The following is a 111,716-nucleotide window of genomic DNA, read 5'->3' as shown; positions in this document are numbered from 1 at the left end:
GCAAGAAGGAAAGACTCAGGGCAGGGCAGGGCAGGGAAACTCTTTGGCCCCCAGCCAGCTCACATTAAAATGCGGTAAACAAGGTCTGTGTTGCAATCAGGCGCCTGAGAGGAGGTCAAGGAGGTTGAATGCTGGGCTGGGGCTCAAGGCAGAGGAGGCAAAGGGCACGGGGTGGCCTGGCTGGAGGGAAAGGAACCAGCCTGGAGAGGTCTGGAATCAGGAAGCCATGGGGTGGGGGCTGGGAGAAGAGGAAGACCTGGTGGGTAAAGGCGGGGCAGCAGGAGGAGAGGAGAGGGAAGAGGCCATGGGCCACAGACAAGGCAAGACCTGGGGAGGTCAGAAGTACAAGGCACGGGCAGCAGGGAGGGCGCGTCATCCTGGCACCACGCAGCTTGCCCAGTGAGCTTTAAGACACTGCTCCTTGCCGACTCCCTGCTATTACCTCTGGGTGTTTGAAGTGTGTCTGCCCCACCTCGTCCCTCCCACCTTCCAACTCCTCAGAAGAAAAACCTCCAGCGCTGGGAACTACCTCCAAGACTAAATCTCCGCACAGAGGAGTCACCTCTCAGATCTAAGTTTCCCCAGGAGCAGGGACCACCCAAACTTAGAGCCCCTGGAAACCGGATGGTCAAGATCATGAGTTATTCGGACTTATGCATATGCCGGCCAGGACAGTGCACCTGACACCTTATGCACATTGCCTCATGGGATCCTCACGACACCAGGAGGGAGATGCTTCCCAATTGACAGAAAACCGAGAAGCACAGAGGGCAAGTATTTGCTCAGAATGCATTCGAAGCCTGGTTCCTCTGTAAGCAAATCTTACTGACCAACCCCTATTTAGGGACTGGGCATGGAGTGGTGAAAGAGGGAAAAAGTCCCAGCTCTCATGAAGCTCATGATATTTTAGAGAGGGAAAGAGACAATCTAGGAAATAGACAAATAGCCACATTCAGCGAGTGATCAAGAATTTACAAAGGTAAAAGGGTGGCAAGTGGCGGGGGCGGTGTTATTCTGGCTGGGAAAGTCAAGAGATGTCCCTGAAAAGGCCCTAAGGCCCTGCAGACACCCAGGGGGAGGTCTTGGCAGGAAGGTGGGGGGATGGGAGGCCAGGAACCAAAGCTTCATGAGCCTTGGAAAAGAGGGATGGGAAGATGCTTGAAGGGACAGAGGAAATGAGAGTGAAGGCTGTTCCACAGGCATCCAGGCTAGAGAGGAGGGGATCTGGGGTGGGCTGAAGTCAAGCAGGCGCTGGAGGGGCAGAGAGGAGAGGATGCAGTATATGGAGGGTGTGAGGGCAAAGAGAGCAAGAGGATGCGGAGCCTGAACTAGGGAGGCCCAGGAGAGAGGAGAAATGGACAGGTAGGTTTTGACTCTAAAACTCAAGCACTGTTCCATTGACAGGGACTTTGTCTTTTTCTTCTTTGTCCCTCATTGGTCAGGACAGTGGTGACAACACAGTAGGTATTCAATTACTTCATTCATTTAGTCAGTGAATATTTATTGAGAACCTACTACATGCCTGGCTCTGTCATAGGCACCGGGGATACACCGGTGAACAGGACAATGTCCTTGGCCTCTTGGAGCTTACATTAAAAGGGGGAGACAGGACAAGTAAATATGTGTATGTGAGCAGAAGGGAAAAGAGAATGGAGGGGCTGTTTTAGATGTGGGGGTCATGATAAGGTGACATCTGATCCCAGACTTTAAAGAAGTGAGCTGGTGAGTCTTAAATGAGAGAATCTCGGGGAAGAACATTTCAGGCAGAAGCAACAGCAGGTACAAAGGCCCTGAGATGACGAGTGTTTGTTGACCGAACAACAGATCTAGTGCTTGTTGACTGAATGATCAGGAATTGTGTCCCTACCAATACACTTGAAACTCTCTAAGGAACATGCCTGGGTCTTCCTCATCAGAAAAGAGTGGTCAGAGGGGTAGGAGGGAGCCACTTCCTGCCTTTCTTTACGCAATTCCTCTTTCCCCAGCCCTGGCCAGGCCTAGAAGCAGGGGTCAGGGAGGGTCAGGTGCTAAGTCTGTCACAATCTGGAGAAAGGGCAGAGAAAGTCAAAGAATAGGCAGGCTGTGTGCTGTCCCACGGCCCAGCACTCATGCCCACGCTGTTTCTACTTTTAACACCTGGGGGTCCACCCGGTCATCCAAACCCCACCTCTGCCCCTGCCATGACCCCCCTCACACTAAAACTCCTTACTTCTCTGGTCATTCTCCTGGTGCGTATTTGTCTCTGCAGGGTTTAAGGGAAAGCTTCTTCACCCTCTGAAGTTTCAATGAAAAATAAACTCACAAAAGGCACATTAAATGGAGAAAAAGGTATATCCATTAATTCAACGTGTATACCCGGGGAGAATGAGAGAGTTGATGCCCACCCCTCAGCAGTGCTCAGAAGCTTCTATACTATCCTGGTAGAACAGGTGATGGGAGAGGGCAGAAGAGGAATTCTGTAGAGGGCTGAATGGATCAGGGAATAGAGATTAACTTGCCGGGTGTGGTCACATTCTTGGTCCTACAGGGAGGAGGAGAAAAACAATTGTTCCTTTTGGTGGGTCTGGATGTTAGGCAGATAAAGGAACTTCGATTTCATCCTGTGTTTTGGGAGAGATGGTGAAGGGAGGGAAGGTCTGAGAGATCTTCAGACTTCTTCGGTTGGGTAAGTCAAAGCGCCACGCTTTGGGACTTCTGACCCCAATACCTCTCTGGCTATCGCACCAGGATTTGAGAGGGCTGTGGATGCTGTCACTCCCCGCACCACCCCAACCCCCTAAGACACAGAGGGACCTAGGAGACTCCAGGTCTTAAAGTCTTAGCTCAGATTCCACCCGGATTCTGGCCATATTCCCAGTCCTCATGTGAGCATAAGATGATCAGAACTGGATAGTCACTTCCTCTTTATTATTCTTAAGTCATTTCTGCTTCTCCAACTATCTTGCTGACAAAGACATGTTGCTCTAAATTCTACTGATTCAAGACTTTTCTATTCTTACCAGCAAAGCATAACAGGCCGCGAGAAACATGCCTGACCACACACAAAATTGGAAAAGGCATGCAGTGGGTGCAGATGACCCGACCTAACTGTTCCTTCTGATTTTAATTCCAGGCACTTCCCTCTTGGCCAGGTGAGATGCTATGATCTAGAAGGTCTCTCCCACAGGGCATTCTTAGGGCTCAGTGAAAGGACCCCCACCCCAACAGGACAGGTCTTCCTTTCCCATGTGGGCTCTTTATCCAGAACCCACAGCTGCAGAGGGTCTGGCTTCTGGGACCCTTGACTGGGGAGAAAGCAGGTGGGGGCCACGGAGGGAAGGCCCCAGAGCAGAGAGGCACCAGGCTGGCTGAGCCTGGCCAGCTGCCCTTTGCCTTAGCTCAGTGGTTATCAAAGCCTGGCCCCCAGGCCAGCAGCACCAACATCACTTGAGGCCTACTCAGCCAGAAACTCTGCATTGGAGCCTCCCAATCTGTTTCAACAAACCCTCCAGGTGACTCTGGTGCAGAATGGTGGCAAGAACTCAAACCTGGACTAGGCCTGCCGGGTAAGTGGAGTCCCGGCTCTCCGGCAGACTCAAGTGTGGGTGGCCTGGGCCAAGCCCTCCTGTGCCTGGGCCATTTCTCCGTTTGTCAAGCCCTAGGACTGGGGTAAAGGATTTGACAAAGTCTCTTGGGCAGGGATGGAATCAGATGAATATCTAAGTGGAAGATACATAGACAATTGTAACTACTCCTCTTTCTCACATGGCTCTACAGGGGAAAACAGATGAGTGCAGTTGCTTTGTCTTTGGGTAAAGTCACCAGGAGCTGCCTGCCTGAGTGAACCAGACAATTTAATTTATGCCATTTAGTGAAGGGTCTTGCTTTACCACCACATTTGAGGAGGGGCGGCATGGAAGCCTCTCTGTTGGAATTTGTGACCCTTGGACGCTTCTCCCACCTCCATCCTTTTTGGGCGGTAAAAGCTTTTAGGTGCTGCCTCTTTAAGAACTCAGATCTGGCGGGAGGCCGTGGCTCACACCTGTAATCACAGCACTTTGGGGGGCCGAGGTGGGCGGATCACCTGAGGTCAGGAGGTACAGACCAGCCTGACCAACATGGTGAAACCCCGTCTCTACTAAAAATACAAAAATTAGCAGGGTGTGATAGGGCGCGCTTGTAATCCCAGCTACTCGGGAGGCTGAGGCAGGAGAATCGCTTGAACGGGTTTGGGGTTTGAACCCGGGAGGCGAAGGTTGCAGTGAGCCGAGATCGCGTCATTGTACTCCAGCCTGGGCGACAAGAGCAAGACAATGTTATAAAAAACAAAACAAAAAAACAAAAAAAAACCCTCAGTTCCTATCGAAGTGGAGAAAAAATAACCACATTTGTTTGGCGTATTTGCACTTTTAATAGTCCCTGAAGAGTTCAGGAGGAAAGCAGAGTTTTACATCCCCTTTGAGGGACGCAAGTAGGATTGCCCAAAAGGTTCCACTCCGTTTACACTTAGCGAGGGCCCGGCAAGAGCCCCACCTTTCACATTCATTTCCCTTACTAACCGAGGCTCCGAGACGCTAAACAAGTAGCCCAAGGTCACCCCGCAGGCAGTAGAGCCCCGGCGCGTGCCTCCTCCCTTCGGACCCTGCCGCGTTCCCAGAGGCTCGACTCAGCAAGCTGGAACAGGAACCGAACCCTCGGGCCCTCTGTCGCCTTCCCGGCCCTCGAGGAATCTGCGTCCCAGGCGAAGCGGTCCTCGGAGGTTCCGGAACGTCGGAGTGACTTCCCGATCCTTTACCCTGGGACCCGAGGGATCCCTCCCCCCGAGTGCCGGGTCCTCCCCGCGGCTCCCCAGGGGCTCCTCCGGCCGCCCTCGCTGACTCAGCGTAATCTGAGCCGCGGAGCCCGCCCGGGGTTAATTGCCGAGCTTTGAACGCCCCCTCCCGCCCCGCCCGCCTCCAGCAGCCGCCCCGCCCCCGCGGAGAGGTCCCGGGCAGGCGCCAGCGGCCACAGCAGAGCAGCTGGAGGGAGCGAGGCTGCAGCGCGGCCGCCGGGCGCAGCATGACTGCCATCGGCGTGCAGGTAGCCGGCCCCCGGCGAGGCGCTGACCCGGGGTGCTGCCCCGCCGTGGGAGGTGGGGGGGTGGCGGGACGGGGGGAGGGGCGTACCCACCGCGAACTTCAGCGTCGGCCCGGGGGTGTGAGCGCCCCCAGTGCCCGCCCCCTGTTGCAAACCTGGGTCCGGAGGAGGCTAGGCGGGGAGCAACCTCGAGGAGCCTGCCTCGCATAGCTGCTCCCGGGGCGCGGACTCTGGCTGCCTCTCTTCGCGGCCTTGCAAGCACCCGAGGCTCCCAAACTTCACTGAGAAATATTTCTTCTCTTTGGTGTCACCAGTGACTTACTGGTCGGTTTACCATAAGGGTTCCCCTTTGTGAGAAATGAGGCGCATCTGGGGTGGAGGAACACAATCGACTTGCAAAGTGAGGCTTATGTAACAGGATGCGTCTCTTGGGAAGCTAGACTCTTCTGGGGGTGGAGGTTAGGAAGACCGTCTCCCTCCCCAAAGCTGCTTTTGGGGTGCTGGGCTGGGGGTGGACTCGCTGAGGCGCGAGTCCTCTGGGAAAGGCTCTGGGGAGGGAAGAAGCCCGTGTCTCCGAAGGCTTGGCTTTTCCTTAGCGGAGTGCGAGATGTTTATGTTGGCTAAGAACCTACACATTCCTACCCGCTCCCTCGGGTCTGCTGCTCCCCGAAGGGAAGTCAGTGGGTGGCGGTACCGCTCCCCAGCGGGCGAGCTTCCTTTCCGCGCAGCTCGCCCGCTGCAGAGTCTAGCCGCCGGACTGTCCCCGGGATTACAGAGGCCCGTTGACTTCGTGTAGAAACGCTCAGCCACAACACTGACCTAGTAGATACTGTTCCGCCCAGTTTATACCTGAGGTAACCGAGACTCGGAAGTAACGTGCCCTCAGTGGCTGGCCAAGGAACAGAATCAAGATTCAAACCCAGGGCTTTCTGGCTCCAAATCCCACTGGCTCCTCCTGCCTTTACCTAACGGGAGAAACCCTATCCACAGGCCACCCCCAAAACCTCTTCTATAGCCAGAACCTAGGCACCTGGGCGAAGCTGGGCATGGGACGCAGGGAATTCCTCCCCTTTGTTCTGGAGCATGTCTGGAATCCTGGCCAGGCAGCGTGCTGGGACAGACCAGGTGCCGTCCCTCCCCTCCAGGAGCTTACAGCCCTTGTGGGGAGAGAGACTTGGAAACAGGGCATGGAGGGAGCGAATGCTCAATTAAGAGAGGAGGAAGCCTGGTAGCAAGGTGAGAGCTCAGCTGGGGAGGCCACAGGCTCCAGGTGAAGGGTGGGTGCTCCGGCCACTTCTGGGGTAATAACTCTTCATCCCTGCAACCATGACTTGCCAGGGGACAAACACAGGTAGGAAGCAAGTTCTGGGTCATGCAGGCAGGGGTGGGCCCGGCTGGGGCTGAGAGGAGCAGAGGCAGGCCCGCTCATCAGAGGCTGTGAACTTCCAGGATGTTGATGATGGTGACGGCCTCACCTGGGTGGCGGGGGGAAAGTGGGTGATGAGGGGGAGCAAATACGGGAGACATGTTGGGGATGTGGCGAATGAGTTGGGAGGAGCTTAGGTTGTCTACCTGGGGGTGCTTTGGTTAAGGGGAACACATGAGGCCCTGAGTTATAGGAGGAAGACCATGACACTGGACTCAGTACCCCAGTAGTGTCAGGTGACCCTATTCTATAGGTCACAAGAAATCATTCAGGGTTACAGATGAAAAAGGAAAATGCTTACATTTTTAGCAGAGAAGTTAAGGCTCAGAGAGATTTAAGTGATTGCCTAAAGGTACCCTGCAGGGGTCCTCCAGGTCAGGGGCAGGACTTGACCTCCCCGTCCCTTCTTTTCCACTGCATACCTGTCCAGCTGCCCTCCAGGAGCCGTTTCAGGCCCTGCATCACTGAAAGCTGGCGGAGGTGCGGGGTGGTTAGGAATGAATACTTCAATATGTGTTATTGTTACTAATATTAATAGCTACCATGAGTTGGGAGCAGTCCCTGTACCATGCATCTTTATATGCAGGATCTCATTTGATTCTTGGGAGTTTCAGCGGTGGCCGGAGAGTTTAAGTGAAGCTCTACTTTGGGGCAGGAGGGGGAGGAAACGAGATGAGGTCAGCTGTCTTCACTTTCTGATTCTGACGTGACATCTAAGGGCCTGGAGATTAAAGTCCAGTCTGCCTAGGACAGGTGGGGCTGGGGAAGGGACTGGGGACGTGCCTGTTTTCCAGCCAGCATGCTGTCTAGGGTTAAAAGGTTTCTGGGTCCTTTGACTCGTTCTCTGCATGTGGTGCTCCTCCTTTTTAGGACCACTTATCATTCTCTAGGGACCTTGTAACCTTGTCAGGTGCCTTCATGGCTACTACGACTTTCCTGCAAGTGTCATTAACTTCATTTTCTAGATGAGAAAACAAGGGCTCAGTAAGTGAAGGAACTGCCCAAGGACAAACACCTCTAATGGTTTGTGGAGTAGACATAGGTTTTCAAATTTTCCTTTGGTTTCTTTCTTACCGGTAGATTTGTTTTGTGTGTGTAATAAAATGCAGTACAGACCCCTGGACCCCCAGTGTCCCGAGCAGGTACAGGGCTCAGTTGAAGTGAGGAAGGGGATGCAGCGCCAGCCTGCTCAGCTTCCCTGCCCACCTGGCTTCAGCACTGGAAGCCCCACCAGGCGCAAGGGGACACAGTTTGAGAAGCACAGCCCATACGCATAGCTCTGTGTTTTTGACTGCACCCAGGCTGCCTTCATCTCAGCACCTGGTCCTAGCTCTGGCATGGCCCTTGAGGCATCCCTCTGCACGCACCTTTTCCTCACCAAGCCGGGCATGGGGCGCAGGGAATTCCTCCCCTTTGTTCTGGGGCATGTCTGGAATCCCCGCCAGGCAGCGTGCTGGCACAGACCAAGTGCAGTCCCTCCCCTCCAGGAGCTTACAGCCCATGTGGGGAGGGCTGTAAGGGCTCAGTACTGAGCCCCTAGCACAAAGGCCCTGTCCTTAGAAGGCCCTAGTCAGTATTTATTCACTGAATGGATTCCACCTCCTGTATATCATACGATTGTCTGGGCAGCCATAACAAGCTTCATTGCGATTTAGGTGAGTGATCTTGGGCAAGTCACCTGCCCTCTGCATAGTTTCCTTCTCTGTACACCCACCATGGAGCCTCCTACTTTATCAACCTCATAGGTTTGAGAATAAAATAGGATCCTACTTAAGGCAGAGGTGCTAAAAGCAAACTGCATCCTTATTCCTGTACCCCTGAGGTTGAAATTAGTGGTAGCTCCTGTGTCTGGGGCATGTGAGCAGATACCCTTGCCAGGCTCTTTGACCAGGAGTCTCCCAGAAGCAGGGCTTTATTTTATGTCTCACACAGACAGGAGTGGCCCAGACCTGCCTCAGGAAGCCTCCATTCGCCCATGGCATAGGACACACCCTGTGTTCCTCATTGCTCCATTCTCCTGGGTCCTAGCAGTGACCGTCATGCGTGCCTGTTTTGCCTACCTCCCAAATCAAGGTGTAACCTGGCAGCTTCTTCTTCTTTTTTTTTTTTTTTTTTTTGAGACGGAGTCTTGCTCTGTCGCCCAGGCTGGAGTGCAGTGGCGCGATCTCGGCTCACTGCAAGCTCCGCCTCCTGGGTTCATGCCATTCTCCTGCCTCAGCCTCCTGAGTTGCTGGGACTACAGGCGCCTGCCACCACGCCCAGCTAAATTTTTGTATTTTTAGTAGAGACAGGGTTTCACCGTGTTAGCCAGGATGGTCTCCATCTCCTGACCTCGTGATCCGCCCGCCTCGGCCTCCCAAAGTGCTGGGATTACAGGCGTGAGCCACCGCGCCTGGCCAACCTGGCAGCTTCTAAACACACTTCAAAGCAGGTCATTTAATGTATGACTGTGCAGGAGACTCGGTTTAAAGGGAGCTTCAGACGGAAGTGACAGTGGTTGCAAACGACCTTTGACTTATCTCACAGCTCTCCCTTGAGCACCCACTGAATGCCCAGGTATTGGGGACACCGCAGTGCATAAACACAGAATGTGGTGTTGTGGTGGTTGGGGGCTGCCTTCCCAGAGCACATAGTGTTGGAATGAGACAGAAATAATATGTAACTACAAACTGTCCTCAGAATGGTGAAGAATTTGAACAGGTGCCTGACACAGAAATACCAGGAGGGGCCTGACTCTGGGTTGAGGGGGCAGGAAAGCGCTCCCAGTGGAGTAGACTTTAAGCTGAGACATGAAGAATGGAGAAGAGGTGTTGCCCTGGCGGGGTGGCAGGAGCTGCGGAAGAGCCTCTACAGGCTGAAGAGCCAGTCATCTGAGGAAAGAAAGTTCTAGACATGGGGAGAGGGGAGTGTGCAGGGAGTTGAGGTTGGGTGGGGAGGCGGAGCGGATTGTGAGGGGCTTGTGGGCAGTGTAAAGAGTTCCTGAAGTCTTTCATTTGCTTTCTGGGTCAGGGCTTGGGTGCAGTGCCCGGGTGGTAACCTTGAACTGTGAGATGAGACACCTCACTGGACACCTAGCCTGGCTTGCCAGGAGACCGGGGTGGGGGCACCTCCTTCCAGGGCTGAACCGGAAGCGGAGGAGAGCTGCAATGGCCTTCCCATGCCCAGACGCTGCAGGAACAGACAATGGGGCTGGCAAGCTCTGGATAGGGTACGGGCCGCACAAGTCTGAGGGCAAGGTGCAAGCATCACTTTCAGTACCAAGAAAAACAAGGCGATAGCCTAGAGTCCAGGGCTGCACGTGGACAGCTCAGAATGATCAGGTGGGTGGAGGTTAGGACAAAATTGTGTGTCCTGGGCAGATGGAGGGAAACAGAACCGTGTATTGATGTGCTAATGTCTCAGTGCTTGGTACAACCCTGGCAGCTCTGCCAGGCCGTATTCTTGTTTTTCATACAAAGAAACCGAGGCAGGCTGCATGCTCAAGGTCATGGGAGGCAGGCACGACAGGTTTTCTGAACTCAGAACTGACTCAGATTTGTCGGTCGGTTTGGACTTCTCACCCACTCTAAGATCACGAAAGAAAGCAAGCTCAGGGAACTCTTAGTGCCTGGTGAATACTGGATGGCAAATGCTCACAGGTCTAGAAGGGTGGAAGGGTTCCCCAAAATGGTGGGTCTGGTCTGTTCCGGGCTTCACAGGAGACCGGAGCAGAGAATAAGACTGTGGGAAGCGGGAAGGAGGGCGCAGGGGTGTTCCCTGCAGAGGTTCCTGGGGGCATGGCAGGGCTGTGGCTGACAAGGTGCTTCCTATGGTATTTTCCAGGCCCGGAGGCCTTTGGGCCAAAGGCAGCCCCGCCGGTCCTTCTTTGAATCCTTCATCCGGACCCTCATCATCACGTGTGTGGCCCTCACTGTGGTCCTGTCCTCGGTCTCCATTTGTGACGGGCACTGGCTTCTGGCTGAGGACCGCGTCTTTGGGCTCTGGCACTTCTGCATCACCACCAATCTGAGTGCACCCATGTGCTTCAGAGACCTGGGCCAGGCCCACGTGCCCGGGTTGGCTGTGGGCATGGGCCTGGTGCGCAGCGTGGGCGCCTTGGCCGTGGTGGCCGCCATTTTTGGCCTGGAGCTCCTCATGGTGTCCCAGGTGTGCGAGGACAAACACTCACGGCGCAAGTGGGTCCTGGGTTCCATCCTCCTCCTGGTCTCTTTCGTCCTCTCCTCCGGGGGACTCCTGGGTTTTGTGATCCTCCTCAGGAACCAAGTCACACTCATCGGCTTCACCCTGATGTTTTGGTGCGAATTCACTGCCTCCTTCCTCTTCTTCCTGAACGCCATCAGCGGCCTTCACATCAACAGCATCACCCATCCCTGGGAACGACCATGGAAATTTTAGCCCCCTCCAGGGACATCAGATTCTACGAGAAAGTGTGGTCAAGATGGGACTTTTCTAACAGGTGGCCTCTGGTGGGGCTGAGGTGGGACAAGGACCTTGAAATGGCTGCCTCTTTGCCAGTGACTTGTGGGTGATCAGCCAGAAATGGCCGGGGGACCTCTGCAGCTGATGTGCAGGGCCAGAGGCCAGGAGGGCGCCTCAGGGCCACCAGCTGCACAGACCTAGCCAGATGCTGATTTTAGAAGAAGAAAAAAACATTTAAAAACTCCTTCTTGAATTTAATTCCCCGGACTGGAACAGAGTTGGAAGCAGCGGCGTAACTGGTGCCTGAGCTAGCTGCACAGCCAAGGATAGTTCATGCCTGTTTCATTGACACGTGCTGGGATAGGGGCTGCAGAGTCCCTGGGGCTCCCAGGGTCATTAAGAATGGATCGTTCTTCCAGCGAAGGGTCCAATCAGTGCCTAGGACTGTCTTCCACCAGCTCAAAGGGCCTTTGTATGTGTGTCCCTGGCTTTAGCTTTGGTGGTCAGTGCCAAAGAGGCAGAGTTCAGGATTCCCTCAAAATGCCCTGCACACTGTAGGTTTTCAAACCATTTGACTCGGTTTGCCTCCCTGCCCTTTGTTTGAACCTTACAAACCCTGGATAACCCCAGCTTCTAGCAGCTGACTGTCCCCTCTGGGAGCTCTGCCTATCAGAACCTTACCTTAAGGTGGGTTTCTTTCTGAGAAGAGTTCTTGAGCAAGCCCTCCCAGGAGGACCCACCTGACTGCTAATACACAGCCCTCCTCAAGGCCCGTGTGTGCACGTGTCTGTCTTCTGTGAGGGTCAGACAGCCTTAGGGCACCATTTGTAATCCCAGAACACATTTCACAGAGCAGGTATCTAGATCTGCTGGACTCCACAGGAGGTGAGGGGGAGCAGTGAGAGCCTGGGTAATGATTAGCACCCATGCTGGGGATGCATGGAGGTGAAGGGGGCCAGGAACCAGTGGAGATTTCCATCCTTGCCAGCACATCTTTACTTCTGTTCATGAAAGTGCTCCCTTTCTAGTCCTTTTTCTGCCCAGAAGTAGGTGAGGATATTGAAGTAGGTGAGGTTATTGCCCTCAGCCCATTTCTTTCTACACAGACTCCTTGCCCCTCCCTCACCTGGTGAATTCTGGCTCCCAGCAATTGCATGGGTTTTTGGTCTCTGTCCCGCTCTTGTCACTGCTCCAGGTTCCTTTCCTGGTCTGGGCTGAGCACCTGTACCTACCTCTATTGTGATGTTTTAAAATTCTTATCCCAGGATGCATGGAGTCATGAGGCAGTCTGCTTTGTAGGATGTAAGGCCATGGACTTTAAGGTTGAACTACCAAGATGCCCAGAGTCCACGGAGATCATCCCAGAAAGGTTTCCATGAATTGATCGGTTTTATGGAGTACGGAGCTCACCAACCACACAGGCGGCATCTTAGCCTGGGAAATGGGAACCTGGAGCAATCTACAAGTTTCAAAGGGGATGCGTAACCCCCTTGTCTCTTCACGGGGAGGGGATGTATGGCGGTGGGGAGTCAGGGCCCAGAGAGGGATGCACTTGTCCAGCGTCACCCAAAGCCAGGAGTAGAGCTGACCCACCCACCAGCAGGATGCCTTTTCCTTGACACGGAGGGGAGTTTCTCTACTTCTCTCCAGAACGCTACCCCCTGAGCACTAGTAGGTTTGGTTTTGTAGAAGCATTCAAAAATTGAGTCCTTTTTCATCCTCACATGGGGGCAGGGAGCGCAGATATTCAAAGGAACCGAGAGCAAGAGTGGAGGGTGAGACTGAAGTCCCCAGGAGCTTGGAGGGGCAGCAGGGAGAGCACAGACACAGCCTCGGAGCATGGGCATTTGAAGTCAAAGGCCCTGCACTGAACTTCTGCCATCTCTTTGCTTAGTAGCTTGGGCAAGTCATAGGGCTTTAGTGGACCTGTCTTCTATGAAATGCGATCATGCCCCATTTCCTGCTGTGTCTGCCTCAGGCTGAGGACATCTGTGTGAAAGAGCAGGAAAAACAGGGGTGTGCCCCTCACACCCTGTTGGGGATAGTAAAAGGGACTGGGGGCCCTGGGGCTTCCGTGGCCTCCATGGTGACTTCATCCTATTATTTTAGCTGTTGTCCTGAAGGTTTGGGTGAGAGCTACTAACCAGGTGAGTTACAGTAGGAGACAGACAGAATCTGCTGAGGGCAAACATTTCGTGTTGACTGGGCCTTCTAATCTTGTTCCTGAGCAACTGAGCTGGGGGACCAGCGAGGAGCCCTCCTCCTGCAGGAAGGGGTTGGGAGCAGGCCAGAGCATACACCCTCACCTTGTGTCAAGGCAAAAGGATGGACAAATACAGATCAAATCTCATCCCAGGCACCCTTTATTTCCTTGTCCCTTTCTGGGACCCCTGAACTCTTCCCAGAAGAGCAAACAAACCAAATCCCAGGCCCTTATCCTGCCCCACAGTGCCCCACATCCCTTTGGAAGAGTCCAAGACCTGGGAAGGGGCTTCTACAGCTGAAGCAGGGTATATTATAGGGTGTCTGCTGGGAAGACGTGCCCTCCCGCAGCAGTGCCCAGCCGTCTCAGGACCTGTCTTGGTCTCTGTCCGTAGGTGGCCCTGCTCCAGCCTCTCAGATGATGCTGGTCCTGCAGGTGCCCTGGCTCTGCTCCAAGTGGCTGGCCTTAGTGCTGTTGCTGAAGGAGGAGCTGAGGGCCATGGGGTGCAGTGGGAGCTCACGGAGGTGCCACTGCTGCCACTTCTTCTGAACCTCCAGCTGCACCTGCCCGGGAGACCAGCCATCAGCCCAGGAGGAGAGGACAGTTCTGTGCCTGGATCCCTGCTCACGCCCCCGGGGACTCCACGCAGTGGCAGGACAGCCGCTCCTGCCCAGCTGTCCTGTCCCCTAGCCTGCAGGCCACGCAGATTGACTGTTTCCAGCCCCAATGTCCAGTAGTTACTGAGGGTCACCTCTCTCCTGGGCACATGCACCCACAATCTCATTACATTGTGTCCTGAAGAAAGGACTTGTGCACCTTGGAACAAGTGGATACTTATTCCCATGAAGCCACCCAAGCTCAGAACTTACCTGGGACCCAGGGAGTTACTCTAAATTTCCTTCACAAGTGCCAGCTGCAGCAGCTGAACGTTTGAAGCTAGGCTTGATGTTTGATTTTTGGGAAACATCAAAGGTCATTCCCATTCAAGTGCAACAAACCAGATAGATGGTCAGTAGTCACAGAAAGGCTTAGCTCATGTTGACTACATAGCTCTGTATGCCCAGAGCCTGGCGTCCTGACCCAAATGCTCTGTGTGAGGCTCGAGTCCTCAAAGTGAGTATGCAGTCTCCCAAGGAGTCACTGCTCATCTGGAGGTCCCTAAGGATTAAGCTGCAGACAGTTCTGAGTCACCCATTTTACATATGGGCAGACTGAGGCCCAGAGCACGGCAGTGACTGAGATCGCCCATTGAGCAAGCAGCAGGGCAGTCAGGAACCTGGGTTCTGCTGAACTTTCCTCCTGCATTTGCTGAACAGATCAACGTCGGCACCAGGAGTGCTTGTTAAAACACATTTTCTCAGACTCCAGCCCAGACCTATAGAATTTATTTCTGTGGAATGAGAAACTAGGAACAGGGTCCAGCCATGGTTTTAACAAGCCCTCCAGGTGATTCTGTTGCTCCCGTTAAGACTTGTAAAAGAACTGGCCAAGCTCCCTGCCACCATACCCAGGACTCCCTCTGACTCTTTCTATCCCCCTTCCTACCACCCCTCCCAGGTAGCTCCTGACCCGGAATCCAATGGCTAGGAGCTCTCCTGGGTACCTGGGTGACCCGAGACTACTCACCTCCCCGTTGAGGAAGCAGTAGAGGACGGCCACCACCAGTCCCTGCCAGATGAACAGAGGCAGCAGGGTTAACTCAGGTGCTCAGCATGTGACCTGAACCAGCTGACCAGCTGCACCCTCCCCAGGTCTCTTAATCACCAGCTACAGGCTCATTTCCCCACCTCTCTTGCCTCACTGGGAATTAGGCTACCTCTTGTGGGCTGCCCACGGTGCCCCTGGCTGTGCTGGCTCACCCAGCGTAAACTGTGAACTCCTTGCAGCCAAGGGTAGGCTCCCTTTCGAACACATGTGGTATCAGGGACAGGTCAGTAGGGGCTGCTAACCCAGTCAGCCGGGCTCAGGAAGTTCACCTGGGAGCCACAGGGATGGGTGGCACCTGAAGTGTGCCCACTCTGCTGGGAGGGGTGTAGGCGGCCCAGGGTTGCACCCTGGGCCGTGCATGGTCTTGTTTCAAGATAAGCTGGAAATTTGAATATGTTTAAATGTAGATAACTAATTCAAATTGAAAAACAAATGTGTAGGCAGAACAAACTATGTACAGGCCCCAGCCAGCCAGCGGTGAGCAGGGTTGGACCTCCCTGCTTAATGGACAGGTGGCTGCACCTCCATGCTCAGAGTTTTATGTTTCCTGGTGTGGTGAGGTCTATGCCTGTAAGATCCTCCCTCCCTGGTATTTGGAGCTCGCGATTTCCTGATGGTGCCCCCAGGATCCCGGTGTGGAGCTCTGTCAGGGGAGGGACTCCAAGCAGGCTGGGGTGCCTGCTTGGAGCCTAAGAGGCCTACAGGTGAGCAGGAAGCGGTGTCGCTGCGGTGTATTCGCCCTGCTCCTCTCCTTTCTCAGGGACCCACCTCAGGCCACCCTTCTCTCCCTTACGGGCCTGCCCTCCCCACACAGAGGCCTGACCTCAGATGGCCCAACTCCTCCTCCCTAGTCCACCCAGGCCTGCCTGTAGCTACTTACGAGATTGGAAAGGACCTCAAAGGGTGCAGAATCAGCTCATCGATGGTGGGCTTAACATGTACAACTTCTCAGGGATATTGGCATTTTAAAAAGAGTTAGAGGCAAAGCTGGAAGGGTTTGCTTTAGAATTTCAGGTATCAATGACTGCCACATAGACTGGGGACTATTTGAGGGGCAGAAACACTCAGGGCATTGGTTTCCAAGTTTTGCTGCACATTAGAATCACCTGGGACCATTTGTCCATGCTGCACTCCCCAGATCCCAGTAGCTGGGGGCATCAGCAGCTTTTAAAGATCCCCAGACAGTTCCAACAAACAGGCATCATGGTCTGGGAACTACTGTCAGAGAGGCAGTGAAAAGCATTTCAAGGCAGGCTGTGAAATAAAACAGACCTGGATCGGAGCACAGCTAGGCCTGAGTAATTGTAGGTCCCAGGTGCTTCATTTAATTTCACCAAAGCCCTTGGAGGCAGGTGAGAGGATCTTCACCTTACACGTGAGGGAACTGAGGCACGGAGGGGTTTAGGCATGCCTGGAGCTCTGTGTGCTTGGCCCAGAGCCACGAGCAGGCCGACGGTGCTGCCCATTGCGTGGGCTAGGGTTGCCTGGCCTCCGCTGCCCTGGGGTCCAAGGACACATTTTCACTGTTCAGAGGAAGGAGTTAGCTGTGCTCCAGGGTATATAGGGCAGACCGCACATAAGCCAGCAAGTTTACTAATCTCCACTGTGATTCTGCAATCATTAAGAATGAAGACTTTGAAGAATTTTAATGACATGAAGAAATGTTCGTGATGGGCATGATAGAGAATTAAACAAAACAAGCAAGATACAAAACCATACACATCATGATCCCAATTATGTGTGTGTGTGTCTTTGTGAACAGAAAAGAGACGGAAGTAAACACACCAACATTTTAACAGAGGTTATTTCTGGGTTATGAGATTCTAGTTTTTTTTTCTTATTTTTCTTTTTTAAAAAAAATTTCCTTATTTCCCAAATTATTCACAATAAGCAAACATTATTTGTACAACCAGAAAAAGTAAATAAATTTTTTTTTTTTTTTTTTTTTGGAGATAGAGTCTCACTCTGTCACCCAGGCTGGAGTGCCATGGCACGATCTCAGCGCACTGCAACCTCCACCTCCCAGGTTCAAGCGATTCTCCTGCTTCAGCCTCCCGAGTAGCTGGGACTACAGGCACACGCCACCATGCCTGGCTAATTTTTTGTATTTTAGTAGAGACAGGGTTTCACCATCTTGACCAGACTGGTCTCGAACTCCTGGGCTCAGGCAATTCGCCCGCCTCAGCCTCCCAAAGTGCTAGGATTACAGGCGTGAGCCACCGTGCCCGGCTGTAAATGTACTTTTAAAGAGTATGTGACAGTGATGGTGTTATTACAGTTGTATGTGTTCTTCTTAAGCCCCGCCTTTTAGAAATGCATACTAAAGTGTTTGCAGATGAAATAACATGATGTTTTGAATTTACTTAAAAAGATGGGGGTAGTAGGTAGGGACAGAGATGAAACCAGACAGGCCATGAGTGGATACTGCTGAGGCTGGGGATAGGTAATGGGATTCACTATCCTACTGTCTTCACTTTCGTATATGAAAGACATTTTTGTGTGTGTATATAAGAATATATATACACACACATATATATTTATAAAACTTTAAAAGATCCTTTTCCTTCAACAACAATCCTATGAGAACATCAGAAAAGTGCTTTTGGTTTTCTCTTGACAAGACATTTTCCCAGGGAGGTAGTCCACAGTCCCAACCATTAGCCCCAACTCTGAGGGACAGGAAGTCTCCATCCATGGCCAGGCAGACCCAGGTGCAAGCTCTCAGCATAGTCCGTTTTCTGAGCCAGGTCAAGTCCTTCCACCCGACTGGTCCTTAGATCCTCTACCTGCTAGATAGGCCATCGTCTGCCCAGCCTCCCTGGACGTTACAAGAGCAGTGGTGGGGAAAGCTAGCTCCCTAGCCCCCAGGCCGAGAGGAAAAGAATCCTGGATTAAGCCAGAGGCTGAGTTCTCTGAAGGTCTGGGGCCCTGACAGGGGCTACTGGGCAGAGAGCCAGCTTAGAGGAGGGTGTGGTCTGAAGGTGTGGGTAGGGCAAGACCTGACTCCACTCGGTGGGTCCCCAGTGACGCATCCTCCCTAGAACCTTTAAGTAACAGGAAGACCCTACCCTGAACAGAGCTCTGGGGATGAGGGGAGGGTTTGAGCCCCTACTCACAGGCCGAGGCCACCCCACTGAAGGCTTGGCTGGACAGTCTCACCCTACTGTGGAAATGTTATTAAGGACTAAGTTCTTTAAAAAAAAACCAACTGGGAGAATTTTGTCTCAGGCCCTAGAGCCTATAATCACTGGCTTCTCCTGGCCATTAGTTTGATTTTGTCTTATGGATATGAGAAATCCTGAAACAATTGTTTCGTCTTTGCTTTGGCTACTGGGAAGCTCCCTACCACACTTACGACCCATCTCTCCCTCCTGTATAGAACTTTATCATATTTGTTTCTGTGTAGCAACCCAGGCAGTTGTATATTCTTTTTCTCACTGATCCTTCATCTGCTTATTTTTTGTCCTTTGTATGTTTTTCCCAAAAGCGACACTGCATTATTTTTGGAAGGAAATAGCTATGAGTAAATAAACAAACGGCATTGTGAAGTTTGGGATTCATGTTCAGGCTCCCTCTGTCCAAACACGTATACTGTTGTTGTTGTTTTTTAACTTCACAACATCTTGTTGAATTAGTAGGTAAGTGATTTTCCACCTCACTTTTTTAAAGTCAGTTTTTAGTTTTAATAATTTGCATATGCACGTGGTTTCAAAGAATCAAAAGGATTCCTGTTACGGAACCAGCAGCCACCTGACACCCTGCCCTCACTTCCTGTTCCTCAGATGCGACTACTCCTTGGAACTCTCTTAACTGCTCCTAGAAATTATGCTGATGTCGCTATTTGAGGAGTTTTCAGTCTAAGGAATTTTCTACGGACTTCCCAGTGTGAAGATGACGACAGTGTTCTCTTCCAAACACCCGCCCCGCACTCTTGCAAGGCTCATCTTCCTGCCTCAGTGTTTGATGACTCAGCCATCGCGGTTACGTTATTTTGACCATGCATATGCTGTTGAGAGTTGTACAATATAGTGTACTGGGGCTACTTTTCCTTTTTATTTTCCCTGAAGTCAGTTTCTCTGTCTCTCTTAGTTTTATCTCCCACTTCCATTTGACTGGTGGGGACTTGTAGCACTGTCAGGTCCGACCCCTTCTTCCCCTGGGTCTCCGCCAGATAAGGCATCTGGCTCGCTGTCTCTACGCCCTCCACTTCTCCCTAAGCACACAGAGAACTCCTCTTTTCGGCAGGCAGCCCCAGTCCCGGAAGCTTACCTGGAATGAGCCAAGGGCCAGTTCAAAAAACAGCTGCATCTCCATGGCGTCCTCTGGGGAGAAGGCGAAGACGATGTAGTGGATGCCAAAGAGGGGGATCAGCAAGAGAGTAGACCTGGCCAGGCGCCTGGGGACACACAGAGACTGCAGCCTCCACTCTGCCTCCCTGTGCCCTTCTCCTCCTGCGGGCACACAGCTGTGCCACTCCCCAGCTCGGGACTGACTGCTGAGGCTGGCTAGCAGTGCCCCACACTTTTTTGTTTTCATTTTTTATTTAGAACATTTCTAACTCCCACGTATCTATCACTCAGATACAACAATTTTTGACTCATGGAAAAGCCCCAAACTTTCTGATCATGCAACTCCATCCGTAAAAAGAAAAAAAAAATCGGTACCTACACCATTAACTTTATCAATTACGTGCCTATATCACTGCTGCTCTATGTCTAACATCATCTAAGCAAAGCCAGGTTTCTCATTTGCTAGATAATAAATATCTATAAGGATAAATTCTTGTATTTGCTTCCCAGGTTAGAGTTGCCAAACTTAGCAAATAAAAATACAGAATCCCCAGTTAAACTTGAATTTCAGATAAACAGTGGACACCGTGTGGGGGTATAAATACTGAAAAACGATTTGTTGTTTATCCATAATTCAAATGTAACTGGGCATCCTGTATTTTACCTGGCAACTTCATCCCAGGCCTCCAGGAATCTGACACCAGGTAATCCAAGCCACTGCCAGATTCTCAAACACAAAACACCATGGAGAAGGTCTCTGGGGGACACTAATTTGTCCTGTTTTTGTTTTGTTTTTTTCTTCATTTTGAGACGAGAGTCTTGCTGTGTTGCGCAGGCTGGAGTGCAGTGGCGCAATCTCGGCTCACTGCAGCTTCTGCCTCCCGGATTCAAGCGATTCTCCTATCTCAGCCTCCTGAGTAGCTGAGATTACAGGCACCCTCCACCATGCCCGTCTAATTTTTCTATTTTTAGTAGAGACGAGGTTTCACCATCTTGACCAGGCTGGTCTCGAACTCCTGACCTCAGGTAATCTGCCCACCTTGGCCTCCCAAAGTGCTGAGATTACAGGTGTGAGCCACCGCGCCTGGCCACTAATTTGTCTTTAATATAATTTATGGGCTGAATTATGTCCACACCCACTGCCAAATTTTTACACTGAAGTCTTAGCCCCCAGTACCTCAGAATGTGACTGCATTTGGAGAAAGGTCTTGAAAGAGGAGGCTAAGTTAAAACGAGGGTGGAGTGGGGCCTAATCAATCAACTGGTGTCCTTAGAAGAGGAAACATGGACACACAAAGGGACATCAGGAATGCCCACACACAGAGCAAAGGCCCTGTGAGGACACAGCCAGAAAGGCCAAAGAGAGAGGCTTCAGAAGAAACCAAACCTGTTGCCACCTTGATCTTGGACTTTCAGCCTCCCGAACTCTGAGAAAATACGTATCTGCGGTTTAAGCCACCTAGTCTGTGATATTTTGTTATAGAAGCCCTAGAAAACAAACATATTTCTCTCTAACATTTGAAAGGTCTTAAGTATTTTTGGATCACACACTTCCCTAAAATCCGATGAAACCGAAGGTCATCCTCCTTTGAAAAATACACATACTGTTCCTACACACATTTGTGTGAATTTCAGTCTTTAATGCACATGTGGAGACTCCCTAGCCTTGCCCTAAGGATAAGATCTCTCTGCCTTCGGGCTTCCTGCCTGAGATTTCTTAGTGTTTCCATCCCCATACAGTGTCTGAAGCTCTACAGTCAGACCATTCCCCCCAACCGCCCCCATGCACCTGGTAAACTTCTTAGGACTAGGTCTGCAACTTTTCCTCCATCTCCAATAGCTAGCACCAGTTGAGTACATAGTAGGTGCTCAGTAAATGCTTGCTGACTGACCATGCCTCAGTCTTCGCCCTTCACTTACTTATAATGGCTGACTTCATTTCCTCTTGTTTCCTGGGTTCTAAGTTTTCTCATCAGGATTCTTAGAATGTTTATAAAAAGGATGAAATTAATCTGCAAAACACAATGCAGAGGTGGAGCTGAAGGTATCTTGCTTTTCCAGCCACCTCTCCTGGCCCTGTCACCCGGACCTGAGGGCAGAGAAGACATTGCAGACATCACAGCCAGGATGGCTCACCACTGCTGCCCGCCCTTCCCATCCCCAGTCCTGGTGAAACTGTCTAGAGTCCATGGCTGGAGGCAGGACTCCCTCCTACCCTGGGCTGCAGGGGCTCTAAGGTCTGCTCAGTTGCAGGGCAGATCACTCACCCTTGCACAGCATTGGACGCCCCTGGGGATACTGTTAAAATGCAGGTCTGGGGTGGACCTGAGAGTCTGCATTCTAACAAGCTCCCAGGTAATACAATGCCAAAGCTGACTGACTTTACAGCAGTGGTTCTCAAAGTTTAGGGTACCCATTGCTGGGCTCTAACCCCATAGGCTATGGTTCAGTAAGTCTGGCGTGGGGTCCAAGAATTATTATTTTTAACAAGCTCCCAGGTGATGCTGAAGCTGCTGGTGTGAGGACCAGTTTGCAGGTCAGTCGCCAGCTTCAAGAAGCCACCCTTGATTACTTCCCTTTCCTGATTCACTGTATTTAGGGATAATATTACTGTTTAAGAGCACTTAAAATATCTTTTTTTTTCTTACCAACTATGATCGGGAGATAAAAATATCTTAAAAGCTCAAATGCATGTGCCTGTCAAACATGTATGTGCCTACTTATCTGCCAATTCAACTGCCAGTTCCTGAAGGTCAGGAACGCAGTCTTTTTATTCATTTTGGTGTCCCCTCCCCCAACCCCAGTGCCCAGGGCCAACAACATTAGGAAGTTGCCCACGTGGTAGCATCTCTCCCTCCCTCACCCACCTGCTCCATTTTATAGAAACAGGGATCAGTGGAATCACCCAGCCTCACACCCGCATTGTCCACACAAGCAGCCTGGGGCCTGGGAACACTTGCCAAAAGACACAGGATTAGTGGCCATCTAGGACTCCTGGCCCAGCACTGCTTTTCGGGGAACCCTGCTTCTCTGCAACTTGTTGTAAGCTGGCTATGCATGCTGTCAGCTCATTGAGGCTATTTAGTTTAATTTTGTTTGCCTTAGAGTTGTATTTAATTTAACAGGGAGCACTGGAAGGCAAAAAAGAAAGAAAGGAAGAAAGAGAAGGAAGGGAGGGAGGGAGAGAGGGAGGAAGGAAGGAAGGAAGGAAGGAAGGAAGGAAGGAAGGAAGGAAGGAAGGAAGGAAGGAAGGAAAAGGAAGGAAGGAGGGAAGGAAAAGGAAGGAAGGAAGGAAGGAAGCAAGGAAGGAAGGAAGGAAGGAAAGAAGAGAAAAGAAAAGAAATCTTTAAGGTCCCAAGAATGAGTCTATTTTGAAATAGTGGAATTCCAGGCCCCATGCTAGGTTGGTAGGGAGATACTTTGCATCAGGAGTGCTCATCCAACATCCTCAATTGCTGAATAAACTACAGTCCTCTGAAACCAGCCCCAGACACTGGAGCTGGCTGTCCTTCATCCAGGGTTGTCCTGGACTGGGCTGTCCAAGTCCCAGAATAACAGCAGGGCTGGCTTAACTAAATGAGGAAACAGCATCCGGCATGAATATTATGAAGCCATGGCAAATCAGTTTCTCAAGGAATTCCACATGAAACAGGAAAGCTCACATCTATTGCTAAATGAAAAACAAACAAACAAAAACCTAATTAAGGCTTTTGAAAAAGAAAAGTATGTCTGCTCAAAGAAAAAGATAGGAAGAAAAACACATGGTCAGAACATATATGTAGCTGGGAGAATGATGAATGATTTTTTTCCTTTTTAAAAAATACATTCTGTGCCCGGCACAGTGGTTCACGCCTGCAATCTCAGCACTTTGGGAGGCTAAGGCAGGCAGATCACTCGAGTCCAGGAGTTCAAGACCAGCCTAGGCAACACAGTGAACGCTCATCTCTACAAAAAATTAGCTGGGTGTGGTGGTGGGAGCCTGTAGTCCCAGCTACTCTGGAGGCTGATGTGGGAGGGTCACCGAGCCCAGGAGGTGGAGGTTGCAGCGAGTCATGATTGCGCCACTGTAGTCCAGCCTGGGTAACAGAGACCTTGTCTCAAAAAGTAAAACCAAAACAAACACTTTGTATTTTGCATTTTTTGCTCAGATTATATAATTATAAAAGAAGGTTGTCATGGAATGGCCCCCTCCTCTCAACCAATCCCAAGATGCTACCCAGGCAGCTACTGGAAGAGAAGGGGCCCTGTCCTGTGCCCTCTCCCCCTACCCCACGCCAGCGAGCCTGGCAGGGCATTTGCTTTCAACTGGTTCTGCAGCCTTGGGCATCCCTGAGCTGTCCGTGTGGTCGTTATTTCCAGCCGAGGCACTGCTTCCATCCACGAGATGATTCCCATGTGTCGCCATGTGCCTTCCCTCATCTGTCCCCGTGCTGAACCATACCCATGGGCTGGGCTACAGGACTCGACCCTGGTACACAGCAGAATCGCCTGGGGACCAGTACCCAGGCCTCTTGCCAGAAAAAGAAATAGAATCACTAGCTATCAGTATTTTTAAAAAACTCCCAGGTGATTCGAAAGGGCACCAGGATTGACACCCGCAAGCTGCTGTCCAAGATGGCCACCCAGCATCTCTTCCCTGGGCCCCCCCCTGCAGGCCTGAACCCACTCGCAGCATTGCAAAGTCCCAAGACCATGGCCCCACTGAGCTTCCCCAATCTGCACTCCCACCCTGTTCAGATCTCAGCTTAGCGACTCATCCCAGGTTAACGAGCAAATCCCTAGAAAAATGCTCAAGGCCCACAGGTCTGAACCAGTGAAGGTGGAATTTCAGGCCAATGGGAGCCAGCCCGTTTAGAACAAGGAGCTCTGCTCACCACACTTGAGCTGCTGCTCGTGGGAAAGAACCAGGTTCGCAGACTCTTGCCTCCAGCCTACCCCTCATCCCACTCCCCGACATTCTGTAGGGGGCAGAGCTTCCACACCCCACGCTGCTTACCAACATCACAAACACTGTGGTTTATCCCTCCTGGCACCTACAGGGAGCCCTGTCCCTCCACCCTCTGCCCCTGTGGGCTGGTCACCATTTCTGTCTCTCCCACTGATCCCCAGTTCGGGAGAGGAGGGCCACTCACCAGGATGGAGAGGATCACAGGCCCACGAATGATCCACCAGATGGATGCGTTGGCATTGATGTCCCAGCACCTAAGGGAGGGACAGCTGGGCATGGTTACGAGTGGGAGCTGGGCTGACCAGCAAGGACATGTTCCCTGAGGTGGCCCTTGGTATGAAGGACCCATGTCTGTGGCACTGAGCCCCTGCAGTGGTGTGCCCAGTACCATTAGAACCCCGCCCCTCCTGCCACCCAGGAGCACTGCTGGGGCTGAGGGAATGGCCACCTGTCTCCCTGCGAGAACCTGAGAGCCGGGAGACTCCCAGATCCAAAAGTTAGCTCACTGTCAGAATTCCCCAGCGAGCACGGTGGCAAACTCAGCTACCGACAGAGGCCAGGAAAATGACATCAGTAAGGGAAGTGATGGATGGCTGACATGTGACCTCAGGATGCAGGGACATCAGGCCTGGAGAGTACTTAGCAAACTGGGGAGTATGTACCCTGTCCCAGACGGCCACAGCTCTGCTCCAGCTCATTTTTCCACGAGGAAAAATGGAACATGTTAAAGGACCTCTCCATTTTTTTTCTAGACGAACTGAAAATCCAGACCTTTAAAAAAAGTGAGTTCACCCAATACAAAAATTACTTTGAAGCAATGATTTCGGGCTGAATTTGGACTACAGACACTTGGATGTCTCATTTGACCTCATCCACTTATTGGCCTGGTTGTGTCATTATGCTCCTGAGAAATCAACTCTCATGCTGCCCCGCTGCCTCACCGCTGCCCTGCTGCCTCTCCTCTTCCCCAGCTGCTTTCACGCTTTCTTCCCATGTACCTACTCCCAGGTGCATCCCCTGGGCTCACTGCCACCCTCAATGCCTGACTTCTTTAGAGCCTGGCCCTGCAGGGCTCCTAAACACCCAGGGGTGGAGAGGCATCCAGGAGGGAGATCCTAGGAGGAAGAAAAAGCTGGGCTGGCCCTTCCTTGAGCTTCCTCCGCGGAGCAACACCTGCCTGGAGCCCCATAGCTCTTGTCTGGCATCTGACCCACACACAGAGCGGACGGGCAGCAAGAAGACAGGACGGCCAGGATGGTGCAGGCATGGCCAAGGCTGCTCAGCCCACCTGGAAACTCACACCTGGGAAGCAGTGGGCATTAGTCCAGGGAACTCATCTGTGGCTTCTATTTTGAGAAAAAGGCCTTTTCTAGATGGCTCCAAAGAAGTAACTACGCTGTTTGAAAAGCTGGACGACGTCAGAGACGTTCTTGTTATCCTCCTTCCATTAGCTTACCCAACGTCCTCCAGAAGGTGTCTGGCAATAGCCCACAAAGCAACAAAAATGGCTGGAGAACCTGAGGATTAAAAAAAAAGGGAGGGGCAGAGGAGACAGGACTCAATTTTCAACACACATATGAGAACAGGACAATCGGTTACCCCGGCCCAGCTACTGAGCAGGTGCCAAGATTTGGTTTCCACAGAAACCCCTCTGCCATCTTGTGCCATCTTGCATAAATGTGGCGCCGTGTGCCTCAAGGGTGCCGGGCATGCCCTGGGGATTACGGCAGAATCAAAAGGATCCCAAAGGTCACTTGGTGTTAGGGGTCTCCTGGTAACCCGGGCCAGACTCCAGAGGACCACTGCAAAGTATAGAGGGGCTGGGACTCCTGGGCAGGCTCGTGGACCCATGGAGGCAGCTGGTAGATCCCCCTTCTCATACTGCGATCTGCCTGGCCATGTGCAGCGGGGAGGAGGAAGCGGAGAAGGGGTAGACGCAGCTCATGAAAGAAACGTTGATTTTATTCAAATATTGGCTTGTAAAAAGCTTGGCCATTTAACAGCTAAGGTAAGTCATCACTGTCATGTTTAAACAAAAATATATTTCGGACTAGAGATGAGATCAAGTCCACAAGAATTTAGAAGAGAAAATACAACATTTCCTGACTTCTAGTTAAACATGGCAAACTGAACTTATACATTTATCCCTACTTGCCCTGTAGCCCCTCTAAAATGATAATAAAGAAATAGAAACGGTAAAAGCCTATAAGGACAAAGACTGAGAAGGAAGGGCAGAGTAGAGGAGAGATGGCAACAGGCTTAGGCACACAGAAGGTTGGCAGAGGAGTGGCAGCTGATGTCCCGAGCAGAGGAAGCTGAAACAGAAGTGTTGTCTGGGGCAATGCTGCTAGAGAAGTACCCAAGGATGCTCTAGGGCCAGGGCACTCGGTACCCAGGAGGCAGGTGGCAGGGTGGGGCTGGGGCAATAGAATGGTTTGAAGTCTGGATAAGAAACAGATAAGCACCCCAGGCGACCAGCACTACCCTCACGAGACTGAATAGTTAACTTCCAATAGAGTTTATTCTCTGCAAAAACTGAGCCAAGGAGAACAGGGCTGCAGCCCAGCAGAGGGCTGGAGGGGGTGCTCAGCCGAGCAGGAATGGAGTGATGGTCTACACCAGCACTCAAGGTGGCGCTTGAGCACCTGGTATGCGGCTGGTCCCTACTGAGTTGTGCACTAAGTGCAAGATAGATACCAGATTTTGAAGACTTAGTACAAATAAAATAATGTAAAATATGGCCAGACGCAGTGGTTCATGCCTGTAATCTCAGCACTTTGGGAGGCCGAGGAGGGGCAGATCACCTGAGGTCAGGAGTTCGAGACCAGCCTGGCCAACTGGGTGAAACCCTGTCTCTATTAAAATAAAAGACAAAAATTAGCCAGGCGTGGTGGCTCATGCCTGTAATCCCAGCTACTCGGGAGGCTGAGGAGGGAGAATCGCTTGAACCCCGGAGGCAGAGATTGCAGTGAATCGAGATTGCACCACTGCACTCCAGCCTGGGTGACGAGAGAGAAACTCCGTCTCAATTTAAAAAAAAAAAAAAAAAAAGTAAAATATGTCATTACCAATTTTTATATTGATTATACATTGAAATGATACTATTTTGGTTGCATTGGGTTAAGCGGAATAGATTATTGACACAAATACCGCCTGTTTCATTTTACTGTGTTGATTGTGGCTACCAGAAAATTTTAAGCTAGATGTATGGCTCAGATTCTGTTTTTTTTTTTAAGCAGAAATACTTAAATCAGATTCTATTTCTAACGGACATGCTCAAGCTGAATGGTAAAAGCCTCAGGTCCAGGGCCGCTCAGTTTTCAGGCCTCTACTGAACAGGCTTCTACGCCTACCCCAACCCTCTACCCTCTGCCCGCCTCCCTGCCACTGCAGGCTGGAGATGAAAGGATTCTCTAGAGGAACTGAACAGCCCCAGACAAAAGGCCTATAGATAGCCATGGGGGGACCCTCCAACACTTCCAGCCCAGTGTCCCTTGAGAGACAAGCCCCACACCCCTGACAGCCATTAGCCGGCTCTGAAGTGATTCATCCTTAAATAGGAACAGACAGCCAAGGTCACCAACATCTTATTACATAAAAGACAAAGACCAAAACAATCAGAGAAAAGGAACTCAGAGGAAACAGACCATACAGGAAGCAGAAGGAACTTGAACAAAACAATTCTAAGGAACTCCGTAGGAGAGATAAATGGAGAGATAAAAGGTCGCATCTACAAGACACAAACAGGATGCTGTCAACAGGGAGTACTCGGAAAACAAGAAAGGGGGCTTAGGAATGGAACATATGATAACCACAACTCAACATGCAATAGATGGGTTGGAAGATAAAGACTAGGAATCTCTCAGCAGAAAAAACAACAGCAGAATGAAAAGCAGGAAAAATAAATTCGAACATTAGAGGTTATTCCAGGATGTACAACATTAGACTAAAGGGAGTTTCAGAAAACAGAGGATAAAAAACAGAAGGAAAGAAATAATTAAATAGATAATGTAAGAACATTTTCAAGAAATGAAAGACATGAATTTTCAGATGAAAGGGACACCGTATGCCAGGAAAAGAGATGAAAAAAGACTTGCATCACAGCACATCCCTGTGACATTTCAGCACACTGAGAGAAGATCCTGCAGTTTATGTAGAAAGGAGTAAAAAGTTCAGGAAGCAAAATGGCATGGCACTCCCAATAATGCTGATGCCAAAACAAAAGACCCTCAAAATTCTGGGGAAAATGATTGTTCAACTTTTCTTTTTTTGAGATGAAGTCTCACTGTTTTGCCCAGGCTGGATTGCAGTGGTCTCAGCTCTCTGCAACCTCTGCTACCAGGGTTCAAGCTATTCTCCTGTCTCAGCCTCTTGAATAGCTGAGATTACAGGCATCCACCATCACGCCTGGCTAATTTTTGTATTTTTGGTAGCAACAGGGTTTCACCAGGTTGGCCATGCTGGTCTCGAACTTCTGACCTCAAGTGATCTGCCCACCTCGGCTTCCCAAATTGCTGGGATTACATGTGTGAGCCACCATGCCTGGCCTTCAACTTGTTTTATGTCCAGCAAAATGATGAATTATGTGTGAAGGTTGAACAAAGATATCTTCAGACGTGCAATTTAAAAAAGATTCCTTCCAGGTGCTCTTGGTTAGACAGATACTGGAGGATGTGCTCCAACACAACTAGAGAGTAAACCAAAGACAGGGAGACGAGAAAGGAGGGAAACAGGATTTGTGGAAGAAGGTGAAAGCTAAGGGAGCTGAGTGAATCTGGAGAACAGCCAGCCCAAGTCAAGCAAGAAGGCAGAAAGCTCTAGAAAAAACACTGGCAAGTATATCAGGTTGAATAGTGTCTCCCCAAAATTCATGTCAACCCAGCACCTCAGACTATAACCTTACTTGGAAATAGAATATTTTCAGATGTAATTGGTTAGGATAAAGTCATACTGGAGTACGGTGGGCGCCTACTCCAATATGACTGGCATCCTTATAAGAAGGCCATGAGAGACACACAGACAGAGAAGACACAGAGGAAGAAGTCCATATAAAGACATAAGCAGGAATGAGGCTGATGCAACTACAAGCCAAGGAATGCCAAGCATTGCCAGCCACCACCAGAAGGTAGGAAAGAGATATGGGACGGATTCTCTATCAGGGCCTCCAGAAGAAACCAACCCTGCCAAACCTTTGATTTCAGACTTCTGGCCTCCAGAACTGTGAGACAGTAAATTTCTGTTGTTTTAAGCCACCAAGTTTGTGGCAATTTGTTAAGATAGCCTTAGGAACTAATATAGCGGAAACAAATAAATAGGAACTGATAGATTTCCTATTGCATCTGATGATTTGGAAAATAAATAGCTTTGGAAGGTTGTCCAGAGAATTTGAGAGAATTGATGCTAGCAATATATTTAAAAAAGAGCAAATGAAAAATGATTCCAGGAAAATAAAAAGTTAAATAAGATTGAAAGTAAAATTATTGTACACCACTTGTCTCAGTAGTAAACACTATTTACATAGATATGATAATGTATACACTGAATCTGATTTAACCAAAAATTATAAGAAACTGTAATGGAAGAATGGAGGTAGAGGATTAAGAATTTTATATTCTTGGTTGGGTGCAATGGCTTACAACTACAATCCCAGCACTTTGGGAAGCTGATGCAGGAGGATCGTTTGAGCCCAGGAGTTCAAGACCAGTCTGGGAGACATGGCAAGACCCTGTCTCTATAATAAATGTAAAAAATCAGCCAGATGTGGTGGCATGCACCTGTAGTCCTAGCTATTTGGGAGGCTGAGCCAGGAGGATCGCTTGAGCCCAGGAGCTTGAGGTTGTAGTGGGCTATGATTGCACCGCTGCACTCCAGCTTGGGCAAGAAAGTGAGAGTCTCTCAGAAAAGAAAAAATAATTTTATATTCTTATCTTCCACCATAAGGAGTCAATAACTAATGCTTCAAACAGACAAATCAAGAAATAGTAGTGTATTGTTTAGAAACACGAGAGTCAATCTTAGGAGGAACAAGTTAAAAGGGTGAAAGGGCATTAACTCTGGAGGCTGAGCTCGGGAATAAAAAGTGAAGGCAGGAGATAGCTTTTGTTTATTATAAACCTTGTAGTCTTTTGTTTAATTATTTAAACCAATTACATGAGTGACTTTGATAAAAATAACAATTAAACAAATGCCTTGGGCTGGGTGTGGTGGCTCATGCCTGTAATCCTAGCACTGTGGGAGGCTGAGGCGGGAAGATCACTTGAGGCCAGGTGTTCAAGACCAGCCTGGGCAACATAGTGAGACACTGTCTCTACAAAAAATAAAAATAAGTAAATAAAAATTAGCTAGGTACGGTGGTGCATACGTGTAGTCACAGCTACTCAGAAGGCTGAGGCAGAAGGATCACTTGAGCCCAGGAGGTTGAGGCTGCAGTGAGCCAGATTGAGCAGTTGCACTCCAGCCTGGGTGACAAAGAGAGACCCTATCTTACAAAAAAAAAAAAAATCTTGCCTCAATTCTTGGTGCTTTGGGCAAAGAACATGGGTTTTGAGAGGCACTTCTTCATTATCTTCCATCCTTAGTGCCAAGTTGGTGGGAATGTTTGGAAAATTTGTAATGCTTTAAGTCGATGGCTCAGTGTGGCCCCCGGACCAGCAGCATGAGCATCACCTGGGAAAATGTCAGAAATGCAGTCTCTGGCCACCCCAGACCCACTGCTTCAGAGTCTCTGGGCAGCGAGTGCAGCAAGCTGGGTTTGGCAGACCCTCACCCATGCTCTCAGTCACTGAGTGGCAGCCTGGCTCACCAGTTTTTTTTTTTTGTTTGTTTGTTTTTGAGACGGAGTCTCTCTCTGTCGCCCAGGCTGGAGTGCAGTGGCCGGATTTCGGCTCACTGCAAGCTCCGCCTCCCGGGTTCATGCCATTCTCCTGCCTCAGCCTCCGGAGTATAGGTGCCCACCTCGCCCAGCTAGTTTTTTTTTTTTTTTTTTTTGTATTTTTTTAGTACAGACAGGGTTTCACCGTGTTAGCCAGAATGGTCTCGATCTCCTGACCTCGTGATCCACCCGTCTCGGCCTCCCAAAGTGCTGGGATTACAGGCGTGAGCCACCGCACCCGGCCCTGGCTCATCTATAAAGCCTGCACTATCACTCTTTTCTGGGCACAGAGTCAGACCTCAGCCGCTCTGAAAAAGTCAAAGCTTTGCGTAAGTATTAAAAACCTTAAACGTGCTCACTCCTTTCCACTCAGGAATCCATATCCTGGGATTCTGTCTTACATACAGAAAACGCTTTGCCCATAAAGGTATTCATCACTGTGCTATTTATAATAGTGGGACAACCTAAATGTCCAAACGGTTGGTATGTGGTTAAATGCATCTATATCACATCTATCCATCTATATGGTAGTTTAAAATGTTTATGAAAGAGTTGAAATAATATAGAACATGCTTATGTGTTAATGGGAAGAAGCGAAATTCAAAATTCTTCATAGAGAATGACCACAGCTATGTGAGGAAAAACTGCAAGTAGAAAAAAAGGTTGGGAGGAAATCTCAGAAAAAGTTCAATCTGTGGGACTAGGGTAATTTTTTTTTTTCTACTTAAAAAAAATTTTTTTTGCAAGGTTTTACAGTAGGCGTGTACCCATTTAAACAACCTATCTTTGGGGAAGTCAGTATAATTTCAAGCAGGGGTCGTTACCTTCGCATGAAAAAAGCTTCTCACAGATAGAGGGGCTTCAGGCCTTCCAGGGACCCCTTTGGTGTCTCGCAGGCAAACAGGACAGGAGCAAGAGAACCACTGCTGTTTTATATGTTACTCAACTCTCAGCACCCAGCGCAGGGCTGGCGTATAGTAGATGCTCCATAAAGATTTGAAGAAGAAAGGAAGGTTCTTGTTATTTCATTCAAACATCTTAAAATCCTGTGACAGAGATGTTATCACAATGCAGCTTTGTAATAATCTCTGAACACAGGGAATGCTCAAAGAATGTTGAATAAATTACGGTCCTGGTATTATAGATAGGGAAACTGTCCATGTTCATACAGCGGAATCCTGGCATATCTGGGACTTAAAGCTTAGTGAGTTGGGCTCAGCGAGTTGGGTGCTTTTTTTTTGGCAGAGTCAGCTGCATAAGGCAAGTCCCTGGTCCCCAGGCTCTCTGGGATTGCTGACCTCTGGAGACACTGGCATAACCCGGCAACCTCCCGCTGGCCAAGGGTCAGGTGCTAATTGGGCTGCCAAGGTTCAGAAGCAGGAGGGCTCAGCAAGCTCTGCCAGCTCAGGCAGCTTCCCTGATGGGGAGACAGGGCCCTTGCAAATAAGGATTTAGACCAGCAGCAAAGGCAGCAGAAGGCACTCCTGGCAGGGACACTTCTTAAAGGCACCAGGACGAAACCAAAAGAAGCTAATGCCGGGTGTACATGACTATCTCTGTAAGCCTCTGAGTCACTCACAGGAACCTGGCTCTCTGTCTAGAACTCCTTAGGGTAACTTTCACGTTTATCAAATGAACAACTAATGGATGAATGGATACAGGAATGGATGGAAGGGTGGGTGGATGTGTGCATGGGTGGATGGGTGGGTGGATGGATGGATGGATGGACAGATGGATGGATGGATAGATAGATGGATGTTAATGGCAGGGTAAAAGTTACAGGGCTTTGGAAACAGACAAGTGTTGGCTTGAATCCTGAGGTCTGTCTTTGTTTACTGTGTGAGTCGAGTATGTTATGTTATGTCTCTGAGCTGAGGTCTCTGAGAGGCCCCTGGAGATCGCTGCGATGATTAAATGATACATGTAAAGTGCTGAATCCAAGGCCTGGCACACAGCAAGTGCCCTCAAAATGGAAGTTGTTTATCGTCTTCATTGACGGGAAAGGAAAAGGGAGAGAGATGGAATGGGGGCCTGCACTTGGCTGTCTCGCTCTCATTTCCCCTCTTTCCTAGACGATGAATCCTGAGTTTCCTTCGGGAAGTCACGTGGTTTCAGTAGCTTAGGCCAATCAACATATTTCATTCTCTCAGGCCTCTGTGACTAGTTCAAGGGTGTCTATAAGATTTAAGCAGTCCAACCAGAGTGCGCCTTAGAATATTTGCTGTGAATGCTGGACAGAGTCTCTTCTTTCTCTCACTGGAGTTTGGTGCAAGGAAGTCTCTAGCCCAGAAGCTGCTGGCCATTCCACTAGAAACAGCAGCCTAACTATAAAGCCGATGTTACAGAAGGCAAAGTAGAGACAGAAAGAAACAGTGTTAAGCTGCTGGATTCGGCCTCTCCTGAAGTTGGTGATCCCTGGACTTTTCAGTTATATGAGCCAATTGATTTCGTTTATGTTTAAAGCTTGACAGATTTTCTGATGCCAGCAGTCAAAAGCATCCTAATACAGAAAGGAAGCAAGAAAGAGGATGTAGGAATGGACCGTCTGAAGGCAGATGAGGCAACGAGTATTGGGTAGGAACGAACTGTAAAAAGATCTAGATGCCAGAAACTGGGGCTAAATTTGAGCTATGATTTCCCACTTGACAGATAAGTAAACTGAGACCAGAGGGTTAAACATCAAGGAGATTCTCTAAGATTACACAAGTTAGCTGCACGCGGTGGCTCACGCCTGTAATCCCAGCACTTTGGGAGGCCGAGGCAGGTGGATCACCTGAGGTCAGGAGTTCAAGACTAGCCTGACCAACATGGTGAAACCCTATCTCAATTAAAAATACAAAATTAGCTGGGTGTGGTGGCACATGCCTGTAATCCCAGCTAGTTGGGAAACTGAGGTAGGAGAATCACTTGAACCCGGGAGATGAAGCCGAGATCACACCATTGCACTTCAGCATGGGCAACAAGAGCGAAACTCCAACTCAAAAAAAAAAAAAAAAAAAAAAAAAGATTCACAAGTTAGTTAATTGTGGAGCTGGAACTAGTAGCCAAACCCTCTGACTCTCGACTCAGCGCCCCTTCCCACATACCATGCAAGTACCAGACCCAGGGAGAAACATACCCCATCCGAGTGCCACAAATCCCTGGAGGTACTTTCTTTCGGAGAAGAAGGAGATGGCGAGGAGTGTGTGAAGGTAGAGGCCTTCCACCAGCAGCCAGGAGTAGTTGGCCATGATGCAGTACTGGAACAGCACCATGACCAGCTTGCAGCCCGCCTGGACAGAGAGAGGCAGCTGAGCCCAGGCCGGGTGGCAGTGGGGCTCCCTCTGGTGAGTGGCCCCAAAGAGAGCAAGAGGGTGTTGTAGGGGCAGGAGCCAGGCCACAAGAACAGGCCTCTGGGGTTCAAGGCCATCTTCTGTGGCCTTCCTCCATCAGGCCTGCAGCATTCTCTAGAGAGTGGGAGTCCACAGACCTGGTGGGTTCAGTCAAGCTGGCCAATGAGCCATCACAGGAGCAGGAACTAGGTTCAAATGCTAGCACTGGCTGCCAGGCTAGATGAGGAGACAGTCCTTCAACCACAAAACTGTGCCGGATACTGCCCAATCCCCTCATTTTTTCAGATGAGGAAACCAAGGCCTAGAAAGGGAAGAGATTTCTGAGCAAAGGGTTAAAAAAAATGTTTTCTAAGCTCAGTTCCCTTGCAAACACATAATGATGGGATGTGCCAACTCTGTTAGGAGGCACCACTGATTATGGCAAAAATGGCCCTGGCTGGTACATTGCACTCTCCACATATCTGATGGGAATGTCATAGAGTTGGACTTCCCCCATGCAGTGACTGACTCTTTTAACAGGCATGTCCCCTGCAGGGATCCCTGGAAGTTATGCTGATAGAATTGTGGGGCACCAGGCTTCTACACCAGCACAGCTCCTGTACCTCTGCCGTGGTAGGGCCTTTGTCCTTTTCTTTGCATTGAGCTGTCCCCTGAGGATGGGACAGCTCCTGGGATAGCCCTAGGGCTGCCGCAAAGACAAGCCCGAGAAGGAGGAGCACCCAGTGCTGCCTGTGAGACAGTGGTGGTTCCTGCCTTATGGCCTTCCCAGAGGCTCTGACTCCAGGCAAGGCCCATTGTTGACTTGTGAGTCTGATGTTTAGTAAAACTTGAGAAGGTTCCCTGCTGGGGCGTTGCTGGCCTTGTCCACTGCTGGTCAGTAATGAAGCGTGGCTAGGATTTAAGGCTCCTGACTCCCAGCAAGTACTCTTGTTTCATCCTGGAGACCTCCTTGAGAGACATGGATCCTACTTGAAGAACCTCTCAGTCTGAGTCAGACCTCTCAGTCTGAGTCAGAAAACACACACACACACACACACACACACAACTATGAACAATACAAACAGGTGAGTGGTAGGAAATGGCAAGCAGGCTGGCTGAACTAATCTCAATTTCCAATCTGTTTTCTCCCTTGCTCGCCTCTCCAATAGAGACTGTGACAGTAAAAAACTCAATCACCCTGCTTCCTTTGCAATTAAGTGTGGTTACATGACTCAACTCTAGCCAATGAGATGCAGGATAGGAGTTTCTGGGGAGGGTACCTTTTCTCAATAGAAAGGCAAAGCTGCCCAAAAGAAAAAAAAATGTTTAACCTTTTACCACGTAAAGCATGACATCAAAGGCCTACTCTAAGGATGGCAGTGCAGAAACAGGGAAAAAGACTGTGTCCCTCATGGCATCGCACAGCCATTGCGCCACCTCATCTGTGGACTGTTTCTGTAGGAAACAGTTCCCATTTGTTTAAGACTCCAATATATAGTTTTCTGTTATTTGCAGCAAAGGGAATCCCAATTGACACACAGGGTGATTGCAATGAATTGAGTCATCTGGGCATTTGGAAGGAGAAAGGGGGTTAGATTTAAGAAAACACAACTGTTTTATCGCAAACGCGTTTATACAGACATACTGGCCCGTGCTCACTCTTTTCTTTTTATGACCAACCCCCACCCTCTACAGACCGGGTCATCTTTCTTCAGCTAGGAACTGGCAGAAGTAGGCAAAAGAGGCATCTCCCTCTATACCTAATTCCTAGAGTGGCTAGTTCACTCCTGGACACTGCGAGTTTACGGCAACCCCCACAAGCTTCTCTCCTACGTGACCCAGATTGTGCACATGTGGCCGTGGAATCTCCCTGAACCTCCTGGCCCAGCGTCAGCACTGGCCACTTCATCCTTGGTATTAAGTGCAGCCTCAGCAGGGGCTTGGAGGAAGGATAACTAGGCTACTTCCCTCTCCAAAGTTAGGCTGGGGAAGGTAGGCAGGCCTGGCGACACCCCGGGGCACCCAGGCATATTACCCTGTGGGCATCGCAGTAGGCGATATCATCTGAGGAGAAGAGCACAGCGTCCTTGATGAAGTTGGACAGGGCGCGAAGGATGAAGGACACGAACAGGTGCATGTGGATGTAGTTGCGGGTGCAGTGGAGCCTCCTGCAGGGAGAGAATGTAGGGCCATAGAGGCCAGAGTCCGCTGAGGGGCTGGGACTCAGCCAGGCCCACCTGCCTCTAGTGCACTGGGGAAACTGAGGCCCTAGACTTCAGCTCTTTCTGGGTAACACATTCTGTGAGCATAACCTGAATGAGGACGAGGGTCCCCAGATGGCCAGTCTAATTTGCTACATGCTGTAGTGAAAAAAAAAAAAAGGCCAGCCACAGTGTGGCTCACACCTATAATCCCAGTACTTAGAGAGGCCAAGGCAGGAAGATCACTTGAGGCCATGAGTTCAACATATTGAGACCTCTGTATCTACAAAAAAAAAATTTTTTTTTAAAATTAGCTGGACATGGTAGTGCCTGCCTGTATTCCTTGTACAAGAGGCCGAGGTAGGAGGATCGCTTGAGCCCAGGAGTTCGAGGCTGCAGTGAGCTATCATTGCCACTGCACTCCAGCCCCTGCAGCAGAGCAAGACCTTGTCTCTAAATGAATAAATACAAAGCTGGGGCTCTAGGGGCAACATTGTATTCTGCCCTGAACTACCACCATCTCCAGCTCCCAGAATTGTTTTGCGGGAGGGGTGAGGATGGCAACCAGAACGGGAGAGGGCTGGGGGCACAGAAAGAACACAGGCTGCGGGAAGAAAGCAGACCTTGGCTCTGCCACTTAGCAGCTCTGTGACCTTGAGCAAGCCTTTCCACTTCCCAGAGTTTCAGCGTCCTCCTCTGCTGCAGGGGACAGAAGTCAGTTACTTGTTCTGCTTCTTCTGGGACCGGAAACAGGCTTTCTTCTGGGAAACCCATTCCACTCCGGATTGGAAAGGCTCCACCCTTCTCACCCCTCATGACAGACTTGACCAATCAGAGTGCTCCACCGCTGTCCATAGTGATTGGCTCAGAATTGAGCATGTGACCTAAGTCTGGCCTATGAGAACTCGGAGGACTTTTACTGGAACCAAGAGGGAAGAGGCTCTGGTTGGCCCTGGTGTTGCTGAGCTAGTGGTATGAATGCCAGTAACTACTGGTGGTTGTCTCTGCCACTTCTGCAGAAAGACTGCCAGAGGATGAGGCCAACCTAGAGCAGAGGAATGGAGGGAGACAGACCTAGTGCTGCTGATGCCGCTGAACACCTAGATCCAGCCATGCCTACAGCAGATGCCTCTGAACTTGCCACTTATGTGGGTCAGGTCGCCTTTGTTTTTCTTACGCTGTTTCGAGGTGGATTTCTGTTTCTTGCAACAGAATCTCGCTAGTACTCCTGTAAAATGGGGTTCCTGTTATCTATCCCATAGCATTGTGTGAAAATTAGAATAATACATATAAAGCGACCAGCCATAAATTCTCAGTAGTGCTTAGTAAATGTTGAACAAATAAAGCGATCAATGAGGTGACAGGAACATCGATGTTTTGCCATAGGTCAGCTTTAGATCAAGAGATGACAAGGTAGTTTACTCAGACCTTCCTCTTTCTGTCCTGGGTGGCTGAGACCCAAAGTCTGTGCCTGGGGAGGGCTGGGGTATGGAGAGCTGGCAATGTGTTCTTACCGGAAAGCACAGAGGATGCCAAGGGCGACCAGGAGCATGACCAGGGAGGAGCTGTAGCCCACGGTGTACATGACTTTCAGCTTCAGCAGGTAGGAGTGCTGCAGAGAGAGGCACGTGTCAGCCCCGCCGGCCCTCTCCTGGCTAGCTCTGCCCTTCTGTGCCTCACTGCACCCGCTTCAGGCAGCTTGAACCCCACCAACGCTGCTATTCTGTCCATACCCCCAGGACGCCAATACACAGACTCATAACACCGTAACATCTTGGCACTGGAAAAGCCCTTAGGGATCATCTGATGCCAATTCAAACTTCCACCTTATGTATAGGGCCCCTTACCAACTCTCTGAATTCAAGCCTTTGCTTGAATACCTCTAGAGACAAAGTGCTCACTGCCCTTTGAGAAAGTTATTTGGTGTAAAACAGCACACAATATTAGATTTTGTTTATGTGAAGTTAAAATAAATTGGCCGGGCACGGTGGCTCAAACCTGTAATCCCAGCACTTTGGGAGGCTGAGACGGGCGGATCACGAGGTCAGGAGATCGAGACCATCCTGGCGAACACGGTGAAACCCCGTCTCTACTAAAACATACAAAAAGCTAGCCGGGCGAGGTGGCCGGCGCCTGTAGTCCCAGCTACTCAGGAGGCTGAGGCAGGAGAATGGCGTGAACCCGGGAGGCGGAGCTTGCAGTGAGCTGAGATCCGGCCACTGCACTCTAGCCTGGGCGACAGAGCGAGACTCTGTCTCAAAAAAAATAAAAATAAAAATAAATAATAAATAAATTACTTGCACCACCTATTGGTCCATTTTGTGTCTTCTGGAGCCACTTAAACTGGATTTGTCTTTTATATAAGGCCGGTTTTATAGAGAAAAGTTACAAAGGTCATACAGGGAGGCCTGCCATTTTTTAACACAGCTGTTCTGCCTATCTGTTTCTCGTTCATTTTCTCTATGTCAAATACTCGTTCATTTTCTCTATGTCAAATACTCCCTGTGTCAGGTCAGGTGCGGTGGCTCATACCTGTAATCCCAGCACTTTGGGAGTCTAAGGAGGAAGGATTGCTTGAGCTCAGGAGTTCAAGACCAGCCTGGGCCACATTGTGAAACACTGTCTCTACAAAAAAATTTAAATAGCCAGGCATAGTAGTGCACACATGTGGTCACAGCCACTCAGAGGCTGAAGTAGGAGGATCACTCCAGCCCGGGAGGTCAAGGCTGCAGTGAGCTGTGATCCAGCCACTGCACTCCAGCCTGGGTGACAGAGTAAGACTCTATCTCAAGTAAATAAATAAATAAATACATACATACATACATACATGCATACAAAAATATTCCCTGTGTCTTCAACCTCTTTCCACAATCCTTCAACCATTAGTTAAATTAATATGCTCCAGTTTGTTAATGTTCTTCTTCAATAAGACCCCCAGAACCACATAGCTGAAAAGCTCCAGAAGCATTCTCTGACCAGGAAGAGGTAGAAGGGGTCCATCACCTCCCATCTCCCCTGATCTATACATTGCGCGCCTATGCAGCCAAGCAGGCATTCACTTATCCAGCAGCCATTTCACACTATTGGCTCATCTTTGAGTCAAAATGATCTAAGTGGAATATTGGTCAGAAAATTAAAAGATCTGACCAGGCGTGGTGGCTCACACCTGTAATCCCAGCACTTTAGGAGGCCAGAGTGGGTGGATCACTTGAGGTTAGAGTTTGAGACCAGCCTGGACAAAATGGAGAAACCCTGTCTCTACCAAAAATACAAAAATTATCCAGGCATGGTGGTGTGCACCTGTAATCCCAGCTACTTGGGAGGCTGAGGCAGGAGGTTTGCTCGAACCCAGGAAGCGGGGGTTGCCGTGAGCTGACATTGCACCACTGTGCTACAGCCTGGGCGACAAAGTGAGACTCTGTTGCAAAAAAAAAAAAATTAAAAGATCTGCATTTAGGTTCAAAAAATAAAGTGGTATCAAAAAGAATCAAGGGAATAAAAATTAAAAGAACAATGTTTACCAACCAAACTAACAAATATTAAAAGTAATAATTTTCTCTGCAGGTGAGGGTATAGTGGGACTAAAAACTGGTTCGATCTTTCTGGAAGATAATATAGAAATATGTATCAAGAACCTTTGAAATATGACCCTTTGACCTCCCTTCTTCCTCCAGGAATTGATTCTAAGAAATAATCAGAAATTTAAAAGTGTATTTATACATGAAGACGTTTATCACAAAAGTATTAGTGATTTAAAAAACCCAAATGTCCAACAGTAGAATAGTTAAATCCATTATTTTAAATACAAATGACTTTCACGCTAGACCACTAATAAAATGTTGTTTACCAAGAGTTTAAAATAAGTCAGGACATGCTGATACATTATTACATGAAAAGGCAGAATTCAAACTTTACACGTGCAATGTGATTCCAGCTGTATGTAAAAACATATTAGGTTGAATTATATGAAAATGGATTCTGCTGACAATTAAAAAAAAAAAAACATTTTAGGCCAGGCGCGGTGGCTTAAGCCTGTAATCCCAGCACTTTGGGAGGCCGAGATGGGCGGATCACGAGGTCAGGAGATCGAGACCATCCTGGCTAACACGGTGAAACCCCGTCTCTACAAAAAAACTAGCCGGGCGAGGTGGCGGGTGCCTGTAGTCCCGGCTACTGGGGAGGCTGAGGCAGGAGAATGGCATAAATCCGGGAGGCGGAGCTTGCAGTGAGCTGAGATCTGGCCACTGCACTCCAGCCTGGGCGACAGAGCGAGACTCCATCTCAAAAAAAAAAAAAAAAATACATTTTAAAAAGAACTATATGAAATTACCTTTTTTGTAGATCAAAAATGATTGAATATCAACACAAAAAATAAAGAAAGTAAAGAAATTGAATATCAGCCATTCCATGTGTTTCAATCTCATACGTACAGAGAAACCAGATTGTAAAGAGATATGGTCGATGTTAACAGTGGTTAACTTTGTATTATAGGCTTGCAAATAGACTTGTTATTTTCTTTTATGATTTTTCTATACTTCTACTTTTTCTACAGTAGATAAGGGCTATTTATAACCAAAAGAAAAGGGTAATTAATGTTTTAAGAAGGCACAAGAATAAAATAGGGGAAACCTGGCTGACAGTCTTCATGGGAAGATAACCTTGAGGTTAGAAAGGCCCAAGCTCCATGGTGTCACGCAGTGTACTGTAGAGAAAGAACACAGGCTTCAGAGCCAGGAGACAAGGGTTCCAAACCTGGACTGTGACTCACCAGCTGTGTGACCTTGAGAAATTATTTAACTCCTTTGAGCTTCATATTCCTCATCTGCAAAATGGGAATAATAGTATCTACCTTGCAGACTTGTTGGAAGAACAAATACGGTGTCAGATAGAGTACCTAGACAATGCCTTGGCATGTAGGAAACACTCAGTATATGGTCATTTTAATTTGTCCCCACCCCACCATCCTCCTTCAAAATGAGTCAGCAGTTTGAGATGGTATGAATTCTGAGGCATGAAATAGCTCAAAAATTAGCTCTATTCTCAGTTACACTGATGGAGTGCTGTGGGCAGCTGGCCACATGGGAAGGTTTGGAGAGGCTGGGCATGTTATTTTAAGAGTCACATTAATAAACTGAAGTATTTCTGGAGGAGGGTGATTGTGTCATCTGAAGAGTACAAGAAAAAACTGGGTCCATGACACCTGGAGGGGAAAAATACACACTTAGAGGAGAAAAGTGTTAGACTGAATGACATGTAGAAGAAGGGCCGGCCGGCCCTCATGTGTGAGCTCCAGTTGGGGGAAGTTTCCAGAAAGGAGGTAGATTTTTGACTCGGGGTGACTGAAAATTTTCTTTTTTTCTTTTTTTTTTTTTTTTTGAGACAGAGTCTGGCTCTGTCGCCCCGGCTGGAGTGCAGTGGCCGGATCTCAGTTCACTGCAAGCTCCACCTCCCGGGTTTACGCCATTCTCCTGCCTCAGCCTCCCGAGTAGCTGGGACTACAGACACCCGCCACCTCGCCCGGCTAGGTTTTTTTAAATTTATTTATTTATTTTTGTATTTTTTAAGTAGAGACGGGGTTTCACTGTGTTAGCCAGGATGGTCTCGATCTCCTGACCTCGTGATCCACCCACCTCGGTCTCCCAAAGTGCTGGGATTACAGGCTTGAGCCACCGCGCCCGGCCAACTGAAAATTTTCTGACAGCGGGAGGTGGCCTTGGATGGGAAGGCTACCATGTGACACTGAGTTCCTCACTGATGTAACTGCTCTCCTGAGAGCCAGGAGTCACCTCTCAAGGATGAGAGGAAGACCCTTGAAGGGCAGTGGGTTGCTTTGAATTAGTGGTTCCTGGGCTTTGGGACATCAAAGACCTGTGAAATGTCAAAAAATTGAGGACCACTGTGTTAACCTATAATCTCGCCATCTACAGATGAGCCGCATTGCGGAGGGCATCAGCCTCACTCCTGGGGATGCCCAGACCAGCCTGCAAGAGCCTGAAAAGGCACAGGGGGTGACAAGGGTGGGGTCAGGCAGAAGATTCTGCACTGTCCTGCGGCTGTGGCCATTGCCTGCCAGGTGACCAGCCCGCCTCTCATGTAGACCCGTTGCTGCCTTGTAAGGCAGGAACCATAAGGCCTCAGCCATCCAGAAACAGCCTTGCTCCCTGGAGGTTTCATGTGACCTTTGGTCCTTAGTTTTTTGTTTGTTTGTTTGTTTGTTTTTGAGACAGCGTCTCACTCTGTCACCCAGGCTGAAGTACAGTAGCACAATCATGGCTCACTGCAGCCTCAACCTCCCTCAACCTGATTGCTCCTGAAGCCCATTCTCTGCATTTCCAGTTACACAAGCCACATGTGCTTATTAAACCAGTTAGAAATGCGTGCTATTTGCAGGACAAAGCCTTCTTACGAACCTTCATCCCGCCACCCATCAAGATACCATTCCTTTTTAGTTTTATGGATTTTACAAATTTGATACAAATAAGTCCCGTCTCTTCATATAAATCGATGATAGAACTGTTCCTCTGCAAGACAGAGCCCACTCACCATCCCTCCAGGACCACAAGTGCCCACTCCTTGTCGAATCTCCTTATTAAATCATCCCACTCTGACCAGATCTGAAGACCTCATGTATGTTCCCAACGGGATGACAAGCCCTGGGAAGGGAGGAACTGCATCCTCTCTCTTGGAGCTCGTCCTTCTTCACGTAGAGCAAGGCTGATGCGCTATAGAGAGAGGAGTCTTTGCAAAATGCAGAAGAAGGTGTGCTCTGCTACCCAACTTCCTCCTTTCTCCTTGAATTCTGCCACTCTCCACCCGTGCCTTCTCCCATAACCTCACCTTACCCTCCCAGGGACAAGCGAAGCTTGCCCATATTCCAGTTTAGCTAATGGGACCTGCTGAATGTACTCCTTGGGGGGACACACACCTTATGGGGAGGCATCAGAAGACAGAGGATGGAGCACTGGCGCTTTTGGAGCTAGACTCGGTTTAAATCCTACCTCCACTACTTTATAAGCATGTTCCTTAATCCCTGAGCCTCAGTTTCCTCTTCTGCAAAGTGAGAAAAACAATGAATGTACAGGGTTATTTTGAGGATTTCATACTAGCCACCAGCCAGGAAGGCACTCAGTAGATGTTTAAGTGCACAGCAAATATTTACTGGGCCCCCATAGGTGCCAAGCATTGTGCTGGGCACTGGGACCTGGAAACGAACAAGACTCTGATTTGTCACCATGATTTTGCCCAGACCCAGCCCTGGCTCACAGCAGGTCCTCAGTGAGCAGAGTGAGTGAATGCCTTTGAGGAGCGTGTATTGTAGTGAGGGAGGTGGAGGCGTGTGGCACACGCTGATCATTTTAGTGTAACATGGTAGGTAATAGTTGGAGGCCACCGGCGAGCTCTAAGGGAGCCCTTCCCGTGGGGAGGGGAAGAAAGGGCTGGCACTGATGGGCTCGAGTGGAGTCTCGAAGGATGTATAAGAATCAGGAAGGAAAAGAGAGGAGGAAAGTGCTCTCCAGGCAAGGGGCCCTAACAGGGACAAAGGCCCAGGTGGCAGGCAGGATGGCATGGTGTGTATGAGATTTGAGAGACAGGGCCATCCTGGGAAAGGACAGTGATGCAGAGTGAGCTGAGCCCAGACAGGGCCCTGATGGCCACCCTCAGAGGAAGACTCTGGAGGTCCCCAGAAAAGGTCAGCTGATTGCTGAAGGCAGCATCCTCTCAGCTCGGGTAGCTCTGCAGCCAGACTCCCTCCTTGCTTATCAGCCAGGAGACTCTTTCGAATGCTGTAAACATTTTTTTTTTTTTTTAAGAGACAGGGTCTCACTCTGTCCCCCACCGCCCAGGTTAGAGTGCAGCGACACAATCACTGCTCACTGCATCCTCGAACTCCCCAGCTCAGGCGACCCTCCTGCCTCAGCCTCCTGAGTAGCTGGGACTATAGGCACGCACCACCACGCTCAGTTAATTCTTTTTTTTTTTTTTTTTTTTGAGACGGAGTCTTGCTCTGTCGCCCGGGCTGGAGTGCAATGGCCGGATCTCAGCTCACTGCAAGCTCCGCCTCCCAGGTTTTTACACCATTCTCCTGCCTCAGCCTCCCGTGTAGCTGGGACTACAGGTGCCCGCCACCTCGCCCAGCTAGTTTTTTGTATTTTTTAGTAGAGACAGGGTTTCACCGTGTTAGCCAGGATGGTCTCGATCTCCTGACCTCGTGATCCGCCCGTCTCGGCCTCCCAAAGTGCTGGGATTACAGGCTTGAGCCACCGCGCCCGGCCCTAGTTAATTCTTAAACATTTTTTGTAGATACAGGGTCTCACTATGTCACCCCACTATGTTGCCCTGGCCTCAGGCAATCCTCCCACCTCATCCTCCCAAAGTGCTGGGACTACAGGTGTAAGCCACCACACCCAGCCAAAAGCAAACATTTACCGCGCACTTACTGTGACCAGGCACCCATCTCAGCATGCACATATATTAATTCACTTAGTTCTCTTGACAAGCCTACGTTGTCAGCATTATCAACACCATTTCCCAGATGAAGAAACTGAGGCACATTGTGATTAAATCTTCCCCAGCCCCACTAAGGTCAAGGTCGGAATTCAGACGCACCAGCCTGGCTCTGAGCATTTAGCCACCATGTTAGTGTCTCTTTCAGTTGAATGAAACAGCACCTCCAGTCTCGTGGTGGTATGTGACAGTTCCTACCTGTGCCTGGGGTCCTCCTAACCCTCATCTCCGGGTTGATAGACCAGGGCACTGAGGCAGACCCACTGACACCTGTGCGAGTAGGAGGCGGGGGGACAGGGGGCAGCCCTTACATCCTGACCACTGTCCCAGGCCTGTGCCACCCTGTCCTCTCCCAGGGCCTCCTCACCCCACAGGTTCCTGTCCCCGGGTTTGTGGGGTGGAGGTTGACAGGCTTACCCGCTTCTCGTTGGAAGAGTCGTTCACGTTAACACCACAGGCCAGATTAGGCCTGGGGAAGGTTTCTGACCAGCCATCCTGTGTGCAGTTTCGGAACAGGGAACCTGTGGGTGCCAAGAGTCCTGTAGGTGAGCCGTGGGCCCAGGCGCTGTGATTTTCACAGTAACATCTATTGTAACATGGAGCTGCTACAACCACTTTATAGTGTGGAAACCGAGGCACATAGCAGTTCTGGAACTTGCCCCCAAACCACACCCTAGTGAATAGGGGGAAAGTGATTTGAACCCTGGGGCTCGGGCTCCAGAGCCCACGCTCTTAAGCACACACCACGTGCCAATCCCCCTTCTCACCCCAGCCAGGTGCTGCTCCTGACCCCAGACCCTGCCGCCGGTTAACAGGCGGGTCCCCCGGAGAATCTGTGGTGGCTGCCCAGCACCTGACCGCTCCTATCGTGATTTTTTTCTCAGGCTCCTATTTTTACTCATCTTGCTCCACGGAAGTTCTGTTTTAAATGGAACTTCACGCCCTGCTCATGCAGCCATTTGAAACCCACCAGAGTGCCATTGAGATGAACCCCTCCAGGCAGCGCCCCTCACGGAAGGGTGGAGGGTCCTTCAGCCAAGACCTGTAGGCCACCCCTCTGCATTTCTCTGCATAATAGATCGTGAGACCACCACAGTCCTCCAGTTCAGTTGCTCACTGCCCCCCACCCCTGGCACGAGGCCACATGCTGGGCCCTCTCACCACGTGGGCCGTGGTTTCCCCGCCTCCCCAGTGCCTGGCCCAGAGCCTCTGCTTATCAAACGCGGGCTGGCTGGCTGGCTGGACAGAAAGGCAAACTGAATGGGGATGAAGAGCCTGCCCTGAACTCTTCTCCTAGGGAAGAGGAGAGCGCTTCCCCACTGGAGCTTTTACAGCAGGAGCCCAGCCTGCGGAAGGGAGCCACCAGCCAGGAAGGAAGTATTGGAAGGCCACCGTGAGGAGTTTCCCTCCTCGGGCGGAATGGCCCGGCTGCATTCTGTACTCTAAGCTGCCAAGGAGGGCTGGGATCTGGCTCCCCAGCTCGGTTCGGTGTAGGCGTTGCAGCGTGCGGGGTGCTGATGGCCGAGTCCTGTGGGTGGGAGCCCTGCCACCCCTTTGCTCTCACTGAGCGTGGCATGCTTCTTTACACAGACCCCAGGGACTGGGCCCCTGGCTCACAGGGTTTAGGGTCTAATCCTCACAGTGCCCCACTGAGGGAGGTGCTGCTGCCCATTTTACAGGCCAGAACATCAGGGCCCAGAATTGAGTTATGGTGCCCAGCCACAGTGTATGCCATCACTGTTCTGCCCTCCCACCGGGCCCTCTTCCTGAAGTCTCAGGGGCAGTGTTAGTACCAGGAAACCATGTCCTCTGAGATCTGGGCATGCCTGCCCTGTGAAGCCTCAGGAGGCCTGGAGCCCAGGTTTAGAAGCAGCCAGATCCGAGTTTGAAACCCAGTGCAGCCTGTTGGTCGCTGTGTGACCTTCGGTGCGTCATTTCTCCGTGCCACAAAATCATCACCCACACTGCAAGAGTGAGCAGGGAACATGAGAGCACACGGAAAATGCCCAGGCTGGTGCCAGGCACAGAGCGGGCACCGAGGCATCATTCCCCTCTCTTTTTGGCCTTTCTAAAATAGGCAGGAGTGGGTGGGGCTTGGAATCTTGGAATTCAGGGGAGGGGTGGGGAGGTTTCTGGAATTAAATCAAGGGAGTTAGGTTGTCAGATGGGAAACAACGGTGGTCAAATTTAGGCTGGGTGGACGGGAAGGCGATTTAAGGGAACACAAACTCCCCCAAGGCCAGAATCGAAGGTTATCAGACAGTGCATGCCTAGAGGCTGGGCTCCCTGTGGGCTCGCCCAGGGCAGCAGGCCTGCCTGTTTGGGGCCCTCTCCTCACTGACCCAGCAGGACTCCCAAGACAGATGCTGCATGTGACCCAGGCCAGGTGCCCAGAGCTGCTAACAGGGCAGGGCCCCCGCCTTCCACTCTGCAGAGCTGCAAAGGAGCTGCCTCCCCACTTCCCCAGGGCTGAATTCCTAATAGGTAAGGGAACCTTAACCAGGCACAGGCCAGTGTGCACCGCAGGGAAACCCGAAAGGATGTTTGTGTGTGTGTGTGTATATATATATATATATGCAGTTTGGGGAAAGCCAGTCCAAAGCTTTTATCTGATTTTCAGAAGGCTCCGGGGCCCTAATTAGGTTGGAAAACATGACCGCTTTAAGGCCAGATCCTCACTAAGTAGGAAGAGAAAGAGGGCCAAGGGGACACCGCTGGGGAAATGTGTCTTTTGATAAGGAACTCTGGAAGACCAGCGTCCTTTTCAGAATCAAAGGAACACACCCTTGAGGGAGCGTTCTAGGCCTGGCATGAACAGAAACATCTGGGGGCAGAATCGGCCTGCGGTTTCTCCAGTCACATGGACCCCACCCCCCCGTCAGGACCCATGTAGTAGGTGCCCCGAAGGAAAATTAGTTCATTTTCCAGAGCACCTTGTCCTCACTGGTTGCTCCCCCTGGGGTTAGGGTTGGGGGCACCACCTGGGGAAGCCTGCCTTCCTGCCGGGAGATGAAGGGGCAGGGGTCTAATCAGACCCAGAAGTAGATCTATGGGGAGGAAGGTGGGGTGGGTGGGAGTTCTTGGTGACAAATTGAGGCCAGACAGGTGTTGACCTGTGCTCTGGGCCACCCACCCCGAGGCTGGGTATGAACAACGTGGCCCCCACCACCCTGGAGCGAGCCCAGAGCCCAATAGTCAGGCCTTGGGAGTGGCCCTGCAGCCCCACAGCGACACCATGTGGCGGCGAGAAGAAACTGCAGCAGAGTCTGCACAGGACCCCAGCTTCCATCCTCACGTTGTGCAGACATACCGGGACCCCCTGAGCTTCCTGCGGTGGACCATGAGCAATCCAAGGTGGGGGAGCCTCAAGAGGGAGACACTGAGCCTTTACGTAATGAGGCAGGGAGGGGTTCAAGCAATTAATTGAGAAAAAATGTGACAGGACTGGCACCTGGTCCCTTTGCGGCCGAGAGCACCAGCTCTGCCTGTCCCCTCTGCAGAAGGGCAGAAGGGACGGTGCTGGGGGAGGCGGAGGCACTGTGGCTCTGGGAAGGCTGAAAAGGGAGGGCTGTAAAGGAGAAGAGCTTCCAGTCCTTTCCATCAGGAGAAAACCCTGTCAGCTGTGGAGGAGCACTGCATGGGAATCAGAAAGCCGAGTCTGGACCTGACCAGCCTGGGGCTCCAGGTCCCCCACATCTGGACTCATCTCCTGTGTCCTGAGCTCCCAGGACCCCAGAGGCAGGCATGGAGGGGCCACGCTGGCAGGTAAAGTTGGTAAGCTTGCAGGGGTGTGTGTGGCAGGGGTGAGGGAAGTAAGGTGGGAAGGAGAAAAAGGAAAAGAAGGGAGAACAGTAGGGGAGAAGGGACAAAATTTATTTCCAAGCACAGCCTTACAGGGCAGGTCTACTTATTTTCCCCATTTTACAGTCAAGAAAACTGAGGCTCAGCAACAGTAAGCAACTTGGATCCTGGGGCTGACTGGCACCCAGCTAAAAGACATTTCCCCAAGTCCCTTGCAGTTAGATGTTGCCACGTAACTGAGTTCTAGCTGAAGGAATGTAGGCAGAGTGGGGTCCTTCCCAGGCCGGCCCCTTATGAACCTCTGCCATGTGGTCCTCAGGGTCCTTTCCCCTCTGCCAGTCAGCCTGGAAACTGTGTGACGCCACAGTTGTGAGGTATGGGGTGCTGGAGTCACCGTGTGGAGGAGAGCTGCATGCTCATCAGGAACACCTGTTTCCTGTTTTGGAGGGTTTTTTTGTTTGTTTCTTGTTTTGTTTTGTTTTGTGTTTTTGAGACAGAGTCTCACTCTGTCGCCCAGGCTGGAGTGCAGTGGCACGATCTCCACTCACTGCAATCTCAGCCTTCCAGGTTCAAGTGATTCTCTTGCCTCAGCCTCCTGAGTAGCTGGGATTACAGGTGTGCACCACCACGCCTAGCTAATTTCTGTATTTTTAGAAGAGATGGGATTTCACCATGTTGGCCAGGCTAGTCTCGAACTCATGACCTCAGGAGATCCACTCACTTCGGCCTCCCAAAGTGCTGGGATTACAGGCATGAGCCACCGCGCCCGGCCTGTTTTGGACTTTCTGTGGACAAATTTGCATGAAGGCTTTGAGATATGGGGCATTGTCTGTTACAGCAGCCAGCACTACCAAGCCAGGAAGTGGAGGAGCGGGGTTCAAGCCTGTCTACCTCAACCTCCCCAATTCCCATAGCGTAGGGTGTTGAGTGAGGCTTCGAGGGAGCAGCATGTTCCCCAGATATGTGTGTGAGTGTGCACACATGTGCATATGTACAACAGAATTATGGCGAGAAGAATCTGCACTGCCTTCCCACAGTCTCTGGCCCATGGTCATCTTTGCCTTGCCTGACTTTGAAAGGCTGGTGGGTTTTAATGTTAAATCACCTGTTCTTGTTCAGGCTTCATCAGGCAGCTTTCCTGTCCTGCATGGACCAGGAAAGAGGGGCAGCTGCACAGCTTTTCTAGTTCCTGTTATTATTACTCTTTACCGGATCAAGGGAAAAGGCCTGTGATCTTCAGGGTGGTTTATGGTGACTAAATGAGCCCATGTGTTAATATAAAAATGCCCAGTGCATGGTCGACTTCTAATCAATATGAGTCAACTAGGAAAATTCTTTTTTTTTTTTTTTTTTTTTTTGAGACGGAGTCTCGCTTGTCGCCCAGCCCAGGCTGGAGTGCAGTGGCGCGATCTCGGCTCACTGCAAGCTCCGCCTCCCGGGTTCACGCCATTCTTCTGCCTCAGCCTCCCGAGTAGCTGGGACTACAGGCGCCCACAACCGCGCCCGGCTAATTTTTTGTATTTTTAGTAGAGACGGGGTTTCACCGTGGTCTCGATCTCCTGACCTTGTGATCCGCCCGCCTTGGCCTCCCAAATTGCTGGGATTACAGGCGTGAGCCACCGCGCCCGGCAGGAAAATTCTTAAAACTGCAGTTGTTCTCGGGTAAGAGAACCCCCTGCTCCAGGAGGCCAGGGGCTCCCAGGGAGCCAGTTTCTCAGCAGGGCCTGACAGAGGAAGGAAGAATTCGGGAAGGCCAGGCCATTAGGGAGCCTGCCACTGCCAGGAGGGGATCCAGACATGGGGACTGGAACAAGGCCCCTAGTTGCTAAGGGGGCAGAAACATGGAAGGAAGGAAGAGAGCTCCTAACTGAAGGGCCTGGGGAAGACAGAAGCAGGCCCAGGCTGGCTCCCTTACTGCCTTCCCCAGTGCACTGCCTCCCGCCCCCTTGCTTGAGACCCTGAGAATTGAGTCCACCCCACATTCCCAAGCAAGGCTTCCAATTCTTTGCAGTGATCTCCCCCCATCATTGTACCCATACTTGTCCTCAGAGAAGGTTCCTTGGCCTCCTGCCTCTAAGCTGAGGCCCCACCCAGAGGGCCACCCCCCCAGCCTCTCCACCAGGCCCCATGGGCTGAGTGGTTACCATTTCTGCTGGTGAGCATCCGGAGGAATCTCGGGCACTCCACCTCCACCATCCGGCCCGGCACAGAAGAGGGCCAGCAGCTTATGTTGTCCCACATCCCCTCACAACCTGCCAAGAAAAGCAGCATCAGACAAGGATGGGAGATGGACCGAGGGCTGCCCTACCATGCTGTCCACATCACTGACACCCTCGCCTGCCTGGAATTCCCATTAGACTACTTCCAAAGTTCCCAGTAGGTGCTGACTCCTTGGAATCAGGAACCAATAGTGTCTAATGCACCTTTTCCTCTTCGGACCCTTGGACTCTGCCATCTACATGGTAGTGCTCAGTGTTGAAGATAGAAGAAAGTAAGAAAGGGAGGGAGGAAGGGAAGAAGGAAAGAAGGAAGGCACCCTCTCCTATAAGCTTTGCAAGTGAAGGTCTGGATTTCTCTGGAGCAGATGGCACATCTGTTGGCCAATCAGTTTGCATTAAATGACTAAGCAGCAGTGGGCGTCCCTCCTAGCTGCATGGTATGACTACCTGGGGAGCTTTAGAAATAGACATAGCCGGTGTGGCACACAGCGATCCTGCACGAATTGGTTTGGGTGGGCCCAGGCATCATGTCCTTTAAAAGCCTTCCAGGTAATTCTAACGTTTGACTGCAGGGTTGAGAACTCTTGTCCCACGGTTCTCAAATTTCAGCTTGCATTAGCATCACCCAGAGGGATTATTAAAACACAGATTGTTCAGTAGGTCTGGGGTGGGGGCTGAGTATCTGCATTTCTAACAAGTTCCCAAGTGATGCTGATGCCGTTTGTCCTGGGACCACACTCAGAGCCACTGCCCTGGCCTATGGACACAGCTCCACAAGGGTCACCACTTATTTGCGGCAAGAATATTATTGAGGATGTTGCTTTCTACATCACTTGAGTTCCCTTGATGAGGCCCCTCCCAGAAGGAGAATCTGGTCTCAGTGCAGTGAGAAGCTGAACTTATTGTGAACAGCTAGTATATATAGACACTGCATTTGAAGCTGGTTTCTTCTTTGATTTGGCTGCTAGGAAGCTCAGAGCTAGATGTGTGGCCCACTTCCGAAAACTAAAAGACTTTAATAAAATTAAGACTGAAAGACTTGAATAAAAAAAAATCACTAGGTGTTTTCAGTGCAAAACTAGGCATTGTCTAAGTACAGCTTTCTGGATTATCTGATTCAATGGGGTGCCAGGCCTTTTGTTGTCTTCGAGCTTTTCTGCAACTCTGTAACTTCTAGATGATTGGCAGCAATGCAAATGATTCTCGTCCATAGGCACAATCATTATTGTCCAGTTGAAATACGATTAATTTCACTTCCCTCCCTGTGTATTCAGCCAGCTTTGCATCTATTTGTAAATTCATATTACCATTCTGTCTTATAGGTACGGTACTGCATTAGTCTGTTTTCATGCTGCTAATAAAGGCATACCTGAGACTGGGTAATTATAAAGGAAAGAGGTTTAATGGACTCACAGTTCCACATAGCTGAGAGGCCTCACAATCACGGCGGAAGATGAAGAAAGAGCGAAGGGACTTCTTACATGGCCGTGGGCAGGAGGACATGTGCAGGGAAACTCCCCTTTATGAAACCACCAGATCTCATGAGACATATTCACTATCGCAAGAACAGCATGGGAAAAACCTGTCCCCAAGATTCAATTACCTTCCACCAGGTGCCTCCCATGACACATAGGAATTCTGGGAGCTACAATTCAAGATGAGATTTGAGTGGAGACACAGCCAAACCATATCAGGTACTTTGAATTCTATGAACCAGTGATAAGATCTTACTGACTCCCTCACAAATTAAACAAGCTGTTCGGCAGGTATTCTTTTGACATTTGTGTGTGAGCTGTGACTGTACTGTCTTTTAAGACATCATTTCACGTAACCACCCACCAATTCTCCCAAAGTTGATCCGAGGGCAGCCACGCAGGGAAACTGCTTCCTGCGACAGATTTCTGGAACCCGTGCCCTCTGAGAGGTCAAAACTTGGGCCAGGCTTGGAAGGGGCTGGAAATGAGCTGAGGGACACCCATGAGGTGAGCCGCAGTCAGTGGTCCTCCAGTTTGGGGAACATGGCACAGGGCAGAGCCCAAAAAGAAAGAGCCAGGACTCGAGTCGGCTGACCCGGGCTCCAGGCCTGCCCCACCTTGCCAGCTGCCCTGCTCACTTGCTCGTCTCTTCCGGGAGGACCAGCCCCTCCCTCCTGAGGCTATCCAGAGGAAGAGCTCAAAGCCCACCTCAAAAGCCTGCCTGGAGCAGGCACTGGGACTGGCAACCCCTTTCCCACTGGCCTCCCCAGGCCTGTTCCTTTCTCATCTGGACTCAGGAGGTTGGACTAGGCTGGGTCTCCTGAATGGTGGCAATCCTTAGCTCTGGGGACTGGGCGATGGATGCGGTGTGCAGACGTCGCGGGAGTACCCAGATGGCAAACGCTCAGCTTTTTAAGGAGCAAGAATCTATTTTCAGGCATGAATCTGACCAGACCCAGAGCATCCATAGTGTCCTTGACTCTGTCATCCCCTCTAAGTGAAATCTCCCTGGCGACCTGTCCCATTGCAGAAGCGTGAGCCTCCAGTCTACATCAGAATGAGCTGGGTGCCTGTCAGAGATACGCAGACCTCTAGGCCCCAGATCCTCCTTGTGAGGCCAGACCCAGGAATCTGCATTTTAAGAATTCCCCAAAGACGCTGCTGCAGCGGTCCCAGGACTCGCTTTGAGAATTTCCACTCTGAGCCTCCCTGCTCCTCACCGCTGAGCGTTCCTCATTTCTAGGCTCAGCGCTACCGCTGGCTCCCAGGAGTAATTCACAGGCAGTGAGACAGGCGGTCACAGACCCACCAGTGGGGGTCACTGCTAGCTGTGTCTTCACCTTGGTGCCTGGGTACAGATGCCTCCCCCACCACCAGGCAGAGAGCCCAGGAGAGCAGGCTCCTGGGGCTATGATGGGCCAGGCATAGCACAGGTGCTCAGCAAACAGCAGATGAACAAATGAAGGGACGCCAGCTGGAACCGCTGCCTCCCGCACCAGTCCCCGCCAGGCACCCCTCGTAAACGGGCTTTCACCTTGACACCCAGTTGACTTCTACATTCTGTATTCAGGGCCTGCCAGCTCTGGTGTGGTGCCGATGGGGAAGAGCTCTGTGCGTCCCACACTTGAGTTCATGTAATCCCATGGCAGTGCCCCCCAGTTCCCGAGGTGCCTGGCTCTACCCCCACTTCATAAACGCGGCAATCAAGCTGAGCCAGAAGTGGCTTCCCAGGCCACACAGCCAGGGAATGGAGGGGATGAGAGCTATCTTCACCCAGCCCTCCAGCCACCTGACCTGTCTCCAGATGACACTGGCCCCAGCTGCCTAGTGCCCTCCTTGTTCAAGCCAGGCTCTGGGAACTGGAGAGAGGTGGGGGGGTGGGGAAGGGTAGGGTGGGCAGGGCCAGGGCCTGGGTCAGGGAGGATGCTGGCCTAGAGTGGGGAAGCCACAGCAGGTGTGGCCTGTTTCTCCCTGAAGAGAGGCCCAGCCCCCTAGTGGGAGAGGAGAAGTGGGAGGGCCCAGAAAGGAACCCAGTCCTGAAATCAGGATGCCTGTGGGGGCTTTGGAGGTGGGGCAGTCCCAGGAACCACAAGGGCAGCCATGAGCAAGGGCGTGGTAGAATTGGAGAGGGACACAGAAGGCCGTGTGTGGGCGGGGCTTTCATAGGACAGTGGAAGCATTTATGAGGCCAAGGAGCAGGGGTCTGTGTCCTTGGAGGCATATGGGAGATGAGGAACCCCTTGGATATTCCAGAAGCTTCACCTGCAAGAGGAGGAGCGGGAGCTTCTCTCTGCTGCGCACTCCCCAGGGAGGGCTGCGCCACTATCCCGAGGCTGCTTGTTCCCATTCCAGCTGTGGACGCTGCTGGCTGGGCCTGAGCAGGGTCTCGGGAACTCGGCAGGCCTGCCGGGTAACCCTGGGCCTACCCAGATGCCTGTGGGGTGGGGACTCAGTCCTGAGGACCCTTTACGGACAGCCCACTATTTGTCTCCATGCTGACCTAACCTGGCACCTGGAGTTTCGGGAGGCAGAGGCTGACCCAGGGCCCTCTTTCCCTTTGCGGCCATCTCAGGGTGGCAGCAGGATGCGCAGGGCGCCTCGTTTCGAGTTGCAGCTCCCCTGCCGGCTTGGGTCAGCCTCTCTTGCGTTGGAAGCAGCTGGGGCATTTCCAGAGCATGGAAAAAGGCAGGAACCTTTGCCTCACTTGGGGAAAAACAGATTCAGCGCTGGCTGGACTGGCCAGGTCAGCCAGGGCACCAGCCGCAGGCTGGCTGTCTGGCTGGTTGGCCAGACAGATGTGGACGGTGCCAGCACGTCTGAGAGGCTTCCTAACTTGGGTCATGTCAGGCAGGGCCCCCAGGGATGCCTGGGGACAGGCCATGCCAGGCCTGTGCTGGATGCACATCACACGTCCCGGAGCTGAGGTTGACCGCAGCCCAAGGGTCATTAGGGTCACTGCCCCACAGCAGAGATGAGGGAGCTGAGGCTCCAAGAGGGGGAAGTGACAAGTGTGGGTGCCAGAGCTGGTGATAATGGAGCTGGGATCCCACTCAGCCTTCCCATCTCGCCAGCCTGGGACAGGCTGCCTCCTCCAGGCTGGCCTCGGTGGCAAAAGACCTGACTGCCAGCCCCACACAGCATTGCTCATTTCCTGAGAACCAGTGACACTACCTTGCTCTCTTCCAGCCCTGGCTCCACCATCTGGGCACAGAAGGCACAGAACAGACCCGGGGTTTCCCAGCGTGAGGTGAGCTCACCACTCACTGGCGGCCTGTGCTTTTGGCTGGTATATAGTTGAACATTTTTTCATAGTTGCACTTTTTAAAAGAAAATTTAATGTGTATTAGAAACATTATAAAACTAGCATATCACAGCTGTGATTTTATAGCTACTGTTGTTTAGGATGAGGCTAAGTTTTTTAAAAGTCCATTGATTGAAAGGAAAACATGTGAAGGAAACCACAGTACAGGAGGTGTGTGGCTATAGCCGCGCTGCAGGGAATGTGGCTTGGGGGAGCCGGGCAGTCCGTGTGGCCTCCTTGGTGCTTGTGGAGGCTGCCTTGCACTGTCTCCAGGCTTTGAATGCAGCATCTCGGACCCCACTCTTGGACTCCCCAGTCCCCCAAGCCAAGCATGAATGGGAGGCAGGGGAGAGCGCTCCTGGCTTAGCTTCGGATAGCTGTCCTGGCTCTGGCCTTCCCAGGCAGCCATGGCAGGGAAGGGACGCAACCCAGGACTGGGGTCTCCCTGGGCAGTTTTAGTTCCAGAGCAGCACAGTTCACTGCCTGACTCGGGGGTGAGTGGCATTCATTGAGATAGGGGATGGGGGAGCTTTGTCAATAGTGCCACACTTACTGAGCCACGAGGGAGGGGTCACCGCCCCAGGAGAGACAGGGCTAGAAGAAATATACATTAGCTGTGTGGGCAGGCACATCCAAAGCATGAGAAGAGCAGACCTCCCCACCCCTTGTTGTCTCTGATGGCCACCTCCGCCACCAACTGTCTGGCTGGAGGGGGTGGGATGGAAGGCTGGGAAGTTTCAGTGGAGAACCAAGAGAAGACAATGCCAGCCCACAAACACCGCCTGGGGAGGAGGGGCTGCCTGCCCCAGTGCCCATGGCCCAGGAGGACGGCATGGGATACCAGGTTGAGGGAGGTGGTGTGGTGGAGATATAATGGGCTTTGGACCCAAGCCTACCTTGGGTATGACACTTAACCTCCGTGAGCCTCAGTTTCCTCATCTGTAAAATGGGCACAGTAATATTTCCCAGGATTTTTGAGAGAATTAAATGATACGTGGGTGCAGTGGAATACTTTCTGATCCATCCATCTCTTCTTTTTTCTTCTCCTGTGTTTTTGTTTGTTTGCTTTTGTTTTTTGGTTTTTGTTTTTTTTTTTTTTTTTTTTTTTTTTGCCTTTCCTCTCTCCTTCCTCTTCAGATTGAAGTCACAGAGAAAGGCAGGAGAACTTCCTGGCTTGGGTTTCCGAAGGCCTCTGGGGGATGAAGAGGTGTTCCGGAATAATCAAAGCACTAGGGAAAAACTGAAAAAGAGCAAGAATTCCCACAGGCTGGGCAGAGATGGAGGGGAAGTGATGAGTTGGGACATGGAAGGTTCCAGAAGGGGCGCAAATACCCAGCTGCCCAGCCAGCCCTGAGGAGGTAGGATGGCCCAGAGGAGAAACGGCTGTGGGGGCAGGTCTAGACAGGCAGACCACACACAGCCTTGCCGAGCCCATGTCTCTCGGCAAAGCACAGGAGGGGCCAGTGGCCCAGGATAGATGGCCCTGCCAGTCCCCACCTGTGACTGACAGCATTGTCAGCCGCAGGCGAGATCCCCCTGAACACGGTGGTGCTACGTGAATCTCTAGCCCCCTGGGAAAACTGCAGGGGAAGATTCAGAAATGTCTGCCATCCCAGGAGAATGTAATCAGAATTAAGGTCAGAAAATGGAGAAAGTTCTAGTTTCACCCAAAGGGGTTTATAGGTAAAGATTCGTGGTCTTTATGTTTGTGGAGCCCCTGGTCTGAAGCAGACCCAGCAATGTCAGCTTCTTCTGGCCTGCCCACAGGGATAGAGAGGTGGCCCCAGAGGCAGGTCTGGGTGGGTGGGGGGAGGGCTGAGAGAGGGGAAAGTGCCATCTGAAAGGGCAGGACAGTGCCTGGGAGTTTGCCCTGTGTCTACCCGGCGTGGAGCCTCCATCCTACAGTCCTCTATTTATAAATAAGCTCAGATGGCCTGATAAAAATCTGGGGCTATTTCTGGAGCAATGTGTCAGGCTGCAGTGGCATGGGGCCAGGCCGGGCCATGCTGAACTGGGCCACTCACACCCCTCCATGTCCGTGGTGCTCACTTCATCGGCTGATGGGGTCACCAGGGAAGCCACAGCTGCTCTTTGTCTTGCCCTTGTGTCTGTCCTCTCCTACCTTCTGGTTCCGCTGGTGTTTGCTCTTTCCTCTGCCTACGGACTGCCACATCCATCTCTCAGGCACCTCCACCCTTGCTCACCCCCACTCATCCCTTTCTCCTCCCCAGAATCCACAGTGGCTTAGGACAAGCTCCTGCACAGCGGCCTGTTTCCCAGTTGCATCGTGTCTCCCTTTGCCTCTCTTGGCTCAGCCCTGGCCCCATCCCCAGGCCATCCAAGGGGCAGCCTGGTGAGTTTTCCTCAACTTTGCTAATGGCTTGACCTACAGTCTTAAGTCGAGAAGGTGTCGCTGTCATTTGTGATGGCTGGACACACAGGAGCTGTGGTCAGGATGGGGCTAGAGGAGCTGAAATCCCAGGGCAACAAAGGTATTTAAAAGCACATCACAGGAAAAACAGCTAAAGAGTCTTGGAACCAGGAATCATAAGCTGTTTGATGGGATGAACTCTTTTGAGAGTGATGAGGTGCCCATCACTGAAAGTAGTCAAGCAGAGAGTCATGGAATTAGGAGACTGGGAAGAGCATCAGACACTGAATGAAGTCTGCACTAGATGAGATGAAGAACCCTTCCAGCCCTGAGACCGAGCAGCCACTTCTCTGGAGCAGGCTGGCCCATCTATGTCCAGAAGGCCAGCCCCAGGCCAGCTTCTGAGCACGGGGAGCTAAGTCCTTCCCCTTCCAGAGACTGCACAAAGTGTGTGCCACCCTCACGGAACCCTCCTCATCCACCGAAGAACTCTTCCTCACCTGATGTAAAGCTCTTCATTTCACACCACCTTTCAAGCGAATTAAGGATTAATTGCCAGCAGCAATCTCGTCTTTTTTGTTTGTTTTCTCTAATGGAAAACCCTTAACTCGGGAGGGTAAGGTTATCAGTCATTCACAGCTCAGTTGTGCTGTGTTGGATTAGACTGGATGGCAAAGCTGAGTCCTGTGTCAGCTCTGTGTGATCCTGGGCTGCTTGGAGCCTGTTTTCTCATCTATGAAATGGGAGTAATTATAGTGCTTATTGCACAGCTGTTTTAAGAACTAAAAATTTAAATTGTCTAGAATGTTATACGAACATAAGCTAACATATTTTGGAAAAATGAGCCAAGATCAGTGGTGCCAAGAGAAGAATGGGCAGAGGTGAGCTGTGGGCAGCCGTGGAGGATGGTCCAGGGCGTGGCTGCCAGAGGGCATCGGGGGCCAGGAGACTCCAGAAAGGAGCTAGGAGCTAGGAATGTTAGAGAAAACTGCACTAACAGCCAGCACGCGTGAAGAACTGATTCATGCTACACTGTGGATGAACCTAAAGAACATTATTCTCGGCAAATGCAGACAGACACAAAAAGTCACGTAGCAAATGCTTCCGTTGATATGAAATGTCCAGCATTGGCAAATCCACAGGGACAGAAAGCAGATTAGTAATAGCCAGCAGCTGGGGAGAGGGATGGAGGGGAATGATGATTTAATGGGTACAGGGATTTTATTTTGGGGTGATGAGGAGATTTTGGAATGAGATAGAGCTGGTGGCCGCATACAGCATTATGAATGTGCTAACTGCCATTGAATTATTGACTTTAAAATGGTGAATTTCATGCTATGTGAATTTCACCTCAATAAAAAAGGTACAAAATAAAAAACCTGTTTTCCTGGACCCATGCCCTGGGGAGTGGGCAACCAGCAGGCAGAGACAAGAAGAAAAAGGGGATGGCATGACCCCACTTGAAGGCAAGGACACTAAGGCTCCGAGAGGACCAGCGTCTTGCTCAAGGTCACAGAGCACCTGTGTGACAGAGCAGGACACATGCCCAGGTCTGTCTGACTGTCAAACCCACACCTTTCATGTCACCACATTGTCCTTCTGGAACATTCTTTCCCTGGGGAGAGCCATGGCCCTTCCACCAGCCAGCTCTGAGGGGGTATTGACTTCTGTAAACAAAGTAATAAATAGCCCTGTGGGGCAGGCCATGCAGTTATTAGGGTGACCGTGAAATGTTCCCACAAAATGCCAGTAAGACCTTGGCCACCTAACCCGGAATAGCTGAAGAGTTAATTTTTTATTTGTGATAAGTGTGGCGGGCTCGGTGACAGCTCCTTGAGTGGTGTTTCCTGTAACTCGTCTGGCGTTCAAATATTAACCTCTACCCCAGGGAGCTTAACCATTAACCCTGCACTCTCAACGGAGAGCCCCAGCAGTCCCTTCCTCCACACAGGTGCCAGGATAGAGCCTCGGTGCTGAGAGAGGCCCCCTGGGCACCAGATCTAGGCCTTGGCCATTTTTCCTCTTAGTCTTTTAGGGGATTTTTCCTCAGACATCACACCCGCTCCACAGTCCCAGATGGAGCCCTTGGCCCCGGCTTCTGACCCCCTCAGTGCGGCAGACCTGAAGACTTTTCCAGCAGGCAGAGTCCTTGGACATCTTTAGGGCTTTAAAACCATGTTTTCAAAGTAACAGATCCCCTTTCCTACATGCACACTGCAGAAGGCCAATATGCAAAACAGATCCCAGTGACAGCTGTTTGTGATGCAAGGGTCAGCTGAGCCACCCTTTCACCCACCTGCATGCTGGCCCTCCTTGGTTCTGCCACCAGGGCCTGGCCAGACACCGCAGCTCTTGCAAAGCCAGGGGAGCCCTTTTCTCAGGGAGAGTAAGGTCCGGAGGAGAGGGGTGTGGTTAGGGCTTGCCCAGGTGCCCCCAGTGAGTGTGAGGCAGAAGTCAAGCAGGAATCCCCAGTGAGCTTTCTCGGCCCTGGATGCAGTCAGGACCTGGCAGAAAGGGCTGTTGCACTGCATGGGGTGCCTTAGGGAAGAAAGACGACCGATTCTGCTCAGATCAGTCAACCCAGAATTGAGACATGGACGTGGGTGCAACTTCCTGGAGTAATATGGATGTGCACTTGGCATTGGTAAGGTGACTGGGCAAGAGGTTCGCAGAAGAGGCAGCACCCACAGGCAGGGCTGAGCGCCTAACTGGACCCCAGCCATTCATGGCAGAGGTCAGCCTGGCTGCACCAAAGGGCTGGGACAGAGGCCGTGAGGGGAGCTTCTGCCTTCTTCAGGTAGTAATTCACTTATTCCCCACAACAGCGTCGTGAAGTTGATCCGATTATTTTCCACACTTTAAAATGGGCACATTGAGGAGTGGGGAGAATCCTCTACCCAAGAGCCCCAGAAAGGAAGAGTGGCACCGACTCCAGCTGACTCTGTCTGCTTCCTGCCTGGCATTCAGCCCTGCTCATCTCACCAGATCCAGCCGTGAGTCCCACCCCGGTGGGGAGAGTCTCTTCCTCGAACTGTGACAGCCCAACAGGAATTCCGGGTGCCCAGAGGGGAGCAGGAACCCCAGCCAGCATGGTCACTAGTCAGGGCCTGAGTGAGGCAGGCAGAGCCAGCTCACCACTCCGTAGCGGAGGGCCACAGAAAACAGGGACTCCCCTCTCTCCCCCAAAGCCAGACCCTGGAGAGCATCCCTCCACCGGTGACCAGGACCACATCGCTCGCCTCAGCTAATCTGTGACAAGTTGGGCAGCTGGGGGCATTTGTGTCCTCTGCAGGGGCCTCGCCTGCCTCCAAGGCTCCATCTCATCTCCCACTCTCTCCTTGGGGCTGGCGGTCTTTTGTTTTCTCTTTTCTCCCTGCTCTCTGTCATGTATCTGCCCTCATTCACTCAGTAAGTCAGTCAACAAACACACACTGAATATTCAGTCTGGCAAGACCTGTGTCAAAAACACTGGGGAAGAAGGAAGGCGACACTGTTGCTGCCTCAGGCTGGGGCAGGGACAGTCCAGGAAACACACGTTTACAGTGCAGTGCAGAGGTGCGAGGAGAAAGAAACCGTCTCCTGCAGGAGTCGGGGTGACTCACTTGGCCAGAGGAGCTATGGACACTCAGACATCATTCCTAGAAGAGTCTGAAAAGACGGGTGGTTTCAGAGGGAAGAAGATGGAGAATGGTGTTGTAGCAGAGGGGTCTGCATGTGCAAAAGCTGGAGGCAGGAAAGAAATGGACAGGCAGGAAATTGCAAGCAATTTGGTTGAGAGTTGAGCTGATTGGCAGTGTTTGGGGTGGAGATGTGGACAGGGGCCACGTCAGGAGCTGGGCCTCATCCTGGAACCACTGGAGAACAGTGGGACATTTTAAACACATCTCATGTTAAAATAACCATCCCTTACTTCTCAGTATAAACGAAAGTTCACCATCAGCCCCCAGAGAGGCTCCGCATTCTAGGCCCTATCTCATAGGGCTGCTGTCATCGGAATTTCAGGCATTGTCCTTGGGGAGACGAGGTGGGGGGCACCCACGACTCGGCTGCACCTCAGGCTGGCCTTGTTGGTGCCTTGCTTCTTCCTGTCCCAGACACAGTTGCTGGGGGTAGCAGGAAATCAGAAGGCTCTCTTTGGTGCCCCCATGAATGCCGTAAGACCATGGTCTGGCTCCCCAAGTGCAGTCAGAGCCAGAGGGAAAGTGCAGTCAGGTAGAGGGAAAGCAAAGGCTCACACTATGGGAGAGATGTCTGTCCCTGTCCCTGTCCCTGTCCCTCGCGCAGTGGTCGAGTGCATGGGCTAAAGCACGTTTGCAGCATCCACGTTGCTGCCTCTGCTGATCACATGCCCTCATGTTCCTCTGCTTCCAGCTGCTCCTGACAAATGGGGGCCGGGAGGGCTCCAGACTGGCTCCTGGGTCCTCTTCCCTTCCCGCTCCTGTACTCTCCTGGTGCAACCTCAGCCTCACCTGCGCCTATGCGGAGGTTTATCCCCAGCCCTCATCCCCACTCTGTAGTCTCACCTCTACATGTCTAAAACTACATTTGTGATTTTTAATCTCCTCTCCTCCAAAATACTGATTTTCCTTTACTTCTTCCTCCAGTTGCTCAAGTCAGACACCTGGGGGCCATCCTGGATTCTCTGTCTCTCACCTCATTCCCAATCCAGCTCATCACCATGTGTGGTCAGTGTCTCCCACCCACACAGCTCTGCTATGGGTGTACGCCTCTCCAGCCCTCGCAGCGGAACCTGCTTCTAACTCCTTAGCCTTAACCTTTTCTGGGCATACCCAATCTCACTTTCACCCACTGGCCCAGTATCCCTTTGTCTGGGGGCTTTCTCTATCTACTGGAGGCAATTCTGTCACTAAGCACAGCAGGCTGGCAGTGCAAGGGAATGAAAGCTGCGTGTCCTGAAGCAGCCCCACCTCTGACTGATGGGACACTGGTGGATGCATCCTCCAGCTCCTGTGCGACTTGGAGGCGTGTGTTCCACAAGTGCCCACAGTGATGACGCAACATTTACCAGCTTTCTTCCCTTCCCTGTCTTGGTTCCCAGTCCTACTGATCTGGCCTGGAATCATCTGCTTCTGGGGAATCCAAACAATGACATCCTATCCAGTCCCAGTGATCATATCTCTTGCCTAGACCACCGGGCTCCCAGCGGGTCTCTCTGAACTACTCGTGTCCTTTTCCAGTTCACCTCCCACACTGTGGCAGAGGTGATCTTTCATAATGCAGACAGTCACACCCCTGGCCTCCTAAGACTCTCCTGGGCTTTTGGCCGCTCTTAGGATAGGATGAAAATCTCCCAAGGGCTGATGAGCCCCTGTGTGCTCATCCTGCAGCAGGCTCCTTCATGTCCGTGCTCAGTAACCACCAGTCAGGCTCAGGCCTTGGCTCAAACATCATTTCCTCAAGAAAGCCCTCATGGAGGCCCAGGCCAGGTCAAGCTTCCTGATTAGACACTCAGGCAGACCCACATACTGCTCTTATCTCATTTTTTTTTTTTTTTTTTTTGAGACGGAGTCTTGCTCTGTCTCCCAGGCTGGAGTGCAGTGGCCGGATCTCAGCTCACTGCAAGCTCCGCTTCCCGGGTTTTACGCTATTCTCCTGCCTCAGCCTCCCGAGTAGCTGGGACTACAGGCGCCCGCCACCTCGCCCAGCTAGTTTTTTGTATTTTTTAGTAGAGACGGGGTTTCACCGTTATCTCATCATTTTATATGAGTTTCTTTCTTTCTTTCTTTTCTTTCTTTCTTTCTTTTCTTTCTTTCTTTCTTTCTTTCTTTCTTTCTTTCTTTCTTTCTTTCTTTCAGCAGACCCACACACTGCTCTTATCTCATCATTTCATATGAGTTTCTTTCCTTCCTTCCTTCCTTCCTTCCTTCCTTCCTTCCTTCCTTCCTTCCTTCCTTCCTTCTTTCTTTTGACAGAGTTTCACTCTTGCTGCCCAGGCTGGAGTGTAATGGCGCGATCTTGGCTCACTGCAACCTCAGCCTCCTGGGTTCAAGTGATCCTCCTGCCACCGTCTCCCGAGTAACTGGGATTACAGGCGCCCACCACCACACACGGCTAATTTTGTATTTTTAGTAGAGACGGGGTTTCACCTTGTTGGCCAGGCTGGTCTCGAACTCCTGACCTCAGGTGATCCACCTGCCTCGGCCTCCCAAAGTGCTGGGATTACAGGCATGAGCCACCGCGCCTGGCCATGAATTTCTAATCACTTGATCCATGTCTCCCTCACCAGGCTGAGTCGTGGTGACAATGGCAAAGCCTGCCCACTGCCATCCTTCTCTTCTTTCTTACGAGGAGGACTTGGTTTTGCTCCAGGTGGTTACATGCACAGCTATAAACTCATCCTGCAGTATCCATTGCAGCTGGGGTGGCCATGCAGTCCTATTCCGGCTGATGCAGTATACGCAGAAGTCACCGGGAGAGTGTCAAGAAAGTCTGGCTTACAGTCTATCTCATCCTTCCTGCTAGTGACTTTCTTCTTCTTCCTGCCAGAAATGCAGGTATTCTCCTCTCCTCCCTGGAGGTACAGCAGCCATTATATGACCATGAGAACAGACGCCACACATTCAGGCAAAAGAGAGGAGGAATCCGGAATATGGCGACATCTTGGAACTTTGCTCCAGCTCTTTTTGTAATATGCAACAAACAAATTGCTATCTGGTGAAGCCAGTGTATCCAGCTCCTGCCACGCACCGCAAAACACATTCCTAAATGATGAGAGCACAGCCGACAATGCTCCTTTGTCACCACTCACCTGACACCACTAAGTGCTAAATAAGCATTCTTTGAATGAATGCTTTTCATTTCACACCAACTCCATAAAATAGATGTGAAAACTGATAAATATAAAATGAATGCTTTTCATTTCACACCAACTCCATAAAATAGATGTGAAAACTGATAAATATAAAATGAATGCTTTTCATTTCACACCAACTCCATAAAATAGATGTGAAATCTTGTTCAAGATCAGTCTGTCTAATTTAAAAGCCTGGGCTCTGTTTTTCTTTCCCTCTCTCTTTTTAAATTGAAGAAAAATCATATAACATAACATTAACCATTAACGATTTAAAGTGCACGATTTAGTGGATTTAGTACCTTCACAATAAAATATTGTGGAAACATCACCTCTATCTAGTTCTAACACATTTTTACCAATTCCAAAAGGAAACCTGTGCCCCTCAAGCAATCACTTCCCATCGTCCGTTCCTTCAGCCCTGGTAAGCACTAATCTGTCTCTATAGGTTTGGCTCATCTGCACATTTTATATTAGTGAAATCATACAGTGTGTTCCTTTATTTTTTTTAATATTTATTTATTTATTTTGAGACAGAGTCTCACTCTGTCACCCAGGCTGCAGTGCAATGACGTGATCTCTGCAACGTCCACCTCCCGTGCTCAAGCAATTCTCCTGCCTCAGCCCAGCTGGAATTACAAGTGCCCGCCACCATGCTGGTTAATTTTTGTATTTTTAGTAGAGATGGGGTTTCGCTATGTTCGCCAGGCTGGTCTTAAACTCCTGACCTCAAATGATCTGCCCACCTCGGATTCCCAAAGTGCTGGGATTACAGGCATGAGCCACCATGCCCACCCACAATGTATGTCCTTTTGTATCTGGCTTGTTTCACTTAGCATTGTTTCAAGGCTTGTCCATGCTGTAGAACGTATCACCACTTCATTCTTTTTAAAAGCTGCATAATACCCACTGGATGGATACACCACATTTTGTTTATCCATTCATCAGTTCATGGGCATTTGGGCTGTTTCCACCTCTTCATCCTTGTGAAGGGGGCTGCTATGAACATCCGTGTACAGATGTTCGTTTGAACCCTGCAGTGGGTTCTTAATGCTATACCCCTCCTTATGCTTAGACGACAGACAGCAAAAACAAGACTTTTAGGAAGGGAATAAAAATAAAGTTAACATTTAAATATAACATTAACTCTTAAAGTGTTGATTAATAATAACAATTAACATTTAAATTAGCAATATTTACAAGGCATCTGTATTTAACACACTTTATCTCATTTATCATTATAATCCTGAAGAAGTTATCACCTCCATTCTTTTTTTTTTTTTTGAGACAGAGTTTTGCTCTTGTTGCCCAGGCTGGAGTGCAATGGCACCATCTTGACTCACTGCAACCTCTGCATCCCGGGTTCAAGCAATTCTCCTGCCTCAGCCTCCCTAGTAGCTGGAATTACAGGCGTGCGCCACCAAGCCTGGCTAATTTTGTATTTTTAGTAGAGGTGGGGTTTCACCATATTGGTCAAGTTGGTCTCGAACTCCTGACCTCAGGTGATCCACTCACCTCAGCCTCTCAGAATGCTGGGATTACAGGCGTGAGCCACCACACCTGGCCACATTCATTCTATAAATCAGAAAATAGAGACTCCGAGGGCTAAATAATATGCCTGTGTTCACACAGCCAGTGAGTGTCACCCAGTAGGCGGCCCACACTATTGTGGACCCAGGCTGCCTTTCCTACTACCTCACTCATGGAGCTGGCAGGGAGGTGGGAGAATGAATGAGAGGAAAACTGCCTTGCAAAGAAATTCCCACCAAGCTCTTAAGTTGGCCAAGTCAGCACGCAGAAGCTGATGGTAGGAAAACACTGGCTATGTTCACTTGCCCAGGAAAAGAAGAGTAGTAAGGATCTGGCTTTGGGGTCCATGTGATCTGCTCACCAGAACCACTCCAGCCCTGGCCCCCCCAGCTGATTGAGTAAATAAAGCTAGATCAGCCTCCCACATCCAATCCTGGCCCAGGACAAGCTCCTCCTGCCCAGCGGGACTGGACATGCTCCACCCCCAAGAGAGGACATGGGCTGTGGCAAGCCTCATACCTGGCACTGGCTGCTCCGTGCCCAGGTCTCCTGTCTGCTCTCTGGAGAGTTCCTGCAGGCACTGGTCTTGCTCTTCCCACAGCACTTGCAGCACGTCACATAGTCGGGGAAGGGCTCCAGTCTGCAAGTCCAAAACCAGGGATGCTCATCATTGCCACTAATTCAATCCTGTCACACAAGGACTTTTCATGGGGGAGAATGGGGCAAGACAATGGGGATTCAACGGGGATTCGAGTAAAGCAAAGCCCTTGCCTGTAAGGATCTCCTGGTCCGCAGGAAAGGTGGAGGCAGCCACTCCTGGGGAGAATTCAGAACACATCTGGGAAAGCTGGGATGTGTAAATCATCTGTGGCTTGTCCACTGCAAATTTTGCTCTTAAGTTTATCGAGGCTCCTGAGCCCAACAAGCTGTTTGCTTTCTCAGCACCTTACTCTTTGTCTGTGGGACTTACTTTATGCTACTCCAACTGTGTGAGTCTTTTCTTTTTTGAAAGCTTAGTGTTTTTTGTTTTATTTGGTCTTGTTTTCTGTTTTTCTAGAGACAGGGTCTTTGTCACTCAGGCTGGAGTGTCGTGGTGTGATCATAGCTCACTGCAGCCTTGATCTCCTGAGCTCAAGCAATCCTCCCACCTCAGTGTCCCCAATAGCTAGAACTACAGGCCAGGTATGTGCCACCACACCTGGATAATTTACACACACACACAAATGCACACACACACACATATGTACACACACACACGCATACATAATAGAGAAGGGGGTCTGACTATGTTGCCCAGACTGGTATCAAACTCCTGGGATTATAGGCATGAGCCACTGTGTCCAGCCTGAAAACCTACTTATGATTCAGACAAGTTCTTTGAAACGTACACTTAACCATCTTCTCGTCCCACAGAAGACAGCGTACATCCCTCCGAGAACAGCGACTGCAGGGAGGAGTTGGACAGGAGGATGAGGGAGGGACTGGCACTCAGCTGTGACTTCCTCACTCTTTCCAGTGGCACACAGCTCACGTACTACTGCTCTTGTCCTCTTCCTTTTGGGGTCTCACCTGGTTCTTGCTGAAGCCCATAGTCTCTGGAAATTCCAACATAATGGAGCAGGGAGAGAAGTCCTTGGAGACAAAGCCACCCTCCAAATTGGCCCACGTAAACAAAAGCTCTGAGCCAGAGAAGGGCAGCTAAGGTAGCACTATGGTCAAAAGGCTAGAGGCAAACAGAAGTCATTCACTACTCTTTCCAGAGTAGGCTTCCTATCATGGCTCCATTATTTGGTGCCTGAGACTTGGGAAGTATAATGAATGAATATATGAATGCACAACTGAACAGATGAATACACTGCACTCCTACTTTCCTTACAAAGTACAGATGTGGCATTTTAATATTAGAGTCCTTTTACAGACACTAACTTAATCAGGTCTCAAAATAATACAATAAAAAAAGAAAAGGAAGGAAACTGAGACCCATGGTGTTAGGGGATATGACCAGGGTCATCCACCCAGCCTTCCAAGAGGTTGAGGGCCAGGTCTTATACCCCCTTGTCAATCCTCCACTAGCGATTTGCAGATGGAAATTCCAACATAATGGAGCAGGGAGAGAAGTTTCTGGAGACAAAGCCACACTCCAAATTGGCCCAAGTAAACAAAAGCTCTGGACCAGAGAAGGATAGCTAAGGTAGCACTATGGTCAAATGGCTCAGAGGCAAACCGAAATCATCCTCTGTTTATTTCCTATTCCGGATCTTTCACGTTACCACCCTTCACTAGTGCTGTCGGAAAGGATCTACCAACTGTCAGCAACTGCTCCTTTCCCCAGCTCCCTGACACCAACTGACCAGGGTTTATGTTCCCCATGAAAAACACACATCACCTCCCCTGGCCCAGAGCTTGTGATCAGTCATGGCCGGCTGCTGCAGAAACATCCGGGCCCAGCCAGCTCTAGGATCATAGAACGCTCATTCTTTCCCCAACTTTCAGCCCTAAGTTTCCATTTTACTCCCAACACAATACAGCAAATGTGTTAATCACGTTGTTTGTCATTTAGACTCTTGATCAAAACAAGTAGTTTCCCTAAGAATATAGCAATTGTCAAGAGAGCTGGCATTGGCACACAGCTCACGCACTCCTGCTCTTGTCCTCTTCCTTGTGGGGTCTCACCTGGTGCTTGCTGAAGCCCATAGTCTCTGACACCCTCTGGCTTCTCAGTGGAGGAAGTGGAAGAGCTTGAATGGAAAAATCCACCTAGAGATGGCCAGGCACTGCCTGTTAGTTCACTGGTCGGCACACATTCTGTTCAGAGCCACTTAGAAATTAACATGACTCTCAACAGGAGAGAAAGTGCTGGAGGTAGTGAGACCAGGTATAATCTTTTAAGGAATCGTAAGTGTCACAGTAAATAAGTAAGTATAAAGAAATTAACATGACTCTCAACAGGAGAGAAAGTGCTGGAGGTGATGAGACCAGGTATAATCTTTTAAGGAATCGTATAAAAGAAGCAGTGACCCAGAAGACAGAACAATAGAAATTACACAACCTGAACAACAGAGATAAAATAAACTGAAAATAAAAATTAAGAAACCTTGAGGAACCTGATGGGGACTATAACAAAATATCTAGCATTCATTTCTTAGGAGTTTCAGAAGGAGAGGAGAAAGAGGGTGGAGCTGAAAAAAGTACTCCAAAAAATAATGGCTGAAAACTTCCCAAATTTGGCAAGAGACATACACTTGTAGACTGAAGAACACAAACCAGCCTTGAAGAAGATAAAACCTTAAAAGTCCACACCAAGGCACATTATTTTTGAAAACTAAAGAAAAAATCTAGAAAGCAGCCAGAGAAAAACTACACTTTATCTAGAGGGGGAAAACAGTTAAGATGACAACTGATTTTCCATCAGAAGTTAGAGGAAGATGGCACAATATTTTTAAATATTTTTAAAGTGCTGAAAGAAAAGTATTGTCAACCATGAATCCTATACCCAGTAAAAATACCCTCCAGGAATGAAGGGGAAATCAAGATATTCTCAAATAAGAAAAAGTAAAAGAATTTGTTGGCAGTAGACTCACCCTAAAAGAATGGCTAAAAGAACTTCTCTAAATATGAAGAAAAAGTTAAAGAAGGAAAATTGGAACATGAGCAAGGAAGAACACAGTAAGCAAAAATGTGGGTAAATGTGATAGGTTTTCCTTCTCTTCAGTTTTCTAAATTATGTTAATTATTGAAGCAAAAATTACAACACTGTCTGATTTTGTTCTAAATGTATATCAACTACATATTTAAGACAAGTATATTACAAATGTGGAATGATAAAGAGACAAAAATAGAGGTAAGATTCTATAGTATCCTTGAACTGGGAGTATGAGAACACCAGTAGACTATTATAAGTTGTGTATATATAATGGAATATCTATGAGCAACTTAAAAAACTGCTTAAAGAGATACACTCAAAAGCACTGTAGAGGAATCAAAATAGAATTTTAAAAGTTGTTCAACTAACCCACAAGAAGGCACAGAAAAGTAAACTAAGAAATAAAAAACTTAGAGAACAAATATAAAACAAAAAATAAAAAGGCAGACTGAAGCCCTCACATATCAATAGTGACATTAAATGTAAATGGTCTAAACACACCAATTTAAAAAGAGATTGGCATATTGGATTTTAAAACATGATTATACACTGTCTATAAGAAACTCACTTTAAATATAATCTAGGCAGGTTGAAAGGATGGAACAATATGTATTATGTAAATATTAATCAAAGAAAGCAGGAGTGACTATATTAATGTAAGATAGATTGTAGAGCAAAAACAATAACCAGAAACAGAAAGACACATTACATAATGATAAAAAAGGCAAGCTATCAAAAATACATAGCAATCCTAAATGTGTATGCATGAAACAATTATGCTGTAAAATATGTGAAACAAAAACTGATAGAACTGAAAGGAGAAATAGGCAAATCTACAATTTTAGTTGGATTCTACACAACCTTCTCTTAACAATGGATAGAATAACTAAACAGAAAATCAGCAAAGATGTAGGAAAATACCATTATCAAGACAATCTAATTAATATTTATAGAACATTTCACCCAACAACAGCAGAATACACATTTTAATCAAGTATTCGTGGAACATACATCAAGGAAATCACATTGTGGGCTATAAAACAAAACACAACAAATTTAAAATAACTGAAATCATATACAATGTGTTCTCTGACCACAACAAAAACAAATTAAAAATAAATAACAGAAAGAAAAATGGAAACTCTCCAAACACTTGGAAATGAAGCAACACACTTCTAAACAATCCATGAGTTTAATATTGAAAATCAATCAGTGTAATTCATCATATTAACAGCTGAATAAAAATCACATGATCATATCAATAGAGGCAGAAAAATTATTTGAAAAAATTCAATACCCATTAATGATAAAAACTCTCAGAAAAATAGGAACAGAGGGGAACTTCTCCAACTTGATAAAGAGCATCTACAAAAAACCTACAGCTAAAACCATACTTAATGTTGATATTTCTTGCCTTAAGGATGGCAAGATGTCTACTCTCACAATTCTTATTTAACACAATATTGGAAGTCCTAGCCAATGCAATAAGACAAGAAAAAGAAATAAAGGCATACAGATAAGAAGGAGGAACATACATATATATATGAGACACTCAGACAACTCATAGCAAAAATAAATATATAATTCAATTTTAAAATGGGCAAAAGGACTAAATAGACATTTCTCAAAAGAAGACATACAAATGGCAGCAGGTATATGAAAAAATGCTCAACATCACTAATCATCAGAAAAATGAAAATCAAAACCATAATGAGAATTATTTCACCCCAGTTAGGAGGGCTACTATTGAAAAGACAAAAAATGATAAATGCTGGCAAGGATGAGAAGAAGGGAATGCTTGTATACTGCTGATGGGATGTATTGTAGTATAGCTATTATGGAAAACAGTATGGAAGTTTCTCAAAAAACTAAAAATAGAACTATCATATGATCCAGGAATTCCACTTCTGGATATATATCCAAAAGAAAGGAAATCAGTATGTCAAAGAGATATATGCAGTCCCATGTTTATTGCAGCACTACTCACAATAGTCAAGATATGGAATCAACCTAAGTACCCATCAGCAGATGAGTAGATAAAGAAAATGTGGTATATATACACAGTGGAATATTATTCAGCCATAAAATCAATGAAATCCTGTCATTTGTGGCAACACAGTTGGAAATGGAGGTCATTATGCTAAGTGAAATATCCAAGCACAAAGAGACAAAAAAAACACATGTTCTCACTCATACGTGGGAGCTAAAAAGGTGGATCCCATGAAGATAGAGACTAGATGGGTTGTTACCAGAGGCTGGGAAGGGTAGGGGAGAGAAGGGGTTGAAGAGAGGTTGAATAATGGGTACAAATATAGTTTTGATAGAAGAAATATGACTCAGTGTTTGATAGATCAGTAGGGTGACTATAGCTTAAAATAATCTATTGTATGTTTCAAAATAGCTAGAAGACAATAATTTCAATGTTTCTAGCATAAAGAAAAGACAAATATTTAAGGTGATGGCTATGCCAATTACATTGATTTGATCTTTACAAATTATATGAATGTGTACGATTATCATATGAACCCCAAAAATATGTATATTATATGTGCCAATTAAAAATAATTAAATTTATAATAAAAGGTTGAAAAAGAAAAGAAATAAGCCAGGCCACAAAAAGACAAATATTGCATGTTCTCACTAGCATGTAGGAGCCTAAAAAGTGGATCTCATGGAGGTAGAAAATAGAATGGTGTTTACCACCTGCTGGGAAGGGTTGCAGGGAGGAAGGGATGAAGAGATGTTGGTTAATGGGTACAAAAATACAGTTAGGTAAAAGGAATAAGTTCTAGCCTTTGATAGTATAGTAGGGAGATGATAGTTAGCAATAATTTATTATACATTTCAAAATAGCTAGAAGAATTGTAATTTTCCAACACAAAGATAAATGTTTGAGGAGATGGATATCCCAATTACCCTGACATGATCATAGCATATTGTATACATGCATCAAAATATCACAATTACCTCCAAAATATGTAAAACTATGATACACCAATCAAAAATACAAAGAAGAAGAAGAAAAACCTATTTGTAGATAACATGACTGTCTACATAGACAATCCCAAGGAATCTGCCAAAAAATTCCTAGAACTAGTAAGTATGTTCAGCAAGGTCTCAGGATGAACACTAAACACTGACAAATGAATTGTATTTCTATATACTTGCAGTAAGCACATGCACAGTGAATTTAAAAAAAAAAAAAAAAAACCAGTGGCCAGGCATAGTGGCCCATGCCTATAATCACAGCACTTTGGGAGGCCAAGGTAGGTGGATTTCTTGAGTCCAGGAGTTCAAGACCAGCCTGGGCAAGATGTCAAAACCCCATTTCTACAAAAAATACATGAATTCGTTGGGTGTGGTGGCATGAGCCTGTAGCTCGAGATACTTGGGAGGCTGAGACAGGAGGCTTAAACCCATGAGGTTGAGGCTGCAGTGAGCAGAGATTGCACCACTGCTCTCCAGACTCAGTGAGAGAGTGAGACCCTGTCTCAAAAAAAAAAAAAAAAAAAGAAAGAAAAGAAAAGAAAATACAGTGTCGCCGGGCACGGTGGCTCAAGCCCGTAATCCCAGCACTTTGGGAGGCCGAGAGGGGCGGATCACAAGGTCAGAAGATTGAGACCATCCTGGCTAACATGGTGAAACCCCGTCTCTACTAAAAAAATACAAAAAACTAGCCAAGTGAGGTGGCGGGCGCCAGTAGTCCCAGCTACTCGGGAGGCTGAGGCAGGAGAATGGCATAAACCCAGGAGATGGAGCTTGCAGTGAGCTGAGATCCGGCCACTGCACTCCAGCCTGGGCGACAGAGCGAGACTCCATCTCACAAAAAAAAAAAAAAAAAAGAAAGAAAGAAAATACAGTGTCACTCAGAATCAATTAAAAAAAGAGGTGCTTAGGCATAAATCCAGCAAAACATGTACAGAATTTATATGCTGAGAATGACATAATGCTGGTAAAAGAAATCAAAGGTCTAAATAAATGAAGAGACATACCATGTTCATGGATTAGAAGACTTAACGTAGTAAAGATATCAGTTCCTTCCAAACCATGTTTAGCACAATTCCTATCAAAATCTCAGCAAGTGTTTTGGAGATATAAAGAAGATTATTCTAAAATTTATGTAGAAAAGCAAAAGAATGAGAATACCTAAAAGAGATGCTTTTTTTAAAGAAATGAAACAATTTATTTATAAGTGCTAAAACCAGGAATCAACTAGGACTTCCTTCAATAGGTCAGTGGATAAACAGATCATAATACAGACATATAATTGATGATTATCCAGTGATTAAAAAAAAGGACTGAGCTGCTGGGCATTGTGGCTCACACTTGTAATCCCAGTGCTTTGAGAGGCTGAGGCCAGAGGATTGCTTGAGTACAGGAGTTCAAGACCAACCTGGGCGACAGAGTGAGACCTCTTCAAAAAAAAAAAAAAGAGAGAGAAAGAAAAAAAGAAATGAGCCATTAAGCCACAAAAAGACACAGAGTAATCTTAAATACAGATTGCGAAGTGAAAGAAGTCAATCTAAAAAGGTTACAGGCTGGCAGTGGTGGCTTACACTTGTAATCTCAGCACTTTAGGAGGCCGAGGCAAGAGGCTTGCTTGAGTCCAGGAGTTCAAGACCAGCCTGGCAACACAGTGAGATTCCATTGCTTAAAAAAGTTGATTTAAAAATTAGCCTGGCATGGTGGCAGGCATAGGATTGCTTGAGCCTGGGAGGTGGTGGCTGCAGTGAGCCATGATAGCACTACTGCACTCCCGTCTGGGGGACAGAGTGAGAAATAAATAAATAAATAAATAAATAAATAAATAAGTAAATAAATAAATAAGTTACATACTATATAATCTCAACTGTATGGAAAAGGCAAAAACTTTGGTGACAGTAAAAAAAAAATCAGTGGTTGCCAGGGGACAATAGGAAGGGAGATGGGCTAAGTCAGGAAGGAAGAATAGGTGGAACATGGGACTTCTAGGACAGTGAATCAATTCTGCATGATACTGTAATCATGGATACATGTCATTATACATTTGTCAAAACTCATAGAATATACAACACAAAGTTTATTGTAAACTATGAACTTTAGTTAGTAATATTGTATCAACATAAGCTCAGCAATTGTAATAAATAAACCACATTGATGCAAGACGTAAGTAATAGGGAAAACTGGAGAGGAGGAATTGAAAGGGTATATGGGAACTCTTTGTACTTTCCACTCAATTTTCCTGTATACCTAATTCTCTTCAACAAAATTAATTCTGTTAATTTTAAGAAAAGTGGAAAGAATCGGTTTACCTGATTTTCAGAGGTATTATATAGGTACAACCATCAAAACAGCATATCAATGGAAGAATAGAAAAGTAGATCAACAGAAACAATAGAAAACCTAGGAATAGACCTACATAAACATGCACAACCAATTACTGACAAAGGTACAAAGGGATTCAATGAAAGGATCGTCTTTTCAACAAATGGTGTTGAAGCAACCAAACATCTGTAGACAACAAAATGAACCTTGAGCTAAGTCTCACACTTAACACAAAAAGTAACTCAAAATGGATCATGGGCTTAAATTCAAACTATCACACTTTTATTTTAAAGCACAGGAGCTTGGGTGCAGTGGCACATGCCTGTAATCTCAGCACTTTGGGAGGCTGAGGCAGGCGGATCACATGGGATCGGGAATTCGAGATCAGCGTGGCCAACATGGTGAAACCCCGTCTCTACTAAAAATACAAAAATTAGCTGGGCATGGTGGCGCATGCCTATAATCCCAGCTACTAGGGAGGCTGAGGCAGGAGAATCGCTTGAACCCGGGAGATGGAGGTTGCCGTGAGTCAAGATTGTGCCACAACACTCCAGGCTGGGCGACAGAGTAAGACTCTGTCTCAAAAAATAAAAACTAAAAATAAATAAATAAGTAAATAAAAGCATAGGAGAAAATCTTCAAATCTAAAGTTACACAGAGTTCTTACGCTTGGCACCAAAAGCAGGATCCATATAAGGAAAAATTGACAAATTAGACACAATAAAAATTAAAACTTTGCTCCATGAAAAGCCATGTTAAGAAGATGAAAAGACAAGCTACAGAATTGGAGAAAATATTTACAAACTACATATTCAAGAAAGGAATAATATCTAGAATATACAAAGAATGCTCGAAACTCAACAGTAAACAAGCAAAAAATCTAATTAGAACATAAGCAAAAGACACGAAGAGATAGTTTACAGAAGATATACAGATGGCAAACAAGCACATGAACATGTATTCAATGTTGTTAGCTATCAGGTAAATCAAAATTAAAACCTTTATATGGTATCACTCCATATCTATCGGAATGGCTAAAATACTAAAGTATCAACACCCAATGCTGGCAAGGTCATAGGGAAATGGGATCACTCAGACGTTGCTGGTAGGAATGTAAAATGGTACACTCACTGTAGAAAACAAGTTGGCAGTGTCTTGAAAACCAACCAGGCAACTAAACATTCAACTACGACAGTCCTGGGCATTTATCCCAAAGGAATGAAAACCTACATTCACAGAAGAACCTGTCCATAAATATTTATAGCAGCTTTCTTCATAATGGCCCCCAAACTTCAACAATCCAGATGTTTTCCAATGGGTAAGAAGTTAAGTAAACTGTGGTATATTCATACTATGGAACTCTACTCAGCAGCAAAAAAGAGCAAACTTATTATTGATTTTTGCACCAACCTAGATGAATTGCCAGAGAAATATGCTGAATGAAAAGAAGCTAACGTAAAGAAATTACATACTATATGATTCCATCTTTCCATTTGTATAGCATTTATTTTATTTTATAACTTTTTTTTTTTTTTTTTTTTAGAGACAGAGTCTCTCTTAGTCACCCAGGCGCTGGAGTGCAGTGGTGCAATCATAGTTTACCACAGCCTTGAACCCCCGGGCTCAAGAATCCTCCTGCCTTAGCTTCCTGCACAGGTAGGGCTACACATATGCCGCCACAGGCGGGCTAATTTTTTAAACATATTTTTTGTAGAAATAAGGTCTCTGTTGCTAGGCTGATCTTGAACTCCTGGCCTCAAGCAATCCTCCTGCCTCAGCCTCTCAAAGTCTTGGGATTACAGACATGAGCCACCATGTCTGGCCTATATAATGCTCTTGAAATGACAAAATTATATAAATGGAGAAGAGATTTGTGTTGTCAGGAGTTAAGGAAGGAGTGGGCACGGGAAGGAAGTGGAAATAACTATAGCAGGGCACCATGGAGGGCCCTTGTGATGCCAGAAAAATTCTATATCTTGACGGTAGCAATGTCAATATCATGGTTGTAATCTTATACTATATATATATGTGTATAAAACTATACACACACACACACACACACACACACACACAGAGTTTTGCAAGATGTTACCATTGGGAGAAACTGGGCAAAAGTTACAAGAGATCTCTCCGTATTATTTCTTACAACTGCATGTTAATTTACAACTATTTCAAAATAAAAAGTTGAATTACAAAAAAAAAGACAACTTAATTATCTGAGTATAAAGAGAACATCTAGCTGGGTAAATTATGGTGAGTCCATTTAACAGGGTATGTTCAGGCATTGCACATGATTATTTAAAGAAAGTATTTAGCAGTACAGAGTATTAACAGTAATACTATGATGTTAAACAGAAAAATCAAGACACAAAATTATATGTACAGTATGATTGTAATTATGCTAAATGTACCAATGTTTGAGAGAAAAATTGGGAAGAAAATGTATGAAAATATTATAAGAATTATTTTTTAAACCTTTTAAAATAATGTTTAAATATGCAGAGGAAGGTAGACAACCAATGTGTGCACAGCCCTGCTATCACTACGTGAGCATGTCAACCGAGCTGCCGTTAGTCAGGGGAACAGGAGAAGAACGTGTCCTGTGGCTGTCACTAGTAAGGCAGGCTGGGGGCTCAGCAGCAGTTACTTTATTAGTTTAAAGAAAGAAATTATTTCTTTAAATCAAGGTTTCTGAACTGAGAGCCAAATTTGCTATGGGTGTCACATATGAAATGCAAGTTTGCATTCCACCTCCTCGTTCTCGTTCTTTTTTTTTATTTTTGAGACGGAGTCTCGCTCCGTCGCCCAGGCTGGAGTGCAGTGGCGAGATCTTGGCTCACTGCAACCTTCACCTCTGGGGTTCAAGTGACTTTCCTGCCTCAGTCTCCCGAGTAGCTGGGACTACAGGCACGTGCCACCACACCCTGCTAATTTTTGTATTTTTAGTAGAGACGGGGTTTCACCATGTTGGCTAGGATGATCTCAATCTCTTGACCTCGTGATCTTTGGCCTCCCAAAGTGCTGGTTCGTTCTCGTTGTTACCACCAGTGATAACCTCTTTTGCCAGAGACTGCTTCCCTGATAAACATTCTTCCCTTTCTCTAGTATAATCAAAACTTAACTGGGCAATTGTTTACCCACCACAGTTACCAATTTGCTTGCAACTAAGGTGTGCCCATGAGATTACATTCTAGCAATAGATTGGAGTGAAAAACACATGAGCAAATTCTGTCTCATGCCCCTGAAGGAAAGGGACGTGCCTCCCTCTTCCATATGTGGATATCACGGTGAACCATATTCAACCACGGGGATGAGAGCAACAGCCCTAAGGCTGATTGTTCTGCGGAACTCAGAGGACTAAATCCATCCTGGACTTTGCTTCTGAACCTCCGCATTCCATCACATTCTCTTTTTAACATTTTTCTTTTTCTTTCTTTCTTTCTTTCTTTCTTTCTTTCTTTCTTTCTTTCTTTCTTTCTTTCTTTCTTTCTTTCTCTTTCTTTCTTTCTTTCTCTTTCTTTCTTTCTTTCTTTCTTTCTTTCTTTCTTTCTTTCTTTCTTTCCTTTCTCTCCTTCCTTCCTTCCTTTCCCTTTCTTTCTTTCTCTTTCTCTTACTTTTTCTTTTCCTTTTCTTTTTTCTTTTTTTTTTTCCTTTGAGATAATCTCGCTCTGTTGCCCAGGCTGGAGTGTACTGGCACAATCATCCTCACTGCAGCCTCAACCTCCCAAACTCCCAGGCTCAAGCCATCCTCCCACCTCAGCCTCTTGAGTAGCTGGGACAATAGGCGCACACCACCACATTCGGCTAGTTTTTGTATTTTTTTGGTGGAGACAAGGTTTTGCCATGTTGCTCAGGCTGGTTTCGAACTTCTGAGGCTCAAGTGACCCTCCTGCCTCAGCCTCCTAAAGTGCTGGGATTACAGGTGTGAGTCACCATGCCTGACCTAAATACATTTTTTTCATTGATAAATAAAAAGTGTATAGATTTATTATGCACATGTTGTTTTGGAATATGTATACATTGTAGAAAGGCTTTAATTGAGCTAATTGACATAGGCATTATTTCACTTTTGTGTGTGTGGTGAGGACACTTAAAAACTACTCTCTAAGCAATTTTCAAAAACAATATATTGTTATTAACTTTAGTCATCATGTTGTACATCCATTGCATCCTCTTGATGTTAATATACAGGAAGTAACTCAGACTTAGGAAATGTACTGCCAGGGACAGGAAAGAAGTATGCTGTAGTTGGAAGTACTGGTCTCAACTCCCTATGGGGTTTATACATATGAGTCCTATCATGGTGGGCGAGGTGTACTTCTTTGCTTGGCCTTGGTCATGTGACCATGGTCAATGGGACATTAGTGATTTGATGTGAGCAGAGGTTTGAAATACATTTGCACACTTGTCCTTGCTCACCTGCATTTTGGAACCTGGGGTAGCCTGCTCATCTTAGAATGAATGATAGGTGTAGCAGACTGAACCTAATCCAGGGGATGGAAGCAAGCCAGGAGAGCCCAGCCCGGATTAATCATACCCTAGCTCAACTGTAAATGCCAAGAGGGAAATGAACACTTATTGCTGCAAGGCACCGAGATGTGTGCAATTGTTATGCAGCCTAGCTGACTGATACAGGGTGGGAAATAAACTCTAGGGCAGCATCAATGTGTGTGGCTAGTGAATGAGGTTTCCCAAAAGTAGGTGGCAATTTCCACTGTGAGAGTTTAAAGAAAGGGATCCTCTGGCAAAGAGGACTCTCTTGAGAGCAACAGAGCAAGGTTAGAAATGGGATAACATATCTATAATGGGAAGCCCCGTGCAAGAAAAGTTCAACTTCCTTGGTGATTTTCCTTTGCACTACAGAAACAGTAATAATGGAGGATAGTTTAACTTTTTCTTCTCATCCAACATTTCTTTTTTTAAAACTGTGGTAAAATATATATAACATAAAATTTACCATTTTAACCATTTAACGTGTGCAATGCAATAGTATTAGGTACCCTCACAATGTTGTGCAACCATCCCCGGTATCCATTTGCATTACCCCAAACAGAAGCTCTGAACTCATCATTTAGCAATAACTCCACATCCCCCCATTCTCCCAGCCCCTGGTAACCTCTATTCTACTTCTGACTCTAAGAATTTGCCTGTTCTAGGTACTTCATATAAATGAATCACACAATATTGGTTTTTTGGCACCTCGCTTGTTTCACTCAGCACATTTTCCGGGTTAATCTATGTTGCAACATGTATCATAATTTCCTTCTTTTTTTATTATGCTTTAAGTTCTAGGGTACATGTGCACAATATGCAGGTTTGTTACACAGGTATACATGTGCCATGTTGGTGTGCTGCACTCATCAACCCATCATCTACATGAGGTATTTCTTCCCGTGCTATCCCTGCCCCAGCCCCCCACAACCCAACAGGCTCCTGTGTGTTATGTTCCCCACCCTGTGTCCATGTGTTCTCATTGTTCAACTCCCACTTATGAGGACAGAAAACCAGAATTTCCTTCTTTTTAAGGCTGAATAATATTTCATTGTATAGATAGACCACATTTTGTTTATCTGCTTATCTGTTGATAGACGCCTGGTTTGCTTCCATCTTTTGTCTATTGTGAATAATGCTGCTATGAACATGGGCGTACAAATATCTGTTGAGTCCCTGCTTTCAGTTCTTTGGGGTATATACCCAGAGGCTGAATTGCTGGATCATACGATAATTATATTTTTAACTTTTTCAGGAACTGCACAACTGTTTTCTATAGGGGCTACCCCACTAGCCAGGTACAAGGGTGCCTATTTCTCCACATCCTCACCAACACTTGTTCTTTTTCTATTGCTATTGTTTTATGATGGCTATCCTCGTGGGTGTGAAGTGGAGCATCCCACATTTCTTTTGCCCTTGATCCTTCCTCTAAAAGGTAACAAGCCAAGATAATGTGGTGGTGGGGGGGCGGGTATCCAACTAAAGAAATGCGTGGTGTCCACCAGCGTCTGACAGGAATGTCATTCTGCTGAGAGGACTGAGTCCATGTTTCCTGGTGGTGACCAGCAAGGAGGAACTGGAGTCCCCAGGGTTGCTGGGAGTGGCTGGGAAGAGCACGTGGCTCCATGGAGCAACCACCCAGAAGATGTGGGACATGAGAAACAAGCCCTCTTACTATCTCCATCAACCTAGAGAAGACGGGGAGAGGCTGATAGTAACTATATGCATGTGTATATGTACACATATTGTATATACTCATTAAATTTAAAAGTATTAAATACAATTTTACTTGTAATTCACAGGAGGGACAAACGAAGATGAAAGAACTGCTGAACTTTATGTAAAATTTTCCTCAAAACAAGAGCTATTCATTTTTTTTAATCCCTTTAAATTTTTGTAATTGAGTTTGTATAACCACATTGAGCTTTTTTTTTTTTGTACTAGTACCAAAGAGTATAATGACAAATAGTAGTTCCCTTCCATAACCTTTACCTGCTCTCCAGGCAACCGTTTTCAACTTTTTTTAGTTGTTTATTTTCATTTTTGTCTGCATGTTTCAAAATTATATTCTTGGCCGGGAGCAGTGGCTCACGCCTGTAATCTCAGCACTTTGGGAGGCCGAGGCAGGCGGATCACGAGGTCAGGAGATCAAGACCATCCTGGCTAACACGGTGAAACCCCATCTCTACTAAAAATACAAAAAATTAGCCAGGCGAGGTGGCGGCGCCTGTAGTCCCAGCTACTCGGGAGGCTGAGGCAGGAGAATGGCGGGAACCTGGGAGGCGGAGCTTGCAGTGAGCCGAGATCGGGCCACTGCACTCCAGCCTGGGTGAAGGAGCCAGACCCCGTCTCAAAAAAAAAAAAAAAAAAAAAAAAAAAATTACGTTCTTATATTGTTGTTATTTCTTGTTTTTTAAATCCGAGACAGTCAAAACATCCTATTAGGGAAGATAAAGATGAGATGTTTTAAAATCTTCCTACATATACTTCTCTCCCCATATATTACATATACTAATCTTCATTTCATTTTTAGTGAAGAATGGTCTATATTTATAATGACTTATTTTGACTATGAAATATTGTCCGCTGCTGAGTCAAATTATGTAAAATGATTATGTGTCTTTCTTGTACATTTTGTTTTTCCTGAGGTCAATCATTACTGTTTTTTCATTGGATTAGTTTTCCATGTACATATGGCTAATTTTTCCAAGTGCTCCCACAGCTCTGTTACACATCTATCCACAGTCCTATTGGTTTTTCCTCTGGAGATTTCTGTCTCAGAGTTCCCCTTTCTCTTACTCCATGCAGGCCTGCTACCTGGCTGTGGTTTGGGGTGCCCTCTCCCTGTCTCCTGGCTGCAGTCTCATTTCCCAGGTATCGAGGCTTTTTCCTTGGTTTGCTCTCATTTTGAAAAAGCACAGAATTCTCTAGTAACCTCCTAAGAAAAAGGGATAACTTTTTGAATCTTTGCAGAAGTGAAAATGGTTTTATTAATTTAATTAATTATTAAACTAACAATTTGGGTAGAAAACACTAGGGTGAAATAATTTTCCTTCACAATTTTGAAGACATTTCTCCTCTTCCTGTATTGTTAATAAGAAATCCAATTCTGATTCTAAATCTTTTGAATGCAACTTTTTTGTTTTGGCCCTAGAAATATGTAAGATTTTTCTTTGTTTTTAGGTATTTTGAAATTCCTTGAGGAAATGGGTCTTTTTAAATTTATTGATTGGATACTCAGTGGGCATTTCAATCTGAAGACTTGTGTTCATTTCTGGGAATTTAAAAAAATTATGTTTTTAATTTATTATTTCCTCCCTTCATATGCATGCTGTCTGTCTGGAATTTCTATTAGCAGAGTATTCGACGAGGTGCACTGATCCTCCGATCTTTTCATCCTTCTCTACTATTCTACCACTTTGTCTTTGTGATCTTCTTTTTTTTTTTTTTTTTTTTGAGATGGAGTCCCACTCTGTTTCCCAGGCTGGAGTGCCGTGGCACAATCTCAGCTCACTACATCCTCTGCCTCCCAGGCTCAACTGATTCTCCTGCCTCAGCTTCCCGAGTAGCTGGGATTACAGGTGCATGCCACCAAACCCAGCTAATTTTTGTATTTTCAGTAGAGACGGGGTTTCACCATGTTGGTCAGACTGGTCTCCAACTCCTGACATCAGGTGATCAACCCTCCTCAGCCTCCCAAAGTGCTGGGATTACAGGTGTGAGCCACCGCGCCCAGCCTTTGTGATTTTCTTGATAGAAGATTTCCTTGACATTATCTGTAGAGTTTTTTATGAGTGTTTTGTTTCATACATTTAACTTCCAAGAACCGTTTCTTATTCTCAGATGATTCCTTTTCCATAGCATCCTTTTCTGGTTTTGTGGCTCAGGCATCCTTTTCACAAAGGATTTCCAAATATTAGTTGTATGTCTTGTCTCCTCTTGTCTGCATGATCTGTTTCCTCAAGGCACCTTTCTCATGGCTGTTTGCTGCCATATTGGAGGCCCTCCTCAATGTCCAATCTAAGCTTGAGACAGTAACACGGTCCCTGGAACCACTGTGGACCTAAACAGCTTCTTGCCTGCTGGCCTTCACTGTAACATAACCAGGCCAAGAGGGAGCCCACTGCTGGGGTCTATGGGTGGACTCTCCTCAGGGTCTGGGGCCTTTCCAGGGTGCCACAGGGTGACTTGACAGTTTCTCTTCTGCCCGCTACAGGCATTGAGGTTATTTTTTTCCATACAGCTATCACTTCATCCACTTTTCATTTTCCAAAGATTTCTGGAAATTTCTGCCTCATCTCTGTCTCTTGTTTTGTTCTCTTTGTATGGGTTTATCCCTTTTCTATTCCTTTACTGTCATTTTAAAAGTGTTTCCAGAGGCAGAGCAGATAAACACATGTGGTCAATCTGTCATCTTATACTGAAAGCCCTAAGCATATTAAAAAAAAATTCCTCATAAATTTAATAAGAGACTGTCAGAGAAAAATCACTAAATGGTACTTTTCTATATTATTTTATTTTATTTTTATTAACTAAACAAAAACCTACATTACATATTCTTTCCTCTTTGGTTTCAGAGCCTGAGTCTCAGCCATCATTACATGGAGTTTTGGAAATACTGCTAAAATCACGTCGAAGTTTGGCTTTTAAAATATTTAGACCACAAATGCTTTGTATAACTTTGTCTCTTCCTAGAATTTTAAATCCACTTTCTTTTTTCTTGTTCATCACAAAATTCACAGGCCTTCACCTCGTTAATTACACGTCAGAGCTGTACTTCAAGGTTCTGAAGAGAGCAGCTTTGTGTGACGTTGCCTATTATCTTCTCTGGGGTGTTCTTCGAGGAGCCCTTTGATTTGCTGAACTGAATCTTTTCTAGGGTCTTTTGCAGAACCGTGGAACTGGTGCCCATCCATTGCTTTCCTGGGCAAATTCCACTTTTTAGTATCCCATATTTTACATTGAGTTTTGGTTTTGCTACATATAACTATGGTAATTTTTTAAAGAAGAGGTGCTTAAGTTGTAAACTATGTGAGTCTTTGCACGTCTAATAGCGTCTCTGCAGGGAGTATCACCCTTTGTTTCACTCAACACATAGTCATGTTGGTCCCACTGTGGTGTAAAAGTTCACCTCTTGCTTGATGATTCCATGATGAACTTCCACCATCTCTTTCTCTGGGGTATTTTTCCAGATGGTAGACATGTTTTGAGGTGTCTGCGAAGCCTCTGAGCCAACACTTCTTCCTGGGAAGAACCCTTTCATGCCTAGGCTGAGTGGTTTATGCTGTGTGATCCTATCCCACTGATTAGACCAAAGGAGACCTAACTAGGCGTGGGACAATCTGCCTTCCTTGGGTATTTGGTGTTGGCATGGGGAGAAAGCCAACCTCTCCCATTCCCAAAGCATGCAAACTTGGAGGCCATGGAGCAGCCATATTCTATCCCGTAGAAAGCAACAGAAAAATCCAGTCTGCAGAGAGAAAGAATAACAAAGCCGAACCAATAAGAGAGAAAAGGTGTCAAGGGGGTTCTGTTAGCTATTTTGGAGTTTAATTTTGGGCTCTTAAGTCTGAGATGGTAAAATATGGCAGGATATATAATAGAAATCTTTTAAATTCTGAATAAGGGCTGGGCACGGTGGCTCACTCCTGTAATCCCAACACTTTGGGAGGCCGAGGTGGGTGGATCACGAGGTCAGGAGACAGAGACCATCCTGGCCAACATGGTGAAACCCCGTCTCTACTAAAAATACAAAAATCAGCTGGGCGTGGCGGCACGTGCCTGTAATCCCAGCTACTTAGGAGGCTGAGGCAGGAGAATCGCTTGAACCTGGGAGGTGGAGGTTGCAGTAAGCCGAGATCATGCCACTGCACTCCAGCCTGGCAACAGAGCTAGACTCCGTCTCAAAAAAGAAAAAAAAAAAAATCTGAATAAGGTAAAGAGACTCAACATCATTTCTCTTCTCATACTTTATAATTACTTGCCTATCAACCAGAGACTGGGAAGAAATCGCTTCAAGAGTGGAAAGGGGCCGGGCGCGGTGGCTCAAGCCTGTAATCCCAGCACTTTGGGAGGCCGAGACGGGCGGATCACGAGGTCAGGAGATCGAGACCATCCTGGCTAACACGGTGAAACGTCGTCTCTACTAAAAATACAAAAAACTAGCCGGGCGAGGTGGCGGGCGCCTGTAGTCCCAGCTACTCGGGAGGCTGAGGCAGGAGAATGGCGTGAACCACGGAGGCGGAGCTTGCAGTGAGCCGAGATCCAGCCACTGCACTCCAGCCTGGGCGACAGAGCGAGACTCCGTCTCAAAAAAAAAAAAAAAAAAAAGAGTGGAAAGGGAAGTAGTAGTCTAGTTTATACAATGAGAAATAAGAACAGGAAAGTCATCATTGTATAACCTGTTCAAAACTCAAAATTTTAGCAAACATTTATTGGGCACCTACTATATGCTCAGCAGTCTGCCCATCACTGGTGACATGAAGGTGAATGGGACATAGATTCTGTCCTTGAAGCTCGTGGTCTCCAGCAAGGGCCAAAGAAGTCAATGGCCAGATAACCCACGCCCAGCTAAATTTTGTATTTTTAGTAGAGACGGGATTTCACCATGTTGGCCAGGATGGTGTCTGTGGTGAGTGCTGTGAGGAATTGTAAATGGGAGTCGCATTGCCAAGTCTGCCATTTTGAGAAGGAAGGAGGATGAGGTCAGAGTAGTAGTAAAGAACCCCTATGAGATGGCTCTACCATTTAAGCAAGAAGTGAGGATTGTCTTTGAAATGGTTAATTTTCAGTGTCAACTTGACTAGATTAAGGGCTAACTGCTTACTTGGTAAAACACTATATCTGGGTGTTTCTGGAGGAGATTGGCTCAGGAGTTGGTAGACTGAGTAGGGAAAATCTGCCTTCAATGTGGGCAGGCACCATCCAATCGGCTGGGCCCTGAATACAACAAAAAAGGCAGAGAAAGGTAAATTCTCTCTCTCTCTTTCTCTCTCTCTCTCTCTCTCTCCTGGAACTGGGACACCCTTCTCCTGTCCTTGAACATCCGAACCCCAGGTTCTCCAGCCTTGGATTTCAGAACTTGCACCCGTGGTCCCCCCATGGTTCCCAGGACTCTGGCTTCTGACTGAGTTCCACCATCAGCTTCCCTGGTTCTGAGGCCATCAGACTCAGAACCACGTTGGACTGAGCCATGTTGCTGGAAAGATGGAAGGGAACGAGGTGCCCAGTACTGCATGCCTCTAAGATACGTTGGGTATTTCCTAGTGTCTCAGTGTAACTATTTATGGTATCCCTTCTCTCTCAAAAATTGCATGGATCACCCCCGGTAGCATCAGGACTGGAAAGTATCTAGTGCATACAAATGGCCAACAGATAAATTAAAAGCTGCTCAGCATCACCAGTCATGAAGGAAATGCAAATCAAAGCCACAATGAGCCATCATCTCACACCTGTTAGGGTGGCTCATGAGGAGTGAGAAAAGTGCTAACAATGATGTGGAGAAAAAGGGGACTCTTACATACTATTAGAAGAAACGTAAACTGGCTTAGCCATATGGAAGACAGTATGGAGGTTCCTCAAAACATTCAAAATAGAACTAACATATGATTCAGGAATCAGACTTCTGGTCATAAACCCAAAGGAAATGAAATCAGCACCTCGTAGGGGTACCTGCACCCCCATGCTCACTGCAGCACTATTCACCATGGCCAAGATGTGGGAGCAACGTACGTGTCTATCAACAGATGAATGGATAAAGAAACATGCTGCATATATACAATGGAATGCCAGTCAGCTTTAAAAAAGGAGATCCTATCATTAGTGACAACATGAATAAACTTGAAAGACATGGTGCTAAGTGAAATAAGCCGGTCACAGAAAGGAAAATACTGCATGATCTCACTTATATGTGGAATATTACAAAGTTGAATACGAAGCAGCAGGGAGTCGAATGATGGTTGCCAGGGCCTGGGAGGGGTTGAGAATGGAGAGATACAGGTCAAAGGGTATGAAGTTGCAGTTACACCAGGATGAATAAGTCTAGAGATCTAATGTACAGCATGAGGACTATAGTTAATAATACTGTATCGGGCTTGGTGTGGTGGCTCACGCCTATAATCCCAGCACTTTGGGAGGCTGAGGCGGGTGGGTCACCTGAGGTCAGGAGTTCAAGACTCGCCTGGCCAATGGGATGGGAAGCCCTGTCCCCACTAAAAATACACAATTAGCCAGGCATGGTGGTGCATGCCTCTAATCCCAGCTACTCGGTAGGCTGAGGCGGGAAGATCACTTGAACCTCTTGAATCTGGGAGGCAGAGGTTGCAGTGAGCAGAGATCGATCGCACCATTGCACTCTGGGCTGGGCAAAAAGAGCGAAGTTCTGTCTCAAAACTAATAACAATAATAATAATACTGTATCATACACTGGAATTTTACCAAAAGAGTAGAAGAAACATATGTTAATTTGCTTGACTATAGTAATCATTTCACTGTGTATTTCAAAATATCATGTCGTACACTTTAAATACTGTTTTTTGTTGTTGTTGTTTTTTGGTTTTTGTTTTTTGTTTTGAGACAGGGTCTCACTCTTTCACCTAGGCTGGAGTGCAGTGGCACAATCATGGCTCATTGCAGCCTCTACTTCCTGGGCTCAAGTGTTCCTCCCGCCTCAACCTCCTGAGCAGCTGGGACCACAGGCACACACCACCACACCCAGCTAATTTTAAAAATTTTTTGTAGAGACAGGGCCTCCTATGTTGCCCAGGCTGGTCTTGAACTCCTGGGCTCAAGCCATCCACCTGCCTCAGCCTCCCAAAGTGCTAGGATTACAGGAGTGAACCACCGTGCTTAGTCTACAATTTTTATTTTTAAAAAAAGATTATAAGAACGAATCCAGTGAATGTGGCAGATCAAAGGCCCCTGGTGAGGCTCGTTTCTGTGGTTGGAGCGTGGGAGCCAGGTTGCAGTGTGAGAGTGAGTGGAAGTGGAGGCGATGAAGGTGGACGCGTCTTACAGGAAACTGGCCACCAGGGGGCAGACAGCAGAGAGCTGTTGACTGCCTGGGCTGGATAGACGGGAAAGTTAACCAGCTGATGAGAAAAGTCAGTGGAGAGGAAGAGGGTGAAGGTTGGGTGAGATGGCTGTCATTGTGTCCTCTTGGGAAGGAAGTCGGTAGGGATAGGAGTATGGACAGGCCGTCGTCTGGGGGACAGCCTCTTTTCCACTTGGATGCTGTTATGGACTAAATGTGTCCCCACTAAATTCACATGTTGAAGCCCTACCCCCAGGGTGGCTGTATTTGGAGGTAGGGCCTATAAGGAGATAATTAAGGTTAAATGGCATTGTAGTAATAGGTCCTGATCCTATAGGATTGGTGTCCTTACAAGAAGAAACACCAGAAAGGGCCTTCCCCTTCCCTGCATCCACACACTCATTGGCAATGCCACATGAGGACAAAGTGACCGTGTGCAAGCCAGGAAGAGGGCCCCCACCAGAGACCAAACCCTGCAGGATCTTGATCTCACACTTCCAAACTCCAGAACCGCAAGATCAATTTCTTTAGTTTAAGCCCCCAAGTCTATGGTATTTTGTTACGATAACACAGCTGACTAAGACAGACAGGAAGGAAGGGGACAGAGGGTACAATTTCGACACATCTGCAAGGGCAAGATGTTGGTTAGAAGTTCATCCAGGTAGTCTCAACTCTTGGGAAATGGAAGGCAATCCATCTGTTGAACATGAGAGGGAGGCGGGAGGTGAGAAATTTGAAAGACACGGGGCCATCAGGAGCACGCCTGAGAGCCTCTGGTGAGGGAAGTAGGGTGGAACATGGTGGGATCTGGAGATGACTCTGGGAACCTCAGGAGCCTGCAGCACAGTGGGCTAAGACTCTGGGACACGATAAACCAGGGATGGCCCTCTCCAAATGCCATCCTTGGAACAGACACACCATGTAGAGGCTGGGTGGGCCCCAGGAGTCCACAGGAATGCTGAGAAGCCTTCTGTTTGTAATGTAAGCAAGTAGATAGTATCTGAGTATTGTGGTTTTACCTTGAGCAGGAGGTTGTCCCGAAGCCTGAGTGAAGGTCAGTGGTGAGAACCCACAGCTTGCTAAGAGCAGGGATGCAGGGACCAAACTGGGGCTCACTGCAAGAGGCTGTTCTGGTGGTGGAGCTCGAATCCCAGATATTAAATCTAGGCTTTCAACAAGGGGGTACCAGGAAGAGGGGCTATGTCCTCCCTTGGCATGGTAGGAAATCTGGGGCCCTCCCAACCTGGATGGGGATCATGAGGACAGGGTGAGGGTGGGAAGCTCTGCGGGAACTCCAAAGGGTGATAATGCCAAAGCAGGTGGACTCCTCTTTTTCTGTTGCCTTTTTTTCTTTTCTTTTTTTTTTTTTTTGAGATGGAGTTTTGCTCTTCCTGCCCATGCTGGAGTACAGTGGCACGATCTCCGCTCACTGCAACCTCTGCCTCCTGGGTTCAAGCGATTCTCCTGCCTCAGCCTCCTGAGTAGCTGGGATTACAGGCATGTGCCACCATGCCTGGCTAATTTTTCTGTATTTTTAGTAGAGACGGGGTTTCTCCATGTTGGTCAGGCTGGTCTCAAACTCCTGACCTCAGGTGATCCACTTGCCTCGGCCTGCCAAAGTGCTGAGATTGCAGGTGTGGGCCACCGTGCCCCGCCTAGGTGGACTCCCCTAAAGAGTTTGGGAAATGATGCCTCCTCCTGTTGGATTTTATGACCCCATGATCATTTCTGGGCCCCTCAATAAACGCTGTGTGTAACTCAGTTTTTTTTTTATGTTTCACAAATTGATTAGTTTAAATGAAAAATTAATGCTATTTTGAAGTTTGGGAATTTTATGACAGCCCCTTGGGCACCAGAAACCCGGAGCAGGCCTCTCTTTTGGAGCAGATGCATGTGCTGGTTAAGAAGCTCTGCGGCAGCTCACACCTGTAATCCCAGCACTTTGGGAGGCCAAGGCGGGAGGATCAAGAGGTCAGGAGTTCAAGACCAGCGTGACCAATATAGTGAAACCCTATCTCTACTAAAAAATACAAAAATTAGCCAGATATTGTGGCGCACACCTGTAGTCCCAGCTACTCAGGAGGCTGAGGCAGGAGAATCGCTTCAACCTGGGAGATGGAGGTTGCAGTGAGCCAAGATCTCGCCACTGCACTCCAGCCTGGGTGACAGAGTGAGACTCTGTCTCTAAAAAAAAAAAAAAAAAAAGAAAGAATAGAAAAGAAAAAGAAAAAAGAAAAGAAAACAAAGGTTTTGGTTTCTTCTTTCAGGTTTAGGTTTAAGGTCTCATGTCACCATGTCCAGCTAGGTGGTGTTAAGCAAATGGCCTCACGTCTCTCCAAGCATCCGTTTCCTCATTTGCACCATGGGGCTATTAACTGTTGATGTGAGTGTTAGTGTTAGGAGGGACTCAGCAGACTCTCTGGTGGAAAATAAGAGTCAATTAAAAGAGCCTTCATCATCATCATCATCATCATCCTTCACTTATTAACTTCAGGGATAATAAACATTTAAAAAGAAATCCGCAAATACTTCTTCAGAAAACTAGAAAGTGTTTTTCCAGGTACACAAAAAAAATCCCCATTGACCCTCCTCTGAAAAGTCATCAATAATCAGCTCCCAGGCTGGGCATGGTGGCTCATACCTATAATACCAACAGTTTGGGAGTCTAAGGCAGGAGGATCACTTGAGCCCGGGAGTTCAGGACCAACCTGGGAGACATGGTGAGACCCATCTCTCAAAAAAAAAAAAATAATTAGACGGGGATGGTGGCAGGTGTCTGTAGTTCCAGCTACTTGGGAGGCTGAGGTAGGAAGATCACTTGAGTCAGGAAGTTAAAGGCTGCAGTGAGCCATAATTGCACCATTGCACTGCAGCCCGGGTAACAGGGCAATTACCAGCTCTGCAGGCAATGCTTGCAGGCCTTTCTAAGGTTCTGCTCACTGTGCAGCCACAGGGCTTGTCAGCCTCTGGGTCCAGATGCATGACAGGACAGGCAGTGACCACCATGTACCGAAGGCTTCCATGTGCCAGATCCCGTACTTGGAATTGTTATACTTCTTAGCCATCAACTGAGGAGGGATGGAGACAGGAGGGGGAAAGAAGGGAAGGGAGGGTGGAATAGATCAAGGAAACCATTCTCTGCAGAAGTCCTTTGTCCAGTTTGGAGACTGGTTTTCATCAGGCACACCTGTTTCCATTCTCTGACTCAGATGCCCTATCACCAACCCCACTGCCCCAAACCCAATGTGAAATGAATACCTATTGTTAGTCCTATCTTATATCTGACCTGAAACATGACAACCTTTAAGGCAGTGGTTCTCAAGCAGGGGCAATTTTGCCCTCCCTATCCCCAGAAAAATTCGGCAGTGTCTACAGATACATTTTCTGTTGTTACGGTTTTAGAGAGATCATGAGCTCCTACAGGGTAGCGGTCCATGATGCTGCTAGACATTGTACAATGCAAGGACAGTTCTCACAATAGAGAATTATCTGGCTCCAAATGTCAATAGTGTTAAGAAACTCCGCTTGAAGGAAAAACCAGCCCCACACACCTCACTTAACTCACTAAGGTTAACAAATGGGCGGTTTGCCAAATGCCATGGATTAAAAAGCGCTACCTTGAGTGACTCTTTTTCTACGGCCCGACACATTTCTGTACAATTTAGCAAGTAAAGAGTCCTTTCAAGAAATGATTCTTCGTTATTTGTTGCTGGATCATCATCATTTCATTCAGTCATCCACGCATTCATTCAACACACACTCACTGAGCTCCCTCTTACACTGGTGACAGACTCTAGGGATAGAAGATGAACAAGATGAGGCTCCATCCATGCTCAAGTTTAAAGTGTGTGTATTAGGGTTTGGGGGACAGATGTGTTAGTAAATAATTACAGTGATGTTCCAGGTAAAAAGTTCTCATGAGATGCATGGGGGGTGGGGCCGCAGAGCGGGGGTGTGCTCAGTATTTCTTATGGGAGGCCTCAGAAAACTGCCCTATTTGGCCATCACCACTTTTTGGGTTCCACTTACAAGGGTCACTTCTGACGCCTCCCTATATGGAGTAGAGGGAGAGTGGTAATAAGCAATTTGCCCTCAGTGACCTCCCTCCATTAGGAAGATGCCTATAATTCCCCTCGAGGGGGAGCTTCTAATGAATAAAAAATTATTTGAACACACTTAGATTTCAGAATCAAATGTCTGACCACCCAGAGTCAAACAGAAGGAAAGCAGGGCTCCAGAGGCTGGGAAATATTCCAACCAAAGTAGGTCAGTTTCACTCCTATTTATTACAGGAGTTCTCAGCCAAGAAGTGTGAGATATAAGGTCTACAGAAGCCATAAAGTAATCCGAGGGCCACAACTTATACACAGAAAACCATCTTATGATTATGTAAGACAGTAATGTGCCATGGCTCATGCCTCTAATGCCAGCACTTTGGGAGGCAGAGGCAGGCGGATCACCTGAGGCCAGGAGTTTGAGACCAGTCTGACCAACATGGAGAAACCCCATCTCTACTAAAAATACAAAAAACTAGCTAGGCATGGTGGTGTATGCCTGTAATCCCAGCTACTCAGGAGACCGAGGCAGGAGACTCGCTTGAACCTGGGATGCGGAGGTTGCAGTGAGCTGAGATCGTGCCATCGCAGTCCAGCCTGGGCAACAAGAATGAATTCCGTCTCAAAAAAAAAAAAAAAAAAAGAAAAAGAAAGAAAAAAGAAAGAAAGAAAGAAAGAAAAAAAGGAAAAAAAGGAAAAAGAAGGGGCATAACAGACAGAGCCCTGGATGGTTGGGAATCAAGAGACCTGGGTGCTAACCTTAGTGGGTTAAGTGGGGTGTGTGGGACTAGCAGAGCTGCTAGTCCTGGCTCTGCTACTAACTTGCTGATGTCGGGCAGCTCCCTTCTCTCTGAGGGTCTCAGTGTGCTCATTTTTAAAATAAAGGATTGGGGCCAGAGCCTAATGAAGCATCCTTCCAAGGTACACTGAAGACTTAAACCAAGGGAAGCCTCTCATTTTCCCCTTCCACTTATTCCTGTGATAATCCAGGAATTTTCTTGAGACAAGAATGCAGACTGAACCTCAGTCCTGCACTTGAGGTACCAGTTATGACAGTCTCAGAGTCACTGCAAATACTTAAGAAGGAGGCTGGGAGGGTCCCAAGGAAGGAGCTATTGCCTCTCCTACCCCTAGCCACGGAATAACACACCTCCAGGCTCTACCTGGCTTGACACTGTCCCCAGTATCCCAGTTGGCATTTCTCCAAACTGGGAGTCGAAACTCATGAGTGCATGCTGTTGCTCTAGCATCTTCCAAGGCCAGCACTGCCACTGAAGAGAGGAGGCTCCACCGTGGAAAGGGAGTTCCAAGCAAGCTCCAAATTGCACTCATCCCAACTACTGCTGCTGAAAGTCTTGGGGCTACCAGAAAAATGAGCATCTCCTGAGTGTCAACATTGGGAGCATTGATTTTCCTTATAATCCAACCGGAGGGGACTACGGGAAGACAAGGAGGTTGGACACCAGGAGACTTGCCCAGGACAGAGATCAGAGACTCAACTGGGTCCCCAAGCACTTTCCCTAGGAGCTTCTTGGAACAGACACCTTGGGGACCAGTTTGGAATGCTAGTGGGAAGGGATGATTCTGGAATCTGGCCCCCACCTCTAACCCCCACTCCCTCCCCATTCCTTCCTTTCTGCTGGTCTGGGTGGGGCCACTCTCTTTATCACAGATCCCAGAGCTCCGAGAGGCCGGAGACTCCCAGGAATTTCTGTAGGAAAGAAAAACAAACCACCCATCCTGCCGCTATTATTATTAGTAGTAGTATTTTCCTCCTCCAGCCCCTTGCCAGGACCTGGCTTTGGGGAACAGCAGCACCCAGCAGCCACCAGACACGCAGACATTAGGGAGCCGCGTCCCACACGAGAGGGTGTGGGGAGAGTGGCAGACGGTCCCATCGCAGACCCGGAAGCTCTTGCCGGAGCTCCCTTCAGGTTTTCCCATCTGCAGCCCGTGAGTGTGAAAATGTCAAGGTTTGGGGGCAGACTGATACTGATGTGGGTTGCAATCCTCTTCTTCTGACTTGGAGCAAGAATTGTTATTCCCCCTCTCATTTCCTTTCCTTGTCTATAAAGTGAGGATGGTAATAACAGCCTCGAAAGGTGATTGAGAGGTTTCAAGGAAAGATTGGAGGCAAAGCGCCCAGGACACAATAGGCACTGCCCGGGGCGGCTCCAGAATTTCCGTCTAGGAGGGTCTCAGAAGCCAGGCTAGAGGAAGGGGTGGGTGGGGGGCACGGGGATTCATCTTGGAGCTGCCTTCCCCTGGCGCGCACAAGGTTTTTCTTTGGGAAGGGGTCCCTGCGGAGAAGAGCTGGGAGAGATTAATGTTGGGAGGATTGACAGGGAAGAGTCCCCATTCCTCAGCGGAAGATCTGCTAGTCCCCTCCACCCGCATCCTGCCAAGGCCGGAGAAGCGGCGAGACTGTCGCTCCCTGGGTCCCCTAGCCTTCAGAAGGGGGCAGTACTCACCGAGTGCGCGGCGCAGACGAGCAGCACCCGCAGTAGTAGCTGCTGCAGCGGCGGCGACAGGTGGGGACGCATCGTGCCCGCACGTTCCCCGAGGGCGCCCCGACGTCCACCCGCCCGTGCCCTTTGCCCACTCGGGAGCTCAGCGCCCCGCGCAGGATCCCGGGCTCCGGCCGGCCGCTGCGCCCAGAGGAGCCATGGCTGAGCCACCCGACCTGCGGCGGGCCCGGGGACTGCTCCTCCTCGGACCAGGTGGCCGCGCGCGCTCAGCCGCCCAGCCCATTGATTAGGACGCGGCGGCTCCGGCGCGCTTCCTCCACCCGGCGGGGGACTGGCTGGGGGCCGGCGCGGAGGCCAGCAGGGGAGGAGGCAGAGGGAGGGCGTGGGGGCCGGAGTAGGCTCCCGCAGTCTGGGCCCAAGCTGGAGGAGGCCAGGAGAGGGCACGCTGGCTTAGTCTTCCACGCGGCAATCCCGCACTACCCCAGGTCCAGAAAGAGCACTGTTTCTGGAGTCCACGGACCGAAGGCGCAAGCTCGCTAGGGGGTCGGTGGGCAACTTAGGTCACCTTTGTAAGCCTCGGCTTTCTCAGCCCTAACAACACATCTGAGAATACCCACTCTCAGACTGAAAGTTGTGACACAGTCAAGGCCCATTGCATCTATTCTCCCCGGACAGCTACTTGCACTTTATTTCCGATTTTCTGTATTTTTTTCTTAATTATTGAAGTCATTAGCTCCCATTCCATGAAGTTTCACTCCGATGAGCTCCTCCTTTGATGATGACCAAGGAAGATCTGTGGTACACTCAGGCATCTGGGGACTGTCCTGAGGATGAACCGCCTGGGAAGCTATTTAAGCCTCAGGCAGATAGTCCCAGTAGCCCACTCCAAGGGTGCTCCCTATCCTGGAGTACAAGGCGCCCCAGATGGCCTTTTTTTACTGTCACATAAAAAAGAGGGTTTCACCATGTTGCTCAGGCTGGTCTTGAACTCTTGGGCTCAAGAGATCCTCTTACCTCGGCCTCCCAAAGTGCTGGGATTATAGGCATGAGCCACTGAGTCCAGCCCTAGATGGGTCTTGTAAACTCAAGTTTTTTTTGTCTGCACTGGTGCCTACTCCCTTCCCTCTTCTCTCTCCCCCTTTCTTTATCTTTCTCCCAGGCACTTGAAGTACATCAGCTCATTTAATTCTCCCTCAAACCCCTAGGTGATATGATGCCCATTTGACAGAGGAGGGAGGGCATTGAAGGTGGAGGAGGTTTCATTACATGTCTGGGTACTGCAACTCAGAGGCTCAGACAGGAAAGCCTGGATCTACCCTTCCATTGCTGACCTGACTCTCTGTAACTGGCCTCTACTCAGACGGCCATGCAGCTAGTAAAGTAACAATGTGCTCTTGTCCTTAGCAGCCTTCCCTACCAGAAGAGACTGTTAATAAATCAAGGCTGGTAAATCCCAGAAGAAATAAAAGGGAGGAAAATCCATTCAGCTTCTAGGTCCAAAATCAATGCTCAGTACACATCAAACCTAAAGTATACATAATCACCAACTTCCTTCTAGAAACTCTTTCTACATAAATACTCACCCAAGGGCCTAATGAAATGTGCAAGGATGTTTGCGGAAGCACTGTGACAGTGGCAGGAAATGAGATGATATATGGGGAGAGGGAACCACCCTTATTTCTTTCTTTCTCATGGGCAGCAGTCATTACTATAATGCTCCTGACTTGTTTCTACCCCTTCACCCTCTCTCTGTCTGTATCCCTCTCTGTCACGCGCACCCAGACACATGCATGCATGCATGTATACACAGGTGAGACCAGTTTACATGACTGATGCATTCAGAATAAGGAACTGGCATGAGTTCGGTCCCCTCCTCTCTCCTTCCTTTCACAGTGTGCCCCGCTACAGAGAACCTGTAACTGGATTTCCCTGGGCCAGGCTGTGATTGGTGGTCGAGGCTCTACTGGAACTGGTCCAGTACCACCAGTGACAGGGTAGTGGTCTCTCTAATTCTGGGGTTTAGTTAGGAAACCGCTTGCCCACAAGTACAAACCACATTCCGCAATACTGACTTTATAAAGTGGTATTTGGCCCCATCTGTCTTGATCTTATTTCTCAATTGGTTCAAGATTCAGGCTGGAAAGAAAAATGTTATTTCCTAGGCTCCTTGAACCTCAGCATCCTAAATGTCCATCGCAAAGGGCGTGAGGTAAGGATTTGCAGTTTTTACTATACAGACTTCTGTGTTGTTTGAATATTTTCTGTAACAATGCTGTGTATGGCTGTTTGGGGTTGAAATAAATAAAAAGAAAACAACACAAAAATGCGATCCGTGCTTTATACCAGAGCCTCATGATATCTGATGAAAAAGCAAAACAACATTAGTTCTGGGCAAGTCAATAAATTTCTGGCCTGTAGCAAGCCATTCTTGCTTAAACGGGAAGCTCTGCCTCTCGGAGAGTTGAGAAAAGGGATTGAAGTGCCCCTTGAAAGGTCCTTAAAACCTGCCTGAAACAACAGTTTCACAATAGGGGTAGAAGGGAAGAGGTAGGGAAACTAACCATATATTTACCACCTATCGTATGCTGGGGAGTCTGTTAGGAAGCTCGGGTGTGTTATCATATCCAGTCCTCCAAGACCATATAAGAGATGGGAACTTGAGGCTTAGGAAAGATAAATGCTTGCCTCTATCAGCACAGCTAATAAGGGGAGGAGCCAGGATTTGAATCCAGGACTGAGCCCAAGCCTGTGTCGTGAAGGAAACCAAATATTTTGCCCCAAAATATACTTATTTGACATACTTTGAGATGACTGTTCGGAGGGCCTCCAAACAGAAGCAGCCCTGCAAAGCTGTCTTTTATTGGGGAGATTGCATCTGGAGGCAGAACTCTGCACTGATGCAGCCAGGCTGTCTTTGTGGAACCTCCCCGTGTCCAGATCTAAGAAAGGTTAACTGAGAGTTAGACACCTTAACGGTCTGAAAGACACACACACACACGCACCATTTGTCCTCTCTCAGGCCTGCTACCTGTGAGGTTTCATCTGCATAACAAGCCCAGCTTTACCAGCCAGGCCTCCTCTTCTCCACCACCCCCCAACCTATTTTGCCACACACCATAAGCCCCCATTCTTCCTGTAACTTCAAGATGCTATATGAAAGTGTCCGCCCCCTGGCCACTTCTTTGAGTTCTTGTATTTTGAAAGACTCCTGTGCACATTTTGAAATTTGCATGCCTTTTTTCCTATGAATCTGCCCTTTTTTTCAGTTGATTTTCAGTGGAACTTCAGAGGGCAAAGGAGAAGTTTTTCCTTGGTGCCTACAGCTCTTTACACAGTACTAGGATTCTTCTCCAACATGGAGATGGTCTCCTTACACTTAGGTCTTGACAAGCTCTTCTGTGCACATCTTCTTATTAATTAAAAGAGCTCTGTGAGGTAGGTAGGGGCCAGCAGGCAGGGGCCTGGCAGGAGAAGGAGAAACTGTTGCTCAAATGGTTTAATCAAAGGGAGTTTAATGAAAGGACTATGTGCAGGGCGTAGGCAGGAACCAGCAAGGGATGGTGAGGTGGAGGGATCAGCAACAGGAGGTCTGAAGGGTGATGAAGACTCTCCTTGACTAAAGTTTAGTCAGGCTCCTCTAGCCCTCTTCCCAACTAAGCCTCGACCTTGGCTCCCCATCCTGTTTCCAGTTTCCCTAGCCCAGTCTCGGTAAGGATCCTGTGAAGTAAGTTTAGGAAGAACTCCTACTCCACTCTTGATATCTCATCACTTTTGATATCTGCTTCGGTTCCTCATTCTCTACCTTTGATATTTAAGCCCTTGGTCTGCCTTTAGCAAGAATCCTATTTAGAAGGTTTACAAGAATCCTGCCAGCCTTGATATCTCCTCTTAGTAATTTTCCATCCACTGACCCTTACCGTGCTCCTTGGCTGTAAATCCTCACTTATCCTGGTTGTATTTGGAGTAGAGCGATTGCTCCTCCTCACTGCAAAGCTCATGTTGCTATAGTCTTGAAGGAAATCATCCTTACCATTTTAGCAAGTGTCGGAGTAACTTTTTCTTTAACAAGGGACAAAGAGCGAAAGCAGTGCTTCTAAAAGCTGGAAAGAGTTGTTCTTGGGAGAGGGGTCACCTGTAGGAGCTGTTGGGGCTCAGAAACTCTTACCCCAAAATATGGCGTTTGGACATGCTGAACTGAAGAAGGCTTCAGGTCTCTCTGACCTTCCCCTCTACACCCCCGCCCCCACCCTGCTAACCCCTGTCTCTCCCAAAGCATAGGATGAAGTTTTTCCCTCAAGTTCCTTCATCTGCCTAAAGTCAGGGCCCACCAAGAACCATTGTTTTTCTTCTCCTCCCTGGTGTCTCATCATCTATTGCAGAAAAGAAGACCAAGAATGTAACCACACCTGAAGAGACCCTTTTACAAGATGTTTGTGTCTCAGACACATTCAATTCCAAAGGAAGCTATTTACCAGTTAATCTCTGTTCCCCATCCATTCATTCTTCTTAGAAGTCATGTTGCCCCTCAACAGAATGACCCTTCTAGCCCACTCCATAACCTGTATTGCCGCAATCTAAGCCCCCCATTCTTTCTGTAACCTCAAGATGGTATTGAGAAAACTGTTATTTGAGGAATGCAAATCCTTTTAATCATCAGGCCCAGAAAGACATTAAAATGAGACCATATTCACATCTTCCTCCCCACTTTGACCTATGTATTTATCTTTATCTTTTTTTCTTTTCTTTCTTTCTTTCTTTTTTTTTTTTTTTTTTTTGAGATAAAGTCTGTTTCTGTCGCCCAGGCTGAAGTGCAGTGGTGCCATCTCAGCTCACTGCAACCTCCTTCTCCCGGGTTCAAGCAATTATCTTGCCTCAGCCTCCTAAGTAGCAGGGATTACAGGTGTGTGCCACCACACCCGGCTAATTTTTGTATTTTTAGTAGTGATGGGGTTTCACCATGTTGACCAGGATGCTCTCGAATTCCTGGTCTCAAGTAATCCTCCCACCTTGGCCTCCCACATGCTGGGATTACAGGTGTGCGCCACCACGCCCGGCCTATGTATTAATCTCTTGAAATCACTTGCTATTGCCACAAATAGCTACAAATTAACCTAATAATGCCACACTGGACACTATAACCCATACACTATAGCTTACCACGTATAACCAAATACTAATCAATGTTATTCCTGTAAACCAATGAGAATTCTGAACAAACAACTTTGCATCAGCCCGTTCCCTGTCCCTCTTTTCTGCCTTTAAAAATTCACTTGTAACTGCTGCTAATTCAGAGCAACTTGATTCTGTGCTCCCGAATTGCAGTCCTCAAGCTTGGCCCAAATAAATGCTCTACTTATATTAACTTTGCCTCAGCTTCTTCCTTTTAGGTCGACATATCTGGCATAATATGTCAGCAGGATTCAGCGTGACTCCCCCAGACCAGCTGGTGTCTCTCTCCGAAAGCAGTACTGGGTACCAGCACAAACGTTCCCTCTTCAGAAGCCCCACTGGGTGTTTCAGATGTTCTCCTACATTCGGACCTCCTACTCTTTGGTTGGTGATTAGACTTCTTGGGGGCTGTTTTTCAGACCCTCTCTTTCCTTTAAGAGTGAGGGCTTCGGTCTGTCTTTGGACAGGAGGTTTAGGTGAAGAGCACTGCAGAGAATTGCTTTTTTTCTGCCTCTGTCTCAGGACTGGGGTGAAAGTTTTTCTGCCTGTGTCTCACAGTGGAGGTTTGGGTCAAAGGATTGGCATTAGGCACCTGCGGTCTTGCTTTACCTAGCATACTTTAAACATTGTAGCTGCTTCCCTGTTTTTGAAATTCGGGTTTGATTTTGCATTTGTGACCAACTCCTTTGAGTTAACCAGCAGCTGGCTTTGTGTACAACACTCATGGGGCACTGTCTTGTGGATGTCTAGGAAAGGGGACCCGCCTAATCCAGGATGGTCATAAGCAACTGTGACCACAAGAAAAAGTGGAGGGGGAATCTCTTGAAATACCTAAAGTAATTTATTTGCACACACAATCGGAAAAAACGGTCTGTAGAACCAGACAACTTAAATGGGGGACTTGCCCCCAGTGGCACCCAAAAGCCTTCTAAAACAAATTCTGAGAAAAATTGCCTTTCATTCAGGAGGCAAACCAAAGATGTCCATCATCAACACCTGAAGAAGTTCCCCAGGTCTTTGAGCCCTTTCCTGAAATTCCTACTGTGGCAGTTCCAGAGTCACTATGAACCGCATCTGGTTCTGAACCGTTCTGTGCCCAATTAAAAAGACCACTCAATGAACAAGATGAGTCTCCAAAACACAACTTTGTTGCCTAGCTGACAATTGCTTAGGGTAATAAAACAGGTAATTAAAAGATTAATAGTCTTTTAAAGGGGGAAATGGATGAAAATAAAAGTGCTGAGCTTATAAAAATGAGGTTCCAATGAATCTTCCCTGCACCAGAAGTAATCACTGACATTGATGTTGAAATGCTAATATCCAGGGAATGTGCTATGCAAGATCAGATCTGAAACAAGTTAAAAATCCTTTAAATGCGGCCAGGCATGGTGGCTCACGCCTGTAATCCCAGCACTTTGGGAGGTCCAGGCGGGTGGATCACCTGAGGTCAGGAGTTCAAGACTAGCCTGACCAAAACATGGAGAAACCCCATCTCTACTAAAAATACAAAATTAGCCACGCGGGTGGCACATGCCCGTAATCCCAGCTACTTGGGAAGCTGAGGCAGGAGAATTGCTTGAACCCAGGAGGCAGAGGTTGCAGTGAGCCGAGATCATGCCATTGCACTCCATCCTGGACAACAAGAGTGAAACTCCATCTAAAAAAAAAAAGTCTAAAAATCAATAAATTAATTAAATTAAAAATTAAAACAATCCTTTAAATGCTCAAACTACCTGCTTTGTATCATCTGGAAGATTTGCCAAAAGAAAAAGGAAACGAAGTAAATAAAAGCACTCCATCCTGTGGTCTAGGAGCAAGGATCTGGAATCTGGAGCTGTCCCTGCTATGGCCGATGTTCAATCCTGGTCGGGGAACCAGTTCCTTTTGGTTTGATGTTTGCACGACTTTTGACTTTTAACGATATTGCTTTGCCACTTGGGAGGGTGTCTTTGGGAAAAAAAGATTCAAAAGTCAGAAATATCAGCCTTTTGTCCTGGCTAAAATCTAATCATAGGAGATTTGAAAGGAATTTTTATAAAAGGAGCTCTATGGCCAAACTGTTAAACACACACACACACACACAGCAGAAAAAAAAATTTGCTTTTTCTCTTTGGATCTTGTTTTTTGGATTTTTTTTTCCAGTGGACTGAAATTATGTGCTTGGTCCTTGTGTTTACTTCCCTTCTTAAGGATTGTTCTTTTATTTGCTTCTACTCCTCCCTATTCTTTCTTTCTCTTTGCTGCCTTCAGTACCACAGGAAGAATCTAGGGTTGACATCTAATGATGTCAGAAAGAATTTAGGGTTGACATCTAACACTTTAAGGAACACAGGAAAAGTACCACTGCCCCCTTTTGGTGGTCTTCTGTCTTCCTGTAGAGTCTAAAGAGTTGTAAACAGATTTTTCTCATGTCCAAAACTCTACTCTCTTTTGTGTTGTGTTACCTGATCTCTTTGGCTTTTGGGGATACCAGAGATTGCTTTGTAGTGTGAGAGAGAACTTGACCTTGGTGTGTGTGATGACTGGCAACAGCTGCAGTTCTGGAGGTGGCCGAGAGCACTCGTTTATAGTAAATGGTTATTACTACAGGAGGCTACTCATTTCTTTGTGTTTAGATAAGAAATGCATAGTTTAAACACTTATAATGTTTTGTAGCAAAGTGCACTCTGAAAGTGTTGCATGTTCTTCCCTCCTTTTGGGGACCTGGAAATCAATATAAAAGTGAGATCCTCGATCTTTAAGGGTCTAAATGTTCTGCCTTCAGTTGTGCCTGCTTTGCACATATTTAAATCATTAGGCGCTAAAAACTGTAAATGCTTCATTGGTCCTGTTTCTTAATGGACTCCACCCTGATCCCAGTGGTCCAGCTGGAAAACAGACACTAGATTAAAAGCTACCTATCTAAATAAACTTGATCTCTTTATAAAATTCTATGGTAAATTCCTATGATTTTGTATTACTTTGACATCCATTTTTAACCTTCCTCTAACACACCCAAACTCCTTGAAAAGCTTAAATTCTCTCTGTGTGTGTTTTTTTGTGTGTGTGTGTTTGGAATGTAAATTGCTACCTTGCTTTCTCTAAAATTCAGTGAGTGCTTGGACCATGTGGGACAAATAACCTTTAACTTGTTCCATTTACAAAGGCATAGTTTGAATCCAGCCATCCTTTTAAACTGGTGAATTTTACTTGTCTTGTGGCCAAAATTATAAAATCAATACTATAAAGATTTTGTGTCTATCTGTATCTTTACATGTATGTGTATATGTCTGTCCATAGACTGTCTACATGAGTATCAAATTTACTTATAAATAAATGAGTACTCATAAGTAAATAAGCTCAAATGCTTTTCAAGTCCACATGACTTTAATAATCTTCAGCAAATAAAGAGTTTCAATACTGTTGGTAAAATAAAATAGAAATGCCTTCAGATATTAATTTAGACATTTTTGCCTGGGTTTCTATTATAAACTTTCCAGAAGGTTTATCATATCTCTGCTAGATGTTTTTTTCAATCCCCTGGGTTTACCAGGAGCTGCTTTTGATCTTCTGTCTTCTGTCTATAAGGGGACACATGGATTTGGGACCTTTGCCCATAGACACTCAGCTGAGACCCTAGAAAATAAGGCCAGACAAAAATGTGGGTTGTACTAACAAAACTTTCCTTTTTTTTTTTTTTGAGCTCTCTCCCCTTATGTGTCCTTGGTTAAGTCATAACCTTCATTACAGCTTACTGGCTTTGGTAAGTCACTTAAAAGGTAACTTTTGTTTAAAACAAAAAAAGTCCAAAAGTCACAAATATCAGCTGTGTGTCCCAGCTAAAATCTGATAATAAAATATTTAAAAGGAATTTTTTTAAAAGAGCTCAGTAGTCAAAAGTTTACTTAAAAGTTTACCTTCAAAGGGTAAAAGGGAAAATTTCCCTTGACCCCTACAGTTAGGCACAGCTAGTAGGACCAAAGCTCTGCTCTTCTGGAAGCCACAGTTAAGGGAATCCAAGGCCTGAGTAGCCCTCTGGAAGTTCACTGAACAATCAACTCACAAAGTACAAGTTAATTGCAGAAAGGCATGCAAAATTTATTAACATATTTACAGAGAACCACAGAGTGATTGCCTACTCCCCAAGAGAGTACAGAGGCTTATATATCATCTTGAGGTTACAGAAAGAGTGGGGACTCAGAACATAGCTAAAACCAGGTTTTGGTGGTAAATCAGATGATAGTGGCAAGACAGGATGTAAGAGGGAGAGAAGAGGAGGCTTGGCTGGCAAAGTGGTCATGTTATGTGGATGAAACCTCACAGGAATTTCTATGGAAACAAAAGAAAAACAAAGGTTAATGGTTAGAACAAACTATAGTCTATAGTTTTATCTATCATTTTTCCTTCAATTGAAAACAACTTTTAAAGTGCTCTAATTAGATAAAATTACTTTCCCTTCAACAAAAAACCACACTTTCATGCTTTAATAAGCTCACCAAGAAATTTAGCAAGTATCAAAAATATCATAGAAGCAGCAGTTTTATGATCTCCAAGTTGAAGGTCTCTAGTCTCAGAGACCTCCACATTTCTAGTCTAAACCTGTCTGACCAATACACCCAGGCAAAGAATGTCTAAATTAAATTGTAAAGATATTTTTATTTTATTTTACCAAAAATTTGAAAACTCTATTTACCACAGGTTACTACAGTCACATGAACTTGAAAAGTATTTGTGCTAGTTATTTAATTTATGAGTGCTCACTCATCTTTAAGTTAATTTGGTATCATGTGTAGATAATATATAAACATATGTATAGACATATACATGTATGTAGACACAACATGTAACATACACATGCACACATGTATGTATTTTAAAACCAAAGAGATAAAGGAGTTTAATGTAAAAGAGAGTAGTGCTTTAGGCTTGAGAGAAATTTGTCCATTTATAACATATGAAGTTTCATGAGATAAAACAGAGATTCCTTCCAAAAAGAGGAGTCTATGTCACCTTTTCTGTTTTCCTTCAGGAACCTCAAGCTATTAGAAACTGTTTTGTGTCCCCTCATGTGGCATCAAAGGTGGCAAGAGGGAGGGACAGACAGAAGTAAATAGAAAAACAGACATGGGCAGTACATAGAGTTAACAGGGATTTAAGAAGAAAAGAATTCAGTCAACTAAGAAGTTTCTACAGAGAGAGAACAGAAGCCTTTAAACAATATGTATGTATACATATGCAGCCTAAATACCAGTTTTAATTACATAAACTTTTTATTATTGAGCTCTTTTAAAAAATCCTTTTTAATATTTTATTATAAGATTTTAGCTGGGACATACAGCTGATGTTAATAGCTTTTGAACTTTTTTAAAAACAAAGTTACCTAAGTGACTTCCCAAAGCCAGTAAACCTTAATGAAGGTTATGACTTAACCAATGATACACAAGGTGTATCTAAAGAAGTGCGAAGCAGTCCTTACAAGATCCAGAACCACCCTAAAGACAACTCAAAAAAAAAAAAAGGAAAATTTTGTTACTACAACCCATATTTCTTTCTGACCATATTTTTTAGGGTCTCAGCTGAGTGTCTACAGACCAAGGCCCCAAATCCCTGTATTCCTTTACAGACAGAAGACAGGAGATCAAAAGCTGTCCAAGGAAAGGGAAAGGATCAATAACAAATGAGTACCCCAAACCAAATTTTATAAATGTTTCTTCTCCTGGGCTAAAGAACTTAAATTTGCAGGGACTGGTGCTCTGGCTGGGAATTAAACCCAGGCTGCAGCAGTGAAAGTGCTGATCCCTAGTCACTAGATCACAAGCTGGAATGGCATTTAATGTTGATACCATAGGGAATCCAAAGCAGGAAGTTTGAGGATCCAAAGGATTTTTAACTTTGTTTTTGGTCAGATTTTTGCTGTCTCATTTAGTAAAGAGAATTTTTAAGGCTAGCCATGACCCCATTTTGCGTCTTTCCCTTGTTTGGATCTTATCAATTGTTTAGAATAAAAGATCTCTAAAATTTCTTTTTAAACTTAAGAGTCTTTCTAATTAAAAGATCCATCTTACTGATTAATTTTCAACGGTGTATTTATTCCAAAAGCAACTCAATCCAATACGCTTTTCAGAGAGGAAGCAATCCTCCTGCTCCCCAAAAAATTCACTCCCATGAATAGGCTGAGATAGCAAAAAACTCTTGCTGCCACAGATGGTTAAGAATAGTGTTTGCCTCCAGTAACCCACAAATTTGTGGAGGGTTCACCAGTCACAGACTCTGTGGCACTGTGTAGGTCCTCCTGGGACTGGACTTTCCCCACAATCAGGGTTGGTTGAGACAACAAAAGCCACTTATGGGTGGGACTTAAGACAAATTCTCCCAAGAGCTTGACATACTCACAGCAAAAAGTCTCAGGTCCGGCCGGGCACGGTGGCTCACACTTGTACTCCCAGCACTCTGGGAGGCCAAGGCAAGCAGATCACCTGAGGTCAGGAGTTTGAGACCAGCCTGGCCAATATGGCAAAACTCCATCTCTACTAAAAATACAAAAAAGTTAGCCAGGCGTGGTGGCGGGCACCTGTAATCCCAGCTATTCAGGAGGCTGAGGAAGGAGAATCGCTTGAACCCGGGAGGCAGAGGTTGCAGTGAGCCGAGATCGCACCACTGCACTCCAGCCTGGGCAACTCCGCCTCAAAAAAAAAAAAAAAAAAAAAAGTCTCAGGTTCTCAGCCATTTTCAGGCTGGCCCCCTGAGAGGACCCAAAAATTATGCCCCCCGGGATGGCAGAGACCAAGAGAGAGTGCTCCCACGTGGCCACAAGTCAAGCTTTCAAGGATATAAACAAGATGAGAGGGGACTTTATCTGGTAGTCCTCTTTATGACAACACAGAAAGACAAAAACAAAGACTCTTTCTGGGGAAAAGGGATCAAATGATATGAATATTCATACCACAAAGTACCAAAAAGTACACTAGACCAAGACTAGTCACACAAAGACTTTTCTCTCTCCAATAAAAATTTTGCAGAGGAAACAACGATTTTTACTGTCTGCTTGACCTAATTGCACAGAGAGAGAAGCTGGGAGCCAGACTGGTAAGAAATTCTGATCCTTACACCTGCTGATCAGGTTCTGGATTCCCTTCACTATGGCTTCCAGAAGAGCAAAGCGACTTTGATGATTCTCCTCACAGAGCCAGACTGTTGGGGCCAAGGGAAACATTCCCCTTTACCCTCAGAAGGATCACTGAAAAATCAACTCACAAAAAAGCAGATTAATTGGAGAAAACACATACAAATTTATTTAATGAGTATACATAGGAACCTTTAGAATGAAGACCCAAGCTACCAGGGAAATTGTCCACTTTTATGCTCAGGTTCAGTATGGACAGCCGTGTAGAAATATGATTGGACAAAAAGGGTCTGAACTCACGTTAACAGACTGAGTGGAAATGCCCAGCAAGGCCTATCTACATAGATTCTTCTGGGCCTCTCTGAGCAGCATTCCTTCCTCCTGGGTACAGGGCAGAGAGTCCTCTCCAGAATGGAGGTCCTATGACCTACAGTCAAACGAGATCAGATGGTTTCTTTTTTTTTTTTGAGACGGAGTCTTGCTCTGTCACCAGGCTGGAGTGCAACGGCACGATCTCGGCTCACTGCAACCTCCACCTCCCAGGTTCAAGCGATTCCCCAGCCTCAGCCTCCCATACCTGGGATTGCAGGCACCTGCCATCACGCCCAGCTAATTTTTTTTTTTTTTTTCTGTATTTTAGTAGAGACGGGGTTTCACCATGTTGGCCAGGATGGTCTCAATCTCCTGACCTCGTGAACCATCCGCCTCGGCCTCCCAAAGTGCTGGGATTACAGGGGTGAGCCACCGCGCCCAGCCGAAGTCAGATGATTTCTTTATGGCCAGTTTTTATACAGAAAGGCAGAGGAAAAGTTAGAGTAATATTTTTTGGTTTTGTGGTTGGCTTTGGGGAAAAGGGGTTCTGGTTTCTATGATCTGCGCTAGGGAAAAGGACCAGTTTCAGTGGCTGGCCTTTGGAGAGAACAGGACTGAGAGAAAGGTGGGCAAGAGAAGGTCAGAGAAAAACTTTTGCTTCTGAGGCCTTCATTTTGGGCTATTGTTTTCTGAGTCTCAAAATCATGTATATTCCAAAATAGCCATAAAAGAGGAACTGAAACGTTCCCAACACACAGAAATGGTAAATACTCAAGGTAATGGACACCCCAAAGACCCTGACTTGATCATTACGTGGTCTAAGTATGTCACAAAATGTCACCCGTACTCCATAAATATGTACAAATATTATGTATCAATAAAAACAAAATCAGAACAAAACAGAATAAGGAATCCTTTCTCTGCGTCTTTGAGATATATGCAAATCTTTTTAAAACCTAAACAAGCCTCTTGCCAGTTTGCATCCCAGGAATGTCTTTCTTGGAGGCCTTAGATCCATCTCACTGAAATGTGAACACCCAGGAGATGATCGCCTGTCTTCCTGTCTCTGTGGGGGTTTAGCCTAGGCATTTGGCTCCTCGTTGTGATTTCCTGCTTCTTACAATTAGGAAATCTGAAATATTTTCTTTTTCTATTTGATAAAGACAATTACATGTTTATAAAAGGTTATATCTGCCTGGCCATATAAAAGGGTGAGGTTTCTGTCTGTCTTGACAAACTCCTGTGGATTGCCAGTGATGCACATCACAGTGTGGCTTGATGCCTCTTCCATCATAAAATAGTTTCATTGTTTTCCTCATTTTGTGGAGCAGATTCACCAGGTTGACAGAAGATCTTACTTTTAATTACTTTTCCAATTATGACTTATGTTTCTTTGCATTTTTCCAACAGCAATAAACACTTGTTGGAGAACTAACTTTCAGTGGATGAGTATTTACTGAACGCCCGTCCCAGGTGCTATGCTAAGACGATAGAGACCTGAGGAAATTGCCTTTGACAGCCCCGGACCCACATAAAGCCAGGATGCTATGATAGCACCCCTCCCAGGAGGCCCAGAAAGATGACTGAGGCTGGTATTAAAGAATTAAGAGACTTGCGTAATCACGTATTTAGCAAACCTATTGGATGACTGACACTAGCAACTGCAGAATGTATGGTGGATGATATTGCAAATTGTGATAAATTCTATGATAGCATATAATAAGGGACCAGGCCAAGCCGGGAGGATTAATGCATTAGCTTGAGTCGTATCCGCTGTCATTTTTGCAGGTCAAATACATTTGAATATCAACAATGTTGTAAGATCCAAGTTAATGGACATCTGTTGGTTTTGCTGTCCAGACTTCATTCCCCCTTCTTCTGGGATAAGAACATCCTTTCCCCCAATCTCAGACCATGTAACTTGGGTGGGGCTTTCTCCATGAGCAACCCCAAGAGTCAGCACATGACCCTGAATAAAGAGCTTTACCCCATCCCTCAACCAACTAACCACAGTGATTTCTTCAGAGATGGGCACAGGACTCAACGTGGACCAATAGGAGTGGCATCAACAAAACCTATGTGTTGGTATTATGATCAAGCTAAAAGGAAGATGGTAGCCTTTTCCACAGCATGAGGAGATCCTGGCTGAGAATGAAGCCAACTTGGCTGGGGAGAACCAAGAGATGGTGTGGGACAAAATCCTGATACCATCATGTGGCACCTAGATGCAGCTGTGACTGACACTTCTCTCTCTCTTCCCACCCACACCCTCACCCCCTTCCCATATGTTTTGACTGTTTAAATCAATTTCCATAACTTGTAACTGAAAGAGCCCTGACTTATACTTAGGGAAGACTTTCTAGTGAAGTGATCTTTGAGCTGAAGCAGCTGATTTGGGGCCAGGAGTGAGGGTAGGGGGTGGTGAGGGGGAAGGAGAGCTCTGGGAAGGAAGTGAGAAATTGGCTACCCTTGTGTGTCTGGGTCTAAGGTCTTCACCACATGACTGCACAAGTACAATGAACTTGCTCTGCCCCTTTGGGGTTTTGCATAAACCAAACAAAACGATCTGTCCTCTCCTGAATGTCAGCTTTACTGGGAGCTGAGCTAATGTATTATTGATGAGCCGTAAATAATGGGACAAGCATGATTTCCTATTCTGAAGTACAAAGGTATAACACTAACATTTTAATGAGGTTACTATGGCCCAGGCTCACTGTTTACACTCTGGAAAGGTGGACTGGCTTTCTCAGGAAAGCAGGCTTTTCTTTACTTTTCTTAGTTGTCTCCTCCATTTGTCAGCATCCTTTTGAATATTTATATGAATTACTATAACACAGATCGAATAAAAGAGAGCAAATAAGAACCATGCCTGAAAGACATGGTTACTAGTCTTCCCAAGGCCTTATCTTCACTGGTTGGAGCAAAGAAAGGTCAGGTGCACCCCCACCTCCCAGAGACTCCCCACATTTCTGCCTGATAAGGCCTTTGAAATAAAGACAAGAATGTTGACATCAGACAAATCTAGTTTCAGTAGCACTGACTCACACTGGCTTAAACAGCAATTAAGTTGTTTCTTGACTCACATAACGAGAGTGCAGACACAGAGCCTGTTTTCAGGGTGGACTCATGCATGGACCAGCCTCTGTTTGCCTATGGTTCTCTTGCCTCTGCCCTCCTTGGAGTTGGATAACATCAAGATGGTGGCCAGGTGGCTACAGCAGTTCTGCAGCCTCGCATCCACAATTACCCCCAGAAGAACAGAGACTGTGGTATTCGCTCGAAATGTTGACACTTGGTTGGGTGCAGTGTGGCTCACACCTGTAATCTCAGCACTTTGAGAGGCCAAGGCGGGCTGATCACCTGAGGTCAGGAGTTCGAGATCCGCCTGGCCAACATGGTGAAACCCCATCTCTACCCAAAATATAAAAATTAGCTGGTGTGGCAGCACACACCTATAGTCCCAGCTACTTGGGAAGCTGAGGTAGGAAAATCATTTGAACCAGGGAGACAGAGGTTGCAATGAGCCAAGATCGTGCCACTGCACTCCAGCCTGGGCAACAGAGACTCTGTCTCAAAAATAAATAAAAAAATAAATAAAAGATGTTGACACTCTTCCATCCAAAGGTAGAGTCCATGTTTCCTCTTCTTAGACCTAGGTGGGCATTCATAACTGCCTCAACTAATGGATGAGGTGGATG

The 111,716-nt window shown here is 47.5% G+C and overlaps 2 protein-coding genes and 1 long non-coding RNA gene across 17 annotated transcripts; 2 read left to right on the top strand and 1 right to left on the bottom strand.

The window, feature by feature from the left end:
* The first annotated feature begins 291 nt into the window (after positions 1–291).
* Positions 292–12,167, top strand: TMEM37 (transmembrane protein 37). 2 transcript variants are annotated; one of them, XM_005572946.5, is made up of 2 exons: positions 292–811; positions 10,304–12,167. In XM_005572946.5, the coding sequence occupies exons 1-2, from the start codon at positions 788–790 to the stop codon at positions 10,874–10,876; spliced, it is 597 nt and encodes a 198-aa protein (XP_005573003.3). In that variant the 5' UTR covers positions 292–787; the 3' UTR covers positions 10,877–12,167. The 2 variants fall into 2 exon arrangements, with proteins under 2 accessions (XP_005573003.3, XP_005573004.3); XM_005572947.5 differs by lacking the exon at positions 292–811 and adding an exon at positions 4,991–5,058.
* A 1,078-nt stretch (positions 12,168–13,245) lies between these two features.
* On the bottom strand, positions 13,246–95,723 carry SCTR (secretin receptor). Of its 14 annotated transcripts, none has more exons than XR_012421057.1 (13): positions 95,439–95,723; positions 66,963–67,083; positions 50,881–50,988; positions 45,353–45,456; positions 37,945–38,042; positions 36,265–36,397; positions 34,037–34,190; positions 25,504–25,564; positions 24,232–24,316; positions 21,020–21,111; positions 19,080–19,132; positions 14,730–14,771; positions 13,246–13,666 (listed from the first exon to the last, which is right to left on the bottom strand). XR_012421057.1 is itself a non-coding variant. In XM_045366960.3 (13 exons), exons 1-13 carry the CDS (start codon positions 95,508–95,510, stop codon positions 13,517–13,519), a joined length of 1,347 nt encoding a protein of 448 aa, XP_045222895.2. In that variant the 5' UTR covers positions 95,511–95,723; the 3' UTR covers positions 13,246–13,516. The 14 variants fall into 14 exon arrangements, 10 of the variants coding, with proteins under 10 accessions (XP_045222895.2, XP_005573005.3, XP_065381454.1 ...); XR_012421058.1 differs by having other exon boundaries at positions 24,232–24,301; XM_045366960.3 differs by having other exon boundaries at positions 19,080–19,206.
* Positions 48,181–52,722, top strand: LOC141408168 (uncharacterized). Its single transcript, XR_012421061.1, has 2 exons — positions 48,181–48,700; positions 52,278–52,722. It is a non-coding gene; the product is annotated as an uncharacterized lncRNA (long non-coding RNA).
* Positions 95,724–111,716: the final 15,993 nt, after the last annotated feature.

The sequence above is a fragment of the Macaca fascicularis genome, chromosome 12 (genome assembly GCF_037993035.2).
Source record: "Macaca fascicularis isolate 582-1 chromosome 12, T2T-MFA8v1.1".
Taxonomy (NCBI): domain Eukaryota; kingdom Metazoa; phylum Chordata; class Mammalia; order Primates; family Cercopithecidae; genus Macaca; species Macaca fascicularis.
Note: the sequence above shows the minus strand (reverse complement) of the source record. Positions and strands in the feature narration are given on the sequence as shown.

Coding starts and splice junctions, on each gene's coding strand:
- TMEM37 (XM_005572946.5), top strand. CDS start 788: ATGCATTCGAAGCCTGGTTCCTCT. Junction 812..10,303: donor ATTCGAAGCCTGGTTCCTCT/GTAAGCAAATCT, acceptor GGTATTTTCCAG/GCCCGGAGGCCTTTGGGCCA.
- SCTR (XM_065525382.2), bottom strand. CDS start 95,510: ATGCGTCCCCACCTGTCGCCGCCGCTGCAGCAGCTACTACTGCGGGTG. Junction 67,084..95,438: donor TCGTCTGCGCCGCGCACTCG/GTGAGTACTGCC, acceptor TTGGACTTGCAG/ACTGGAGCCCTTCCCCGACT. Junction 13,667..14,729: donor ACTGCTTCCTCAACGGGGAG/GTGAGTAGTCTC, acceptor TCTCCCGGGCAG/GTGCAGCTGGAGGTTCAGAA.